Source organism: Apium graveolens, chromosome 2 (genome assembly GCF_009905375.1).
Source record: "Apium graveolens cultivar Ventura chromosome 2, ASM990537v1, whole genome shotgun sequence".
Taxonomy (NCBI): Eukaryota; Viridiplantae; Streptophyta; class Magnoliopsida; order Apiales; family Apiaceae; genus Apium; species Apium graveolens.
The window spans coordinates 232,851,914-232,996,092 of NC_133648.1; the positions used below are offsets into that span (position 1 = coordinate 232,851,914).

Consider the following 144,179-nt stretch of genomic DNA (forward strand, 5'->3'; position numbering starts at 1 on the left):
AATTATCGGCGCTCATGCCAGGAGAATACAATGATAATGGTTAAAGCCGTGAAGATTGTATTATGATTTGAAAGATTGACATTCCTTCTGATGACTGTGCAATACCCAACTGTAATAGTAGTTGGTAAAGGTTTAATTCATATAATCGCCATGAGCGGGCTATCTATCTTAGAAGGTCCTATCTTGAGAGTAATCCAGGACCATATTTCAAAAAAAAAAAGAAGGACTAAACGAACCTTTGAGTTAAGTCTTCAATTGAAGGCTTACGATTAAGAATGGTATTAACTTGCTATCGTTCCTTTGACTGAAACTCTTCTGCAATTTTATCTACTTCATGTCATGAAAGTACGTCAAGTTCAGGAGTGTTCTTCATGAATCATGAACGGTGATCATGTTACCTCCTTAGAAGAATTAGATACGAGATGTATGGACTCCGTATGGTTAGCTATTAAGACTTCATGGAAAATGAATGACTACGGTAGGTCAGTGGTGGACCATAGTAAGGCAGCAATGATTCTGCGAGTAATGAGCTGATTACAACCGTGAGAGTTGTATTGGAATGGGTGTTGAGATTGAGTACCACTAATCGGGTCGTGGTAGTGTATAAGTTATCATTGATAGACTAATTAAGTAGAGTATCTACCTATTGAATATTTATTCTTTCTTATCAATAGAGAGTCGTATTATTATACGAGGAAGGTTGCGGTGCAAGCATAGAATTCTAGTAACGATGATGTCTAGAATGAGATCCCGGGTTCGATTTTTGATATCGAGGGAGTTTCAAAGGTGATTGTGTATAAGCTCGAGGAAGAGCATGGGTCCATAGAAGGATGGACGGAATAGCAAATATTTAGACATGCGAAATACGATGCTATAATGCTTGATATTGATATATATACACATATGTTTTGTTCTCCTATGACAAACCTCTATAATTCAGAGGTAGGTTCCAAGCCAGATATTTTGTGGCAGTATATTTTTTCGTATATACAATTCTCTTCGGTTCGTTCTTTTCTCTTCTTTTCATTTCATGTAAGCTGAGAAGAACAACCCTTCCAGAAGGGGAGGTATTGCCGAATGACTATCTATCTGTGTGATAGAAGCCGAGTAGGATACCAGCTATTGTTTAATTGCTTGTCAAGTACTAAAGGCTGGCCACCTTCTGTACTAACTATGCAATGTAACAAGTGTTCATGATCATAGTGATCTCTCAATAAATTCTTTTACTTCTATATGAAGGACCAAGCTTTCGAAGATGGAAGCAGCTAAAGGAAGTAGTATCAGTACGGTGGTATTCCAATCCTAACACATTCGTGATACTAAGGTTGATGAGGTTATTAAAAGGTTATAGAACGCTAACGAGCAAAAGTATAACCAGTATAATATTAGGAACGGAAGGTAGTAGCGATTACGAACTGGAAAAGAATGGGTATTGAGAAGCAAAAGCTCTAATGCTAAAAGCTATAATGAGAGTCTGTGAAATAGACTTGAAAGAAATTGGAATGATCACTTAACACAGATTGAGTTTTCTTACGACAATAGATCATATGTCATAATCGAGATCTCGCCTTATGAGATCCTTGAGGGAAGACAATGTCGATCTCCTTTATGTTAGGATGAAGTTGTAGAGCGCAAGATGCTCGGACCCGCAGTAGTCCAAAGGACCAGGGATATAATAGATCTAATCAGAGGACGGCTGGGAGTAGCCCAAGATGGACATAAGAAGTATGCTAATTTGACAATGAAAGGACAAAGAGTATGAAGGAGGGAACCTTGTATTATTAAGAGTATTCCCTTAAAAAGAATTGATGAGGGTTGGAAAGAAAGGAAAGTTTAAGTCCACGAATTGTTGGATCCTTGGATATATTAAGACATATTGGGAAGTTAGCCTATGAGCTAGCCCTACCCCCAAACCTGTAGTAAGTTCATAACGTGTTCCACGTATCAATGTTAAGAAAGTGTAATTCGGATGCCAGATAAATAGGGGCATACGAGCGCATAGACATGCAACCCGACGTAACCTATATGGAGCAAACAGGAAGGGTTATAGAGTGAAAAGGAACAAGTGCTTAGGAGAAGGGTTATCAAACTAGGCAGAGTTTGGTGGTAGGACCACAATGTGGGAAAATTTACTCGAGAGTTAGAAAGTGCAATGCTAAGAAAGTATCCCTATTCATTTTCTATCTGATTCCGGGACGGAATTCTTTTAAGAAGGGGAGACTGTAATAACCCCAATTTTTGGAATTTTTGAAACCCTTATGAATAGTGATTTTGCTGATTATGCTGAATAAGAAAACTTTTCATGCCACACTATGTAGGGGTTCTGTTATGGATATTCTGAGATTTTATTAGTACTCTATATGGTATATAAGTGTATGTAAAGATCGTCAGAATCCAATTCCGAACACTTTGATTTTTCCCGAAAATCTACCAGATACAGAAAGAATTGAGTATAAGGTAACAGAATAAAAAGGATTTAAATTCAAGGATTATAAGAGAGGATCATGAAAGAAATATAATGTATTGAGAAAGGTTAAAGAAACCTAAGTAATAAGATCCCGGGTATGATCCTTCAAACGATAAACGAAAACGAAAGTTAAGCGAACCGTATAACAGATCAGCGGTCATTAGGCAAGCAATTAGGAGTTAATCAAGGAGGTTAGGGATGATGATGTCATCAAACCAACAAGGTGTGGACAAGTGGAAGCATTATGATATGTGCAAGATGACATAAGCATGACAGGGGGTTTTGTTTTGTTGGTTGATTTTGGGCCATGTAAAATTTACCATGGTAAAAAGCTAAAATATTTTCCAAGGCCAAAAAGGAGAAGCAACCAAGCAAATATCATAAAACACAAAAATTAGAAGTTGACTTTCCCATTTCAAGAAGAAAGCTCTCGGCTAAAACAAACCCAGCAACTTCAAACTGCCATATCTCCTTCAATACTCACTCAAATGTTGTGTTCTATAGCTCTTTGGAAAGGTATTGAGATGTCCTACAACTCTTGTTCACAAGTCTCTTCCAAATAAGTATGGTAAGACCCTCATTTTTACAGTTCTTTAAATCAGACTTTTAGAAACTTCAAAGCCTAACTTTGTGTTCTTGATTTCTTTGGAAAGATCAAGCTTGTAGGAGGCTCCCTAAGGCTTCCTAGCAACTTAACACCTCCCAAGGAAGGTATAAATCTTCACACCCTTTAGTAATAAGTTTGAATTTTGAAGTTTGGAGATGGTTTGGATGGATGAGTAGTAATTTGAATGATAAGCATGATTCGAGCTTAATTGTTAAGTAGTTTAGTTGAATTTGGAGATGTTATAATATATGATTGGATTGATATCCTTGAGCTTATTATGACTGAAATCAGTAGCATTGTTGTGTATCTTGAGTTGTTGTTGATTGGTAGTTGGATTGATATGATTTGGAATGGTAAAAATTTGGGAAATCGCGTAAACATAGCCGTCGTAATGTCCGATTTACTTTAGACTGCTTTTGTTCATAACATTAGGACCTGAGAACTCCCTGCTAGGTTTTGACCATTACCATGTTTAGATAGTTCATGTTACGAGCTTCATTTTGATATGTAGTTCGTTTGATTCCGATGTACGGTTTAGGAGAAATGACCGTTTTAAGTAACGGCGTTTCGCGAACGAAACTTTTCCCCTCGCCTTACTTTGAAACATAGGTTAAAGACCAAAAAGGGTTAATTAGTGTATGAAACATTTATGTAAGGTGTAATAGGCAGTTGGTAAGACACTTGCGAAAGAATCGCCTTAAAACTCGTAATGGCTAATTTATTAAAAATGGTGGAGCCGAGGGTACTCGAGTGACTTAAGAGAATCAGTTTGCGCAAAGCGAGCGTTAGAGTCTAAGTTGGTTAATGTATAGATTTACAAGTGACTTTGGTTTAATTCCAACTTACTTGTTGTTTATAGGTTACCAGACTCGTCCCGAGCCATTCGTAACCCCCAGTCGCTCAGGCAAGTTTTCTATCCGTTATACTGTTGTTGTGATGTATACACTTGTATATGCATTATCTTGTAATAGATGCATGGCGGTTATATTAGCAAATTCTTGCGATATATTGTAGCATGTGATATGGTACATATGCATGCCTGTTTCGTATTCTTGCCATATATATCTGTTGGTTCAGTTGATAATACCTATGCTAGAGAATAGCGGTAAATTGCATATACCCTTAGTATAGGGACCCAAAGGTGAAAACATTTTCTAAAACCGGGAGTCGAGGATCCCGAGTAGATTTTATATATATATATATGGTTATAGTTTTCAAAACTATTAATCGAATAAGGTTTATTCGATAACTTTATTTTATTATTGAATATTATTTCGAATATTCATCTGAGGACTTATGACTCCTTTATTTTATTATTGAATATTATTTCGAATATTCATTCGAGGGCTTATGACTCAGCTTAATTTATTTATTGAATATTATTTGAATATTCATTTGAGGATCTATGACTCCGATTATTTGCTGAGATATATTCTTTATTTTATTAAAGAATAATATTTCGATAATCAAACTTATTTTCGATTATTCAAATAAAGATAGTACTTTTGTATAAGTATATCTTTGATTATTTAATTTTCATTCAAGTAAGAGTTTTAAAACTTCTACTTCAATTATTTTTATAAAGATTATTCTTTATGGGAATATTATTTAAATAATAATATTCAGATATTTTCTAATATATTGGGACTGATTTATTTTACTAAATCAACATCACTCCGAACATTCTTAAAAATGTTTCGCGAGCCTTCAAAATGATTTTTAAAAGTTAGAGCGGATCCCAAAACTCATTTTTATATTTAAGATCCTCCTTTCGAAGGGGATTTAAATACTCGCTCAAAACCTGAGGGATCCGGCTCTGTGGTGTGTTTTATATTCGCAACAAGGTTGCTGTTTTGATAAATGAATTGATTACTTATCCAACACTCGGGAAGTAAAATTCTTGGAACAAGTTAATCCATTAACAGGCATCGCCTGGGAAATATCGGTGAGTTTTCCTTTCCAACTAGATACGACTTCTTGGTGGAGCCGTATCAACAAGTTTCTACTTGCGGAAAGGGGGAACGAGCTTTACGTTTCAGAGTCATGGATTTCATCTGAACTAGGAGTGGCGTAAATGGTCGAGTGGCGCCGGCCCAGCCTTATTATATTGGCCCAAATGGCCTGGAAGTTCCGCTAAGGCGGTCCATTCCTTAGGAGTTCAGTGTTCGGTTGACAAGTAAATCCGACAGGTTCTCCTCTACATGTAGAAAATGGTGGGGTTGCACTACTACGACTGATCATCGTAAGTGGTCTTCCTGGCGTGGCAAACTCCCGTAATGAGTTCATCATCCAATTAGATATTTCTGCAACACTACCCAGAGCACTTCGATAGAAAGGCTACGGTTGGGCGATTGTTGAGTGTTGGCAGGGTCAAGTTTTCAAAATGATGTTTGCATCAAATGAAGTATCTCATAACTTCATTTTATTTTGATGATATTTTAAAGGTTGAATCTATTCAAGTATTATCTTGTAGACTCATCTATGTGATAAACTTTTGAACTAATTATAACTTGAACGGTGGTAGTTCAAGTAGTATTTGGAAAGGATATAAGTATATTAGAGTATCTTGTAACTTCATCTTTTAAACTTATATCTAGTAAATGATTATCTTATGCATGACAAAGATTTTCAGAAAAACATTGAGACAATGTTAGATATATGAGATCACCTTGCAACGGTATTTTTATACAGTTATACACTGGAACTCTGTGTGTATTATGCATGGAAGAGGACTTTCAATATTTTGAAAAGTATATATATATATATATACTGAATATTTTGCGACTTCATCGCATTAAGATATCAACTTGGTTCATTTCTTCTTAACCAAGACTTTCTTGAGTACTATGAGAATGCTCATATATTGTAAGTTATTATAAATATTATTTTGGTGGGCTTGCTGCTCACCCTTGCTTTCTTCTTTCATCACACAACATCAGATAGGCAAGATGAACAGGACCAAGCTCCCAATTCGCGAGCGGATAGGAAACATTCCGCAGTTTCCTATAGGCGTTGATGTCGCTGTAGTTGAGGTAGGAACTACCAATAGGCTAGGCTTTCAACTTTTGATGTATCAGATTATGTATATTATGAATTGTAATAATGGCAAAGAAATGTAAATTTATTCAGAAAACCTTTAAAGGTGTATTGGCAGATAATTGTGGAATAAAATGACTTGTGATTATTTTTGGATGTTCATCTCTGAGACTATAACGTGTGGTGTGTGTGTGTTTATTGTGGGGTCACAGTACAGAGTAGTTGATTAATTATTAAGATTGGGTGTTATTAAGGGAAATGGAACTCGTGACAACCCGGATCCCCGACCCCGGATTTGGGGGTGTTACACGTTGTGTTGACATAGGCCTCATCTCGAGAAGGCCTTGAATAGGGCTTATATTCCCTAGTCCTTGGCGTCGTGATCTTCCTTGAGGGTCTATAATACTTCTCATCGTCTTCCCTCCTGTCTTACTCTAGTCTCACTTGTGCCATGGCCTTAGCTTGTACATCGTCCATCGTTTTACACGAATACTTTGTCAGTTTTTCATATAGAGGAGACTCTCTTTCAAGCCCCCTTTCTAAAAGCCTCTATTGTTGTTGGTACATCACAGTTTGTAATCGTTACCTTTTCTCTATTGAATCTTGTTAAGTAATCTCGCAGTGGCTCTCTATGATGTTGTAGAATCTTATACAAATCACTTGTAGTCTTCTCGAACACTCTGCTACTAGCAAATTACATGTTGAATGCATCCTCCAAGTTTGCAAATGTCTTGACACTCCTATGTGGCGAGTTCACGAACCATTGTAAAGCTGGTCCTGACAATGTTGAACCAAAGCCTTTACACATACATGCTTCCTTTAAATCACGAGTAATGGGTACTATGAACGTTCAGTGTTTATATTGAGCAATGTGTTCTAACGGGTCACTAGTACCGTCATATGGTCTCATTTGCGGCACCGTGAAGCGCTTTGGAATCTCCACCAGAGCTATGTTATCATGAAAAGGCGAATCAACGTAGCTTGTAGGGGTTGCCTTCTCCATTGGTTTTGGTACCTCAGGAATTCTTTCTATTAAGTCTCTCACTTCCTATAACTCCTTTTTAAACTCTTCTGCAATTGAATTTCGAGACTTAGTGCTCCTATGACGTGATTTTCTCCTGTCATTGTCTCCTTCTCTTTCTTCACGGCCATCGTAATATTGTTCATCGTGATATCTCTCTGTGTCATCGTCGTTTTCTGGTACGTCTTCTGTATCTTCTATCTTAACAAAGTTGTCAGTGTCTTTCGTTGGTCCTTCCTATTGACCCCAATCCTCCGCGTCGTCCATGTCCAAACGTCTAATCACACTCAGAATTGTCTTCTTTGTAACCGTCTTAGTTTTGGATTTGGTCGTGGTCAATTCTTTCTTCAGTGTCTCATTTTCTGAATGTATCTTTTCCATTTCTTCTTGTAATTTTTTCATCGCCATTGCCATCTCTTTGTTACCCTCAGCTTCGTCTCCCTGATCTGTAGTTCGGACTTCCACGTTGTCGCCCTGTCATTGCAACATTCCAAACAAATCTTTAGCAAGTTTTCCAAAGATGACGCCAATTGTTTTTACCGAATTTTGTAAGTTAAATGCTAAGTGCGTTGGATTATGTAAAAGAAGTAAAAAGACTATGTTAAAGCAAAGAATACAAGAAATTGGTGACGCGGAAAATCCGAGAACGTGAAAAAATTGCGGGTGGGATTTAGTACCTAACCTAATAAGTAATTCACTAACGATACGGAGAAGATTACAATGATTTAAAAATGATACATCATCATCGTCTTGAGCTAAGTTTCTTTCTCTTTATGACAGTGTTTATGCTTGTGAATGTGTGTGAACAAAGTGCAGTGATTTTGTATCGTTTTCGTGTATATCAGATGAGTGCATGCCCCTGGTGTTTGCTTGAATGTGTGTGTATATATATATATATATTATGTTCCCTTCCTCCCCCGTTGCCTTCTTTCTCTCCATTCAAATGAGCACATTATCCCCTTTTTTCTCTAACCTCCCTCTCCTTTCTCCTGCCTCTAGATATGGTTGCTTTCTTCTTCTGCATTATTCAACTGTCTTCCTTGATTTTCGATGTAGCGTATGACTTCGTCTTCTTATCTTCATATTTCAATATGTCTTGATCTGTTGGCATCCATGACATCTATGTAGCTACTCGTCTGTCGTCCGACTTCATTACGTCTAAAAGTTTTTGACATAACATATATCTACATAGATGTTCGATGAACCAAGAAGAAACAGAAAAGAAAGACGAAGAGCAAATGAGAAATGTTTCTATTGTATATTTCAATGGACTACATTGTAAATTTTAACTATGTAAAATGGTTCTAATGGTGATTTTAATGGTGATTAGGTGTTCTACCAATTCGTTTTTGGAATCCAATTAATTATTATATAACTTTTTTATATATAAAGATTAATAAATAATATATTTTATAACATATCTGATTAATTATTTTAACTAATTATTGATTATCATATTAATCACTTTATACCGACTAATTTCAATTTCCGTTTTTTACTAAAATTATGTGAAATGTTAATTAGATTAATAGGGCATTTTGGACAAATTTCTGAATGTAATTAGCTTGTTAGTTTTTTCGACCTAATTAACATCTCATTTTTTATCGAAATATATATATATATATTAATTTATTAAACATAAAATATCATATCCATTTAAATATGAATAATTATACTAGATAACTAATATAATCAGTTTGATTTTAGTATTAAAAGAAATTATCTGACAAAATAAATTAAAATTAATTAATCACCTATTAATCAGATTAAGTCCTGTTCCGATCTATTAGGAAATTAGGTTAGAAAACGTTTGAAGAACTAAACCCTGATACAGAAGTCTGTTGTTGATTCATTGATTCGTCCATTCCAAGCCCTGAACAGATTGTTGTACAGGTTCTTTATTAATATCTATTTTCTCTCATCTTTAATCGGTTTCTCTATAAAATTTTGAAATTATTTCAAGGATTGGTTTAAATTGCTTTTTCAGCTTAATCAGACCTGATTGCTGTGGAAACTCTGAATTTGATGCATGGATGTTTAATTCTCTGCGAGGTTGGTAAAAATAAAATAGTATGAATTACTATGAAGGGTTGACCTGTTTTTCAAAATTTCTTTAATTTGTCAGTGTTAGATAGCTCTAACGTTATGATTTGTTAAATAGCTATATAGGCCAGCACGTTCCTATGTCTTTATAGGATCTCCATGGTTAAGTTAAAAGGTCTTTGATGTTAATGTATATAAAACTTAAAACTTGCACGGGCATACCGTGCATGCTTGGAGTTGGAGGGATTTTAGTTTCCCTTGCACGAGTTCTCCATATGTTGGAAATTAATTTGGTATGGGGTCATTTTTACTAAGTAAGACTGCAGAATAAAGGTTGATATATGTGATCAGTGAGTCTAGTCTAAGAATTTTATGGTTGCTGTTAGTATCTGCCTCAAGGTTTAATGTTAACTGCGGTTTAATGTTAACTGCCTTTTTTATATAAGTAATACGAGACTTGTGGGATAAATGCTCCAAGCTACTTTGAGAATTTGCTACTAAAATAATCTCTTGGTTGGGTAATTAAGATGTTTAAGAGAATCTAAATCTCTTGTTTTCCATATGTAGATACTCTAATTATGTCTGCCAAATTATTGCAGCATATTCCTTGTCCCTGAACGTAAATTGCCATTCAGCTAGAGTATATAGATCACAGTTTCTGTACAATGCTAAAGCTAATTAGATTTACAAACATCAATACCATCCAAATGTGACCACTCCTGGTTTAGTTGCAGTAGGGATGAAGATCGATTTAAGAGAGAATCTGAGAATGTATGTTTTCTCAAGTGTAAGATCCCCCATAAAAATTGTATTTCTGTAGTTTATGGATTACATAGGAAATGTCATTCCATTCATGGATTCATCATTGCCTCTTCTGCATGCACGCCATTTCCTTTTCTTCGCATGCTTCCCACTTCCCTGTTTTCACTAGAAACCTTGTCGTTCATTCCTAATGTATGTTGCTCGACGTTCTTAAAGCGTCACCGACAGGAAAAACTAAAAAAACACTCGTCTCATTGTCTATCTACCACAAGTATTACACTTTTGTTCCTTGACATCATATAGTTTAGCGCGCAATGTGTGTGCTAATTTAACTGGTTAATGTTTTCTATCTGGTAGACTAGTCAAATTTATCGTTCAAGAAACATGTTGTCTACAAACCAATTATTGATAATCAGTTAATATCACTGTTGCTTTGGCTAATTGTTTGTTTAGTTAAAATATTAGTTGGATGTCTATTCAAATGCTGTGAAATACTATGCGATTAGGGTTTCATCCTATTTGGGAGTTCTGAATGCGACCATTTTTTAAAAATAATAGCTGCAGTCCGCAAACACGAAGCAGATATTTTTTGTTAGCACACGTAACAGGTTTAAATCTTGATGTTGGTATGAAAGACAATGTAAGAAACACTCTTTTTCTTTTGTTATGTCTCTTAATGATAATGTAAGTTCAGCTTTGGCCAAGGTTCAGTAGGCTTTGACTCTGTTTTCTTTGAAGGGTACCCCCTTTCAGAAGTAATTCCTCTGTTTTTTTAATGCAAAATTTTTTTACTCTAAAGAATCTCATAACTTATGAGCAATAATAATAGTGTATCACATATCTTAGATAAGTCAAAGAGGCATCACACATCTAGAGTAGTCATGTATTTGAAATATGCCTGCTAAACACCAAGCACCAGTGGTCTAGTGGTAGAATAGTACCCTGCCACGGTACAGACCCGGGTTCGATTCCCGGCTGGTGCAAAGCCATGAAGATACTTGCTCCCAGTTGCAGTCGGTAGGGTCCGCTGCTAATCCTGAAACATCATTCGGAAAAATGGGTAGTTCTGAGCTTTGATTTTTGCACAATTCTATGTGTTTCTATGTTGTTCTTCCACTTTCCCCCCTCAAAAGCTCCTTGTACTACTAATTTTCAAGTTTCATAATTTTGAGAATTTCTCATGGAACGTATAATTGTAAAAATTGAGCACCATAAACTTCTATCTAGACGATAAAAAAGGTATATGCGCTTTTTTCATTAATCTTATTTTTCAACATTTTTGTTCAAATTGAGAACCATAAACTTCTATCTAGACGATAAAGAAAGGTGTTCAAACTGTGAGTTCTAAATGATCCTCAGCTACTTTGAGCTTGAAAGACTTTGTGTGTTACCAGTTGTGACCCATGCCACAGGAAAAAACAATTAAAGTAAAGTTCAGCGCCTCCAGACACACAAGAGACCAATCCATTTAGAATTGAATAGTTTTACTATGACTTTGACTTATTTATGTTTAGACTTCACTAATCAATCCACATCATCAGTATGCATATAGTGTCTTTTCCAGATAGCAGGGTCATTACTGCACTTTCTAGTGTCTACAGTCTATATAATAAATTTCGTCGTTTCGGTTTTAGTATAGAATAAATAGATTCTTGAATGTTTTAGCTTTGATACAGTTCATGTTAAGTTTTGCATATGTTTAATTAATTAAATGCAATTTCTTATAAAATGACTTACACAAATATGTCTTATCTGGTGGTTATAGACAGCAACATTCTACTTGCTTACCTGGCAAAAAAAACATTTTACTTGCTTGCAGCCGTTGCCGGGTGCATAGAAGTTTATGACTGATGCATCTCGGTTGTAATCATGTTTGCAGGGTACATTGTTGAAATGCTTGCAGGGTACATAGAAGGTACTCCAGATCTGCAAACTTGGTAATCATGTTGTTCATTCATTAGTTTTACCAGTCAATTTACTTCTAGTTGTCAAGCAATCTTATCATCTTATTTAGGATTTCAGGCTTTCAGCAATGTTAAAAGTTGGTTTATATCCAAATATGGCTGGAAAGCCAAGTACTAAATTTAACAATCAAGTAAATTGTTTTTTTACTAGTGTGCTATCATGATTCATGAAACCATATTTACTAACCTTCATTTTCTTTTTTGTAGAATGGCATTTTTCTTTACTTTAATGTTTTCTGCAGGGAAACCTAGGTATAGAGGGAACCTTCTCCATAGTATAAGAAAAGATGAAGTTTACACAGGTTCATACAATTTGCGAGTGCCATTATCATAAAAAGCTTCCTTTATTTATTCTTAATATTTTCTTAATATTTGTTCCGAAGCATTAATAGATTGATTTGCAGGCTTTTGATCTCTGATCTTAGGTTTTTCTAATGATTTCTTTGATTCTTACGGATAGGTCTAAATTGCTTTTCAGGTGAATCGAAGCCTGTTTGCTGTGTAAATGTTGGATAAAAATGTATGTGATGCACGGATGATTAATTTGGAGGTCTTTCTTAAATTGTAGGTGTTAAATTGCTAGTTATGATTTGTTGATTAGGCCTACAGTCTTCACTCTTACACAGAATTTTCAATTTTGAGGGTGAGAGATCTTCGATGTTACACTGTTCTATTTCCTGTGCACTAATAGTCATGGTTCTCGCGAGTCCTTCATATGTTGGTATAAGGTCATTTTCAGTTAGCACTGCAGAATAAATGTTAATGTGGTGAGCAAGGTAGTCCAAGAATTTAATGGCTGCTTTAATATATGCCTTTAGGACTTATGTTAGACCCGGCAATTTTGGAAACGACACGACTTACACGACACCACACGACTATTTAGTGTTTTGTTTGTCTTTTTAGTACAAGACACGAAAATACACGAATACGAAAGTACACGACCGAGATTTAGTGTCGGTTTTGTGTTTCCCTTCAAGTGCACAACACAACACGAAGTATACGACACATATTAATATTATAATTAAATATTAATATTTATAATGAATATATGTATGTTTATAATAGATATATGCATATTTATTTTTAAAATAATTACTTAATTTTATATTACGGATATAAATGTGATCTAATATATATTTTAATATATTTCGTAAAAATTTTAACTAAACATCTTATATTTTTATTTATTCATTTATTTATTTTAATTAATATTAATATTCAGTTTTACACGAAATACACGACACGAAACGAACACGAAAGTACACAAACCCTAAAAATGCCGGTTTTGTGTTTGACCTTCAAGTACACGAAACACGAAAATACACGACACGAAAGTATACGACAAGAACGAATTGCTAGATCTACTTATGCTAGGTGGCCACTTCAATACAAGCGACATGAGATTTGTGGAATAACGCACTTGAAGCTACTGTAAAATTGCTACTAAATCATTTTAGTTGCAGAAGTAAAAATCTGCGAGAGAATCTGAAAATGTGTAAGCTGAATAAGTACAAATATCAATTACATCCATATACGACCAGTCCTGGTTTATTTGCAGTAGGACTTGGGAGTGAATATAATTTCAAGAGAGGGTGCAAATCTCTGAAATGTAAAACCCACATAATCAACTAATTTTTTAGTTCACAATGACATCAGAGATGTCAATCCATTCCTGGCTTTAGAAACACTTCTTTTGCACGCCATTTACTTGTCATCGCATTCATTCCTATGTATTTTGCTCGACGTTCCTCTTAGCATGTTCTGACCTCAAAGCAGCCCCTGCTGATTAAATGAAGTATACACTCATCTCTAAGTTCACCTTGGGTATCACACTTCAGAATTTATGTTCCTTGTCATGATTTAGTATATGCGCTTCAACTTGCCTTGATAATGAGACAATCTTTCTTTCTGTTAAGCTATCTGAAGTATCTATCATTGACTCCCTTTTCTATGATACTTATTTATTTCAGAACCTCTGGCATGATTTAATCAGGAATTGAGAAGCAGCAGTGTATTTTGTTGATGGAATGCTTTATGGGGTAAGATATAGATTTCTCAGTAAGATCAATTCTTATATTGCACAATGAACGTCCCTGAACAGCATTGGCGCTTGCTAGTTTTACTGATCAGCTATTTGATATTTCATGGGCTGGTTTAATCTAAGGGGGGTGTATTCATTTCAGATTTTAAAGGATTGTTAATAATCTATGGATTTTAAAAGATTTTCGTTGATTTCAATTCTTGATGGATTTTGATGGAGTTGATCCAAAATCTTGCAGAGTCTTGCAGATTTTGTGGAGTTTTTTAGAAATCCATCAAAATCTCATGTATTTTGAAGAGATTTCAAGATATTAAAAATGTACTAGCAAATCCATCAAATTCCACAACTTTTTTAAATAAAAGAAAATCCATGGACTTTTGAATACCATCAGATTTTGATGGATATTTTAAAATCCAAATTTAATACCACCAAATTTTGATTGACTTTTTAAAATCTAAATTGAATACACTCAGATTTTAAAAGACTTTTTCCAATCCTTGTTGAATACCTTCAGATTTTAAAGGATTATTCAAAATCCAAATTGAATAATGCTAGAGGTACCAAATTGATACCCAAAATGGATCCCAAACTAGGTGAGATGAGAAAACTGTCAAAGAGGCATCACACATCTTAAGTAGTCATATTTGAAATATGTCTACCAAACACCAAGCACCAGTGGTCTAGTGGTAGAATAGTACCCTGCCACGGTACAGACCCGGGTTCGATTCCCGGCTGGTGCAAAGCTATGATGATACTTGCTCCCTGTTGCAGTCGGTAGGGTCCGCTGCTAATCCTGAAATTTAATTTGGAAAAATAGGTAGCTCTGAGCTTTGTCTTTTTGTTATGTTTTTCTTCGGCTATCATTTTTTTCAAAATTCTCAGTAGCTCCTTGTACAGTACAAGCAATTTATAAGTTTCTTAATTCTGAGAATCAACAGTTTACAAATATAGTTTAAATTTGTATTATGGTTTGTGTATAATTGTATGAAGAGAGAACCATAAAATTTTATCTGGACGATAAAAGAGGCAACAAACGCAGTTACAGCCTGGGTTTGGCTTACTAGGTTTTGGTAGAAATGGATGCAGTTATTATGTTGTCATATTAAGGTCTCCCTTTCCTGATGCAAATATAAATATATGCTCTTTCTTCATTAATCTTATATTTTAATGTTTGTGTTTTGTATTGCATCAAGAAGTGTTTTTCAGCTGTGAGTGAGTTCTGAATGATTCTTAGTTAATTTGAGACCTGGAAGACTTTGTTTAGTACTAATTGTGACCCATGCTGCAGAAGAACAAATAATTTGAAGAAGCAGCATTGTTACATATGGAGAAATTTTAAGCATTAAGAATTGGAAGAATTTAGTTTGAATCACAGAAAAAGGTAGAAAAGCTCTGGATGCAACAAGTATGAGTTTTCTCCACTTCCCCTCAGTTATTGCTTTAAACTTTACTTCAAGACCTTCAAGATATATTTTTTACGCGTATTTCTTAATGCACACCAAGTCCGAATTAGGCCAGTGTGCAGAGTCTGATAGTTAAGTAAAGTTCCGGGCCTCCAGAGTCCAGACACATTGTTGACGAATTTATTTTGAATTGAACTGTTTAACTATGTCTTTAACTTATTTATGGGCTTGTTCTGGCCAAAATAACTCTTCCGGCCAAAATAACTCGAATACTGATAGGTCTATATGATATTGGGCTCCCCGTCTTTGGTGATTGGGCTTTACTAACCAATCCACATCATTATGTGCACGTAGTCCTGATTGTAGATATGTTGGTCATTGCTGCACTTTCTGGTGTCTTATTTGTCTCTGAGTCTATGTAATGAATTTCATTGTTTCGGTTTTAATATCGAACAAGCGGACCCTTGCATCGTTTAGCTTTAACGCAGTTTGTTCTCGCAAATTTTTGAATTGTTGGCTGCAATTTCTTCATGAATCAACTTTCACAAGTCTGTCTCAGTCTGGTAGGTACTGACAGCAACATCTTTACTTGCTCGCAGGGTACATAGAATTTTATGATTGATGCATCTCGGTTGTAAGGTACTCTAGATCTACAAACTCGGTAGCAAATTGTTCATTGTCTAGTGTTACATTGTCAAGCAATATTATCATCTTATTTAGGGTCCGGCGATCTTAAAAGTTTTATAATAAATAGCGCTGGAAAGCTAATCTTTTCTTTGGTATATCCACGGAATGTTAAGTTGATTTATAGCTGTTAAAAATCCTCATGTTCTGACTTCAATCAAGTAAAGTGTTTATTACAAATAGTAGGATCATTATAAAAATGAAAAATGGCCACTACAACTCATCATATATGATGCTATTTGAGAAATGCTAAAGTCTCAATATTGGTTCCCAAAACCGTTCTCGAATGATGAGTTGTCAACGTGCTATTGGATGTTCAATCATAAATGAAATGGACCCCTCGTGTATTAATTTGGATCTCATAAATTAAAAGTTGACACGTGTTATTTTGGGAACGTTTTTGGGAATTTTTTTGGATATATAGCTTTGCTCTTCTAAATTTTTGCTAAATTGATGCTATTTCTAATTACGGAAATGAGAATGGTTAAAGCATTATTTGCCCTGATTGTCATTTTTTTTAGCATGGCATTTTCTTTTCTTTCATGTTTTATGGAGGGAAAACGAGTTTGATAACAGGGACCCCGCTCCAGATTACAAAAAGAAATAAAGTTAAAACACGTTCATATAATTTGCCTGTGGCTATAAAGCAGCAGAACATCTAAATTGTCTTCTTTTATTTATTCTGCTATACTCTGAATTTCTAAGCAGAACTTCCTGTGCCATCATCAGCACATTTAAACACTTGAAAAGGTCTAGAGCTTAGAATCCAATATAAATTTAAGTTGGGGGGGTTACCGTTTAAAGCTCGATTCTGGTCATTGATTATTATAAGTTATAACCTATTAGGTCACGATTTTCTGCTAATTTTGCATTTGAATTTGAGTTTGAAACCGGTATTTCTAATACCGGCAACCAGTAAAAAAAGGTTATTGCTCTGATTTTTCTGCAGATTTTCATCTGTTTTTATTTTGGGTAGAGTCTGCAAGCAGTCACGAGTTATAGGAAAGGAGGGAGGGTCCATATATGCTACCTTTGCTGCCACACTCAGCTATTAGATCAAAGATTCCATCACACGTTTCGATCATTCAGGTCCTGAATTTTCTGGTCCTGGTACTTTCTATTAATGCACAACACCACACCAAAACCTCCCACATTCCTTACAAATTACAACCTAGAAAAACCCCGTACCTCCTATGTGGAGTACAGTACCTTCAAACCCCCAAAGCCTTTAGAGCTTCTCTAATAGAGGTTGTCACGAAATTAGTCAAATCTTACGTGGAGTGACAATCTTGGTTGTCAACCTATTGGAGTTTTATGGTTGTCAAGAAGTTGTCCACCAAGGTCGTCAAAACTCGACAACTTCCCCAAATGGTTAAAAACATGTACAAGTGCAAAATGTATATATCAATATTGTTTCTTTTAGTTTACGTGACATTTACAATTTAATTTAGGGAACACATAGGAAACTGTTAGAGATTACTAACTATTGGAATAAAATATTGTCAAGTTAATATAAAATTGAGTGAAAATAAATTACTAATATATATGATGATTTGTCAAGATTGACAACTATTTTGACAAACACTTATCATCCACGGCCTTTTTTTGCGTATTTAAAATTTTCCACATACTTTTGTCTTGTCGAAACTGAGTCAAGCCATGTAACATTTTGTTCATCATTTCTTGAAGAATATATATCTTTAGTGTATATCTAGTGATGAATGGTTAAATGAGCTCAAGCTCGAACACAAACAAGTTTGGTTCGCTTTCTAAGAATTTTGAAGTGTCTTTAACTAAACGAACATTGATTTTGCTCAACACAATCGAACAAGTCGTTTTGCAAACAAGTTAAGCTAAACCTAAATCTTTACTGAACAGATTCATACAGGCTCGCATTAAACTTGATATCAGTAGTCAAATTCAGATAGAGCATCATTTGTGAAATTTGAAGTTGTATGTGAATAGTTAGATTCTTGTGAACTCTTCTTGCCTTTAATCTTTCGGTTCTAAATTAAAGTATACCTAGCTACCTTGTCAAAGAAAGTAACTCGGAAAAGATAACATAAAGTCGCTAGTCTAGACATTTAGTGAGTAGTCTATAGTGATTAACCATTGTTTTGAGGCTTTATAATTTAAGTACGTGGAAGCACCCCCATATGTGACAAATGGAACTCGGTCCCTCGTAGCAACCCACTCAATAATATGCATGCACATTACATGCTTTAGCACCAAATTTAGCACTTGTGTCACTCAGAGCCCTCTTTTCTGGAATGCCGCATGCTTATTTCTTCAATCAATCAGGTCTTACGGCGGAGCATTAGTCCTCCCATTACCTGTTTTTGATGTTACAGTTGTTTTATATATTCTTTAATACTTCGATAGAGTTGATTCCAATGTGGTAAGTCATGACCATTGCAAATAGTTAAGCGGTGGTACATTGCATGCACCAAGTTTTGGAATCTTTTAGTTACCTGTTCCTTTTGTACACATCTAAATATGTTCTCTAACCACCCACAAATGGAATACTTGTACTTAATTATGTTACAACGTTTATTACAGGTCGTACCACAATGTACAAGTCTGCGGAACAAGGCTAGGGAAAGTAAGTGATCATGTCGATGAGATAAATCTAGTCAGAATTACGGTAAACTGTTCAAACTCGAAATGGCTTTCTGGAAGTAGACAATGTCAAATGTGTTATTTTCATGGATTACTAATACCATGTCCACTTTTGATATGCTTAATTCAAACTTACTCCGACTTTGATTAATTTATGGTCCTTTGGCATGATCAACGCATTCATTGACGACCATGACTATTGGGTGGATTTAGGATCTTGCTAAACATTCCTCTTTTCTTATTGAGGTATAAGCATGTGAGTGAAAATGTGATTAGATATTTATGATTACAACCAGATTAGAAGTCACAGGCTCATAGTTGATCTAGTCTTTTCATCCAGATTAGAGTAGCATTTGGTCTAGAAAAACTGTGTACGTACGTACAAAATCCGATGACTCCCGCACCATTGGTTTGCTTGAATTGCACTTGCTATACACTTGTGGTGTTACATCAACGTTTGATTCGTTCAAAGTTCAAACAAACACAAATGCATATTAATCCTAGTTGGTAATTAGTATGCGCATCCATAACATATAATTTAAACTCATGTAACATGCTATAAATCCTATATTTACTTTTAGAACTTTTTAAGTTTGATGTATGTAATAAAATCACAATAAGTACTGATAACACCATAAGATTTTAGAGGAGTGGTTCAAATAATGAAGCACGGTAGGATGGCGTGAGGCGTACATGGAAATGAGTTTGGAATCCTAGAGAAGCTCATTAAGATGGCATGAGGCATACGTTTAGATTGCAGGCAATGTGGGGGGGTGAAAGAGGATAAGATGTCTGTGGTTAAGAATCTATATTCCTTTAATATAATGTAGGGCATGAATAGGTTCAAATGGTAGAATAAAATATCCTAGACATTGCTAAACTGTAATAAAACAACAACATGATCTATGCCTTTGGTGTTGCTGCTTAGGACTGCAACAAAATGTTGAATTCAAAACTCGTGTGGATCATATACTATTGTTAATTACGCAACAAGGATCAGAAAAACAAGAATAATACGGTATGAATAAAATTAAAAATGTAGTGATTTTTGGTTGTCTGTAAGCCGAATCTGGGACCCTTAATCCGGTGTGCTTATGAAAAAGAGCAGGAAACTCTTGACAAAAAACACCAGCGCACTGCTAGTTGTGAAAATGGAAATGCCGTCCACTTGGCACTAGTGTTGTACTATTCCCCCATTGACTTGTACACTATAACTATGAAATATGAATATGGATAGATAGATGTTAATAATTTAATTATGTTATCTTCTGGGATTAAAATAGATAAGATTCCCCTTCATAAGCTGACATTTTTTTTGTACATAGACCTTAAGAATGTCCCCTACATTGTTGTAAAAACAAACCGAGTTTAGTACTTGCCAAGGGACTTAAGTTTACAGAGAGTTGTTTCATGTTGAAAACATGATTAATGTTTAGCAGAGGGTTCTTACCTGTTGGAGATACTCTTACTTGCATAAAAATTATGTTAACCGATATATAAACTTAGAGGCGGAGGCTCATAGATGAGCCCTGTGGGTGCCAATGCCCCGTAAATTATAAAAAAGTATATAGTATGTAAGTGCATCTCCAATAGTTACATCATGCCTCCGCCATTTGTATAAACTTGTAGTAGTTACTACTAAAAGGTAATTACGTGAAATTTAGCAAATACTCCAAATAAGTCTAGTATAATATATTGTGAAAGCGGCAAATAGTGAAAAGCGGCACTTCCAACAAAAACAACAAACATTTAGCTGGCTAACCATAATCTTGACCCCCCTAATATGTTGCTAATATGTTAATAACCACGAATTAAAATTTTGTGGTGAAAGCAACAATACGTTAGCATATACAGGCAGCACCATGGGCCTTTAATTAATGGACCTTTCTACAAATCCCGGTTACTTATTATGTCCAAAACATGGTTTTGTCCTGTGCTAATTGTCGTGGGTCGGTTACTTATGACCCTACCCGTAAACGTTTTTACAGTAACTTTGACACTCATTAAAATATCTCTATTCAACAGGCTATGTTATTTTAAAATCTACCAAACTAATACTATTTATGTAGTGTGCTTAATGATATTATTAATATTATATTCTAAAAATCACCAATTTTATTAATTAATTCTCTGCAAGACACATGATCAATCCCAATTTTTAAATTCAATTAATCCGTATGCATTCTTTTTTATCGATATATTGCAAATAAACTATTGTACATAAAATAGAATTTCAATTAAATTTAAGTAATTATAAATTATATAATATCATAAACAGTTTTTCTATTAACTTATATATTATTAATTAAATAAAGAAATTAAATATAATATGATTTAAAATATTAAAATGCATCCGATCTACTTTATTATTGATTTTGATAAGATTGACCTAATTAAACAGTAGTGAGCGATATGAAGCAGGAATCAAAGTGATGCACACCTTTAAGAGGCCGGTCAGTAGAGGACATGAAAATTAAGCCAAAAGGTTGGCCAGATTTGTACTTTATACTTGATCTTAAATACCCGCAAAAAGGCCGTCTAACATAGTAAAACTCCCTTTAAATACCTCACTTGTGGTTCCTCATAAACCCCCTCTAAAATCAACAACTACCTTCTCTTCTTCTTAGTCTCTCTGTCTTTCATACACAACAACAACAACAACAGAGACAAAAATGTGTCAACTACCTTCTTCCCCTCGGTGTTGTTGCCAATGTAAGATCGATCAATCTTCTTATCTTATCATACCAGACTGTAACAACCCCGAACCCGACATGTTCACTCATTTGATCCCCAACACCCCAACAACTAATATTAAGCAACAACAACTACAACATCAACCTCACCAAACACATCTTTCTTTAGCTATCAAAGAATCCTTTTCTATTGCAAACATAGCGCTTCCCATGATTCTCACCGGCCTTCTTTTGTACTCTCGTTCCATGATCTCCATGCTTTTTTTAGGCCATTTAGGCCAGCTAGCGCTTGCTGGTGGCTCCCTTGCTGTTGGTTTTGCCAACATTACTGGTTACTCAATTCTCTCTGGTCTTGCTATGGGAATGGAACCTATTTGTGGCCAAGCTTTTGGTGCTAAAAAGTACACGCTTCTTGGCCTTTCGTTGCAACGAACAATTCTTTTGTTACTTGTTACCTCTTTTCCGGTGGCTATTTTGTGGCTTAACATGAGGAAAATTCTCTTGTTTTGCGGTCAAGACGAAGCTATAGCTATGGAAGCTCAATCATATCTTTTGTATTCTCTTCCGGACCTCTTAGCTCAATCTTTATTGCATCCCTTAAGAATCTACCTCAGAACACAGTCCATAACTCTGCCTTTGACATTTTGTGCCACCCTGTCAATAATTCTCCACATTCCTGTGAACTATTTACTTGTTATTAAACTTGGTCTAGGAACCAAAGGCGTCGCGCTAAGTGGAGTTTGGACAAACTTTAATCTTGTAGCTTCATTGATAATCTACATACTTATATCTGGTATTTACAAGAAAACTTGGGATGGATTATCCAGAGAATGCCTTAAAGGATGGAAATCTTTATTGAACTTGGCCATTCCAAGCTGCATTTCGGTGTGTCTTGAATGGTGGTGGTACGAAATCATGATCTTGCTTTGCGGGCTATTAGTCAATCCAAGAGCAACGGTGGCATCAGTAGGAATTCTAATTCAAACCACTTCACTTATCTACATATTTCCATCTTCTCTCAGCTTTAGTGTATCAACTAGAGTTGGTAACGAATTAGGCGCTAACCGACCTGCAAAAGCCAAGCTTGCTGCCATTGTAGGCCTTTCTTGCAGCTTTGTGCTGGGATTTTCAGCACTTTTCTTTGCAGTGAGTGTGAGGAATGTTTGGGCTACAATGTTCACCCAAGATAAAGATATCATTGCATTGACTTCACTTGTTTTACCTATAATTGGTCTGTGTGAGCTAGGAAACTGCCCACAAACAACTGGTTGTGGAGTGCTGAGAGGAACAGCTAGGCCTAAAATCGGAGCAAACATAAACTTAGGTTGTTTTTACTTGGTGGGAATGCCGGTAGCTGTGGGCTTAGGATTCTACTTAAAACTCGATTTTCAAGGACTATGGTTGGGACTATTAGCTGCACAGGCTTCATGCGCGGTGACAATGTTGATCGTAATTGCTCGAACCAACTGGGAAGTGCAGGCAGAAAGAGCTAAAGAGCTAACTGCAGGAGCTGCAGTGGTTGTTGATCAAATTGTGGAAGAGGAGGAGGAGGAGGAGGAGAAGCCACTCAAAGCTGAAAATAAAGATGATTCTTTATGTTAATTAGATAATTTTAGTTAGTGTATAATTAAGTATATTTAGCAGTTTAATTTATTTATTTTTCTTGGAGGGAAGAGAGAGGAGTTTGGAGATTAAATCACTCCTGAATATAACAGGATAGAGTATGTAGTGAAGGGGACCAGTTATATTGGTGTAATATGCAAGGACAGAGGAAGTAGTAATTAATTGAACAGATTTCCTCAGCAGATACATTGATACAACTCTCTGTTTCTTTCTATTTTAACTTTGTTTTAAACATAGTACTAATAACTAAAAATTTAACATCAAATATATAAAATACAAATTATTCATCTCAATTAAGTTATATTAAACAAAAGAAATTGAAAAAAAAAAGAGTTAACATAAGGCTGAAATGAGTGAAGTCACAATGTGGGGGCATGCTGATTGTCTTGTTATCAGGAAACTGTAGATCATTGACATTTTAGATGGAATGATAGGATTATATAAAAAAAAAGGTAAAATATGTGTAGAAACTAGAATACAGAGTGTTAATTTGAATGTGAATCTTTTTATGATTAGACTTTAATATGTGGCTTAATTTATGATTAGACTTTTAAAAATTCAAAGTCTATGAGACCAATACTATGGGATAACACACATCAGCATATGGTGATAAAAACAGATCCCCAAAAGTCACAATTGTACTAGAACAATAACTAGAATTATTTGTTGGAAGGAAGAGCCACTGGCATTAGAAAATTCAGAGTATGACTGGTATTGTATTAATGAAGAATCCTGGAGTCAACTTTGTAACTAATTTAATTCCAAACCATTCCTAAATTCTATGTGCCTTGTATTATGTACTTGGCCTCCTACACAACAGTTGCATCTGTTTATGTACTTGTGCCTTTTATATAGTATATACTAGTACATTTAGAAAAATATAACATAATCAGGGATCCGATTCTATGAATGATGAATCCAGCTTCAACATGAATACATGATACTCACTCTATAACAATTTGGTGTATTATATCATTTTATGTTTTACATCATCTTGGTTCTTGTAAGTTTCAAATTGTTTATTTGGTCTTTCGTAATTATTGTTCTAAAACTTCAAACCTAAACGTCCAAAATCTCACTTCAAATATCTGGATAGATGCAAATCCAATATGATGCTAAAATTGGCTTCATCTTTTTTTTTTATATAATTTTAAATCGAATCTTAAACAACCCAACTCTAAAGTTTATAATTTTAAATTAAATATTAAACAACTCAATTCCAAAGGATTAATATTTTGGATGCAAACATGCATAAATGCATACTTGATTCTGAACTTCAAATCAAAAATGGATATTAGTCGTAGGAAAATGTTAGAAATCTCAAAAATTGTTACAAAAATTCTTCCAAATAATATTTTAATTGTAACTTTTCTAATAATGATATAAGACCGGTCATAAATTAAATTTTGTCACATGTCAGCCACGTCTTTATATAACTATTTTGGGAAAAAAAATTTGGGATAACTAGAATTACTCTTTAATCATGTCATCAAATAATTATTAATAAAATGAGATGCAGAAAGACACAAAAAAATGTTAAATTCAGAATTATTTGATTATAAAATGTAATTATTATTAGCATAGGAGTTGGTGTTTTATTCTAGCACTTTAAAAAGGTGTACCAAATTGTAGGTTATTTAAGTTCTAGCATTGGAATAGCTTTTATAGATCAAGAATCTTGTAAGAATGAGAACACCAGGAGGTAAATGCACTTTTTTCAGTAACTTTCACTGAATATGCATATCGTTAATGGCTTCTGATGATTTAAATTATTGGTTGAGGTTTCACTGTCTCAAGTGCATGACAGTAATCAATAGCTCATAATGTTTATTTCTACATGCAATAGCTGATAGTGTTTGTATAATTATTACACCTAATCTAACTTGGACAAAAATAATCCAGTTAGATACTGAGAAATTAAAACAGTTACGTACAAGATGGGACTGAAGCAATATATATTTATAACAACTTGAGGAGATGATTAGATGCAACGTGAGTCTGAGTCAAAAAAAAGAGATTGCAAAATAGTAAAATGAACGACTGAGTATTCTCCTGAGATTATGATCTCCCAATTTTATGCATCTGGTTTCTAGTTTATCCTCGCAGCCCACAAAATCATGCCAGTAAATTCAAACCCTCCCTGAATTTGATTTACATGCAAGTATATAGTACTAGTATAACGTATGCCCCACTGATCATGTCTTCCCATAAAAGATTATACAAATCTTGTCAACTTGCACGACTATTTTATGTGGACAATGTACTAGAGTTTTTAAAGCATAATATAATACTAGTATTTATCAAAAAAAATATAATTCTAGCAGATAAGAGCAAAACAATGATCGAGATTAAAAATTAATAAAAATACTTAAAATTCATTAAATTTCCCACTTATATAAATTAATATTATTATTTGAATTCGTAGTTGTAAAGAATTATGCATGAAATTAGAATAAAATTTTACAACAGATAAATATTATTTAATCATGTGGTTGAGATTTGAATCTTGAGTGAATACGTAGATGTAGACAATAAATATTATTTAAGCATGTAGTTATAGAATTAAGAATTGAGCTGGAATAAATCAATGAAATATAATTAAATAAATAAATTTGTTTAATAATGAATTTGCCAATAATTAAACCAAGTTTCGGGTTTAAATATATATAAAATTTTAGAGTTATTTTTATTATACATCCCAACGCTTTCTGGTAAATGCAGAATTGACACATAACTTTTACAATAAACAATCAACACCCCTCAACTATGAGATCTCTAACAGAATACACCCTTTAGCCATATTCCCTTTATATTTGACCGTGAAGTAACAGTCAGCCGAGGGTAATAATGTAATTAGACAATATAATGGTCATTTCTGGTTCTATATGAACATGTAAGCCATTTTATGTACAAAATGTAATTATTCTCCTCTAATTTTTGAAACAGATTTGTTGGTTATTTTCTTTAAAGCACCCTTTGTATGTATTAAACTGGGTACATCATGATGGGCCTAAACAATCAAGCATCAAAATAGGCCCATGCTCAATAATTTTATCTCAAACAACATACATTCTCCCCAGTTAATTCTCCTCAGTTAGGGCTTTAAGAAAACACACAAACATCACACTCTCCTTATCGCCAAACCCTAATTTCACTTCACCCCCAAAATAATGGCGTCCAATTCCGAGTTCGAAGAAACTCAACAGCTCGAATTAGCCAGTTACAACCCGAATTTCGTACCCGACTCGATCAAATCATTCGTTGTTCATCTCTACCGACAAATCTGTAAGAAGTAGATTTATCAGATGTACGAGACCTCGTTTCAAACACTAAGTGAACGCTTGTTCAAAGACACTCCTTGACCTTTTGTGTATGTTGTGGATCAGTACGTTGATAATGATTACGGGTTATGCTTGTTGTATCTTGAGATGTGGTTTCGACATCTTTTCACCAGGTTATCGCCCACTTTAACAGAGGATTTTGTTCTGTTTTGTTTCAAAAGTGGTTGCGTTTTGTTATTTTGATATAATTAGTTGTATTTGGGGTATATCAAACATTTGACCATTAATTCACCGTAAAAAATAACGGGAATGTGTCATAAAGGGTGTTTCTGAAAGGGGTATCATAACAGAAGAGTGCAGATTATATATATTCAAAGTTATGTACCCAATTTATATTTATCCGAAAGCATCGGGATACAAAATGAAAGTAACTCAAAATTTTACTAATTTCATATGATAGCCTATTAGATTGTTTATACTTATGTTCTTGGCTTGATCTAAGGATAGTTAACCATATTGAAAGGACTTGGAAGTTGACAGCTATGCATCATTAACCCTACTTAATTTTAACCACTAATAAACACCAAAACACTGTGCACTATTTATTTTTCGGCGAAATTATTGTAGATCTTGTTTTTGGTCTGAAACCTTAAACTTAGATTTTAATTATTTATAAATAAATTTAAAATAATAATCAATTTTAACTATAAAGTTAAAATATAAATTTTGAGTTGTGTGCAAAAAATTACACATAAATCATATGCCTAAAACGAAAGGAGGACGTATCGGGAACGGGAAGGATGATAGTATGATACGCATATAAACCATCAACCCGGATCTAGAAAGTAAAGTATAACAATTGTAGTAAAATTTGTAATATGAAATAAAAATCAAGAGAAATATCAGGTATTTCAAATATTTTTTTCAAAAAAATCTCAATGTATCACATAGTAGATAAAAATATTTTAAAATATATTATGAGACCTAATGCATAAATATAGGAACAAATCAAAACCCATTATGTATCAACCACATCATTTAGTAAAATTTATAAAAATATTTTTTAGGAACGTAGCACTGCTCAATATTCGGGTGATTCCAATTTAAGTACTTCTCAAAAGTTGTAGATATCCATATTCAGGTTTTAAAATTTAAATATCGGGTTGATTAATTGGTGTTCAATTTTCAGATCCAATTTCTGTTACTAATTTTAATGTTAATGCCTCAATTACTCAGCTTTGTTTGCATTATTCATAATCAAACAGCTATTTTAAAACGGGGGAGTATTATTTTGATGTTGAGCTAAACAGTAGATTATCAATACAAATGAAGAGATTGGTAGAATATAAATCAAATGTTATATATGTAATTATTTCAACAACTACTGATTGAATCTAACATATTTGATGAATACACTTAATCATAATCTATACTAGTACTTGTAGTATATTCATTTGGAGTCTTTAGCTATTGATGAAACGACAACACACACACACGGATAAGCCAGCTCAGCTTACATTTACAAAATTTGGAAATGAAACTTGCTATTTAAACTAGATACTCTTATTGTCTAACAGCTCTTCCGTACGAGATTCCTTAAAAGAATCAACTAACTACAGTATAGGTTCGTGCATATGGAACTAATCAAGGACATTTATTCGCTTAACTATGCAGCGAACGAATTTAAAGCTGGCAAGAGGCTCGACCATTGCCTTGAAACTGGGTGATCCATGCACTCACGTCTGCTTATTATATTATAACTAACAACTTGTATACAATAGCATGCACAAGGTTAATTCATTATGTTATATAATAGGTTTTTGTATCATCTCATCATAAAATAATAGGGTTAAATGGCGTTTGGATCACTCAACTGACCGCAAACTTGCAATTGGGTCATCCAACTCAAAAAACTTTCAATCATATTATTTTACTCTTAAAATTTTTCATCTAGGTCACTCGCCGTTACATTCCGTTAAAAACTTAACAGAATGCTGACTAAGCTTGGTGACTTGGCTTAAATAAATCTATCATGGCATTACAGTCGGATGAAGCGACGTTTTGGTCACTCGACTAGCTCAAAACTTGCAATTTGGTCATTAAACTAAAAAAAAATATCATTCAAGTCACTGACCATTACACCCATTAAAAACTGGGGAAAAAACTGAACGAAGAGCACCCCTACAACCACTGTCTTCTTTCTTACAAAATTTTGGAATATATAAATGTAATAAATAAATGTATCAATATAGTGTTCAATTCTCGTATCAAAGTCGTTATAAATATCAAAATATCTCAAAAAAATTCAAAATTTTGAAAAAATTTCTCAAAATTTTTATTGGGATTTTATTTCAAAATCCCAAAATTGTTCTATAATGACTTGTAAAGTGGTTTTATTTTTGGACTCGTATGTTTGCACAATATTCTCTTATCATAAATATATTTTTTAACACTTATTTAGTTTTAATGACTTTTAATAATCTGTTTAGCTCAATTTAAATCGATCAAAACCAACGAACAAATGGTAGGGTTAGGTTATAAAATTTCAAACTATGGGTCGGGTTGCTAAAATACATTTAACGTGGCCAACCCGACCCATGTGCACCCCCAGTTTTTAAGAGTAAAATCATTAATGATAATCTGTTTATTTGTTGTAAAAGGGTATGATGGGAGGGGCCTTAATGTTGTTGTATAAGACTGGTTCGTTCGATTTTCTTTTCAATTTTTAATGGACATAATGGTCAGTGATACAATTGAAAGTTTTTTCAGTTTGATGACCAAATTGTAAGTTTCAAGTCAGTTGAGTGACCAAAATGCCGCATCAGCTGACTGTACATGCCACGGTGAATTTATTTAAGCCAAGTCACCAAGCTTAGTCAGCATTCCGTCAAGTTTTTAACGGAATGTAACGGCGAGTGACCTGGATGAAAAGTTTTAAGAATAAAATGATGTGACTGAAAACTTTTTGAGTTGGATGACCCAACTGCAAGTTTGCGGTCAGTTGAGTGACCAAAATGCCATTTAACCCTAAAATAATATATTACAAATATATATTTTTTTTAAAAAATTTCGAATGAATAACTATGTTATATGTATCTGTGTAACAGCTTAGTCGAATTCAATTTCATCACAACTTAATTAAATTTGTAATATGAAATGCTACACTCCTTTATAATTGGGTGCACTGTATTCGCCAAAAAAATTTAACTCAATCAATAATAAAATCTTACATATTTACAAGAAATAAAGGGAAAAAAACGAGAAAACATGTTTACATGCTTGATGATACCGAGCACAAATGACTGTAAAAAAACGTTTAAGTTAAAGTAGACCCACATCAACGATTCATGAAAATATTATATTTTATAATCAAGTGTCCAACCAGTTTACGGGCATCTCGATTGATCTTTGAGAAGATTAGGACAACATCTTACCGTTTAGACCCAATCAGCTTACTTGCCCTTTGATTAATTCCGAAAAAAATTAAGATAACATACCACTATAAAAAATCTCTTACTTAGATCTGTCCATTCATTTTCTCTGACTAGTCTCGAAAAAAGTTAGATCAGTATCTCACCGCTGTTATAACCAACCACTTGGCCCTACATTGATTTTAACCCCGTTAAACCATCCTTGTAGGTTGATCGAAAATCCTAAAATTTTCATCACCTTTATTTAATCTGAACAACGGAAAAATGAATTCCTAAAAATAGAGTACAACTATGAAATCGATAGTGTTAATAAATTAAAGTGTAACGAGATTATCTTTTGATTTGTATATAAATTCCCTCCGATTTGTGATTAAGCTTTGGTATGTATTTGAGTACATGTCAGTGTTTGAGGTTTAGTATCTACATTTTATTTTATGTATGACTCTATACGTCGAAGGACGTATTTAATCGAATATTTGAATAAATTACTCTTTTCTTTTATTTTATTTTTGCTAAATAATAAATTACTCTTTTAATTGGAAGGTTAAGCGCATCACATGTCTTTTGGATTCGCCTAAAACCCTTTGTTAGCATCCAGAGTCATAGGAAGTACTAAGAAAATGTAGATTGGTAGAACAGATCAATGGAACATGAGGTAAATCTTTTACATACTGTATTTTATTGTACAAGATATGAATTGTCAGAATGATTTATGCACGCTTTTTTGGTTATTGGGCGAGGAACTAGTTCTTCATGACCTCCGATCTCTCTATATGTTCCATGTTATTTGGTGCTTAGCTAATATTCCCGGTGGCTTTTGCACACTACTTGTAGGTAGCCTAACGGACTGCTGCAAATCAACATTTCCAATAATATAGTTATCTATTTAAAATATATTCATCGTCCTTTTTTAATTGTCACTTTTTTTATCGATCAAATTGATCATTTTTTGACGAAAAATTAAATTACTCTTATATTATATTTTTAAATTAAAAATCATATATTAAAATAAATTAAATGTATTTTTCAATAATATAATTTTTAATTTTATGTAATTATAAAATATTAATAAACTTTTATCAAATTTTGGTCAATTTGACTACACAAAAGTCAAATGTGACAATTAAAAAGATACAAAGTGAGTAATCACTTGTGATATATATATAATTATTATGCATATAATTTTATATGGAGCAGTTCTAAATACCCAGAATAGTTTTCAAAATTATTCATGAATTATCATGATATTTGTCACATTTTAATTTGTGGTACACAAACAAGTCTCATTATCAAGAAAGATGATCAAATATGCAACTTACATATCAATATTTGAGAATAATTTTAAAAACGTTTTGGACTCTGGCATTTCTTTTTTATATAAATATTTTTTCAAGAAGATCGCTATTTTGCCAAATATAAACATTTAGAGAATCAGATTAAATTTAATAAGATATATTCATAATGATTTCATTGGCTTAAAGAACATATATTAAATTATTTAATTATAGCCATTAGTAATTAATTTCAACTCTACAACCCATATATGACTAGTTGACCCAATTAATTAGTTTTAACTTGATAAAGTTAGGGGCAGCCGGGCATAAAAAGCTACTCCACGACGACAAACACATGTTTAGTTCGACCTTTCTAAGTTTCATAAGCCATTTCACTACCCCTTGAGCCATTTTAAACAAAAAAAAATATATTATGCATCTTAATTATTAACTCATTTACTACATGCATATTGCAATAGTTTATATGTTATGTCAATCATTAATAATACTTTCTATGTCTAAATCATCACTTTGTAATAAATACAAGGATCCCGATAATAGATTATAGAATCATATATCCGTTAAAAAATTTTGCAAACATGTTTAATACGATAAATTGATGTGTATGTAAGTGGTAGGTTATTCTATCGGTCTATTATATTGAATTTATAGTTTTTATTATGAGGAAAGTTAGGTAATCAAAAAATTGTATCAAAATAATTATAAAATGACGTGACAACATAGCTATCTAAATTTAATTTGTAAATGCATATGAATGCATGCATGATAGGATCATATTATTGTGAAAAAAATTATCATTTATAAAATATTTGAAAAAAAAATATTTTAATATTTGGATCCTCTAACATTTTCCTTCTACTTTATGTTAAAATTATGAATTAATAAATTGTCAATAATGGCTCAAAGTGGCATGGCGCTCTAAATATTATTAGTTACTAAATAGTAATTCAATCGTTTCTAAAAGTATCTTCAATGCAACAAAACTTTTAGGAAAAAAATCTAGGGGGCATTTATGTGTCAAGTACATGGCACTTTTAGATAATATGTATAAAAAATTGCATTTCAACCTTTTATTCTCTTAGCAAAAATTATAGACAACCATTTTTAATTGACTATATTTGTACAACCAAGAAAATCCTTAATTATAATTTTACATAATCAAAATTTAGAAAATACTATTGGAGTATATATTAAACATTTTACCTAAAATTTTACAAAATGATGATTGTTATAGCCAAATATTTTACATTTTAGTATCGGAGATGTTCTAAGTAAAGTAATTATTAATAATCATAGTTTAGGGAAAAAAAAGTAAGTAATTATTTTACCTCAAAAGTATAAATGAAGAAAATATGGATCGATTGGGATAAGTATAAGATAGATGAATCAAGAAGATATTGCTATACACATGCATGCATCCCCCGTATAAAACAAAACTATAGGGTAGAGCTTATCTCTTAATTAAAAATTAAACCTTACCTAGCTAGCTAGCTAGCAACCTACACATATAGACGGCCTTTTTATATAGTCAATGAGCTTCACATTGGATGATGATGATCTCATGATCCTGATCCATATGTATGGATTGGCGCTAATCGACTAAATTATTTCAAAGATTAAAGTGTTAAGGTATTAGCATTGACAATGATTAGTTAATTAAGCAGGATTAGAGTAGGGGATATAGCTCCCCTTAAAGAAACAACACCGGCTTGTGACAATGATGCATGAATTAGGTAAAAGAAAGGCTTTTAACGTCTGCTAGTGTGGTTTAGTGCACTGTTTTTAACCTTTTGTTATGTGTTAATCACCTTTTAAGATTAGCTACTCTTAATCTTCCAATTTTAATATTTCATTATGCCGTGAAGTACTATCACTTGGGTGGGTAATAAAATATCAGATTAAATTGAAGATATTTTTCGTTTAATAGTTTTACCTAAAGATTAATTACAATCATAGGATAATCAATGGTCCTCTTGTATCTCCCGTCTCTTTATTGTGATGTCATGTGTTTATATAGTTTCGCTGTTATACAGCTTTTTCTGTCAAAAAAAATTACAATTATAAGAAGGAACGAAACATACCGAGTAAAAAGAAAAAAAAAAATGAAAGTAAGAGGATATATAACGGTGTTGGCTATAATTGATTGACTAAATTGTATTGGAGGACAATATGTAAAATTTGTTCAATGGTACTTTTATGGTATTGGTTATATAGGTTATTTATATTTTAAAAATAGTATATTATTAAAATTTTATATTGTTATAAATAGAATCAATTACTTCAATATGGTAATAAATGATTAAAAAAATTTACAGATTTTTTAAAGGTCCGTAGTGGTTGAACAAATATAGTCAACATCAAGAGATTGACTATATTTATAAATAAGGGGAATGTATTATTGGAGATGGTGTTTTTTTACATAATTCTAAATTTTTTATTTATAATATATATTAATGATTTTTAGGTGGTTTGAGATGATGTAAGAGGATTAACGGTGTAAAAATTTAAGCGGACATATCTTATTATAATGATATATTCCTCACTCATCTTTACAAAGATGTCATGATATAACAATATCTCACTCATTCCTTTACATAAATATTGAAAAATGATCTTGAGAGTTCAAACATCGCCAAAGATAAAGTAGATATATAAATGTGTTGAACAAATTAAAAAATGTAAATTTACAATATTGTAAAGACATGTATTTTTGAAATAAATAATCTACTATTTACGAGATTATTCTCTATCATAAATAATATTGTACGAATTTGTTGAAAATGATCAAATACAAACATTTATAAATATGACGAACCACAACAAAAACAGCTCAAATTAGGTATCACCATATCATATATATAAGTGCCAAAAAACACCCACATATACAAGTAGCCAAAATATAATTTCTAAAGAAAAACCACAACATAGTTCTAGTTAATTAGCTCGAATGTAGTGGAAAAAGTTTACAAATCTTGAAGTTTAAACTTTCAGAACTCCGTGTAATGATTTAAATTGTAAAACCTTATACCAGGCGGAGCCATCATTCTTGTTACGTTTACGTGTGTAATTTTTTTCTGAAAAGCATTCAAAAGAATGTATGAATAGAATCCCACTTAGACATCAGATAGATTGATCTTAAGACTTTTAACAACATATCTTTAGGGCACCCAATTCGTTTTATTCCTTTTGCTTGCTACAAAACGACTATTGATAATCAATACTGGGACAGTTCATAAACAGGGCATGCTACTAATATTATATACCAAAGATATATTCTCCCCGTCTCATAATAATAGTTTCTTTTTAATTTTTCACCCTTGTTAAAAAATATTTATATAATAATATATTTGCATTTATACATATCATAAATGCAAGAAGTTAAACTCTTATTCACCCTTCATTAGTTGATATAAAATTTTGAAGAAGATAATTTTAGAAGGGTTTGTTTAGTGTGTCGATGGCCACATGCTATGAAAATTTGATTGATAAGTTGTAAAATTTTTATTGATAGAGATATTTGTGCATGTAGGAGATCCATCGTTATTAATGAGCTCTCCATCAATATTTTATGTATACCTCATTAAACACTAAATCTTAGCATGTGCTTATGGACACACAGTAGAAAAATTCATTTAAAAAAAATATCAATAATTTGTATTGAAAGTTGGAAATGACATGTATTATGAGAAAGAAAAACTGCTGAAGAAAAAGTATTATTATGGACAGAGGGAGTATAAATTTGTAATGCTAAAAGACAAAAGATGGACGAAAGAGTAAATCATGAACTTCTATGGTCACATATTTTCAAACAAGAATAAAGCGGAAAGAGAAGGAAAAGAGAATTCGACCAAGTATAGATAATCTTGTGTGGGCTTGGCCTAATCCGTTAAATTGGTTGCAAACAACGCATGGCTTTGCCAACAATTCAGCCAACTAGCGCCCTGCAGCAAACACAAAATTCGACCCACTTGCTCCCATTTCTCCTACTTTTTCTTTCTTACATTTTTAAGTTCTTAGCTAAACTTTTTAAATTCAATCAATTTTATTTATTGTTCGTATATTTATTGATATTTTTTTCTAATAGACGTACAATCAACATAGTACACAAAAAAAAAAGTGGACAACGAAACTGAGACGGAGTGATATATAAGCGAGGGAACCTAATTGACATTGGAGTCGGTAAGCAGATCTTACAGGTGATCATCTTGGACTAAAACTCTAAATTCCATAAAGTATGGACTCAAAATCTATAGAAATCATAACGCACGAGCTATAAAACAATAAAGATTATGCTTTATACTTGACCCGGCGTTCATTTTAACCACTTTAGGTGGCTCTTTGTTTATTATAAAGTTACCCTTCTTTTTTTTTTCTTTTTTCCTTGCTAAGTTATTCTAAAGTTATAATTGTTATTTCTTGACTTGCTTAAGAGGCAGGCGCTTATATAACATAAAAACCGGAAATCCTCTCCATCTGGAGTTTTGAGAGTCTACCCCCAAAATTAAAATTTTAACTACCACTTTTTCATTTTTCAATCTTCATTCATTGATTGATCAAGCTCTATTTCGCTCTCTCATCTCATCTTTTATTTATCTATTATTTTTTATAATAAAACCAATATCTAATTCTTTTTGGGTGAGAACTTATCGAGTACCTTGTTATCAAGTTTATTAGTCGTGCCCATCTTTTTGCGATTTTAGTGTTTTATGTTGTGATGGTTTCCTGTCTTTTGTTGCCGATTTCGGTAGTCGTTCTGAGAAGGATTTATATGATATATTGGGAGATCTGTAAGGCTTGTATCAGAACTGAGACGGTATTATATATCGCAAAAACTCACCTTTCACAATAAAAAAATGTTCGTATTTTAGGGGCATTTCTTACTCTACTATCAGTTGATAAAATTAATAGTTCTGAACATTGGGCTACAAATAATATTTATGTGAAGGTCAATTGTGTTACTACTAGTTTCAGAATTGATGTAGGTTGGATTACTCAAAATGTTATTGTAATACTTTTATATTAAATAATTTGAATATTCTTTGTGTTAAATAATCTGAAAACAAAACAGATATTTGGTTAACTCGATTTTTATTTCACAATCAGGTTATAGTTTGCAGTTCGGGGATTTGTCCCGGCTAGAGTTCAATATTTTAATAAATTTTTGACTTTGTTCGTAAAAAAAAAAGAGGTCGGCGCTTCTCGTCATACTTTTTTATTCAAGAATCTTTTGGTCTTGTTTCTCCGGTATAATGCAATTATTTTTATTATGAAATAATTCCAAATAAAATTCTTCACCATCAGAATACAGTCAATTATTTAAGTTTGCATTTTTTTTCCTAAATATACACTCAGGTTGCATACAAGCCAAAGAAATGAACTTTACATATTTAAAAGACATGTTAATATCTTAGGACTCTCAATAGATTGGATATCTGATACGATCCCAGAGCTAATGGAGCTGATATGAGTTACTTAAAATAAATCCGATCCGGAAATACATAGGATATGGATTTAATAAAATCCGATCCGTAAATAATCCGATCCGAATATATATATACATATATATAATTACATTGTTAAATTAAGTTATTCAGAAAATATTTCATAATTATATCTAAATTAAGCTAATCTTAAAAATTATTTTATTATTATTACATTCAATTTTGTTGTTCCTCATCCTGGACAAGGATTACTTTTCTGTTTGCAGTGATAATAGTTTAATGCAATCCCTCTATGTACATTTCATTATTAACATTATTCGAAAAGTCTCTCAATCACTTGATTCTGTTGTATCATGAAATGATGAACAACTCTGTTCATTTTCTATTTTTGCAGAAATTGTTTGCCGGTCTCTAATTTGCTTGTTTCCTCCTGAAATCACGGACCCGTATTCAAGTGATGCCACTCTTTATATTTTAAGTTACTTGAATTCGTTAATTGTCCGTAATATTTTTTATACTATTGTAATGTTTCTAAATTTGCATAATGGGTTACAAATTCGTAGTATGTGAACTGAAGGATTTTTTTTATTAAATTTTATATTTTCATTTTGTGAATCGTTATTATTAGTGATTTCAACAATTATAAATTCAGTTTTTTTCTAAATATAACGGAGCGGAGTTCCGATCTGAAATTCCGAAAATCCTACGGATCAGGATATGGATCATGCTTTAAAAAATCCGGTTATGATCCGATCCGAATCCGGTAAAAATAAATGAATCATGATATGGATCAAGGGCGATCCGATCCATTGACAGCCCTAATCTTGACCACAAAAATAAAAAGAAAAATGTGAGGAACCCCGGAAATTGTCACAAATTTGTTTTCTGAGCAATGATATATAATTGATAATTTTTCTAATAATATTATCAGATCCAGAACATATGTCAAATGTCGCTATTTAAAAAAACACGTGGGTTTTATTTTCTTTGCTATTTTACTTGGTTATTACGAGCATGAACCAGAAATAGCCCCAATTTTCTTCTTTTTATTTTGGGCTTCCAGCAAAAATGATAATTTACATGTGTAGCTAAACGTATATCTCAATGGATCAAGGCCCAAGCTGATGAACCCTTTGGTACAATACTTCCACTGCTTCAACAAGTTAGATGAAGCCCATAATCGCATATATTCACATTTCACTTCAAAATTTATTGGCCCCGTTCACATTTTTTTGATAATTAATTTAAAAATCACTGTCCGTTTCAAATTCTTATTGTTGGTGATAGTGGCCCGATTTATGAGGCCCAATAGCCGAGGCCCATTAGGCAAATACGGACCGACCGTTAGAATAATAATTCAAATAAACGTAACCCCCTGGAACATTCATTTTCCTCCAAGTGTAACGGCTGAAGCATTTATACCCAAGGTTGGATATATACGCACAATGATATACACAATTTGAAGGAGAATGACATATACAATTTTGGTACAATCATAGTTATTGTACGTTCCATCTTACTCATGAAAAGCCGATTACTGATTCTCACACCGGAGGTGAATCGGGGGGACAAACCCTCACATTCTTCTCCTTACCCTCGCATTCTTCTCCTTGCAGATCCGACCGAAGGACGCTCTACACGATCGAAGGACGTTCTATCATCATCAGAAATTTGGTCTTAACATTGGCGCCGTCTGTGGGAACGTACAAGAAAGCTTAATACAAAATCCAAAAAATCGCCATGTCTCGGTAGAGGATAATCTGAGAGGCAGTGAATTGAACATATGATTAATGATCAACATCCATGGCAAGAAGGCTACTGGTGTGTAACCCGAGAAACAAGAGAAGCTATCAGGCTCGCAAGAGACTCCAGTTCCTCCAGGGTGTCACAAGGTCAACAAACACAAAATAGTGTTCAATATATGCCAACCAGAAAATCTGAGGGACACCGATAGCTTGCCATGAATAAATGACAACAAGATAAGCAATACTCTTTCATTGCAGTTTTTTTAATAACTGTTACACCACAATCTACAGCCTACTTTATGCTTACATATACATGTTTAAGTTATTAAAGAACAGGGGTGTAAGTAGATAATTACCAATATTTACTAATTATAATTGGTTAACAAGAGGCTAACCAATTTCTCAAGAGCACCTTTTTGATTGCTAGTCTATTAGTGTGTGTTCTCGATAAACATGTGTTAATTGTCGTATAATACATGAAAAACATGAAAGTGTTGCTAAGCTAATTAAAGAGAAATCTATAATTGGGAAGATTAAAAAAGAAATCAAGAATATGTATTGATTATATTTTATCATCAATGCACCATCTCTGTTTTTCTTTTAAATCAGGATGATCCTCTTTGCATATCTATAAGGAACCACATGAGAGGATCCACATTTCAGAGGCTATATCGGATGTCAGAGCGATGGACCATATTCCGGTGCAAGCAACCTAGTCAGGAGTAGCCCATAGCTCTGAAGATTAAACTCTCGGAATACCGAGGACCAAGTCCAATTGCTTATTCTTTGTTAATTTTCTTGCTCCGTTCCGCGATGCCGTTGCTAGGCTCAATGATTCACCTGATTTTCTTCCTGTGACTTGTATCATTTCTGATGTTTCAGAGGAGCTTGGCATTCCTAATGTTTTCTTTTGGACCGTTAATGCTTTCACTGTTATGTGCTACTTGCACTACTCTCGTATTCATGATTTGGCTTTGCAGCGAGAAAGTACCTGCAGCTTGAAGAATGAGCATCTCGACCACCTTATTGATTGGCTGCCTGCAATCGTAAATGTTCATCTACGTGACACTCCTTCTCTGATTTGGGAACCCGCATTGCCAGATTACTTCGTTGAGTTTTGCATTGGTGAAATTTCAAGAACTAACAAGGCTTCTGCCGTGATTCTCAACACTTTTGATGCACTGGAATTTGATATTGTTTGCCAAATTTCAATCATCATAAATCTTCCTGTTTACTCTATTGGTCCTGTTCATGGCCTTTTGAAGTCCCTTATTCCAGATGACGATACCAATTGATAAAATCCAATTTATGGAAAGAAGACTCGAATTGCATTGAATTCGAAAAGACATGCGAGTAAAAGTTCAAGCCAGAATTTTTTCAGAAAATCTGCTGAAAAAGGGGTCTAAAAATCACTAGAAAGTGACCAGAAAATCTGCAGAAAAATTACCAGAGAATGTAGAAAAATAACTGGAAATACTACTGAAAAAAGAGTAGAAGCGCAGAAGAAAATTACCAAAAAAGCTGCTCGTAAAATGTTCGGAAAACCTGCAGAAAAATGAACAGAAATGGTGGAGAATAAAGCGCAGAAAATTGAAAACTGCACAAGGTCTGACTTCAATTAATAAACTGCTTTTGTAGGAAATTTTTTGGTGAGCAAACTATATACCGATGGAAAGATCTCGGAGTATAGCTTTTTATGCAAAAAACGGTTCGGCAAAAGAATTTTTCTACAAAGAGTTATGATTGTTTCAGTGACAGGGTGTCAAACTGTCCCGAAAACTTCAGAAAGCATGACTTTGAAGAATAAACTGTTTTCATTGACAAGGTTCTGGGAACTGAATTATATGTCATCAAAAATATACCGTAGTCTAGTTTGTTATGCAAAAAATGGTTCGTCAAACAAAATTTTCTACAGCGAGATATAACCGTTTTAGTGACAGGGTGTAAAGCTGTCCAGATTCTGGAGAAACTGCAGAAATGTTAAACTTTGCAGAATAAACTGCTTTCCTCTGGGCATTTATGGACAGCGATCTACATACCGTTAGAAAGATCTTGGAGTCTTCTTTTTTTTTTTTTTCAAAAAACGGTTCGTAAAAATAATTTCTCTACAGAAAGATACAGCTGTTTTACTAAGGAGGTGTCAAACTGTCTAGACTTGCGGAAATACACTATATCTCCATGTGACAACAAAAGCAAGTCATAAAACAGAGTAGAACGCATACAAAGAAAAAAGTATCCGAAGTCTTGATCTGCTTCAGACAAGAGTCGAACGAAGAGTTGGACGACCACCTAGCTCAGCTTAAGGAAGCAGTCAGGACAAGGTCAAGGTAACTGAATTTTTGGAAGCTCACCTTGATCCGACTAAAGGTACATTTCAGTACATTATTTTAAGTACATTTCTTCGGATGCAGAAATTTATTTTATTTAGGTGCATTAATTTGAATTAATCAAATTCATCCGAATTTAGCACAACAAATAAATTAGCAAAAAACCTATTTAGGGTCTATCCTAAATGATACAGGAACTTGCTTAAGTATCCAAGGGGAATATTTACCCGAAACGGAATAAGTATTTAAGATCCTAATTATCTTTCCTTCGAGATTGGGTAGAACAAATCGACCTAATTACTTGAAATCCCGAAGCAGAAGCTATTCAATCCCTTAAAAATAATGGGACAAAGATAACAATTTTGAATGATAAGCAGAAGGCACGAACTAGCCGAAGCAGCGTAGTTGAACATGTGATGTTCAGATTAGTTATGCATAAGACTAGCAAAGACGAACAAACACCTTATCTAGGGAATCGCCCGAAGAAGATAATATCGTTTGTCTCTTACTTTCCTAGTATTATTTGACTTCGGCATGAAATACCTATCTAGGGGCTACCCGACGAAAATAGTTCATCCGTTCCCCCACTCCTTTGTAAGATTTTGAAACCGGACGAAACACCTATTTAGGGGCTACCCGAAGATAATAGGTCCCCCGTCTCTGTATCTCCTATACTTAGCATGTAATTTTTAGTAAGTCTTTAAGACACAAGACCCATCTTTCGAAAAACATTACTAGAAATATGGGATCAGAGAACCGATGTTAAAAAAAAACTGAACCGATGTCTTCGCGTGTGATGTTAAATGTCATCAGCCTTTGACATCGGTTCACAGCCGATGTCTATTACAGTGCTATACATCGGTTTTAAGAATAATTCTGATGTCTTTGCAATAAATTTCAGCTTATATTACAGTATTTCTAGGTGAATATGAGTATATTATGGGGTAATTATCCATTAAAACATGAAACCTACAAGCTCTAAAAGACATTTTTTTAAAAATCTTTCAAACAAACCGATGTGAAAATCTAGATCAGACATCGGTTATGTTGTCTGACCGATGTGAAATGGTCCATCAGACATCGGGTACTTTTATCAACCGATGTAAAATACTGGGTTAGACATCGGTTTCGTTCATTTGGTGATGTTAAATCCTTTTGTTTAACATCAGTGTTTTTTTCTAACCGATGTTTAATCTTTAATATTGTAAAATTTAAGACATCAGCTATTGAAAATTCGATGTTATTTGGCTTAAAATACATTGATTTTTTTACAGAACCGATGTCAAATGACTATTTGACATTGGTTTTTGTAGTTCTTTTTCTTTTAATATTGTTTCACCTAATGTCTTTTGTTCATTTTTACATCGGTTTTAAATTACCATTCTGATGTTAATGTACTGTAAATTGCATATGCCATCCTGGTACTATTAATAGCCCAGGGAACCAATTGTATTTTCATTCAGAAAAATACCAACAATATGCAATACATCCAACCAAATTTGTAAAAACATAGAGGTATACATTGATACCAAATTTACTAACATTCAATCCAACAAGAGCTCAATTCGGACATTACATTCCAAGTCTAAAATAAACATCCCAACTAAAAACAATAAAACCCAAATTCTCTAGTTATTACATCCAACATTCTAAACATATTTGACTAGTTAATATGTACCACTTGTCAAATTTCGACAATTCCAAACATAAATCAGAATGATGGATGTAATTATCACCAAACATCCCTTAATTAACCACCAACCACCAGCAAACACAATATCAATTCACATAGTTCAGAGGAAAGCTATATATATAGATACTTATCATTTTTACATCTTGTCTTGGATAAATTCAAGCACCTCCATCCGCACCTCATCCAGCTTCTGCCTTGTGTAGGACTTTCGAGTTTTGGCTGCCCACTATAAAACACACGTAAAAATTAGCAACCAGAATATTATTAACCAGAATTGCCATATGTATAATTAAATATAAACATAACCAACTATTTATAATTTAACCAGAAGAGGACCTATTCTATATTTAACCGTAATTTTCTTCGTTAATCCAAAACTATACCAGATAGTTCCTTATCACTAATAGTTATCTATCATTACTAATAATAAAAACAAGATCCATCTGGAAATTACTAATAATAAAAACTGATAATAAAAATGGCACTCATATTTATCTGTTCTGAAAAACTACACAAAAAAATTCTACATGCCATCTATCGGAAATGATTTGCATATATACCTTGGTAGTAAAAGATAGCTCCTTTTCAGTAATGATATCTTTCATGTATCGCATTATAACATAGCCACATTCAACCCCCCCTGGTTGTTTGGGAGATCCCTGTTACAATATAAAATCTGAATTAGCTCCAGAAATTAATTAAAACTACAAAGTGATAAAAAAATATAAAAAACAAGAAGATTCTTTATCTGAGGAGCTTTATTTCCCCTTCCAGTTTGAGCATTGTAGGATTTTATCGCTCTACATTGCAGAACAACAATAATATACATGATTATTTTTCAAAAGGGAGAATATTTACTATATATATATTTATATATAGTAAACAGAAATATATTACTCTGTTAATGATTTTTCCAACTCGTCAAAATGTGTTGGATGTGGCAGAGGGTTCAGAATATAAATGTCGCCATCCCAAATTACAACCAAAATCCAGTGGCAACTATATTTATAAAAAAGAAAAAAGAAAAACACAAGTCAGAAATTTTAAAAAAACTACCTAAATATATTAATTTGTAAAAGCATGTCTAAATTAAAAATACTTACTTATGATTATGTGGCATGAAGTACATGCGATAGGGACTACTCTCTTTCAACCGATTAACAAAATAAGAATGAAAAGATTTGTTCAACGTAAATGTTGCTCCTGGATCGAAAAATCCATATAAGACCACATCATCATTCTTCCTCTCAGTCTTAATCAGTCTATGCAAGAGTCTACCAGGGAGTGAATTACATTACTTATAATATCCATATAAAACATGAATATTGAATATGTAACGATAAAAAATTAACTTACGCCATATAAGCAGATATTGCAGCTTGGCCAATCATATCGAACTCCAATAATGCTTTCACATTTTCATGCAATATATAAATTATTTTCTCAGTCCCAAACACGTCCGAATCACACGGAATCGATATTGACTCCCCAGTGGCTTTCATGAAGACTGCAGCATGTTTGTATAACACCTTGTACTGCTTTGGCACATTCTTGTTTAGCTTCATTTTTCTATAATCATCTTGAAGTTTCTGCAACTCATCTTTCCGCTTAGACTGCCCCTGCAACACTTCCTTTTTCTTTTTCTACACAAAATTAAATAAAACAAGAATAATCGGTTATTATTGACATAACTACTATAGAATGCAACAATCAATTCAGAGTATATTGACATAATTTTTATATAACATACCGCTACAGTTGGGTAGATGATCAATTCACTAGGCCATGCTACGTGAGAGCCAACTGCTTGGCGTACAACCTCAATTTCACCAGGTATGGGCACTGGAACCGACGCCTCTGGCTGGATGTGTCCGTCAACCGACACACAAACATGTCCAGGCTTTAGAGGCACTCCGTGTACTGAAACATTCATCTCTTCGTGATCATAAAAAACTGTTCCAAAAGCAACCTTGTTCTCTATGCAATCCAGTGCAAGCTCACATGACTGTGGACCCTACATTATAGTGAGGGATCAATTTAATTTTATTGCATAAATCCCAAGTCTGTAGGCATATATCTAGTAGATCTTAATAATATTTTACCTTCTTTCCGCTCGGAGGAGAGGGGTCAAAACCAACAAAGTCTTCATCATTTACCAACAACTATTTGGCACTTAGCGGTTTAACAGCAACTCCAACATTCCGCTTATCAGCAGCTCCCTCTTTATTAACAGGTACTTGATAACTTGATTTGTCAGAGAAGATAGGAGAGTGACCATTCGAAGCATTAACCAAGGCCTTAAGTTCAGCCATCTCCCCCTGATTTCTCTCCAACTGATCCAACAACTCTGCCTTGGTAATTTTAGTCTTTTTCGCTTTCGGCAAATTGAAGAATGTTGTTGGAGTGACAAAGCCGCCAACCCCTCGAACCCTTCCAGCGTGCTCAGGAGTCTGAAGTGCCGTAGTCAACACATCTTCTGTTCCATGTGGAATAAATTCACCCTTCTCCTTCATTTCAAGTAACTCATCCTGTAAAATAAATGCAAACAATTAGTGCATTATTTATGACGCAATTATCTTTGAAGGGAATGCAGTATTAAAAATATCACTTACAATTCTCGCATTTATTTCCGCTTGCTCTTCAGTAAGCTCATCAGGATTCTTTGGCATCCTAGCCTTCCACCAAAAAATTGCACGATCAGGTTTCTCTTTCCGCTTTAAGTTCCCTTTCTTTATCTGTTAAAAAAGAGAAAATGTTTAAACTCCCTTAAAACTTAGAATTGCAAAGCCAAATAGATATGGTTCTTACTTCTTCTTCTCGCAAACCAATATACCCCTTCCTTGACAAGCGGTGATGATATTTCCGTTTACCCACTCTATTGCTCTGTAACTTACGTTGTTCCTGCACCAAAATAAATTAGTAAAAATTAATAAATATTATTTAACCAAAATCTATTTAATCATTTAACAAGTAAAATGACAATCCTGTATATTTTATTAGTAGAATATATTCATACCAGCCATTTGGGGCTCGTCCTCTCTGCAACAAATTTCTTCCAAGGTTTTTTACCAACAAACGCATACTTCTTCGGAGGCTTCATCAATTTCTTCTTTTTTCCAATAAACGGCATCACATATTTTGCAGTTAAATCAGCTTTAAACTGCCTCCATTTTTTACCTGCCGATTGTAGCACAAGCTTCTCACTTTCTGGGGCAATTTTGAATGTGTCCTAAAGAGCCACATAATATAAATTAGCCACATAATTTACAGTTACAATTTAAATAAAATGAAGAAGTCAACAAGGGATATAATTTACCTGGACATCATCCCATAATTTTGCTTTTAGATCACAATCCACTTTTGGCCAGTTTTCAGTGTCGATTGGAATCATTGTCCCTGCGAGCATTCCTATGTAAGACTGTAAAGTAGGCCTGGTATTTCCGATGGGAACTCCAAAATTATTGTATCTAACTTTAAATTTCTTTCCCCGAGCTTTCTTCACCACTACTTTGTGAAGAGCTGAAACACCACGCGCACCTCCTAGCCTTTTTTTTGCAGATTCAGAAGTGGTCATCGTTTCTTCACCACTACTTTGAGTTTGATATTGTGGAGGGACTTGAACCAACTTATCATTACAAGTCTCTGAAGTTTTGATATCAGGAACAATCTCATCCTCAACCTTTTCAGAGTTATTCTTCCCGTCATTTTCTTCGAAAATTACTTTCTTGGCTTTTTACTTCTTTGCCATTTTGCTCCCTTAGTCTGCATTAAATTGAATAATAAAGCCATCAGTTGAACAATATATTTTCAGTCCGTCATTAATTACAGTCAAGCATAAATAATAAATTGTAAAATCAGCAAGTACGAATACAACTATACAAGAACAATAATTTACCTAAACTGCAATCAGTAATTAATCACATCCGAAATAACTCTAAAGCATTTTATAGAAGTACAATTAAATAATGCAAAATAATTAAAGAAAAAATAATGCCATCAATCAGTAATTATGGATGAATTACTTATATGATTATAACAATGCAAAACAAAAGAAAAAAAAAATTAACAATATATTTTACACATTATAACACAATTAAAGGCAAATATATATGGTTCATTCAGTCATCCAAATTCCCATTAAGATATATATTTTACATAAAGCTACATCATCAGTCAGTAACGACATTAGGTGCAGGAGTTTTAGTAGCAGTATTTTTAATCCAAATTCCCTCAACATTAGGTCTAGCAGTATGAGCGACATCATCAGTAGTGACATCAGTTGCGGGGATTTCAGTGCAGAATGGGGGATGTTCCATGATCGTGTCTCCTAAGTCATCTTCATTATACAATTCATGGTAGTCTCGAGTTGTGGAGGACAGAACAATAGACCAGGTAGCATCAACGGGATCTTCAAGGTAAAACACTTGCTTGACTTGGTCAACAGAAACATATTTATCTTTTTTGTGACCTTGTCGACTAAAATCCACAAGTGTGAACCCAAGATCATCAACCCTTATTCCTTTATCATTACTTGCCCATTTACACAGGAACAAGGGAGCTTTGAATGCATGGTAGTCTAATTCCCATATCTCTTGTATGATACCGTAAAATGTCAAATAACTTTCTACGGGGTTCAAGTCCTTGGCACCAGAAACCTGGACCGCTTTAGCAATGAAAGACACCCCGTTGTTTTGAACAACGCGTATGTCATCTCGTTCCTTTGTAAAATATCGCACTACATTCACTAGATAACCTTGATAAGTTAGTACTGAAAATGATGTCTTGGCAGCGAGCCATCTTATCGTATCTGAAACACCTTTGTTGTTCTCCCTTAGTTCATCATTCACCTACAGATATGATAAGAAATTTTAAATCCTAAATAGCTAATAGTCGTCATTACACTACAGATCAAAGAACCTAATACAACATTGACTTTGTTTTGAAACCAATCAGCAAAGAGCCGATTGTGCTCTCTCATGAGCCAATGTAAGCTTTTCCTTTTCCCTCGGTGAATTTCTTCAAGATATTCCTTATGTATCCTGAAAAATGCATATGGAATGATATATTAAAGACACATTACAAGACTAATTACTGGATAATGAGGAATTGAAAACAACAAACTGCATAAACTCATAGAATATATGGAAACACTTCAGCGTTGTTTAGAAGGACATGTAGATGTGCTTCATCTCGCTCCTTCTCTTCCACTGATTTTATTATCACAGCGGATAATGGACCTGATATCTTATTATCTTGGTCCTTTGGAAGACCGGCAGTGGAGTAATTCTGACTAAGAAACTCGGTGCAGAATTCTACGGACTCTTCTCCAAGGTAACTCTCTGCCACACAACCTTCGGGATAATAACGGTTTCGAACATAACTCTTTAGTACTTTATTAAACCGTTCAAATGCATACATCCACCTATAAAATACTGGTCCAAATAAGCGTAGTTCCTGGACCAAGTGGACTACTATATGTACCATTACATCAAAAAATGACGCATGGAAAACCTTTTCTAGATCGCACAAGGTTAGTATAACATCTGACTGCAGCTTATCCAGTTTTGACACGTCTACTACTTTGTTGCACAAAGCATTAAAAAAGAAACACAATCTAATAATTGTGACCCTAACATGCTTCGGAAGAACGAAGCGTATTACGACCGGGAGTAATTGTTGGAGAAGAATGTGGCAATCATGTGATTTCAGCCCGTAAATATTCAAATCAGGCATGGAAACACAATTTTTTATGTTTGATGCATGTCCGTATGGAAGTTTCATCGACATTAATGATGACAAGAAAGTCCTTTTTTCTGCCTTTGACAAAGTAAAGGGAGAAGGAGGCAAATGTGTTTTCTTTACTCCTACTTGGGGAGCCAAATCAGATCTAACGCCCATTTCCATCATATCACGACGGGCTGCCGTACTATCCTTTGTCTTATGGCGCATATTTAGTAATGTGCCAATCAGACTATCACATACATTCTTCTCGACATGCATGACATCAATACAGTGCCTAACATGGTGAAATTTCCAGTATTCTAACTCGAAAAATACTGACTTTTTCTTCCATGGACTTTCAACCTTCTTTGCCTTCTTCATTTTCTTCCCAAATTCAAATTTGATTTGTTCTTGCTCTGCTAACACTTCTTCTCCGGATAGGGTTCGACGCGGCTGCCCAAACTCTTGTTGTCCATTAAAAGCAGCCTTCTGCCTTCTATAAGGATGATGTAGAGGCAAATATCGACGATGCCCTTGGTAGCGCATTTTCCTACTATGAGTCAAATATTTAGCTACGGTGTCATCTCCACAAACTGGACAACAATTATAACCCTTATTAACGCAACCAGATAAATTTCCGTAAGCAGGGAAGTCATTTAACGTCCACATTAAAACTGCTTTTAAAGTGAAAAATGATTTGTTATACGCGTCATACACATTTGGTTCCCCTTCCTTCCAAAGCTTTTTTAAATCATCAATCATCGGTTGTAAGTAGATGTCGATGTTATTACCAGGCTCATGCGGGCCAGGGACCAATATCGACAACATCATAAATTTTCTTTTCATACATAACCAGGGAGGAAGATTGTAAGTCACCAATATGACTGGCCAACAACTATATCTATTAGATAGGCCATTATTGTGCGGGTTTACACCATCCGCCAATAAAGCCAAGCGAAGGTTTCTCGGTTCACTACCAAAGGATGGCCACCTATAATCTATATTTTTCCAAGATGGAGAGTCGGCTGGATGTCGCATTTTACCATCTTGTGTCCGCTGTTGCGCATGCCAACACATTAGTTCAGCGGTGGAAGGAGATTTAAACATACGTTTAAATCTAGGAATTATTGGAAAATACCACATGACTTTGGCTGGAAGATTAACCCTCTCTTCACCTTTCTTTGTCAACTTCCACCGAGAAAGTCGACACTTAGGACACTTGGTTGCATCAGCATGTACACCCCTGTACAGTACACAGTCATTCGGACATGAATGGAACTTTATATACTCTAGACCTAAATTGGAGAGGTTTTTTTTTACTTCATATGCATTACTAGGTAACACATTATCTTTAGGAAGTAGAGACCCAACAGAAGAAAGGAGGTCAGTGAAGGCACTATCAGTAATACCAAACCTAGATTTTCAGTTATGCAACTTCAACATCGACTCTAACTTAGTACAGTCACTACCCTCATATAGAGGTTGCTCAGCATCGGCTACGAACCTCCTAAACTGATATGAATCATTATCATATTGACCCGAGTTATATGCCGCTTCACAAACATCAACAGTTTCCGAAACAACGACATGCTCCTGATCTTGCTCTGACGCTTCATCAGAGGCTTGCTCAGGAGGTGGGTGGAGCTTGCTCTTCAGGTGGACAAATAGCACTTGAAGATTTAGGACCCGTAGAAGCAGTCTCCCCGTGCCAAACCCAATGCACATAACCTAGACAAAAGCCATTGTCATAGATATGGCCCCTGATTGTTTTTATAGAGAATTTTTTAAAATTGGCGCATCGTCCACAAGGGCAAGGAATTTTGTTACGATCTTCAGAATTTTCTTCAGTATATATCAAGAAGTTTTCCATCCCCATTTCAAATGCTAAAGAATCCCTATCTTGCAAAATCCATGTCTTATCCATCAAATTTCCCTACCTGATAGCCACTATAAATATTAAAAATCCAACACATACTTATTTATAATTATTTAATAAAAGGCATATCAAATTTGTGTTGGTTACTGTAGGGATTAATTATATAAACTTAGAAAGGAGTAAATACCTTGATATCCTAATAATTTATAGTACTAATTCATTACTCTAAGATCCTATACATATACCCAATTAATTACAAAACTAGACTAAATTTATAAACTAGACTAAATTAAACCAAGATAATTAAAACAAATTAAACCAAGATATTTGAAAATATCACATAATTAAAAACCAATAATTCCAACATTCACAGCCAGACAATTGTTAAATTTCCTTCACATAAATAAAACTCAGTGAGAACTTGAGTATTGAAACAAATTCATCCCAAATAAATAAATTAAAATTATCTGTTACTTGTATCTGTGAGAAGGATAATTATACAAAATAATTACTATAATACAACACAAGTAACAGATAGTTCATATCAGGAATGCAGAGACTTGTTCATATCAGAGAAATGACTATCATACAAAACAAGAAATGCAGAGACTTGTTCATATCTGAGACCTGTTCAAATGCAGCCCCCAAAACCCCCCCAAAACACACTAATATGTATGAACAACCCCCATAAAACACATAATTAAAAACAGAACAGAAATATTTACATTTACATTTACATCAATGTACCTAAAACATTGATTTACATCAGTGTACCTAGAATATTTAACACGACATAAAATTCCCAAAAACATGACATAAAACCCCCAAAAAGAAACAAACATAAAACCCCCAAAAACATAAAACATTTACATGCACAAAGAAGAAAAACAGTAAAGAAGAAAAGAAGATAAACATAAAATATTTACATGCACAAAGAAGATATTAAACATAAAAATGAGGGAGATAAACAGTAAAGAAGTAAAGAAGAATATACCTCCGGATGCTTTCAATGTTCCGAAATCCCAATGTTGTAAAACCTCAGTGCTCCAACCTCCAGATGCTGTCTACCTCCAGATACTAGCTCCAACCTCCAAATACTAGCTCAATTTCAAGTTTAATTTGCTCTAATTTGAAGCTCCAAATCTTGAATTAGAATTGGGGCTAAAATTAGGGTATCGGGGAAAAGAGAGAAGAGACGGTTAACAGAGACTAAGGTAAGAAGAGAGAAGAAAGGTAAGAAGACTAAGAGAGAAGGAGGGGAGGGACGAGAGAGACGAGAGAGGCGAGGGTCGGGGAGAGATGAGAGGCTCGCGGGAGGTTTTTTGGAAAAGGGGGGGAAAATATGTTAAAGTGAATTTTTTGTTAAAATTAAAGGGGGGAGTGTACTGAAAAGCGGGGGGGGGGGGAGTTAAGTAATTTTTATTTTTTTTAAAAGGCCATAGACAACGGTTAACAAAATGAACCGATGTCAAAGTTAAAAACATATTTGTGGCCTTTTTAATTTCTGAAGATAGACAACGGCTACTAAGTGAAACCGATGTCAATATGCGTATTTAACATCGCTTTTTACAAAACCGATGTTAAACTGCATTTTAACATCAGGTGCATTACATGCCGATGTCTAAGGACCGATGTCGTATCTACTATTTCTAGTAGTGAAAGGGGCAAATAAAGCTGAACATCCTTTCCGAACGATGTCCCTAGTCCCTCAAACACTCGGGGTGAAGATGGATGTTAAAACCTCGAAAATTGCTGAGGTAAAACGAAAGCCGAAGATGCAATGCAAAATTGAACCATTGTTGAGGCGAAATAAAAGCCGAAGATGCAATGCAAATTGAACCGTTGTTGAGGCGAAATGAAAGCCGAAGATGCGATGAAAGTTGAATCATTGTTGAAACAAAAGCCGAAAATGCGATGAAAATTAAATAAATTACGCTAGGTCAAATACCGAATACGCGTAAACTATAAATTACGCTAAGTAAAACACCGAAGATGCGTAAATTACAAGTTAAGCTAGGTAAAATACCGAATATGCATAAATTAAAAATATTGCTAGGTAAAACACCGAAAATGCGTAAATTAAATAAATTACGCTAGGTCAAATACCGAATACGCGTAAACTATAAATTACGCTAGGTAAAACACCGAAGATGCGTAAATTACAAGTTAAGTTAGGTAAAATACCGAAGATGAATAAATTAAAAATATTGCTAGGTAAAACACCGAAAATGCGTAAATTAAATAAATTACGCCAGGTCAAAAACAGAAGACGCGTAAACTAAAAATATTTTAGGTAAACACCGAAGATGCGTAAATTAAAAATTACGCTAGGTAAAATACCGAATATGTGAAAATTAAAAATTATGCCAGGTAAAATACCGAAGATGCGTAAATTAAAAAATACTCTAGATTAAATATCAAAGATGAGTAAAATAAACAATTTATGCCAAGATTAATACACATATCGAAGACGCGTCAATTAAATAAATTACACTAAGGTAAATGTTAAAACCGGAAAAATGTAAAATAATTGAAATATAGAATGGAGACCGAAGAAGCATAAAAATAAATTATGCTAGGTCAAAAAAACGAAGTTCTGAATCCGAACTATTCAGTCCCTTAAAAACTCGGGGACAAAAATGACAATTTTGAAGGCTAGGCCGAAGACACATATAAAATTTCCTAAATTACGCTAAGGCACCAAAATAGCCGAAGCAGCGTAAAGGAAGAAATTTTTATCAAGGCACGAAAATAGCCGAAGTAACGTAAAATTTCCTCGAAATATGCGAAGGCATAAATAGAGTCGCTTCATATTAGATCTATATTATCTAGAGATAAACATGTTTTTTACACTAGATAGGGCGAACGAAAACCTATCTAGGGGCCACCCGAAGATGATAGATCATTCGTCCGTCCCTCTTTAAAATTTTATCTCCCGAATGAAACACTTATCCAGGGGCCACCCGAAGAAGATAAGTCCTTCGTCCTCACAATATTCCTTCGTTCGAAGGGAACATTACGCATGACATTATCTTTAGAAAGGGGGCGAACGAATACCTATCTAGGGGCTACCCGAAGAAGATAGTTCATTCATTCCCCCACTCCTTTCTAAGATTTAGAAACCGGACGAAACACCTATTTTGGGGGCTACCCGAAGATAATGTTTATAGCAACTGTTTACCATGAAATTTATAGCAACTGTTTAAAAAACAAGACCCATCTTTCAGAAAAGGGGCAAACAAAGCTAACATCATTTCCGAACAATGGCCCTAGTCCTTCAAACACTTGGGGCGAAGATGGATGTTAAAAACTTATAAATTGCTGAGGCGAAAAAAAAGCCGAAGAGTCGATGAAAATTGAACCATTGTTGAGGCGAAATAAAAGCCGAAGAGGTGATGAAAATTGATCCATTATTTAGGCGAAATAAAAGCCGAAGAGGCGATGAAAATTGAACCATTGTTGAGGCAAAATGAAAGCCGAAGATGTGATGACAATTGAACCATTGTTGAGGCAAAATAAAAGTCAAAGATGCGATGAAAATTAAACCATTGTTGAGGCAAAATGAAAGCCAGAGATGCGATAAAAATTAAAAATTGTCAAGAAAAAAGCCGAAGTTGCAATTAACGTAAAATCCGAAGATACAATTGCCAAAAATTACTAAGGCAAAGGACGAAGACATCACCGTTGAGGCGAAACGATAGCCGAAGATGCAATATATTAAAATTTTGCAAAATTGCCAAGGTAAAAAGAAGCGGAAGAGCCAATGCAAAAGAGAAATAAATTATGCACCAAGGTAAATAAACATCCAAATATGTGAAAAACACCGCATAACAAAAACAGCCCAAGGCAGAAGTTGCAAGTTCGGAGAGAGGAGATTGATAAAATGAAAATCAATTGTCATAATGGTCTTCATCCTCGCCCGAATTCTTCTATAGTACGACCGACGGGATCTTCCATTCCTTCGTCCAGAAGGAGCTTGTGATTCCAGTCGAGGCCATGAGCCTTCTCAATAACATATCAAAGCCGAATGGAAACACCTCTCTTCGGTCAGTTCTAGGTCCTCTCCCAACTTCCCGTTTATCTTCGATCTCTGCGGCTGAACGTCATATCACGACGAATGACCTTAGGGTTTATACCCAAAAATGGGTCACGCATATTGTCTATCGCCCACACACTAGTCCGATCAATAGACAGGGACATGTTGGTGATAGTGGCCCGATTTATAAGGCCCAATAGCTGAGGCCCATTAGGCAAACACGGACCGACCGTTAGAATAATAATTCAAAGAAACGTAACCCCCTGGAACATTCATTTTCCTCCAAGTGTAACGGCTGAAGCATTTATACCCAAGGTTGGATATATACACACAATGATATACACAATTTGAAGGAGAATGACATATACAATTTTGGTACAATCATAGTTCTTGTACGTTCCATCTATAGTTCTTGTACGTTCCATCTTACTCATGAAAGACCGATTACTGATTCTCACACCGGAGGTGAATCGGGGGGACAAACCCTCGCATTCTTCTCCTTGCAGGTCCGACCGAAGGATGCTCCGATCGAAGGATGCTCTACACGATCGAAGGACGTTCTATCATCATCAGAAATTTGGTCTTAACACTTATATTTTATATAAAATTCAATATTTGTTAATTGAAATTCCATTACTTATGATTTTTTTAAATAGTGATACTTCTAGAAAATTAACATTTACTGATAAAAAAATATTAAGGAGATTAAAAATATTAAATAAATAAACTGTTAGGGGTCATTTGGTCCAATATGTGATATCAGGTTGAAATCAGCCGTGGGGTTATAGTGATATAGATATCAAGTATAAGATATATCATATGTTTGGTTGAGTACTGAAATGATATTTTTATTTTAAAATATGTTAAGTCAATAATTTTATTTTTATTTTATATATTAATTTTATTATTATTTTAATATATTTTAGGTTCATAAATTTCTTTTAATACTAAAAATTTATATTTAATTGCTTAAATAGAAATTAAAATAGTAGAATAAAATGGATACTCATGCCCCTCACACATCATACCCACCCCCTCCCTGGGTATGAAAAATCCATGCCTTAGTAGTTTGAAAAATGTGTATGAATTTTTTTTTTAAACCAAACGTCAATATGAATTGAAATGACCGAAATCCATAACTTAAACCCAATGCTGAAACCCATAACTTACTCCAGAATGTGGCGAACTAAATGACCTGAGAGGGTTAGGTTTATGGCTTAATCTGTACTAAACAGGTTAACTTTCAAAATGCAGTAGTTAACATGTTATTAACGGTGTTCTAAAAATCACAAGTACTCACTTTACAAATTTGCGTGTTTTAGTTGGCCCGCTGGGCAATTTCACCCTTTTGATTAAAGTTAAAGTGTACATAATGATCATCATAATCACTCACTTTACAAATTGTGCTCCCCTTCTTTTTTGTACCTTGGCATTTTGTCTTAGATGTGTGATTCATGTAATAATTATCATCTTTCTAACCTACTGCTGGAAAGAGACTAAAATATGCACACAATACCTTTCACTCCAAAGCTTAGCTACTGGGTTCAGGACTTCAGGTACTACAATCATTTTGTCTACTCATTTTAACATTTTATATTGCCGCCTAATCTCTTATTAGGGTACCTAATTTGGAATAGGGATACAAAACTATAGCCTTTTTCTTGTTAGAATAGCCGAACATGAAAATGATTCCAAAATAACAACGATATAACAACTTTGTTTGCTTTACCTAAAGATTACCACAGATGGCAACAACTTTTCTAGCAATGGTTTAACTACTCCTGGAATCATTTTCTATTCAGTATTATACCCTACTCTAATCATACCTATCTTTGTCTTGTAATTGTAGGTTAGTTGTGTAGTTACAAACTAATCATACTTGTCATTTTGTATCCTCATTCCTCAACAAGAAGCAAAGAATCATGGATACTTTAAATACTATATTACCAACTATTATATCAATAATCAGAGTTGAGGTTAACTTGTTTACCGACAACTACAGAGATATAACAACTGAAAATCTATTATTTGTTTGAACTGAGCAACAATGGAATTAGAAGAAGCTTCTGGCTTCCAGCATTATTCGCAATGAAATTGCAAGATACAATTCTACTTCCAAAAAAGCTACTTTCTACAGACTATTATAGCAACTATTATGAACACCAAAAACATTACAAGTTCGATGAACGGATAAAAAGAGAAAGACAAAATGTACCATTGGCAGCGGCATTGAAGTTCCGCTATTTATTATCTCAAATAATTCACAGATGGATAACAAAACTCTAGGCACACAAAAGAATAGAAGGGCATAGGCAGAAAAACAACTGGACACACAAACTCAAAACACACATCTCCACACACACCAAAACACAAGAATTTTTACCGCTTAGATCAAATTCCACATAAATTGAGGATGCTTTGCACTGCCATCGCTTAATGCTACCTTTGATGTTGGAGGGGCTGTTGGCACTGGTGCTGGAACAGGATCAAACGTTTCCCATTGTGTGGTTATGACTACTGAGCCTGATGGTGAGTGTGTAGCTTCTTGCTTCTGCACATTTACAGGTGCATGCCCAACCGAAAGCCTCGATTTTTGATGCTGAGTTGGAGATGGGACCTGCTCACCCGAGTATCTCTGTTGTTGATGCCTTTGAATTGGGGATAGTTTCTGTCGAGGTTTCAGACTAAGACCGGCCCCTTTGCTGGTAGACATCGAGCTCTTGACAGTTAACATATCTAAAAGATTCGGTAATTTCTGCTCTTCGATTTTTGGAGCAATATGAGCTGCTGTGCTACCAGGCTTTAAGTTCTTTCCCTTTAACATATCTAATGTTTCCACAAGTTTCTGCACCCTTGTGACCTTCAAATAAATATATACAAAACTAAATTAAGAATTGTGCTATTCATGCAATTGAAAAAGCTTGTATCAAAGAAAACATTTACCTGCATTCTTTTCTTCTCTTTGACATCTCCATCAGCAAAAATGCCATCCAATTTGACAAGTTGGTTCATTAACAGGTCAAATAAAGTTACCAATTGCTTTTCTCCGACTTTCCCCCCTTTAGATATTATAGATTCATATGCCGAAACCTACAGAAATCCCATCAAAAAATATATCAATCAGGTAAAATCTGCATACATATTATCGTCAACATACCATACTCAACTAGTTGACCACGGGTATGGTTTAATTCGGTATAACTCAAAGTAAATATTTCATCTCAGATATTATTACCTGACCAGCAAGCCTATCAACCTCCAAGCTAATATCGGAAATAGCTTTAGAAGCTTTCTCCATCTTAGCATTCTTGCTCATCTCAAGAAGCCTCTTCTCTTTACCAACTGGATCTTCAACAAGAACAATCTTCGACTTATCTTTCACACCCACCATATCGAGAAAAGCTCTCGAATCCCTCTCCTTGTCTTTAAACAACAGCTTTTGATCTTCATGATGCACTCCTGTTGGCCCAGATAACATCTTCTTCAACTCCCCTGCATAATTCAATATAAACCAATATTCATTTCAATCAAAACTAAACTCCCCTACATAATTCAAAATAAACCAACATTCATGTCAATCAAAATTAAATAAATACACCGACACTGGCACAGGTAAACAAGCAACACGCTGCACATAAATCAAAATTAATAAAATACCAACACAGCACATCAATAAAAATTAAATAAAATACACCGACACGGACACGAGATGATCGAGCAACAAACTGCGCATCGCAAAACCAAACCAAACTTACCTAGATACAATTGATAACCAAAAAACAAGTGATGATATAAGAAACCTTACCAAAACTAGCTTGAGAGCTGATATTAATCTCATGATAAACAGAACCATGTTTGACCCGAACACGAACAGTTGGCGGCGGAGGAACACGGTGGTGATCTGAATCTGGGTCACGTTTCTGCACCAACATGCCACCAGGCCTCATCTCCCATTCATCCTTAGCACCGGAACTTTCATTCTCCAGTGAGTAAATACTCTTCATACGCATCATAGTTTTAAAAGTCAAACTAGTTTCAACAACTACTTAAACAGAGTTGTTGTCGGTGGAAGAAAGAGAAAGAAATACTTATTATGTAGTTGAGTTTCGATCTGTATGTAAAATAGTTACATACAAACTCACATAAACTACAACGAGTCATCTCAAACAGAGGTCACCATGCTTACACGAGGCCAAACTAAACAGCCACGCGTGCGTAACTCAAGTTACTTCTCTCTCTGTGTGTGTTTATGTTTATATGTTTGGGATAAAAAACAGAAAATCTTCAAGTATTTGCTATTTAGAACACCTTTCCTAGTATGAGGAGATGCTTTTAGATCTCTTTCTAATCATTTTCTTGGTATCAAATCAATTTGTAGAAGTTAGAGGAGTAGATAAAAACAAGGATTTTTTTATTAATTAATAATTAATAATTAATAATTAATAATTATATTTAAATAAGGATTATTAATTATAATTAATCCTGGGAAAAATAAAAAAATGGGAGATTGACCAAAAGCTATATCAACTGGAGTGGTTGGTTCTTATGAATTCGGGAGAGACGGAGACAGAGTGTGTGTGGAAGGAAACAGAGGCTGTAAAATTAATACTAAAATGAAACCAAAAACCAGCAGCTTAAAATATCACCAACTCCCTTTAATCTAATACCTACCTAGTTAAACAATATTTTATGCAAATGAAATAAGTATTTCAAATTCATATTCAGATAAATTTTAAAAAGTAAAACATATTACTTAGTACAAATATGTATATTATAACATTCAAACTAACAATTCAGCACATTCGGGTTATACAATTCATCACAAGTCTGTGCCTATATTATAATTTGAAAAGGTTATAAAATATATATTAAATTACTTGAAACTATCATATGTTATTATATCATTTAAAATTTAAAATAATTTTTGTTTTATATAGTTTTTAATTAAAATATTATTTTAAAAAGACGGTAAGATGTATAGAAGTATAGCTCATGATACTTCTGCTCCTCTCTAATATACCAAGTTTGGAGTTTAAAGTTTAGAAATAATTAATCTAATCTTATGTAGGCATAATAAAGTTGTGTTGATCTTATTCGGCGATTCTTACGTAAGAGTACAATTGTGTTGATCTTATCTAATGAGTTGGATGATTGATAAAATGTGCAGCCCATGACCCTTCGGCTCATTTCTTATATATCATATTCAGATTTCCGTTTTTAAAAATAATTGATATATTCTTACGTATGCGTAGATGATTTGATTTTATTCGGCTCTCTTACGTAAAAATAAAATGATTTTGATCTTATCCGATATATTAATATCATTTTCTTAAATAGAAATGGATGTGTATTATATACTAACAGAGATAATTAAATATGTCCATTTTCAATAATAATTTATAATTATAATATTAAATACTTAACATTTGATACAAAGTATCAACATACTCGTGTTAAAAAAAAGTATGAATATACTCATACCCGACTCCGTTATAGGATCAACTAATATCCCTCGTATGAATTGTCATAACTTACAACACTTATATTTAGATTAAACACAAAATTATATTGAAACACTGGGTTATTCTTGTCAGTTTGAAAAATAGCATCAACATAATTTTACAATAACTTCATATCTCCTGAATATACCAAAAATAAATCCTAAATCATTTTAGGTAAATAAAAATATTTTTAACTATTATCCAACGAGACTCACATGAACTAGACCGGTAACTACTTGGCATGATGTACATATACGAACGTCAAGATGAGTAATAAACATGGCATTACGTACATTAATAAATCCAACTATCGAATCACATGGACCTTACTCATGCACTCTTATAATCTATTGATCGAAGATCATTTTCCTATTAAGATCACGATATGTAACACCCTAGTCAGGGACGAATCTAAGACCTATCTCGATAGGGGATGTTGTACAAGACATGCATTTACTATAAAAAGACTAAGTCAATTTGACAATCCTAAGTAAGTTGTATTGTAATCTAAGTCTGCATTGTGTATTGTATCACTAAAGTTTGTAAAAATATAAATAGACTAAACTGGAGTATTTTTCTGTAAACAGTCTCAAGCCTAAGAATAAGTTCTGGAAGAAGATCATGAAGATCATGTTTCAGAGAAATTGTCAAAAAGTTTGGAGTTGAATAAACCTGTTTTTTTTTTGTGAAAAACATTCTAAGTCAAGAAGTCTACAAGTCACATATTAAGTGTTATAGAGAAGTCATTCGAGAACTGCAGAATGACTTATCGAGAAGTCAAGAAAAGCTACTAGAGAATTCAGAGATATCAACAAGCCAAATTGAAAACATGAAGATTGGAGATATAGACAAGTCATTTCTTCACTAGAGAACTCTGAGATATCGACAAGTCAAAATATCACTAGAGATCTCTGAGATATCGATAAGTCAAAAAATCACTAGAGATCTTTGAGATATCGATAAGTCAGTTTATCACTAGAGAACTCAGAGATATCGATAAGTCAAAGTGAAGATACGAAGATGAGAGATCTCGACAAGCAAAATTCTCTTATAGAAAACTCAGAGACTTCGATAAGTCAAACAAGTATAGATTAATTAGAGATCTCGATAAGTCATTATACTTATCGAGATGTCGAGTTCTCTATATGACTAACTGGAGATCTCGATGTAAAGCTCAAGTACAGAATGCAGGTCAATTTAATATCCAAGATTATCAATCAACAAACAAATCAATCACTGATTTGATAAGTCTACAAAAGCAGCTTGAAGAGTACAAGATCAAATGCCAAGATTAACTGGAAAAGTAAAGTCACAGTCAGGCAAGATTAGAAAAGATACATTAAGCCAGAAATAGAAAAATTTGGTTATCCAAAAGTAGGGTTTAGTACATACTGTGTAAAAACCAGTGTTTACTATTCTATAAAGTAAACACTGGATGCTTTGTTTTAAGTGTAACAAACAGATCTGAAAAATCTTATAACTCTCAAGAGAGAAGCTGAGTTCTTAACATACTAAAAACCCGAAAATTTTTAGCAAGCACTGGCTTGATTTTAATATAAAATTAAGTGAGTTTTGAAAGATAATTGTGTTCATGTGCATGCTTTAATTACTCTGTTAAAACATATTATCTCTACAATATAGATTATTTTGTTCACCACTCTTAAAAGTTTATAAAGCCATTAAAATTGTCTAAAACACATTCACCCCCCCTGTGTTGTATTCATTACCCAACAAGTGGTATCAGAGCAAAATATGAAAGTAAACAGATTAAAGATCTTGGAAGAATGAATACACAGAATCTAAGCAGTATTAAAATCCCCACCTTTGACAAATTTAACTATACACTATGGAAAAAGAAAATGTTGATGTTTATCAGGATGGCCAATCCATTATACATTCAGATCCTCAAGAATGGGCATTTCACTCCTATGGTAAGAGTTGAGGAATCTACAGATGGGGACATGGTCATTCCAGCATATTATGCTCCTAAAGATCCTTCAGAATACACTGAACCTGAAAAGAAAAAAGTCTCCCTGAATAGTGGCTTGCAACTGATCTTGATTGAGTCACTTGACAATGTAATGTATAATAACATTGTCAACTTTGACACAACCAAACAAATCTGGGAGAAAATAGAGATCTTGTGTGAAGGAATAGAGGAGGTTAGGTCAAACCAAAGGAGGATTCTTGTTTTTCAGTATGAGGGGTTTATTGCTAAACCAAAAGAAGGAATCACTGAAGTTTTTGAAAGGTTCAATAAATTGATAAATAACTTGCAGCTACATGATAAATATTATGAGGCTGAAGAGGTTAACCAAAAGTTTCTGCTAGCTCTTGCTGACCATCTTGAACAGAAAATATCAACCATTAGAGAAGAAAGAGATTTGAGCAGAATAACTTTGGAAGTTCTATATGGAATTTTGAAAACTTATGAACTTGAAATGATGCAAAGAAAGTCATTGAAAGCACATTATGGTCATATTGTTGATGGTTTAAGAGCTTTAATTGTAAATGACAGAGAAGAAAGTGAAGATGAGCAAGATGATCAAGTTTTAGTTATTCAAGCTATGGAACAGAAGAACAAAGGACCTCATAAGCAAGTTGTGTTGGAACTGGAGGAAGATGAATATTACACCTTGGATGAACTAGATGAATTGGATCAGTCCATGGCTTACTTGGATAGAAAATTTTCAAATATGAGAGTCAAGAAGCCAAGATTTTTCAAAGGCAAGGGACAATCTTCCAACAGTAACAATTGGAAACCAAAAGCTCAGTTCAATTCAGTTAGCAAAGGTGGCTACAAAATAAGATCTGTGGACATATCAAAGATAAGATGATTCAACTGTGATGAGTTGGGTCACTTTGCTACTGAATGCAGAAAGCCTAAAAATGTGAAGAAAGATAAGGCATATCTTGAACTGGAAGCAAAGTATGAAGCTCTCTTGAAAAAACAGTCTGGAAAAGCTTATATTACAGAAGGAAAGAGTTGTGATGATACTGATGTTGATGATGAGGATATAGAAGTTGGAAACTATGCACTTATAGCTTTTGGGCATGGAGAAGCATCCACTTCAAAATCAAAGGTACCAACTCTAACCACTATTGATTTAAATGCTAGCCAATATAAGGAGACTGTGGAAACGATGAATGTGTAGATTTTTCATATACACACTAGCCTAGTAACAGCTGCTGAGGAAGTCAGTAGGCTAACCAAGGAAAATGAGAAGTTTGAGAGTGAAAAGCAAAAGATGGATCTACTGCTTGTGGAGCTTAAGTCAGTCAAGTAAGAAAATGAATATCTGAAAAACAAGCTGAAGTGTGCTACTGAAATAGAAGCTGTGCTGAGGGAAAAGCTGGAAAAGAATGAAGTCAAGTTGAAATATTTCAGGAGTGCATCTGAGTTGGTTGGACAATACCATGAGAAGAACAAGCCATGTGATAATATAGCTATTGGTCTTGATTATGATGCTTTGAACAACAAGAAGAAAGATATAGGTGGCAAAGGAAAAGCAACAGAAAATGAAGATGTTCCAGCTATGCTGAAAAAGGTTGATTCACCTGTGTTCAAACCATGTGAAGTAGATTTCAGTGAAGAAGAGTTGATCATAGAAATTGCTGATGAAGACAATGAGAAGAAAAATACAGAAACAACTTCAACTTCCAAAGCTGAAAAGAAGCCCATGGTCAACCAAGATTCCAAGACACCTGTCAAGGAAATGAAAACTGAAGATGCAAAAAAGAAGAAGAAGAATAAAAATGGGAAGATTGGGATAAACAAGAGCAATAATTCTGCTTATGTTGCAGATGCTCCAAGGAAGCAATGTCAAATATGTGGCTATGTGAATCATCTAACTCACCTTTGTAAAAAGGTTGTTTGCAAGCCAGTAGAAGGAGCATGCAAGTATAATGAAGCAAATGCAAATGATCCCTACTCATTCGGTGACAAGTTGATTGCATCCCTTGCAACTTGGAAGTGATGAAAAGTTGCCACAAGCTGAGGGTAGACCTCAAAGAAGTAAAAATTGGGTCTACATCAAAAAGGAAAAATGCATAACAGTCAATGAACTCTATTTTATCTGAAATAACTTATTCTGATTCTGCTCACTCTGTTAATAAGAAGAAAATACCCAACACTGCGTGGGTTGCTAAACACACTTAAACTCATTGTGTGCAGGGAAAAAAAAAGAAAGTCACATGGATTATAGATAATGGATGCTCAAGACATATGACAGGTGATATGGCCCTGCTATCACAGTTTGAGGAGAAGGCTGGCCCATTGGTGACTTTTGGAGACAACAACAAAGGCTTCACAATGGGATATGACAAATTGATTTCTGGAAATGTTGTCATTGATGATGTAGCACTGGTAGCTGGAAGAATGCACTTTTATCAGCAAGGAAGAATGTCAGACAATTTGCAGATAAATTTTTTAAAGTTTTATTCAACAAAGAAGAATGCACTTATATCAGCAAAAAAACTGGTGAGGTTGTTCAAAAAGGAGCAAGGAAAGGAAGCTTATTTGTTGCAAACTTGGACTCAGCAAATGAGGATGGAATTTGTTGCTTCTACACCAAGGCATCTGTGGAGCAAAGCAAACTATGGCATACTGTCTCATTTGAATTTTAAAGTAATCAATACTCTAATTAAAAAGGAGTTGGTGAGAGACATGCCTAATTCGGAATTTGCTCAAAATGAAGTATGTGATGCCTGTCAAAAAGGAAAAATGAAAAAATCACGTCATAAGAGTAAAACTGTGAATTCTATAAGTGCAACTTTGTAACTTATTCACATGGACTTATTTGGACCAATAAATGTCCAGTCAATTTTAAGAAAAAGATATGCACTTGTGATGGTGGATGACTACTCAAGGTACACATGGGTAGAATTTATGTACTCTAAAGATGAGACTCCACACATCATAATTGAGCACATCAAGAAGATTAAAAATAGGCTGAAGATAAGAATTGTGTGAAAAGGTTGAGGAGTGACAATGGAACAGAATTCAGGAATGCAACCTTAACTGAATTCTGCAAAGATAAAGGCATTGTTCAAGAATTCTCAGCAGCTAGGACATCTCAACAAAATAGTGTAGTTGAGAGAAAGAATAGAACATTGGTGGAGGCTGCTAGAACAATGTTACAAGATGCAAAGTTCCAACTAGTTTTTGGGAAGAGGCTATTAACACTATATGCTATACTCAAAACAGATATCTCATTACCAAGAATCTGGGCAAATCACCCTACTCAATCTTATCTAAAAGAAAGTCTATTGTAAAGCATCTTCATGTGTTTGGAAGCAAGTGCTATGTATTGAAGGACAACTATGAATATGTGGGAAAATTTAACTCCAAAGTTTTTGAGGCAATTAATTTGGGATATTCATTGGAAAGAACTGCATACAAAGTCTATGTGATTGAGAAAAAGAAGATCATGGAAAACAGTGATGTTACATTTGATAATGACAAGTGCACATGCTTAGAATGCCTTGATGAAAATGAAGCAGAAGCCCTTAAGTTTGAAAATCTCAACATTGATAGTGATTCTGGTGATGAAGCTGAAGTCAACACAAATCACAGAATAAATGAAGAGTCAACTGAACAAGTAAATAATGAGAATGGAAGCTCGTCTCTTGGACCTGAATTTGATAGCACAAACTCAGGGGGAGAAAGAGAAGAAAATTCTGAAAGTCATGACAATAATGAAGAAGATGTAGAAAACACAAGTCAATAAACTCACAAAAGAAAGTGGGATATAAGTCACACTAGAGAAACAATTATTGGTGATCCAACTGCTGGAGTGAGGACTAGAAGTGCAACTGCAAATGAATGTCTTCGTGCATGTTTTCTGTCACAAGTTGAGCCAAAAAAACTGAAGAAGCCCTTCTTGATCCTGATTGGATATCTACAATGCAAGAAGAGCTAAATCATTTTGAAAGAAACAAAGTTTGGAAATTGGTTCCTGCACCAAAGAACAGAAGTATTATTGGAACAAAGTGGGTGTTCAGGAACAAGATGGATGAAAATGGAATTGTTACCAGAAACAAAGCAAGGCTGGTTGCAAAAGGCTACTCACAGGAGGAAGGAATTTATTATGATGAAACTTTTGCTCTAGTTGCAAGACTTGAAGCAATAAGGGTTTTCTTGGCATTTGCTGCACAATCAAATTTCAAGTTATATCAAATGGATGTGAAGAGTGCATTCCTTAATGGTGAGTTGTAAAAAGAGGTTTATGTGCAACAACCACCTGGCTTTGAAGATTCATAATTTCTAAATTTTGTATACAAACTACTCAAGGCTCTCTATGGACTTAAACAAGCACCTAGAGCTTGGTATGACATACTTTCAGAATTTTTGATTAAGCATGGATTCACTAGAGGTATAATTGACAAAACTCTCTTCTACAAGAAGTATGGTGATGATATGATCTTAGTACAGATCTATGTGGATGATATCATCTTTGGTTCTACTAATGAAATACTGTGTTAAAGATTCTCTAAGCTTATGCAGAGTGAATATGAAATGAGTATGATGGGGGAATTAAGTTACTTTCTTGGACTTCAATTCAGTCAAAGAAGTGATGAAATCTTCATCAGCCAAACTAAGTATGTCAAAGATTTATTGAAAAAGTTTGGCATGATTGATTGCTCACCTGCATCTACACCTATGTCTACAGCAACAAAGTTGCATGAAGACAAAAAGGGCAAGAGTATAGATATTTCAAGCTATAGAGGAATGATTGGATCATTGCTTTACTTAACTGCAAGTAAACCAGACATCATATTTGTAACAAATCTGTGTGAAAGATTTCAAGAAAAACCAAAAAAATCACATTTAATGGATGTGAAGAGAATTTTCAGATACTTGAAGGGACTCCAAACTTGGGATTATGGTATCCTAAGGGAACTAGTTTTGAAGCTGTTGGATACACAGATGCAGATTTTGCTGGATGCAGGGTTGACAGAAAGAGTACTAGTAGAAGCTGTCAGTTTCTTGGACAAAGACTTGTATCCTGGTATAGCAAGAAACACCAATCTGTGTCAACTTCCACATCTGAGGCTGAATACATAGCTGCTGGAAGTTGCTGTGCTCAAGTACTTTGGATTAGAAATCTGCTAATGGACTATGGTCTAATGTTACACAAAATTTCAATCATGTGTGACAATACTAGTGCTATATCTATTGTGGTTAATCCAGTTAATCATTCTAGAACAAAGCACATTGATGTAAGGTACCATTTTATCAGAGAACATGCTACAAATGGTACCATTGAGCTTATTTTTGTTCCAATAGAAAAATAATTAGCTGACATTTTTACTAAACTTTTGGATGAAGCAACTTTCACTAGACTTGTAGGTGAAATTGGAATGCTTAATTCTTCATCCTAAGGCAAGAACTCAGCTAATGTTTTGCAACATAATTAATTTCCAGTAAATCAAAATTCATTCGATTAATTAAAAATTAACTGAAATATGAATTATAAATATTTCATAAATCTCTGCATATTTATTTTTCAAAATTTAAAAATCAGCTTGGAAGTTTTCAAATTCTAAGTAAACTGTCTGGATGTTGATTTACATTTTCAATATGTAAAATTATCAAGGCAGAATCAAAGTGATCAAAAATATATAGAGAACTGAGTTCTCGATAAGTATAATTGACTTATCGACAAGTCATTTTAAGACTTCTCGAGTGAGTTCTCGATAAGGCAATTTCCTGACTTCTCGAGTGACTTCTCGATAAGCTTTATTATGACTTATCGATAAGTCATTGTAGAGTTCTCTATAAGTGTTAATTCACAGAGTTCTCTACAAGTATAATTTTAGACTTATAAATAACTCAGAACTGAAATAATTTAATCTAATAAATTATTTTAGTAAAATACTTTTGAAAAATTATTCCAATTTTATTTTGATTTATTCAAATAAAAATTGGAAACAATTCAGTCCATTTTGGACAAACTATGTATTTATTAGACATCTCGATAAGCTTATTTTTCAGTTCTCTACAAGAATAATAAAATGACTTATTGATATGTTTTTCACTTTTCAAAATGACTTCTCAATAGACAAATTCCAAACATCTATTTTTGAGTTCTCTACAAGTCATTTACTTTTACTATAAATACCCAGACATCTCGACATACATATACTTACGCCTTCGAGAACTCTAAGTGACCTAGCCTTTTCAATTCAAAACCAATTTCTCCCTCATTTCAAATCCTTTCTCTCAAATTTCTTTTACCCATTAATCTTCACATTCACAACAATGGCAGCAAACATTATTGTACCCTTCATTCCAAAGAGACCAACTTCCTTGCATTCTTAGATGCCAATCAAGCTCCTGAAGCTTTCAAAAGCTTTGTCAAGTTCTTGTCTAAAAATTACTTTGTTGGAATTCTCACAGCTAACCCAGTTCTCTATCTGGATGTATTGGGTGATTTCTGGAACATAGTTGTAGCTAGGACAATTGTGCATGAAGATCAATCTTCGAGTCTAGTGGTTAACTGTCATATCAAAGGACAACAGGTTGAGATAACTGAAGTTGATATGAACCTGGCCTTAAACATTCCAACTGACAAAGTAGTAGGGATTCCAACTGAGGAGGAGCAGTATTAATTCTTGGATTTTATCAACTACTCTGAGAAGATTAACTTGGCTAGCTTGAACAAGAAAAATCTGAGAAGGGAGTGGTCCTTTCTGTTTGATTTTGTGATAAGAGCTTTCACGTGCTGGAAATCAGGATTTGACAAAATTTATAGTGTTGTTCAGAAGCTGGTCTACTCAATGGCTCACAACAAACAGATTAATGTAGGACAATACATTCTAGAGGAATTGAGCACCAGGCTCATCATACCATTCACTTCAAGAGGTAAAGAAAATTTTCGTCCTAGATTCATTATGTCTGCTTTAAATCATAAAGTAAATGACATACATATGCTTGAATGTATAGATAGGTCATTAATAGGCAACTGTAAGCAAGTGTCAAAAATCCTATTTGGATCACTCACTACGAAGAATAAGGTACATGTGGGTCTTAAGTTAACACCTTTCATGATTGAAAGATTTAAGACTTATCCTTACCCTATGCCTGACATGAGGACCAATGCAGTTCAATATAGTGCAACAATGGTTCCTGATTCTGTGGAAGTATAAACACAGGCTCACCCACATGAACCTTCCCATATTGAGCCTACTTCTTCAAAACCAATAATAGCTAGGAAACCAACCACTTCATCCTCTCAAAATGGTGAAGTGAGTAAAAAGAAGATAAAGGAGATAACCCTTACTATATTGAATGAGAGTGGTGAGGAACAAACACCAACTGAGTCACCCTTGGTCAGAAAACCAAAGAAGGTTAAGCAAACTGAGTTGACCACTCTAGACACCTCTCCATCCTCTCAAAAGGATGTAGTTGTAAAAAAGGGACTTGAACAGACTCTAGGGGCATCCTCTCATCAGGGTATCTCTATTGAAAAGAGCATTCTCCCAAATGTACCCTGTAAAAAGTCTGCACAACCATCACTTGATCAAATACAAGTGTATGGAAGGAGAAACAAGGATGGCACACATAAGGAGAGCACATCTCTTGAAGCCCCCTCATCCATTCAGGGGGGCTGCCAACACTCACTACTGACCAACAAATCTTAATCTCTCAAATTTCTTCTTCACATACTACACTCGAATCCATTCCTCAAGTGCAAACTCACTCAAGTGACATGGTTCAAGAAACCTTGCTCACCACCCAGAAACCAAATTTAGATGGTGAGAGGCTACTAGTTGGGATAGACCTTGATGACAGCATCACAAACAAGGGGTATTCATCAGTTTTCACTGAAGACCCTGTGACAGACACAAATGCACTTTCATGTGCAAATCAGTCTTCACAGACTGTTAGGTTTGAGGGTAGTACTTCTGAGGGAGAGCTTCCTAAATCCTCTCCAATTCAATTGGAGGTTTCTGTTTCAGGAACAACTCCCCTCAAAACCCTAGCAGAAATTGCATTAGAAATTGATGCTAGGAGTACAATTGTCAATGATCCTGTTAAAGAGGATGCAAGTATATCACATTCATGTGACAGTACTTTGCAAGAAGCATAAGGGTTTGAGACCGGTGCACATGAGAATAACCCATCCAATCCTCTCCAATTCAATTGGAGGTTCCCACCACAAGTGGAGAATAATAACTTGTCATAAATATAGAGAAATCTGTGAGTCAAACTGTGACTACTGTCACAGGTGGTTCTGATCCTACTCAACAACCTTCCACCTCTCAAACTCAACAGCCTCATCTCATCTCCAAGTGGCCTCAAGAAACTGAAAATCAACCTCCAACCATTGAAGATATTATAGATGATCAGCTAGCAGGACTTGCACAGATCTCTCAACAACTCCTCACATCATATATGTCCAATCAGGACTATCAAGCAATAATGTTGTCTTATCATACAGATGTGGAGGACCAACAGGCCAAAATAATAGATGAAGCTGGCAGAGATGCAAACTGTGATGCCTGGTTGGATAAGGAGTTCAAGATTGAAATGGATACACTCCTGACACAGTTTAGAGAAGAGTATCTCACCATTCTAGGAAGTAATGCCAGATGCATGTCTCCACAGGAAGTCTATGATGTTGTAAATGAAGTGACTAAAGCTCAACTCAAGGCCATTCACAATTTTGGGAAGGCCCTCACTATCACATTAACTGGCCATCAAGACAAAATCATGGGAATGGTGATAAAAAAGATGGATGAGATAATCCCCTCACAGGTAGAGATCAAGAAATAATTCAAAACCTTTTCAGAACAAATGTCAAGGTATGATTTAAGTGGGGTGGACAAGAGTGTGAAACAACTAAAGAAATCCTTTGTAACTCTGCACACGGTAGTTCAAGATCACATAACAAATTCTAATGACACAAGGTAGAACTTGGATCAAATGCACACTATAAGATACACTCCTTCCCCCTTGGTCATTGACGAAATACAGAACCATGTGCAAGCTGCATTTGGACCATCTACCTCTACATCTACTTCCACATCTTAACCTGCATCTACATCAACAAATCTACAGATTCAAGCTCTCCAAGGTCAAGTCTCAACTCTGCAAACCTCCAATGACCAACTCACAGCTCAAGTGCATGCTCTCACTACACTGGTGGAGAGTCAACATGCAGACATTCAAGTATTGGTGAACTCTCACAAGCACTTATAAATGCAAAATGTTGTTACTTTGAGAGCCATCATGGGCAAGCTCAATATTCCACTGCCTGCACTTCTTGAGTATGTAAGGCCAGAATTACCAACTCCCCTGCTCATGCCTGTTTCCAAGACTAAGGGGGAGATAGAAGTTAGGATTCAACAATCCAAAGATGCTGGTAAGTCAAAGGAACCTAGAAAATCAACCACAGGCTCTTCTAAAGCACAATTCTCAAAAGATGTTAGACAAGACAGACTCCTAAAAGCTGCATAAGGACCTTGTCAAGATCAAGAATTCAATGAACTTCTGTCAGTTTTAAGGGTGTCTGTCCACAACAACTACATCACATACAAGAAAGCCTTGGACAACAACATCAACTTTGTGAGAGTGGTAATTGTCAAGGTTGATAACTTTCTGGAAAAGAGAATCATTGCTAATATGAATGACTGTGGATTGGACAGATGTCTCCAGGTGTCTCTCACCAATATTCAAAAACTGAGAGCATCTGAGCTTGATGTGATAATTGACAAAGTGCATACAGTAATTCCAGAGGACACCCAACTGCTAAAGAAACTAAAAAATGCTCAGATAACTGCTTTTCCTGAAGCCTGTCTCTATCCAAGCAGGGGGATTGCCTACATTTGTCCACAAACCAGAAAATGCAAATACTTTACAGTTCCTTAGAATTGTGTAAGGAATAATTTGACACTGATTATGACCCTTGAACTGATCTAAAGACCAAAATTAACAAGAAGCCTGAAGATGAGGAAATGATCAGAATCTTGGGGAGATACCTTCAAAATGTAGACACCATCTTGCCTACCACAGATTATAATTTAGATGAAAAAAAGGGAGATGACAGGAAGAGAGAATAAGAAAGAAGAAGGAAGAAAAAGGAAGATGGATCACAACCACAATAACAACAAACCCTAAAAATCCAAATCAACCAAGCTCAACCCTCTATGCCAACAAACTCAAATACCAAACCACCTCAAACCTCAAAGCCTAAATAGGTTGTACAAACAGGCTGCTAACGCCTTTCTGAAAATACCAATCACCTCAAGCCAAACATTTCTCAAGAAAATCACTAACCTACCTTCCGTCAAGCCATCACTCAAAGTTTACTACAAGTCTGTTGGAAGAAAACCTAAGAAAGTGCAAGTTACTGAGAGGGCCATCTGGAATTTTTATAAGCAAAGTGATTTTCTACCTCTAAACTGGTGCATCTCAGATGGAGACTACTTTCAACAACTAGCTGGGGAAATGGTCAGAGTCTAGGTTGTAACACTAAGGGAAGTAAAAATCTACTATCAGGATGGGTCCTTCACATTTCTTAGCTGCAACTTAATGGACACCTTTTCACCCACAGAAATCAAGAGAGTGATAAGCTTGCTGAAGGATAAGGACACTGTAACCAGGGCATGGAAATCTGTTTTAGATGAATGTTTGATAGATAGGGAAAAAAGAAGAGCAAGAAACAAGGATGAATATGAGGAGAGGAAGAGAAAATATGATGAGGAAAATAGAAATATACATTCAAAGATCTGAAGATCTCAAGGTAAAAGGGATGAGCAGAGTTATCAAAGATGAGAAATTTCTAAATGTCAAAGCTGGCACATTCTGAAGATTTAGGATTAATTTACTAAGTAACTATTCAATACATAACAAACTCAAACTTGTGGAAGCTTTAAGAGGAACACCAATCATTGAGGAACTGGAAATACTTGTAAATTTAAAGGACCTCATTAGAGAAAAAACAGGAGATGAGACATTTGTCTGATGTATGTATCTATTAAACTCAAGAAATCACCTAATGAACAAATATTGTATTTATGTCAATTTGTATGTATAAGTCCAATTTTCCATTATAGCTTGGGGTTAGTCTTGTTAACAGGCATGAATTTGTGATAAGAAATCTTCTCACAAATTGGGGGATATTGTTGTGCAAGACATGCCTGTACTATAACAAGACTACGTCAATTTGACAACCCTAAGTAAGTTGTATTATAATTTAAGTCTGCATTGTGTATTGTATCACTTAAGTCTGTAAAAATGTAAATAAACTAGACTGGATTATTTTTCTGTAAACAGTCTCAAGCCTAAGAATAAGTTCTGGAAGAAGATCATGAAGATCATGCCTCAGAGAAATTACGAAAAAGCTTGGAGTTGAATAAACTTGTTTTGTGAAAAACATTCCAAGTCAAGAAGTCTACAAGTCATGGATTAAGTGTTATAGAGAAGTCATTCGAGAACTCCAGAATGACTTATCGAGAAGTCAAGAAAAGCTACTAGAGAACTCAGAGATATCGACAAGACAAATTGAAGACATGAAGATTGGAGATATCGACAAGTCATTTCTTCACTAGAGAACTCTGAGATATTGACAAGTCAAAATATCACTAGAGATCTTTGAGATATCGATAAGTCAAAATATCACTAGAGATCTTTGAGATATCGATAGGTCAGTTTATCACTAAAGAACTCAGAGATATCGATAAACCAAAGTGAAGATATGAAGATGAGAGATCTCGACAAGCAAAATTCTCTTATAGAGAACTCAGAGACTTCGATAAGTCAAACAACTATAGATTAATTAGAGATCTCGATAAGTCATTATACTTATCAAGATGTCGAGTTCTCTATATGACTAACTGGAGATCTCGATGTAAAGCTCAAGTACAGAATGCAGGTCAGTTTAATATCCAAGATTATCAATCAACAAACAAATCAACCACTGATTTGATAAGTTTACAAAAGCAGCTTGAAGACTACAAGATCAAATGCCAAGATTAACTGGCAAAGTAAAGTCACAGTCAGGAAAGATTAGCAAAGATACACTAAGCCAGAAATAGAAAGATTTGGTTATCCAAAAGTAAGGTTTAGTACATGGTGTTGCATGTTGTGTAAAAACCAGTATTTACTATTCTATAAAGTAAACACTGGATGCTTTGTTTTAAGTGTAACAAACATATGTGAAAAATCTTGTAACTCTCAAGAGAGAAGCTGAGTTCTTAACATACTAAGAACCCAAAATTTTATAGAAAACACTAGCTTATTTTAATATAAAATTAAGTGAGTTTTAAAAGATAATTGTGTTCATGTGCATGTTATAATTACTCTGTTAAAACATATTATCTCTACAATATAGATTATTTTGTTCATATTGTGCAAGACATGCCTGTACTTTAACAAGACTAAGTCAAATTGACAACCCTAAGTAAGTTGTATTATAATCTAATTTTTTTTGCAATTGTAACATTTAAAGTCTGTAAAATGTCAAAAGAGCAGACTTGAGTCTTTTTCTATAAACAGTGTCAATCCTAAGAATTCTATCTGGAAGAAGATCAAGAAGATCATGCTTCAGAATAATTATGAAGAAGCTTGGAGTTGAATAAATCTGTTTTGAGAAAAATATTCTAAGTCAAGATCTCTACAAGTCACAGTTTTAGTGTTATAGAGAAGTCACTCGAGAACTTCAAATGACTTATAGAGAACTCATGAAAGCTAATAGAGAACTCAAAGATTTCGACAAACCAAATTGAAGATATGAAGATTGGAGATATCGACAAGTCATTTCTTCACTAGAAAACTCAGAGTTATCGACAAGTCAAATTTCACTAGAGAACTCTGAGATATCGATAAGTCAAATATCACTAGAGAACTCAGAGATGTCTATAAGTCAAAGTGAAGACATGAAGTGGAGAGATATCGACAAGCCAAATTCTCTTATAGAGAACTCAGAGACCTTTACAAGTCAAATCAACTATGGAGTAATGGAGATCTCGATAAGCCAATATACGTATCGAGATCTCAAGTTCTCTATATGACTAACTACAAATCTCGAGGTAAAATCTTAAAGTACAAATTACAGACTCGTTCAATATCCAAGATTAACAATAAAAAAACAATCCAACCAGCTGGATTGACAAGTCTACAAAAAGCAGCTTGAAGAGTATGCAAGATCAAGGGTGAAGATTAACTGACAAAGGAAGATCAAAGTTAACACAGTATGCAAAGATATGCTAAGCTAGAAATGAAAGATATACTTTTCCTAAAATGGAAGTGATAAATGACAGTTTACTAAAGTAAAAAGCATGTCTTATTATACACTGTGTAAACCGGAAGTTAAATATGATATAAAGTTAACACTGGTCCTTTATTAGTTGTGATAATTAGATAAGAAATTCTTGTATTCTCTCAAGATTGTAGCTAAGCTCTTTAATAACAAAGAGTCTAGAAATTTTGTAGCAAAATATTCTTAATTTTAATATAAAATTAAGTGAGTTTTGAAAGATCTGTGTTATTCATAACTGCATGTATAATTTCTGTTATAACACATCTTACTACAAAATTTGATTTACTTTGTTTAAAACCAAAATAGTTCAAGAAAAGCATAAAAACACTAAAACACATTCACCCCCCTCTGTGTGTAATTCATTACCTAATAAGTGGTATCAGAGCAAAATCTGAAAGTAAACAGATTCAAGATCTTGGAAGAATGAATACACAGAAAATCAGTAGCATCAAAATTCCTACTTTTGACAAAGCTAACTACACTCTTTGGAAAAAGAAAATATTGCTGTTTATCAGGATGGCCAATCCACTCTACATTCAGATTCTCAAGAATGGGCCCTTCACTCCTATGGTTAGAGTTGAGGAATCTACAGATGGTGATAAGGTCATTCCAGCTCATTATGCTCCAAAAGATCTTTCTGAGTATACTGAGCCTGAAAAAGAGAAAGTTTCCCTGGACAGTGGCCTACAGCTGATATTGATAGAGTCACTTGACAATGTACTTTACAAAAACATTGTCAACTGTGACACTGCTAAGCAGATCTGGGAAAAGATTGAAATACTTTGTGAAGGAACTGAGGAAGTTAGGTGTAAATAAAGAAGGATACTGATTTCACAGTATGAGGGTTTCATGGCTAAGCCAAAAGAAAGTATCACTGACTTGCAGCTCCATAATAAATACTATGAAGTTGAAGAGGTGAATCTAAAATTTTTGCTTACACTTTCTGATCATTTGGAGCAGAAAATTTCAGCAATAAGAGAGGGGAGAGACTTGAGCAGAATAACTCTGGAAGTTCTGTATGGAATCTTAAAAATATATGAATTAGAAATGATTCAAAGAAAATCATTAAGAACTGGTCAAGGGCATGTTGTAGATGGTTCAAGTGCCCTAATTATCAATGAAAGCCAGACCTCTAATGATGAGCCAAGATTCCAGACTCCACTTGCCTCAACAAATGAGCAAAGAACTAATGATTCACAGGAACAAGTCATTCTGGAATTGGAAGAAGATGAGTTCTACATTCTGGATGGACTTGATGAGCTTGATCAGTCAATGGCCTATATGGCAAGAAAGTTCTCTAATATTAGAGCAAAGAAGCCAAGATTCTTCAAGGGTAAAGGACAATCATTCAATAAAGATAGCAGCTAGAAAGGAAAAGGGAAGTACACATGCGGTGCCCCAAAATCCGGGGTCAAGGATCTAGGAGGCCACGCCATCTTGAATACTATATAACACATACCTCGTATCACAATATATAAATACTCACACTTTTACGACCCCACACTGATCACGCACACATACTTATAGGTTATTATCTTGGAAACGAACCATTCATTACTAGAGTAAATCAATCCACAAAGTGATAATTATTACAACCCAAAAGTAATTAAGTCTTACCGGGGAAATAACCTTTAAGTAAGGCTAGTCCGTCGGCCAAATATTTTTTCTTATTATTTGTCTTACATAAGTCATACTTGTAAATAAGCCGGACTAAAATCAACTGAAAACCAATCCATCTTATTCGGTCTACCTGTGATACAGCACTAAACATCCTACGGAACAACTGGTCGTTTCCTACTCATTTCCTGGCTGTAAGTCTCATGATAGGCATCTTGATTCACTGTTGTGTTATGTCAATTTAAGAAAATAAGTGTGAGCTATAATGCCCAGCATAATAATGTACAGTATGAAATGACTGTATGATAAACTCAAGTAAAAATGTCATATATGATAATTACGTTTTGTTCAAAAATAGTTTTCCTTGGTGATACACACCTTCTTTTGAAAACAATACTTTAATGGATTTATTATCCTGCGAATACTTTAGTAGTAAACCCAGCACCTAGGCTTGGGTTACGGTATTGCATCATAATTCCAATTGGAAGAATTTAGGACATTCACTGGAGCCCCCGAGATACGATGATCAGTCGTATAACGGTGAAAGTAACCTTTTCTACATGTAGAGGGACGACTTCCTAACATCCTGGTTGTCACCCAAGCCGCATTCGGGCTTTATATGCTTCCCCATTCCACCCGAGTATATTTTGCATACTTCGTATGTCCTTCAGTACACATGGTAGTCATACGGAAAATAAATATGGCAGTCTCCCCAGTCCACGAAGTACTGGATCTCTACCCTTCCTTGTCCTTTTAAGAATCCTATCATATACTTGGAATCATCGAACTATATTGAAGTTCCCCAAGCGTTTTGCTTGTTGATAGGCACAACTTTTACCTTATATATATTTACTTCCGAAAGTTTTCGGAGGAAGTACAAAGGATGTGAGTTGACCGTTGTCAACAAATAAGTAAATAAGGGGGAGTTTCTTTTGAAACTATATTCAAAATATTTAAAATAAGTCGAGATAATATTCTCCGACAATCTGAAATTATTCGAATGATTTTCCGAAAATCAGAAAGTATTTTAAATCAGGTTTTATAATTTTTAAGTCATCAATAAATCATTTAATAAATAATTAATAATTAAATATTAATCATTAAATAATTAAACCTCGAATAGTTATACTTTAAAAGAATATTGAAATAATATTCCTCAACTTATTTATGTTTACGTAATTTAATAATCCTTAATATTTAATCGGGTTTGAAATAAATAATCGTTGGAGAATACTTCTCCCATAATAAATGAATAGTTAATTAATATTTATTATTCGAACAATAAAATATAGTTGAGGGAATACGATCTTTGGAAACCGTTTTAATAAAAGTTTGAGGTATTTAATATTTCGTAAGTGGACGTTTAGTCCCTTAAAACATAACTACTATGGACTTTAATCGTCCTATAAATATCACCAGATTGATTCCCAGGTTTTTATTTTAAAATCCCGACCGACTCTCGGTCTTATAATTATACGTCACGCTTGTGGCGGAGTTAAACATTTTACGACATATACGTATCGTACAACATTGCTACATTATGCGAAAACTCAATTATTAAGTATCATGGCAAGCATGGTATTTATGCAATGATAATAAAACAACCCTTTCACAACACAACAATAAATGAAGTTGGGTTCGTAAACTTGCCTGGGTATCTCGAGGTGGAGGATGCTCTAGGTTCTGCTCGGAAATCTATAACCATAACACAAATCATTTTGTTAGGTCCCGTTTTAATTTACGATGACTTGCACTCATATGCTACTTATTATGCACCCTCTCAACTTATATTACCCTTATTATTTCTTTAAGTCCTTATTCACATTACGGTCTGTTAGATATATTTGAGATGTCATGTCTAATATGATTTGTGTTTAGTTTTCAGAACTTAACAATAGGACAAATCAGGACTTAGTGAAATCAGGACTTACTGAAAGTCAGAACTTAATATCGGAACTTAAGGTCATATCAGAACTTAAGTGTGGGAAGACTTTCAGTTAAGGAATGAAGCTGATTTACAGGAGAAGATCTGGACTAAAACAGTAGAAGATATGCATGGAAAGAGTTAGAGGACTAGAAGACCTGTATAAGATATCTGATTGATATATTTTAGGAGACAGAATTGTATTACATATCAATTAGAATATATCTTGTAACTGTGTACTATATAAACACAGACTTAGGTTTTACACTACATGTGTTATCATTATCGAGAAGATTATTCTTTGTAACCTAGCAGCTCTTAGTGATATTTATTCATCACTGAGAGAGAAGAACAGTTCATATTGTAACAAAGTTTATTGAATATACTTGATCTTTGTTACATACTTGTGTTCAAATAGATTTGATTGTATAAACACTGTATTCTACCTCCTTAATAGTGTTTTGTGACCTAACAAGTGGTATCAGAGCTTATCTATTAACACACATAGAGTAAAGATCCAAACAATCATGTCTGAAGAAAAACAAACTCCAACCAAGCCCACCAAAACTCAAGATACTCAAAACACTCAAACCCACAGTCGATATGAGACTATTAGGGTTCCCATACTAAGACCTTCTGAGTATCCCATATGGAAAGTGAAGATGGTTATGTTTCTGGAAGCTACAGATCCAGAATACCTTGATAAGATTAATGAATGACCATATAAGCCTATCAAGCTCTCTATTGCAGTTGCTGATCAACCAGCAAAGTCTATACCAAAGGAGAAAGGTGATTACACAGCTGAAGACATCTCATCTTCCAAGGATGCAAGGGTAAGGCATTTGTTGCACAGTGCCATTGATAATGTCATGTCAAACAGGGCAATTGGATGCAAGACTGCAAAGGAGATATGGGATGCTTTGGAGACAAGATGCTAGGGAACTGATGCAATCAAAAAGAACAGGAGGACTATACTCACTCAAGAGTATGAGCACTTTGACTCAAAAGCTGATGAGTCATTAACTGACTTATATGACAGGTTTGTCAAACTTTTGAATGATCTGTCACTAGTGGACAAGGAATATGATCTTGAAGATTCAAATCTAAATTTCCTTTTAGCTCTTCCTGAAAATTGGGATTTGAAGTCTACTACCATAAGAGACAACTATGACCTTACTGAAACTACTCTTGATAAAATTTATGGTATGCTCAAGACTTATGAACTTGAGATGGATCAAAGGAGCAAGAGGCATGGAAGAAAGTCAAGGACAGTTGCTCTTAAAGATGAGGAGGAATCTCCTAAAGTGGTTGCCTCAAAAAGGGGCAAAGGAAAGGCTCTCATCATAAAGTCTGTTTCAGAGTCATCAAATTCTGATGATGATGATTCATAAACTGAAAGTTTATCTGAAGCTAATGTTGATGCAGAGATGATGCAACTGTGTGCTCTTATATTGAAGGGTATCACAAAGATAGCCTACAGGAAATTCAGAAAGGGCAAGAAGTTTTCTAGGAAAGGTGGAAGTTTTGATAAGAAAGGATTCAGAAAGTCTGAAGGCAAAGGAGAAAAGTCTGACAAAGGAGATAACTCAAATGTCAAATGCTATAATTATGGTAAAAGAGGCCACATATCTCCTGAATGCAAGAAAGGAAAAAGTGACAAAGGCAAGGCACTTGTCATAAAGAAAAAAGTTGGACAAACACTTCAGATTTTGAACATGAGGTGAATTATGCCTTGATGGCAAATGCTGATAGCAGTACTGAAACTGCTGAATTGAAGGTACCTCAAACAACTTATGCTTTTCATACTGATGATATTACTGAGTTGAGATTGTATCTTAAAACCATGTTCATTAGTTATAGAGATCAGACTTTAACATGTGAAAGATTAACATATGAAAATCTTGCTTTTAAAAATAGGAATGACTATTTAGAAAATGAGTTAGTTTTTCTTCATCAAACTAAGAAAGAAAGAGATGATGCTTTGTATGTTAGAGATGAAGTGTTAAAATAGAATGAATCTTTAAAAGCCGACTTAGAAAAGGAAAAAGAGATTATCAGAATTTGGACTAACTCTGGCAGAACAACTCAGAATTTACTAAGTAGTGGAAACTGGAAAGAGGGCTTAGGTTATGGAGATGATAAAAGTGAGAAAGGAACCGCAAATTGAGCCAATTGTTGTTAAACAGACTGCTAAGCCAAAGGTAAATCCTGTTAAGTTTGTAGCAAAAACTGTTAAGTCTGATTCTGAAAAGATGAAAGAGTCTAGGACAGAAGTTAAAGAAAAGTCAACTTCTGACAAACAGGATAAACCAGCTGAAGTAAACATAGGTTAATGACAAAGAAGCAGCTTAAGCATAAGCTGAAAGAGATTACAAATGTGAACAAGGTAATGGAGGCTAGGAAAAATAGGAATGGAAAGGAAGGTGTGAATAAAATCAATAATTATATGTCCGTTCCTAATGCTCCTAGAAAGAAATGTTATAACTGTGGAAACTCTAACCATCTTACTTCTTTTTGCAGGAAAATAAAGATATAAACTCTTTACCTCTAAAATCAGGAGTTAAGAATCAGTCTGTTAGGTTTAAGCCACAAAATCCTTATTTTCATTGTGGTAGTTTATGGCATTCTATTTATACTTGTAAGGAATATCATAGTTTGTACAATGATTATTATCATATAAAACCTTCTTTGAAAAAAGTTAGTATTATTCCTTCTAGTGTAAAGTCTGATGCAAAGTCTGATATAAAGTCTGATAAACAACATATTAGCATAAACTCTGAAATTAAATTCGCTGCAAATGCTAACAAACTTAATAAGGCCAAATGATCCAAGCAAGTCTGGGTCCTTAAAACTAACCAATAGTGGTCTTTGTGATTGCAGGACAATAGGAAAAATATCCTAGTGCTGGACAGTGGATGTTCAGGACATATGACTGGAAACAAAGCCCTGTTATCAGACTTCGTGGAGAAAGCTAGTCTAGGAGTTTCTTATGAGATGGCAACATGGGAAAAACTCTGAGATATGGCAATATCAATCTTGGGAATGTCATCATTGAATCAGTAGCTCTTGTCTCAGGACTTAAACACAATCTTCCAAGTCTTAGTCAAATCTGTGACAGAGGTTATCATGTGGATTTCTTTGAAGAACACTGTGAAGTTGTAAGCAATTCTATAGGAAAAGTGGTTCTGAAAGGTTACATGCATGGTAACATTTATGAAGCCAGACTTTCAACAAGTTCTGATGGTTCTGCAATCTGTCTGTTGAGTAGAGCATCAATTGAAGAAAGCTGGAATTGGCACAAAAGACTCTCTCATTTAAATTTCAACAACATAAATGAGCTAGTAAAGAAAAATCTTGTGAGAGGACTGCCAAAATCAGTATTTGCTCTTGATGGCCTTTGTGATTCATGTCAAATGGTTAAACAAAGAAAATCTTCATTCAAGAGCAAAACTGAATCTTCAATTCTTGAGCCTTAACACCTACTGCATGTTGATCTATTTGGTCCAGTCAATGTCATGTCTATTGCAAAGAAGAAATATGCTATGGTTATAGTGGATGAGTTCACAAGGTACACTTGGGTGTATCAAGATGCTGATTGGGTGCAAGCAATGCATAAATAGTTAAATAAATTTATAAGAAATAAAGTCTGGACCCTAGTGCCAAGACCAAAGAATAGATCAATTGTTGGCACAAAATGGATGTTCAGAAATAAAACTGACAGTGATGGCATAATTACAAGAAACAAAGCAAGGCTGGTTGCTAAAGGCTACTCTCAATAGAAGGGTATTGATTATGATGAACATTTGCACCAGTTGCTAGATTGGAAGCCATAAGAATCTTTTTGGCTTATGCTGCTCACAAAAAGTTTAAAGACTTTCAAATTGATGTGAAAAGTGCTTTTCTTAATGGAGAATTGGAAGAAGAGGTATATGTTGAACAACCTCCAGGATTTGTAGATTCAAAATTTCCGAATCATGTCTACAGATTAGACAAAGCACTTTATGGCCTTAAGCAAGCTCCAAGAGCATGGTATGAGACTTTAGCTCAATTCCTTTTAGAAAGTGGATTTCATAGAGGTACAATTGATAAAACACTGTTCTACCTCAACCATGGAAAAGACTTACTTTTGGTACAAATATATGTTGATGATATCATATTTGGTTCTACTAATGCCAAACTCTGTGAAAGGTTTGCAAAGCTAATGCAGTCAAGATATCAAATGAGTATGATGGGAGAACTTAGCTATTTTCTGGGACTTCAAGTCAAGAAAAATGAAGAAGGTACTTTCATAAATCAATCCAAGTACACCAGAAATTTACTGAAAAAAAGGAATGCAAGACTGTTCAACTGTATCCACTCCCATGGCCACTACAACCAAGTTAGATAAAGATACTGGATCATCAGTAGATATTATTAACTACAGAGGTATGATTGGCTCTTTACTCTATTTAACTGCAAGTAGACCTGATATCATGTATGTTACCTGTCTTTGTGCAAGATTCAGGCTGATCCAAGAGAACCTCATCAAATAGCTGTGAAAAGTATTTTCAAGTACCTCAAGGGTACATCTGATCTAGGATTGTGGTATCCTATAGAATCAGATTTTAAGCTAATAGGTTACTCAGATGCAGATTTTGCAGGATGCAAAATAGACAGGAAAAACACTAGTGGAAGCTGCCAATTTCTTGGAGGAAGATTGATTTCTTGGTTTAGCAAGGAACATAAATCAATTTTCACATCAACTGTAGAAGCAGAATATATTGCTACAGGAAGCTGTTGTGCACAGATTCTTTGGATGAAGAATCAGTTACTGGACTATAGGTTAGAATTTTCTAAAATACCTATTTACTGTGATAATCAAAGTGCCATTGCTATGACAAGTAATCCGGTTCAACACTAAATGACAAAGCACATGAGCATTAGGTACCATTTCATAAGGGAACATGTGATGGAAAGTACAGTGGAATTGTATTTTGTTCTAACAGATCAACAACTAGCAGATATCTTCACAAAACCACTATGTGAAGCTACTTTTACAAGATTGGTAAATGAACTTGGAATGGTTTCAGGTTCTTTCTCAAAATCTTCTTAGTTTTTGTTCTCATGCATCATAATTTATGATCAGTATTTACAGATTGTCTTATCTCTATGTAATCTGTGCTTAAATTGTAATATATTAAATATTGATTGTTATCTTATGTGGATCTATATACTCTGATAGTGTTTTGAATGTTCTGTGACTTTTCAATCCAATGAGGATTACTGTGCTAGATGTTGACCTAGTAGTCTTTAACATACTAGAAATCCCATGTTTAAATTAGTTGTTTATGTCGAAATTCATTAACACAAGCAAATTCTGATTTTGAGCTTAGTCAAATTTACTTTTTGTATCTTATTAATAAGTCACAAACTAGATTCTTGCTTCTTATCTATCTAATTCTGATGTCAGTAAATCTTATGGATGAACCACATGCTTGATATGCCTCACTTATCTGAAGAAAAGAAAAGAAAAGAAAATTGAAGTCAGGTACTCCGTTGAGATCTAGAGTAAATATGTGGAAGGGAAGACCCAAGTGCATTGCTGGTATTAAGTAATATGCATTAGAAAAGTAAATAATTTTTTCTTGGTGTCTTTTCACATTCTCTGATTACTGGAGAAATACTCTGATAATAGCATAAATTCTGATAGCAGTTGTGACTCACTTACACTGAGAAGCCACTGTAAAAAGGAATTACAAAAGATGCATAAAATGAGCACAAACAGTTGAGGTGAACTCTTGCATAAATTTGTTCTATAGTAGACTTCATAAATAATGACATATTTTAAGCACTTTTCTTAGTTATGCCTTATTTCTAAGATGTACTGAAGTTTATCAAACTTTAATCTTTATCTGATATTTTTCTAATGCACAAACTATCACTTCATATGAATGATGAAAATTACTGTGGTGATTAAGTTGTTTTAGACAAACAGTTAAGTGTCATATGCATAAATTCTGAGGACAAGTTCTGATGGAAGTTCTGATGATTAAACTCTGAAGAAACAAGTCAGTATTTGTATGAAGAGTCACATATACAAACATTCACTTTTTGAGTACAGAAGCCATGTTCTGATGATTGTTAAAATCTGATAATAGTCAAGTTCTGATATTAAATTATGATGAAAACTCTGATGCTTACATGGCACTATTTATTTACTTGACTTATTTGTGGTAAATACTATAACGGTCATAATTTATCAGAATATAATTAGGTGAGATAAAAATAGTCATGATCATTTAGTAAGTGGGAAGCGTGTTTTCCTTGAAACACTGCATGTGCACATTTATTACTGCTTATTACCCGTGCCCACTAATAATGTTTTGACTAATGACATGCTGCCAGGTGTCTAAAGTCTGTTCTGCTTCAATCATAACAGTTTTCAAATAGAGAGTATAAATATGGGAGTTAAAAGATATTACAATCTTTTACCTACTTTTCTTATTCTTAATCTCTCCTATTCTCTCTCTCTCTCTCTCTAATATTCTCTGAAACTATTTTCTTACTGACCTTTTATCAAACACCTTGTGTACACTCTATTTTCTCACTTATTTCTTACAGAAATGGTACCAAAAGACATTGTTTTCAATGGAGCTAAGTTTTTTCCTAACAACTACTTAGCTATTCTCAACAAGGATGAAGCACCATCAGAACTTCACTTCATCCAAGATTTTCTATCTGGAAGTGAGATTGGGTATGCTTTGACCCAACCTGAAGCAATCTCAGGAACTCAGGTGCTAGAGTTCTGGAGGTCAGGAGTTTATGATGATGGTGGTGCTAATGGGTCCCCAAGCATCATATTTACAACAGGGGAGGATTCCCATGTGGTGACTTTGGCCACAGTTCGACAAGCACTCCATCTGCCAGAAAACTGTGTTTACAGTTCACCAGTTGAGGAGCCTGCTCTTCAACAGATAATGGCCAATCTGGGCTATGAGAAGTCTTTGGCAAAACTGGGTCAATTGAAGAGACCTCACATCAGGAGGGAATAGAGTTTCTTCTTTGACTGCATCACAAAGGCCTTTGCCAACAAGTGCTCCAATTTTGATGCTGTACCCATAATGAGTCAACAAATCGGGTATGCTCTCTTGAATCAAACACATTTTGATTATGCAAATATTGTTTTAGGATTCATAGGTGATAGGATGACAGAAGATAGAAATACAGTCTATTTTGCTAGATTCCGTCAGCTTATTTACAGTTTCTGTTGCTCTGATGCACCCCAACTAGCAAGTGAGTTAATTGAACCATTTAAACTTGCTAAAAGAAAATTTACTGACTTATTATCTATTGATAATAAGAAAATTGTTATAAGACCCCTTCAAATTCCACAATCAGTCAAACAGTTTTTAGTAAACTCTGACCCAGCCACATACACTGCTAAATATCCTGATGTCCAACCAACCCAACCTCCATCAGCACCTCCAACCACTACACAACCAATCACCTCTCAACCTCAACCAACTCAACCTACCATTAGAACATACTTCCAACCAGCTCAATCCCAACAACAACAACCATCAGCACCTACCATCAGACCTTCATCTTCCAGGCCTAAGAGGGCAAAGTCTGTTCCTCAACCTCCACCAAAGAGAAGGAAGATGATTCTAAGGGATGAGTCAGATGATGAAGAAGCACAGGTTCATGCATCAGAACTTGTGACTGAAGAAGCTGAAGGGTCAACCCATCAGAATTTAGATAAAGCTGCGGGTTCAGGTAATTTGAAGAGGAAAACTGTAAGTTCTGATGCAGATCAAGCAACTCCTTCACTATCATGGAGATTAAAGAAAATGAGGGCAGGAAGGCACATGGCTAAGCCTCCATTTGAGGATACTACTGAAGCTGAGGAAGGGGATCTTGAATCTCTGATCTCAAAGCCAATTGTGATTGAATCTTTGCCACCTTCTACTCAGGCTGAAGACACTGTTCAGGATACAATGATCACACCTCCTGCCTCTCCAATTCATGAAAATGTAACAGTTGAAGATTCAGGATTAAGTCCTGAAATTAACATCCACAAGTTGATCATTCCAACTGTGCTCTATCTTGAAGCTCCTACAGCAGCTTAGCCATCTACAGTCAATTCTCTTATTCTACAGGCTGAGATACCAACAACTCCTATTCTGGAGATAAATTCTGATGATCAGAATTTAGATGAAGTTGTTCCAGAATCTCCAGTTGCCTCACATACTCTTGTACTGTCAGAGGATAATGAGTCTTCTTCCAGTTCTGAAGACAATGCTCCAGTTAATACTCCAGCTCCTATTCTTGGAAAGGAGGCATTGATCCAAAAATTTGTTGAACAGGATGCACCTATTACTTGGGAAGAAACTCACAGAGGTGTTGAGTGGACCAAGAAGTGGAATGAAACTGATTTCATTACAAGTCCTAAAGTTTTGACAGAGTATTTTGCTAAAGCTGATGAGCTGATGACAAATTCGGATTTCAAGACTCAACTCAAAGTCACAGCTCTAAGTGTCAAGACTCTTCAAGGTCAGCACTATACAACTCATGAAAATGTTGACAAACTTCTTGAAAAGGCTGAAAAGCTAGATATGGAGACTAAGCTTGATAAAAAGAGGTTTATCAGACCTATTTCTGATAAAGTTGAAGCAATTGAGAAAGTTCTGGAGAAGCAACAAGCCCAAATTACTGAGGTCCTGCAAAATCAAGCCTCTCAAAAAGCTCAATTGGATGAAATTCAATATTCAGTTGAACTTCTTCTCTCTCTCCTACTACCTGATGATGCCAAAAAGGGGGAGAAGGTAAGTAAGTCCAAATGCTCAATCACTCAGATACTGAAGAAGAAGGATGACAAATATGATGACCAGGGAAACTCTGTTAAGAGTAGAGGTCAAGGTCAAGGGAAAAACAACAAGATTTCTTCAAGGAAACTAAATACTGATGCAAGCAAATCTTCTACTCAAAAGAAGACAAGTTCTGAAGCTGCTCAAACTCAAAATCTGATAGCAAGTGCTGATAATCAAAATCTGATATCAAGTTCTGATGAGCAAAGTATGATAACAAAGTCTGATGTTCTGATTCAAGGTGAAAGTCAAGACTCTCAGAAGTTTTTACAAACTTTTGAAGCTAAAGGGGAAGCAGACTACAGTCTACTACAAGGATCCCAAGATTCAGACACTTGATGAAGAAATTGCTAGAAGATTATTTCTGAAACATAATCCTGGAATGGATTTAGAAAATCTCAAGGAGGAAGAAGCTAGATTTAAAGCTGAAAAGATAAATCTAAAGCCAAAAGCTTCTGTTGCAAAGAAACCTCCAAGGCCTAAGGGAAAAGGCATTGTGATCAAGGAGAAATCAAATATTGAGGCATCTAAGCCCAAGACTAGATCACAAACTGAGATTGAAGATAAAGGGAAAGGAAAAGTTGATGAATCAATAAAGCCACAGGAGATGAAAATTCCTCAAATCCTGATGAAACCTGTGTGCAAAATAGTTCAAGTTCATGATGATACTCTTCTTGAAGATGAAGATGTTCAAACTCTGAAAAGAAAGAAGATAACTGAAGAATCCAAGACAACCTCTGACAAGGCTCAAGTTGTTCAGAGTGAAGAACAACAAGCTACAGAAGAAATAACAAGTTCAGATAAAGTCATCAAGATATCAACCTCTAACATAGCTCAAATTGATTTAAACAAGATGAAAGTAGCTGATAAAAAGAAACTTCTATGGAAGAATGTCAAACCATCAGATCCAAAGAAAAGCCAATTGTTATCTGATTTCATGACTGTTGGATTGAAAGCCAGAGAAGCAAGAGACAGAGCTGGATTAGGTTTTGATGAAGCTAAGATCAAAATAGGATTTGAAGTGCTTACAAGAGATCCATTTTTGTTGACTGACAAACCTCTTGAAGATGTTACACAGAAATACCTTGATAAGGTTATCTCTGTTCAAGTGGTATTAGATGCTCATGACAGGCATAATGTCAAAGAAAATCTGATTCTATTTCTTGAAGATGGAAGGACATATCAAATGTCAGAATCAGATGTGCTGAACAAATCCCTGAAAGAACTTCAATTCTTTCATTATCTTTAAGAGATAAAGTCTGATATTACCAGGAGATGGTCAACTTTCATAATGAAGACCATAAGAGATAAAGCAAGAATTTCCGGTTCAAGGGCTACAGAATTATTTCTAAACATAGTTGAAGATGATGGAAGTGAGATTCCAATGAAGAAGGATTATGCTAAGCTTAAAGTGATTCTGAAAGAGAAATATCTATGCTACAATGAAGATTCTTCTCATCTAAAAGTAATTAGACTGGGTGGTGGTTTAGAAAGAAACCATATATCTGCTTTAAGGACTGTAATCTACCAGATTGGAAGTCAGAATGAAGAGATGAAGTAAGTCAAGACTACACTATCTCAAGTCCTGAGGAATAAGAAGAAAATCTAATATCAAACTTTATCAAGAATCACTTTGGATTCAGATTGACTCAGTGAGGTTGGTAAAAGCTACAAGGACTGTAAGTTGTAGTTAGTTATCTAGTTAAACTCTTATTGCATTTGTACTTAAAATATTTTTGACATCATCAAATCTATTAACTTGTATATTTTGCATAATTTACAAGTTGTGGGAGATTGTTAGATATATTTGAGATGTCATGTCTAATATGATTTGTGTTTAGTTTTCAGATTTTAACAATAAGTTAAATCAGGACTTACTGAAATCAGGACTTACTGGAAATCAGAACTTAATATCAGGACTTAAGGTCATATCAGAACTTAAATACGGGAAGACTTTCAATTAAGGAATGAAGCTGATTTACAGGAGAAGATCTGGACTAAAACAATAGAAGATATGCATGGAAAGAGTTAGAAGACTAGAAGACTTGTAGAAGATATCTGATTGATATATTTTAGGAGACATAATTGTATTCCATATTAATTAGAATATATCTTGTAACTATGTACTATATAAACACAGACTTAGGGTTTACACTACATGTGTTATCATTATCGAGAAGATTATTTTTTGTAACCTAGCAGCTCTTAGTGATATTTGTTCATCGCTAAGAGAGAACAACATTTCATATTGTAACAGAGTTTATTGAATATACTTGATCTTTGTTACATGCTTGTGTTCAAATCGATTTGATTTTATAAATATTGTATTCAACCTCCTTCTATAGTGTTGTGTGACCTAACACGGTCGCTTCCTTTTTCGAAGTATCTTATGTCCGTTTTCATTTTCATCGTCGGCTCCGCTTATGGATTCTACGGTTTTCTAATCGCGCGGTCTCGGCTCCGATATTTTTTATAAAATTGAAAAACCATTATTTCCACTTGAAATTTTTATAGCAGTTAAGGAACTCTATTTAATACTATCTGTAAAAATTTCATGATCTATGAACATTTTTAAGTCGATCCTTTTTATTTCCAAAGTTCGTAACTCGTAGCAGTTTTTGTCGCTTAAATCACTTTTAGTAAAACAGCCATAACTTTTGATCCGTAAATAGGAATTAAGAGATTCAAGTGCCTAAACGATACTTATAATATTTTATATCATAATCGAGTGTTATTTTTCAAGAAACTACAGTTTATATCTTCAGGACTTTCTGCAGAAACTTAATATTACGTTTTATTTGTTTTAGCGAGATTACGGTTACGATCCGAGTTTCGTTTACGCCTTAAATCTTTATACTACCACCAAAAATCATCATATCATCATCACCACACTAACTCCTATCAAGAACATCATGTTCTTGAGGCAACAATTATCAACCTTAAATCTACTTAACTAAACATCAAGATTACCACAATACATTCACCAAAACTAGGTTTACAACTATGTTCTAAAAGATTCTTGAACTTAAATCTTAAGTAAGGATGGGTCAAAGATTTATACCTTTCTTGAGAGCTTGAGATGTGTTATTGATGATGGTGAAATCTTGGGAGTGCTTGGTAGGTTTTTGGAACATAAAACAACCATTAAAATCAAAAAACCAAAGAAGAGTTACTATTCACACTATTCACTATCATCTTTCTTGAATTTATTTCACCCATCAAACCTTGATAAAATTAGCTTAAAAAAATTATATTACCTTAGTTTAGGATGTATGAAGCTTGAGAATTAATGGGGGAATTTTTCCATGGCTAGAGCTTGAAGTTTTGAATTTGATTTCCCTTTGTTTCTTGCTAGGGCCGAATGGAGAGGTTCTTGGGAGAGAGAGATAGAGAGTTTTTGTGTTGCTTCTTGGGTACTTCTTTGAATAATGCTTGTTATATGCTTGTATATTCTCTAGTATATAACCTATAATAGATTTATGTTGGAAAATCCTTGGACAAATCTTGCTAGCATTCCTAGGTTAAAAACTAACCTAGTTGGCTTTAGTCTTTAGCTCACTATTCTTAGCCTTAGATGATCATTCCTGTAACCTTAGCTTACTATTTGATAAAGTAACCATGGTTACTTTTATACCATGGTTAGTTAGTGCAATACGTTTATTTAATCGCTTACGTGTTTGTTCGGTCGCTTAGACGTTTTCGTAATAATTTCTCGTAAATGGTTCGCTGCATAAATCCTTTCATATTTATTCTTAATGTTTTGAAGTATCGTCCTTGGATGTAAATCCGTAGGGTTTTAAATTTTTAATTATATTGTGATTCCGGTAATCCTCGATGATTAATATGGTCATTTTTCAAAGCTCGTTTTCTTCGAAAACTAATAGCGTTTACATACACTCATTTGGTACATATAATCATAATATCAACTTCGAAACTCATTTTCTCATGTACAACATAGTGTGGGATAAAAAGTTTTCCCCGTCTGTCAGGGTCACTATTCATTAAACTTTTTTACAAAGTCTCAAAAATTCGAGTTATTACAGTCTTCCCATTTAACAAAGATTATGTCCCGGAATCAATTAGAAAATAGGCGGGGATATCTATTCCTCATTGTGTCTTCTAGTTCCCATGTTGACTCTTCAACATTTTGATTTCTCCACAAGATTATAATCAGCTTCACAGTCTTGTTCCTCAGCACTTGTTCTTTTTGGTCCATTATCCTTACTGGCTGCTCAATTTAGGTCAGGTCTGGTTGTAAATCTACAAGCTCATATTTTATCACATGTCGCGCATCCGTATGGTACTTTCTTAACATTGACACGTGGAACACGTTGTGCACCTGTTACAGAATAGGAGGTAAAGCGAGCTCGTAAGCTAGAGATCCTATTCTCCTCAAAATCTCAAAGGGTCCGATGAATCTGGGACTCAGCTTCCCTTTCTTCCCAAATCTCATCACTCCTTTCCATGGAGATACCTTCAATAGCACTGAATCCCCTACTTCATATTCTCTATCTTTCCTGATCTGGTCAGCGTACTTCTTTTTTCTATCTTGAGCTGCTACCAATCTCTTCCTAATGAGTCCCACCATCTCTCGGGTTTGCTGGACTAACTCGGGTCCTATTATCTTGTGTTCTCCAACTTCATCCCAACATAGGGGATCAGCATCTTCTTCCGCAAAGAGCTTCATACGGAGGCATTCCTATGCTAGCGTGATAGCTATTGTTGTAGGAAAATTCGATCAGGGGTAAGTGGTCATTCCAATTCCCTTTGAAGTCGATGGCACACACTCGCAGCATATCTTTTAGGGTCTGAATAGTCCTTTCGCTTTGCCCATCAGTTTGGGGGTGGTAAGGGGTACTCATATTCAGTCTGGTACCTACACACAACTGGAAGCTTCTCCAAAATCGGGAATTAAACCTTGGGTCTCGATCTGACACAATAGCAACAGGAACGCCGTGTCTCACTACAATTTCCTTCAAGTAGATATCAACCAGCTTGTCTACGGTGTACCTCTCGTTGATTGGTATGAAGTACGCGGACTTGGTCAGTCTATCTATGATAACCCATATGGCGTCGTGATTGGTTTTCTTTCTTGGTAGGCCTGTCACAAAATCCATGGCTATATGCTCCCATTTCCATTCCGGAATTTCCAGGGGCCGTAATAGTCCACTCGGTCGCTGATGTTCAGCCTTCACTCTCTGGCATGTCAAGCACTTGCTGACCCACTCCACTACTTCTCTTTTCATGTTCGGCCAACAATAATATTCTTTAAGGTCACGGTACATTTTCGTACTTCCTGGGCGGATTGAATATCTGGAGCTGTTCCCTTCGTGCAACATCTCATCTTTTAACTCTTGCACATTTGAAATCCAAATTCGGGATGCATTCCTCATGATCCCTTTCTCGTCCTTCTCGCATCTCACTTCCTCACCGGTCAATGTTCCTCTTTCTTCACTCATCTTCTTTTCCTGACACACTCGTATCTTTTCAGTCAGTTCCGACACTAGCTTAATCTCAAATAATCCTTCTGTTCCTTTACCGGTCATTCTCACGTCAATTTCCATCTTCTCAAATTCTTTAATTAACTCCTCAGATGTCATTATTATTTTGAGTCTTTCCTTCCTACTAAGGGCGTCAGCCACCACATTCGCTTTACCCGGGTGATACAAAATTTCACAGTCGTAGTCCTTAATCAATTCTAACCACCTCCTCTGTCTCATGTTTAGTTCTTTCTGAGTAAAAATATATTTGAGGCTCTTATGGTCTGTGTAAATCTCGCATTTCTCACCGTACAGGTAGTGCCTCCAAATTTTAAGGGCAAACCCTATGGCAGCTAATTCTAGATCGTGTGTTGGGTATCTGACCTCATACTCCTTCAATTGCCGAGAGGCATACACGATAACCTTCCCGTGCTGCATAAGCACGCATCCTAGTCCCTTATGCGATGCGTCGCTGTATATCACAAACTCTCCCTTTCTATCGTGAAGAGCGAGCACTGGTGCTGACACCAGTCTCCTTTTCAGTTCCTGAAAGCTTTCCTCACATTTCTCTGTCCATACAAACTTTTCCGTTTTTCGGGTAAGTCTAGTCAGTGGGCTGGCTATCTTAGCAAAGTCTTGCATGAATCTCCGATAATATCCTGCTAAACCCACAAAACTCCTAACCTCTGTTGGGGTAGTCGATCTTTCCCAGTTGGATACCGCCTCTATCTTGGCGGGGTCAACTAAAACTACTTTGCTACTCACCACATGCCCTAAGAACTGAACTTCCCTTAATCAAAACTCGTATTTCGAGAACTTGGCATATAATTTCTCGTTTCTCAAGATTTCTAAGACTATCCTCAAATGTTCTGCATGTTCTTGCTCTGTCTTTGAGTAGATTAGAATATCATCTATAAAAACTATCACACATATATCTAGGTACATTTTGAACACTCTGTTCATCAAATCTATAAAGGCTGCGGGTGCATTGGTTAGTCCAAACGACATGACTAAGAACTCATAGTCTCCATACCTAGTGCGAAAAGCAGTCTTTGGTACATTCTCAGGTTTGATTTTTAACTGGTGATATCCTGTTCTCAAATCTATTTTGGAAAAGTGCACAACACCCTTGAGTTGGTCGAATAGGTCATCAATCCTAGGGAGAATGTACCTATTCTTAATAGTCAGCTTATTCAATTCTCGGCAGTCTATGCATAATCTCATACTGCCATCCTTTTTCTTTATGAACAGTACTGGAGCTCCCCATGGCGACACACTGGGTCTTATCATCCCATTATCTAATAATTCTTGCAGTTGAGAAGCTAGTTCTTTAATCTCAGCTGGGGCTAGCCTATAAGGGGCCTTGGACACTGATGCCGTTCTTGGTGCTAATTCTATAGCGAATTCTATTTCTCTGTCAGGTGGCAATCCTAGTAAGTTCTCTGAAAACACATCCTCGAATTCATTTACTATGGGTATGTCCTATATGTTAGAAACTTCCTTCTTAGTGTCCATCACATAAGCCAAATAGGCCTCGTTACCTTTCTTTAACAATCTTTTTGCCTGTAGCATGGTCAGAAATTTCTGGGTCTGTCGTTGACCTCTAAACACTACTTCTTTTCCATTTTGCACTCTTATCTTCACCCTCTTCTGCTCACAATCTATTTGTGCTCTATTACTGGATAACCAATCCATTCCTAAGATTATATCAAATTCTCCTAACGAAAATGGGATTAGGTCAACCTCGAAGACTTTTCCTTCTAATTTCAACTTACATTTGGGGTGTACTTGATTCACAGAAATTATTTCTTTGTTTTCTATTTCCACTTGTAATACCTCACGTAAGGGTACGGCGTTAAGTTTTAACTTTTTAGCAAAATCTTGAGATATAAATGACTTGGTCTCTCCAGAATCAAATATGACATTTGCATGTTCGGAATTTAACAGAAGGGCACCTGCTATCACGTTAGTGTTTCGGACAGTGTCCTAAACGGTCATGTTGAAGGTCCTAGCAGATGGGGGCCGGTTGGATGCAGCTCTGCTCATCCCTGAGGCTGGGGGCTTCAATATCGGGCAATCCTTCTTCATGTGCCCTACCTTCCCACATTGAAAACACGTCATGTTCGGTTGGTTGCAGTTGTTGGCAAGGTTTCTGGGTTGGTCACACCTGTAGCATTTCAGAGGGGCTCTCGCCTGGCTGCACACTCCAAGGTGTCTTCTTCTACATGTTTGACACTCCGGTATTGGGGCGCGGGGTTGGCTATGAAATATTGCCCTAGATTGTCCATCGCCCTGACCAACACTCTCACTAGGGGCCTTTCTAAATCCGGGGCCTCTGGCAGGTTGGGACACCACTCCCCTGACGAACCTGCTTGGAAGGCTCCTGTTCCCGGTTCTTACTCCTCCTCCGCCTTGGCTTCCTATCTTCCTCTTCCTATTTTCCTTTTCCTTCAAACTTTGCTCACTGCCAGCTTCAACAATTGGGCTTTCTAAACTAAGGTGGCGTAATCTGTCAGCTCTAGTACTACCACTCGGTTCTGGATCCACTATTTCAGACCAAGCCGAAACCTTCGCGCCTTCTTCTCTTCGGTATTCACAAACTCAGGCACAAATCGTGACAACTCAGTAAACTTGGCCTCATACTCTGCCACAGTCATCTTATCTTGTTTCAACTCTAGAAACTTAATCTCCATCTGAGTTTCCATAAACCTAGGGAAATACTTGTCTAAGAACAATCGGGTAAATCTATCCCATGGAATCATAGCATCTGCCTCGAGGTTTCGTTTGGACTCTCACCAGTAATTAACTTCTCCTTTCAGCATGTAAGAAGTGAAAATGGTCTTGTGTCATTCTTCCATACCTAGTATCTCGAAGGACTTTTCTATTTCCTTGAGCCAGGCCCGTGCTTCAATGGGGTCGGCAAATCCTATAAACTCTGGGGGTTTTAGGGATTTGAATGCCCTGAAGGCAGTGGCCGCAGTCTGTTGGGCAATATGCGACTGTGGTGGAATGGGCTGTTGGTTCAGATTTGCCTTTAAAAGTTCCATAAACTCATTCATGGGGTTCCCTCCCTAATGGGTATCCTCAGCCTCTTCTTCTACATATTCTTCCTCATCATACTCATTATAGTCTAGGTCTTCTTCACTTTCTTCATTCACTACGGGGTCAGGTCCATTCGGTTGGTTAACAGACTCTGCGGGCTGTGCCCTGGTTCCTCTTCTACGGGGTGGCATCGTTCTGATAATGAAAGTTTGTCAATATAGTTGCAAAATTTTTTATCATTGGATTAATTTATTCATAGGTAAGCATGTCATTTATTATATAGCATGTTTTTATCAAGTGCAATAATAAGGAAATCAATTTCTTAATAACTACTAGATATATACCATAGGGTCTCCCAATTATATCTTGGGGATAAAATAACTATCCGAGTTCATACACGACATGATTATAATACATCATCACTTGTCTTGAATACTGAAATGCAAATACATAACCGGGTACCCTGAAGGGCTAGGAATGCTATCTACTACTAGCTATCCTAACAAAATTGGTGACAAGTCACCTAGCCCTTTACAAGGTCCATAAATAGTCACTCGTCCCTCAGTCATTGTCGCTGCGCGTGAGGTCTCATACCCTCCTCATCGCTCCTGCCAATATCAGCTCTGCGTCAACTACCGGGATGTATCCTCCCACCGCCATCATCCTCATCTAAACCCGGTTACGGAGCTCGATCCCTTCGATCTCCTTGCGGGCTATGGCCAGGGAAGCAACTCTGAAGTCCCCTGGATATCCTAGCCTGATGGCTCTCTCAGCTGTCAGCACCTGTCGTAGCTCTACAATGTGGGCAGATGCCGCAGTGAGCTCAGCGTTAAGCTGAGCCACTATCCAGTCATGTACAACTACATGTATGGTTGTCGGGGCTGGTAGAGGTGAGTCTGGGTCGCTAGAGGATATGTCATAAGCCTCGTAGGTCTGTGCATCCATCTCATCCTCCTCGTCATCATCAGTATAGGGCAAAGGGCTCTGCATCCCTGGGTGTGGTGTAGGAGAGCGAACAGTCAGGAGATGGTACATCTCTATATCTTTCCAGCTTATGCCATCTCCCTGGGGCACCTCAAAGTCATCAGTCATGGGGACAGGAAGGTCAGTCTCCTCCTCCGGGGTATCCTCAGTAGGGTCATCATCTGAGTCATCAATAGGTGGGTCCTCCGGATCGGGAGTAGGGTCATGCTCATGGGTCATAATATCATCAACAGGGTCAACCTCCCCCATAGGCTCCACTGGTACCTGACACAATAGGCAAGGTGTTACTAGCTTAGAGTCGGAATTCCCTTGAGGGTAAAACTGTCAAGACTACCCATGTAGCCTGACGACGAACTCGACTTGAGCTCTAATTGATTATTTATTATTCTTATGTCTACATATTTTATATCCTATCGTTTCCAAGATTTGATAACCTAAGGCTCTGATACCATTTCTGTGGCGCCCCAAAATCCGAGGTCAAGGATCTAGGAGGCCATGCCATCTTGAATACTATATAACACATACCTCGTATCATAATATATAAATACTCACACTTTTACGACCCCACACTTACCACACACACACACTTATAGGTTATTATCTTGGAAACGAACCATTCATTACTAGAGTAAATCAATCCACAAAGTGATAATTATTACAACCCAAAAGTAATTAAATCTTACCGGGGAAATAACCTTTAATTAAGGCTAGTCCATCGGCCAACTATTTTTTTCTTATTAATTGTCTTACATAAGTCATACTTGTAAATAAGCCGGACTGAAAACAACTGAAAACCAATCCAACTTATTCGGTCTACCTGTGGTACAACACCAAACATCCTACGAAACAACTGGCCATTTCCTACTCGTTTCCTGGCTGTAAGTCTCATGATAGGCATCTTGATTCACTGTTGTGTTGTGTCAATTTAAGAAAACAAGTGTGAGCTATAATGCCCAACATAATAATGTACAGTATGAAATGACTGTATGATAAACTCAAGTAAAAATGTCATATATGATAATTACATTTTATTCAAAAATAGTTTTCCTTGGTGATACACACCTTCTTTTGAAAACAACTTTTAATGGATTTATTATCCTGCGAATACTTTAGTGGTAAACCCAACACCTAGGCTTGGGTTACGGTATTGCATCACAATTCTAATTGGAAGAATTTAGGACATTCACTGGAGCCCCCGAGATACGAAGATCAGTCGTATAACGGTAACAGTAACCTTTTCTACATGTATAGGGATTACTTCCTAACATCCTGGTTGTCACCCAAGCCGCATTCGGGCTTTATATGCTTCACCATTCCACCCAGGTATATTTTTCATACTTCGTATGTCCTTCAGTACACATGGTACCTTCTCATACGAAAAATAAATATGGCAGTCTCCCCAGTCCACGAAGTACTGGATCTCTACCCCTCCTTGTCCTTTTAAGAATCCTATCATATACTTGGAATCATCGAACTATATCGAAGTTCCCCAAGCGTTTTGTTTATTCATAGGCACAACTTTTACCTCATATATATATGTACTTTCGAAAGTTTTCGGAGGAAGTACTAAGGATGTGGGTTGACCGTTGTCAACAGATAAGTAAATAAGGGGGAGTTTCTTTCGAAACTATATTCAAAATATTTAAAATAAGTCGAGATAATATTCTCCGACGATCTGAAATTATTCGAATAATTTTCCAAAAATCAGAAAGTATTTTAAATCAGGTTTTATCAATTTTAAGTCATAAATAAATCTTTTAATAAATAATTAATAATTAAATATTAATCGTTAAATAATTAAACCTCGAATAGTTATACTTTACAAGAATATTGAAATAATATTCCTCAACTTATTTATGTTTAAGTAGCCTAATAATCCTTAATATTTAATTTGGTTTGAAATAAATAATCGTTGGAGAATACTTCTCCCATAATAAATGAATAGTTAATTAATATTTATTATTCAAATAATAAAATATAGTTGAGGGAATACGATCTTTGGAAACCGTTTTAATAAAAGTTTGAGGTATTTAATATTTCGTAAGTGGACGTTGAGTCCTTTAAAACGTAACTACTATGGACTTTAATCATCCTATAAATATCACCGGAATGATTCCTGAGTTTTTATTTTAAAATCCCAACCAAATCTCGGTCTTATAATTATACGTCATGCTTGTGGCGGAGATAAACATTTTACGACATATACGTATTGTACAACATTGCTACATCATGCGAAAACTCAATTTCTAAGTATCATGGCAAGCATGGTATTTAGGCAATGATAATAAAACAACCCTTTCACAACACAACAGTAAATGGAGTTGGGTTCGTAAACTTGCCTGGGTATCTCGAGGTGGAGGATGCTCTAAGTTCCGCTCGAAAATCTATAACCATAAACACAAATCGTTTTGTTAGGCCCCGTTTTAATTTATGGCGACTTGCACTCATATGCTACTTATTATGCACCCTCTCAAATTATATTACCCTTATTATTTCTTTAAGTCCTTATTCACATTACAGTCGCTTCCTTTTTCGAAGTATCTTATGTCCGTTTTCATTTTCATCGTCGGCTCCGCTTATGGATTCTACGGTTTTCTAATCGCGCGGTCTCGGTTCCGATATTTTTGTAAAATTGAAAAATCATTATTTTCACTTGAAATTTTTATAGAAATTAAGGAACTATATTTAATACTCTCTTTAAAAATTTTATGATTTATGAACATTTTTAAGTCGGTCCTTTTTATTTCCAAAGTTTGTAATTCGTAACAGTTTTTGTCGCGTAAATCACTTTTAGTAATATGGTCATAACTTTTGATCCATAAATCGGAATCAAGAGATTCAAGCGCCTAAACGATCCTTATAACATTTTATATCATAATCGAGTGTTAATTTTCGAGAAACTATAGTTTATATCTTCGGTACTTTCTGCAGAAACTTAATGTTATGTTTTGTTTGTTTTAGCAAGATTACGGTTACGATCCGAGTTTCGTTTACGCCTTAAATATTTATACTACCACCAAAAATCATCATATCACAATCACCACACTAACTCCTCTCAAGAACATCATGTTCTTGAGGCAACAATCATCAACCTTAAATCTACTTAACTAAACATCAAGATTATCAAATACATTTACCAAAACTAGGTTTACAACTATGTTCTAAAAGATTCTTGAACTTAAATCTTAAGTAAGGATGGGTCAAAGATTTATACCTTTCTTGAGAGCTTGAGATGTGTTCTTGATGATGGTAAGTCTTGGGAGTGCTTGGTAGGGTTTTTGGAACCTAAAAACCATTAATATCAAAAAACCAAAGAAGAGTTACTATTCACACTATTTACTATCATCTTTTTTGAATTTATTTTACCCATCAAACCTTGATAAAATGAGCTTAAAATTTTATCTTAACTTATTTTAGGATGTATGAAGCTTGAGAATTAATGGGGGAATTTTTCTATGGCTAGAGCTTGAAGTTTTGAATTTGATTTCCCTTTGTTTCTTGCTAGGGCCGAATGGAGAGGTTCCTGGGAGAGAGAGATAGAGTTTTTGTGTTGCTTCTTGGGTACGTCTTTGAATAATGCTTGTGATATGCTTGTATATTCTCTAGTATATAACCTATAATAGATTTATGTTGTCAAATCCTTGGACAAATCTTGGTAGCATTCATAGGTTACAAGCTAACCTAGTTGGCTTTAGTCTTTAGCTCACTATTCTTAGCCTTAGATGATCATTCCTATAACCTTAGCTTACTATTTGATAACGTAACTATGGTTACTTTTCTACCATGATTAGTTAGTGCGATACGTTTGTTTAATCGCTTACGCGTTTATTCGGTCGCTTAGACATTTTCGTAATAATTTCTCGTAAACGGTTCGCGGTGTAAATCCTTTCGTATTTATTTTTATATTTTGAAGTATCGTCCTTGGATGTAAATCCGTAGGCTTTTAAATTCGTAATTATATTATGATTCCCGTAATCCTCGATGATTTGTAAATATGGTCATTTTTTAAAGTTCGTTTTCTTCGAAAACTAATAGTGTTTACATACACTCATTTGGTACGTATAATCATAATATCAACTTCGAAACTCATTTTCTCATGCACAACATAGCGTGGGATAAAAAGTTTTCCCTGTCTGTTAGAATTACTATTCATTAAACGTTTTTACAAAGTCTCAAAAATTTGAGTTATTACAACACATCTGATAGCAAAAATGGCTACAAAACTGGATCTGTTGATAGATCAAAGATAAGGTGCTTTAATTGTGATGAACTAGGTCATTTTACTACAGAATGCAGAAAACCCAAGAAAGCAAAGAAAGACAAATCTTATCTTGAACTGGAAGTAAAGTATGAAGCTCTTCTGAAGAAATAGCAAAACAAAGCTTATATTGTAGAGGGAAAAAGTTGGGATGATTCTAATAATGATGAAGATGCGGAAGTTGGTAATTATGCACTAATGGCCTTGGAGTAAGGAGAATCATTCTCATCAAAATCACATGTACCAACTCTTACCACCATTGATTTAAATATGAGTCAATATAAGGAAACTGTAGAGAAGCTGAGCACATAAATGTTTCACATTCATACAAGTATGGTTGCTGCTAATGAAGAAGTTAGTAGGCTGACAAAGATAAATGAGAAGCTTGAAAATAAGAAACAAGAAGCTGAATTGTTGTTGGTAGAGCTTAATTCTAAGATCGTATTAGTATTCCATAAAGTAAATAAGTGTATGTAAAGATCGTCAGAATCCAAATTCGAACACTTTGATTTTTCCCGAAAATCCACCAGATGCCGAAAGAATTGAGTATAAGGTAACATGATTAAAAGGATTTAAATTCAAGGATTATAAGAGAGGATCATAAAAGGAATATAAAATATTGAGAAAGGTTTAGGGGAACCCAAGTAATAAGATCCCGGATATGATCCCTCAAACGATAAACGAGTCGTAAAGCAATTAAACGACTAAGGATCAAGCTTGGGCAAGTAGCTAGGGGATTAGCAAGGACAATACAATTATTAAAGCACCTACTTAACAAGGATTAAGCTTAATGAAAAGCTTCCTCCATAAGAAGAGGACAAGTGGCAAGAGTGATGAAAGCATGGTGACATAGGCTTGCTTACATCACTTTCCACTAAGTAATCAAAAGTTGGCCAAGCAAATATCCACCTACCATTCCAATTACACCACAAAATAAGTCAACACAAGCAAGCTTTTTCTCTCCCCATCCATGAAAGCTCTCGACCCCTTTCTAAAGAAAACAAAACCATACTTCTTCAAGCTCTAAATTCTCAAGATAATTACTAAAGCTTCCTTACATGTTGGTGAATACTTGGTTTAAGTTTGAGAGCCAAACTCCATCCCTAGCTTGTCTAATAAAATCATCAAAGAAGATGATGAATAGTAACTTGAAGAACAAATTTTGATTTCTAGATTTTAATTGTAAGATCAAGATGGTTTAAGGATGGATATAGGCTCCCATAGGCATTCAAAGGACTTTGCATGGAGTCAAAACTCCAAAGAAGGTATAAAACTCTTAAGCCCTTAGAAATCAGTAGGTAATGATGTTTTAAGCTTGTGTGATTGGATTTTAATTGAGGTGTTGATGATTGTTAATGGAGGAGTAGTAGTTTAAATGTTTAAGCATGAATTGAACTTTGTTTGATTTAGTAGTTTGGTTGAATTTGAAGATAGTATGATATTGGATTAAATTGAGATTCTTGGGCTTATTATGACTGAAATCAGTAGCATTGATGTATATCTTGAGTTGTTGTTGATTGGTAGTTGGATTGATATGATTTGGAATGGTAAAATTTGGGAAATCGCGTAAACATAGCCGTCGTAATGCCCGATTTACCTTAGACTGTTTTGTTCTTAACTTCAGGACCCGTGAACTCACTGTTAGGTTTTTACCATTGCCATGATTAGATAGTTCATGTTACGAGCTTCGTTTTGATATGTGCTTCGCTTAAATCCGATGTACGGTTTAGGAGAAACGACCATTTTAAGTAACGACATTTCGCGACCGAACCATTACCCCTCGCCTTACTTTGAAACCTTAGTTAAGGACTTTAAATGACTAATTGGGGTATGAAGCAATTATGTTAAGTGTATTAGGAAGTTGGTAAGGTACTCGCGAAAGAATCGCCTTAAAATTCTTAATGATTCATTTATTAAAAATGGTGGAGCCGAGGGTACTCGAATGACTTATATGATTCTTTAAGCGTATAAGTTACCATAAGTGAACGTTAGGGGTTCAATTGGTTAAAGTCTAGTTTCTTAAGCGACCGGGGTTTAATTCCGACTTATATTGTTGTTCATAGGTTATCGGACCCACTCTAAGCTTAAGTCTACCCCGGAACACTCAGACAAGTTTTCTACCCGTTATACTGTTGTTGTGATGTATACATATGTGTATGCATTATCTTGTGATAGATGCATGTTGGTTAATTAGAAAATCTTGCGATATATTGGAGCATGTGATATGGTATATATGCATGTCTGTTTCGTAATCTTGATATATATCTGTTGATTCAAAAGCTTATAAGTTGCATAATATCTATGCTAGAGATAAGCAGTAGTTGCGTATACCCTTAGTATAGGGGACCCAAAGGTGAACATTTTCTAAACCGGGAGTCGATGTTCCCGAGTATATTATATATATATTTATATATATATAGATATAGTTTTCAAAACTATTAATCGAATAAGGTTTATTCGATAACTTTATTTTAAATAATGAATATTAGTTGAATATTCATTCGAGGACTTAGGACTCCGTTTATTTTATTTAATAAATATTATTAGTTGAATATTCATTCGAGGACTTATGACTCCGTTTATTTTATTTAATGAATATTATTTTGAATATTCATTCGTGGACTTATGACTCCGCTTATTTATTAAATAATATTCTTTATTTTATTAAAGAATAATGTTTCGATAATCAAACTTATTTTCGATTATTCAAATAAAGATCGTACTTCCGCATAAGTATATCTTTGGTTATTTATTATTCATTTCAAGTATGAGTTTTAAAACTTCTACTTCAATTATTTTTTTATAAAGGTTATCCTTATGGGAATATTATTTAAATAATAATATTCAGATATTTTCTAATATATCGGGACTGATTTATTTCATTAAATCAACATTACTCCAAACATTCTTAAAAAAATGTTTTCGAGTCTTCAAAATGATTTTTAAAAGTTAGGGCGGATCCCAAAACTCATTTTTATATTTAAGATCCTCCTTTCGAAGGGGATTTAAATACTCGCTCAAAATCTGAGGGATCCGGCTCTGTGGTGTATTTTACATTCGCAACGAGGTTGCTGTTTTGAGAAAACAATTTGATTACTTGCCCAATGTTCGGGAAGTAAGCCCATCTAATTGAGTTGGCATAAGCGACAGGCCGAGGTACGGCCTATCAAGGTGTAAGAGGCTGGGTGACAGTCCATCCACGCGTGAGTGGCCGGGTAACGGTCTAGCGCGAGGTCCTAATGCGGCCAGGGTGATGACCTGCGAGGAATTCATCCATCTACAATAGAAAAGGTTACTTATTGGTATCTTTGCCTGATCAGCAAGATATCGGGTTTATGCCAAAATTCTTTTCTTTCCAAATTCATTGGATATTGCAACTCAGTTCATACTTTACATGACAGAGGTTTTCAGGAAATGTATAAGAGATATATATATGGATATATATATATCGGGACTTAATGAAGTATCTCGTAACTTCATTTCATTCAATAATATTTCAAAGATTGAATCTATTCAAGTCTTATCTTGTAGTCTCATCTGTGTGATGAACTTTTGAAACTAATTATAACTTGAACGGTGGTAGTTCAAGTAGTATTCAGAAAAGATATAAGTATATTGGAGTATCTTGTAACTTCATATTTTCAACTTATATCTGGTTAATGATTATCTTATGCATGACAAAGATTTTCACAAAAACGTTGAGACAAGGTTAGATATATGAGATCACCTTGCAACGATATTTTTATACAGTTATAAACTGGAACTCTGTGTATATTATGCATGGAAGAGGACTTCCAAGATTTTGAAAAGTATATATATACATATATACTAAATATTTTGCAACTTGGTCACGTTAAGATATCAAACTTGGTTCATTTCTTCTTGACCAAGACTTTCATGAGTACTATGAGAATGGTCATATATTGTTAATTATTATACATATTATTTCGGTGGGCTTGTTGCTCACCCTTGCTTTCTTCTTTCATCACACAACAACAGATAGACAAGATGAACATGATCAAGCTCCCAATTCGTGAGCAGATAGGAAACGTTCCACAATTTCCTGTAGGCGTTGATGCCGTGTAGCTGAGGTAGGATCTACCAATAGGCTAGGCTTTCAACTTTCGATGTACCAGACTTATGTATATTTATGAATTATAATAATGGAAAAGAATATATAAATTATTCAGAAACCCTTTTTAAGGTGAAATGGTTTATAATTGTGGAATAAAATGACTTGTGTTATTTTTGGTATTCATCTCTGAGACTATAACTTGTGGTGTGTGTGTATATTGTGGGGTCACAGTACGCAGTAGTTGGTTGACTGTTAAGATTAAGTATTGATAAGGGAAATGGAACTCGTGACAACCCGAATCCCTGACCCCGGATTTGGGGGTGTTACATCCATCAGGATAGTAGTTAGGCTAGCCGACGGATGACTGCTGTTAGGTACATTCGTCGGGATACAATCACTAGCCGACGGATGGACAATATCCACCAGAATAGAAGAAGTGAATGAGATTGGAGTGGAGACTATTGTAGACTCTGTGTAGATTGATGAAAGTTTAGGCACATATGTCTCAATAGATCCTGAAAGAATTGGCAAGTGAGCCAACAAATCATCTAAAAGATGATACTCATTTACACTAGATTTTGGCTTCCCCAACAGAGTTAAAGAAGGGGAATCAGGGATTTATGTATTAATCATATCCACATCCAGAGAATTTATGGGAGAGTTTGGTGTTTGAGGTGCTTCTATCACTAAATATTTTGGTTGTGACTCCATATTTATTGGAGCCATATCATGATGAATTTGAGATGGTGCAGTGAATGAGTCTTTTGCTCCAGTTTACACTGTGTGTTCCCTGTGCCTCCCCAAGGGTTTTAGATCTCTTCTTTCTAGCATAGGTTTGAGGTGAACTTTTGTCCCTTACCCTCTTGGCATGTGCTCCTGGTGGGGAGCTTGTTTCAATAGCAACATTCTTTTGGGAGGATGAAGCTAGAATTGTGCCAATTTCTTTATTAACTACCACAGTTTGTTGGGAAACTGTGGTGTGGCTAGGCTTGGGTATACTTTTCTCACCAACCTTATCCTTAGGGTTTCTTTTATTTTCACCATGTCCCTCACCCAACTCACTACCCTGCACACTCCCCTCTTTAGGTTTGGTAGATTTTGCAACCGGTTTCTTTTGAGAGAAACCGGAGGGGGCTTTATTTGTTTTGGATTTTGAAGATTTTGTTTTGGTAGCTTGGGTAGGCATCTGTTGGGTCATTGAAACAGATGACATGGCTACACTTAGAGGCAAAGAAATTTGTGAGGTTGGAAGAGTAGTGACAGTGGTGCTTACCTCACTTACCTGGGGGCCCTTCATGATTGGGAAGTAGAAGAGGGGCACCTCTTTGTGGTGATTTGCCATGTTGAGATCTGCAATGATTCTTCTTTCTTGAACCCAACAATTCAGTTTATTAGTTGGGTTCTTAATAGCAATATTCTTCATAAGATGGTTAGTAAGCTTCATAAAGAATCTAGCATAATAGACACTTTTACCTCTCTTATTAACTTCCCCTAAATTATAGCCTAATTGAAACATAACCATGTCACTGAAATTATGATAATTATCAGTAACGAACATATAAAGCATGTTAAGTATGGTAGTATTGACAGAACCAAAATTACTTACCTTACCAGAAAATACCTTGGTAACTACATCACACAGATAACTCCATTCTTTTCAAAGACCTAGCCTCCTAATCTCACTTAACTTAGAGCTAGGGAGTGCATAGCTAACATAATTAAGCATGGTAACTAAATTAGCATTTGTGTATGGAACAATATAAGTGTTTTCAGGAATCTTAAAGCATGCTTGAATTATGTCACTGTTAATGCAGAATTGATAACCTTTGAGAGTGAAATATATGGTTTTGTCTGTAGACTGGTACACAGCATTTAATATCCGGGATATATCGTGTAATTATTTTTGATATCAAATAATTATTCTGTGTGCTCAGTATCTATTCTGTGAGTTAATTGTTAAGTGTTATCTGTACATGAATATTCAAAAATAATATTAATTGAGTATTTTAATTTTTATATGTCCAAAATAAAATATAGATAATTGTCATATCTTCCTAATTATTTTTATATTGATTTATGGATTTATAAGAATCATATGAAATTTCTAAAATCTTTTTCCGGGTAATTAAAATCTATTTTATAAAAACGGGAACCAACCGACGTCAACCGTTGTTACGTTTTTGGAACCGAAACTCTTCCGAGAACTCCTTCCTAACCTAATTGTAATATTCCGAGCATTTTCCATGTTTCGACTTTTTCGATCCGGCGTACGGTTTGTCCTGCGCGGGTCCCGGCGCAACATTTTCGATACAATATTCGTTTTGGTAAATTAATAAAACCCGTATTTTCGATAAACAGGAGCTTTTTATTAAACTATCCCAATTATCACTTCGTAATACGTGTAACCAGGCGCTGAGACCAAGACCGCAGTACAAATTGTACTGATCTGGATAATTATCCCGAAAACCGATACCGTTTGGATCAGTTTTTATAAATAAACATACCATTTTATATCCGGAATGATCCAACGGGATACTAATTTTCCGTAATTATAAATAGCCTTTTTACCGTATTTTATTTCGTATCAAAATCATTTGCAGATAGTTAATTATATAATTTTCAGAGAAAAGCCCTAATTTCTTAAAACTGTTCTAAGAATCAAACAGCAAAACGAAGGCGTTACCGATCTCTGTTTTCAAAGCTTGAGTAACCAAAACGAAGGATTTGAGGTGTTCTATCAGATTCTGAGCTTTGTTTCACTGCAGAAATCAAGGTTATTTTTCTAAAAATTTATTTATTTTCGAATTTATTTTATTAAAAATATGAATTTTTGTTCGGATGATTGTTTGTATGATTTGATGATTGCATGTTGTAGAGCTTATTTTCCTGACGATTTTCATATGTCATACGTCTGATTTGGAGTTCAATAACATGTTCAAATTTGAGTTTAATTTTCGAATTTCAAAATTAGGGTTTATAACCCGTATGAATGTTCTTAATTGAAATTTGGGGGTTTCTTATTCTGTGATAGATTGATGTTGTGTTATAGTGGGTTGTGTTCTCTGTGAAATTTGCAATCTAGTCGTATAAGTTTCATGAACCAACAAGGTCTGTAGAGAAGGGAGTTGTGTTTTGAAGTTTTCCGATGTTCGCCGGAAACTGGAAAATTTCACGGCCAAATTCCGGCCAACTTAGGGATTGTTAGGTTGTTTTGATTGCATGGTTGTGTTCCTGGTAACCTGTAGATGTGATCTGGAGCTTGTGGCAAGGTGAGGAGGCTGGAATCGTGTTCTCCGGCCACCCCTGTGTTTTCCGGCGACGGGATGTAAAATTTACAGTTTGGTCCCTGGACTTTTGGGGACGATACAGTTAGGTCCCTGAAGTTTCCAGACTTTGCAAAAATTGGATTCCTGTTTTGAAAATGTTTAAAAATCATATTTCCAAATTATTTTATTATAAAAATTCATTTTTAATTTCTGAAAATTCTAAAAATTATTATTTTAATTCTGAAAATTATTTTTAATTCACAAATAAATCTGAATTAATTAGTTAATTAATTTCAGTTAATTTTTAATTGATTAATTAGTCAATTAATTCAAAAATTAATTGATTAATTGATTTAATTAATTATTAATTGATTTTTAATTAATTATTTAATTAGATTTAATTATTTAAAAATGATTTTAAAATTTCAAAAAATAGTTTCGAGCTTTAAAATATTATTCTAAATTATTTTCAAGGCTCGATAAGTATTCCAAAATTGTTTCGGAGCCAGAATTGGCCAACCGAACCCTGTTTATTATTCCGAAATTGATCCAACGACCCGTTTTAATTCCGAAAAATGTTTTAAAAATTATTTTAAATACCCGAAAGCACATTTATGACCCGAGACTTCATTATAAATGATATGTCATTGATTACGTGATGTATTATGTGTTATACGTGACCTGTTGTTTGACTATCGGTCTATATATTCGGTGTTTACTTCGTTATTGCATAGATTTTAATCCGTTAATCGGATTTGGGTAAAACGAAGGGTAGATAGAAGTATGTGTTGAATAGAATCTTGTGAGTTGATGATTGATAGATGCTTGTGATATGTGAGCAGAAGAGGCAAGGCGTAGGAAAGTAAAACAGATAGTTGAAGAGTAAGACGGTTGTGATTGGAAGCGAGTGCAGAGTAGTAAGCTAATACCAGGCAAGTGTTCTGAACTTTCTCGAGATATTGTAATTCTTGATAGTCTTGTTGACATTGCAAGTGCTTTGAAGCACGGAAACCTAAATCCTGATTTCAGTTATTGTTCTTGAGCCATGAACCATATTCTTTCTAAGCCATTGATTATTGTATACCCAAACACGAACCACAAATCTACGATACTACTCCACAAATACATACAAACTAAATACCAGACACTGAACTGGATTACTATATACTCAATCCATGATATCTTATGCTTTTAAAGACCAAATCCTTGGAACCCTGAAACGTTGTTTCCTTTGTTATCCAATTCTTTCATTACCCAGCATTCAAGCTTTGAAAGTACCTGGTTGATCCTTACAAGGATTGAAACCCTTTCATTGTTAAACATTTATTGTTGTTAATGATTTCGGTTATTGTTTACTATTGCATATTCTGTTATTATGTTAGAATTGGATTGTTTTTATAAAATTGTGGACCAGATTCGTGGTCAGACCATATAATGGTCAAGTTAGGCCAATGTTGCCTTGGATCCAGTAGTTAGAGCAATGCTGTGTGCCTTGCTCGGGGTTAGTGCGTGACTGATCAGCAGCCTAACCTTGGTTTTTAAATTAAAAGTATAATATCCAATTCTAAATCATAATCCATTGTTCACTTGATATCATAAACATATTCACCTGATGATCATTATTCTCAGTTTTGTCATTGTGACTTGCTGAGCTAGTTAGCTCATTCGTGCGATGTTGTTTATATTCTTTCCAGTTAAAAAGGAACCAGTTGGTAAAGAGGATCCCCAGTCCAGCGCGAGAGCTAGGGGTTCAGGTTGAGAAAGCTGAGCTAGTAGGCTTCTTTTGGAATAATTTAAGTTTGTAAAAGTTTGTAATAATGTTTAATACTCAGTTTGAGTTTGAAATAGTTGGGATTTGAACGGTTTGTAATATATTAGTGTGTTTGGCTTGTGTGTATACTTTAACCTGTTGTGGTCCGTGGTGGTTGGTAAGTAGGGTCACTGCATATATTATTATTATCTTTATTATTGTTATAAGTAGGTTATAAATAAGGTGTATGTGTGGACCCCAAACTTCTGACCCGGGTTTGGAGGGCGCCACAGGTTTGGTATCAGAGCTACAGGTTATAAGTCAATGACACAAGCCTAGGTTAACGGGAATGGGTAGAGGGTTAGGATTAGAAGTAAGGCATAGGATGATAGAACGTTGAGAGGTTGAGTGTTTCAGTATATCAGATATTAGTATAGTTCGTGTTATGGTACGAGATTCTTATATTGTGATATGATTTCAGATATCAGTGATGGCCGACTCTTTTATTCCCGTATCAGCTGATCACTCAGAGCCTTCAATTGGAGTGCCGTTTTCGCATCCACGTCCTGTTGTTCCACCAGCATTGGCTATTCTACCTCCACCTGTGTTGCAGCCCGTACCACTGCAGGCTATTCCACCTCCAGGCATGAGGCCACCTGTTAGAGGACCCCCACCTGCTGATTCCGGTTTTACTAGTCATTCAGTTACAGGAGTACCTTTTCAGTTCTCTTCTTATCCTATCCCATATCATCAGTTTGAGGCTTGCCTTATGGAGCAGCGATTCCTTCAGGGTCAGATTCAGGAGTTACTACATATCATGCGTACCAGAGAGGTTGGGAGTGGTGAGAGGCGACTCAGAGAGAGGCTACAGGCATTTCGTAGGACAGCTGCAGTGAGGATTGCTGAGGCTACACATGAGGACATCACCCCTGACTTCCTAGTGGAGTGGGCTAAGTGGGTTCTAGAGGAGCTTGAGGAGATTGGAGGTCCAGACTTGCCATGATTCAGAGATTCAGAGATGGAGATACTGAGCAGTGTTGTATGGTTATGTAGTATGGACAGTAGTGTGTAGTGTGTATCAGTAGACTCTTGAGTTGTATTTATAGACTAGCGATGCTGACTAGTGAGTAGGTTGTTGTACCCTTTTTGCTTTTACTTTTGAAGCGTCTTTACGCTTGTACTACCCTAAAACTTTTGATCTATATATATCAGTACCTTTTTCCTTTCCAGCACTGTCATTTATTTTATTACACCTATTTTACCTTACCTTATTTATTGTACCAGTTATACCCTGTGATACCATGTACCCTGTTTTCCATAACTGTTTATATTCTGTAAAGAAGCATGCAATTTACTTAGTTACAACTGTTTTCAAAAAGAGATATTCCTGTTTTACAAAACTTTTCTTTTATGCAAATATTTGATTCAAAAGCTAAATAAATTGATTGATTCTTTACAGAAAATGCCTCTCAAAAGAAATACCCGCACCAATACCCAGAATGAAGAAACCAACAACAACACCAATCAAGATGATACAAACCTGAATGTGAACCCAGGACCTATGGACCCAGTAATAGCCCAGATTCTTCAAATCTTGGCCCAACAAACAGTTCACCTGGCACAACAACAATAAAGACAGACCAATCCCCAGGTAACCTTCAAAACTTTTCAGGCAATAAACCCACCAGAATTCAAGGGTTCCTTAGAGCCAATTGAAGCAAATGTTTGGTTAAAGGAAATAGAGAAGGCATTTGCCTTAGTGAAAGTAAAGGAAGAACAGAAGGTTGAGTTTGCAAGTTACTATTTGAAGAATGAGGCCACCTATTTGTGGGAAATGGTGAAGACATTGGAAGGCACAGATGTTATTAGTTGGAAAAGGTTCATGGAATTGTTTTTAGAAAAGTATTTTCCTCAGTTTGTTCAGGATCAAATGGAGCTGAAGTTTTTAGAGTTAAAGCAAGGGAATATGTCGGTAACAGATTATGAGGGGAAGTTTGAGGAATTGTCAAGGTATGTGCCGTCGTATGTTGATACTGATAGAAAGAAAGCTAAGAGATTCCAGCAGGGTTTGAAACCATGGATCAGGGGGAAGGTAGCTATTTTTGAATTGGAGACTTATGTAGGAGTAGTACAGAAGGCTATGATCGCAGAGACGGAGAGTGAGATGTTCCAGAAGGAAAAGGAAAGCAAGAAAAGGAAAATTGAAGGAAGTGAGGGTCAGTCACAAACAGGGAAGTTTCCAAATTTTAAGAAGGGCAAGTTTCAGCCAGGGAGAAATTTTAATTTCAGGAAACAAAATGCAGGAGACGGAGGCCAGGGCAACCGTCCAGCTAATGTGAATCAGCCGAATCAGTTGAGATTAACTTTTCCAGATTGTCAAGTTTGTGGAAAGAAGCATGGAGAAGTTTGTAACAAGTTGAATGTGGTATGTTTTAAATGCAACCAGAAAGGGCACTATTCAAGGGAGTGCCAAAATCAGCCAGCAAATAAGGATCAGCCTATCCGGAATCCAGCAGTGAAGGTTCCAGCCATTGGATTTACATGCTTTAAATATGGGAAGCCAGGACATATGGCCAGGGATTGCAAGACACCAGCCCCAGTTAGTAATGCATTAAGAATTATGGGATCTACCCCAACAGTGAATGAGACTCCAAGGGCTAGAGTTTTTGACATGTCGATGAAGGATGCGATCCAGGATACGGATGTCGTGGCAAGTACGCTTAATGTGAATTCTTTATGTGCCAAAGTGTTAATAGACTCGGGAGCAACTCGATCGTTTGTTTCACAAGATTTTGTTAGTAAATTAAACTGTCCAGTTGAGTGCTTAAATGAAATAATGACTGTGGAATTAGCAAATCAAGAACGTGTAACTGTGAACCAAGTTTGTGGAAATTGTGAGATTGAGATTTCTGGTAGTAAGTTTTGTGTAGATTTGATACCATTTAAGTTAGGAGAATTTGATGTGATATTAGGGATGGATTGGTTATCTAAGCATGATGCTCAGATAGATTGTCGAAATAAGAAAGTAATGGTGAAAACGCCAGATGAAAGAATAGTAACGTTCAAAGGTCAGAAACAAGTAAAGAAGTTCTTAACGATGATTCAAGCCAAGAAGTTACTACGACAAGGATGTGAGCATTTCGTAGCATATGTGATCGACAGAAGTCAGGAGCCAGCAAAACTTGAAGATATTCCAGTAGTGAATGAATTTCCAGACGTATTTCCCGACGAGTTACCAGGACTTCCTCCAGATAGAGAAATTGAATTTGCGATCGACTTAGCACCTGGAACAGAACCAGTGTCCAAGGCCCCGTACAGAATGGCGCCTGTTGAGATGAAAGAGCTAGCAAAGCAATTGCAGGAATTGTTAGAGAAAGGAGTAATTAGACCCAGCGTATCCCCGTGGGGAGCCCCGGTATTATTTGTCAAGAAGAAAGATGGAAGCATGAGACTGTGCATCGACTATAGGGAGCTCAACAAGCTGACAATCAAGAACAAGTATCCGTTACCCAGAATCGATGATCTGTTTGACCAATTGAAGGGAGCCAAGTACTTCTCCAAAATTGATTTAAGATCGGGATATCATCAACTAAAGATCAAGCCAGAAGATATACCAAAGACAGCTTTCAGAACAAGGTATGGGCATTATGAATTTCTAGTGATGTCTTTTGGATTGACCAATGCCCCAGCAGCGTTTATGGACCTGATGAACAGAATTTTCAAAGAGTATTTGGATAAGTTTGTTATTGTGTTTATAGACGATATTTTAATATATTCCAAGACGGAAAAGGATCATGCGAAACATGTGAGAACGGCTTTGGAGATTTTAAGGAAAAAGAAGTTATATGCTAAATTCTCGAAGTGTGAGTTTTGGCTACAAGAAGTTCAGTTCTTAGGACACATAGTCAGTAACGAAGGGATCAAAGTGGACCCGACAAAGATCGAGGCAATTACGAGTTGGGAGAGACCGAGAACACCCACTGAGGTAAGAAGTTTCTTGGGATTGGCAGGATATTATCGACGATTCGTTCAGAATTTCTCAAGGATTGCCACACCATTAACAAAGCTTACACGAAAGAATGAAAAGTTTATATGGAACGACAAGTGCGAAGAAAGTTTTCAGGAGTTGAAGCGAAGATTAATTACGGCACCTGTTTTGTCACTTCCAGACGATCAAGGGAATTTCGTAATTTATAGCGATGCTTCTCATAAAGGATTAGGATGTGTTCTTATGCAGCACGACAAGGTGATTGCTTATGCGTCAAGGCAATTGAAACCACACGAACAAAAGTATCCTACTCATGACTTCGAGCTAGCAGCTATAGTTTTTGCTTTGAAGATTTGAAGACATTATTTGTATGGAGAAAAGTGCGAGATTTTCACGGATCACAAAAGCTTAAAGTACATATTCACACAAAAGGAACTTAATATGAGGCAAAGGAGATGGTTAGAGTTGACAAAGACTATGATTGCTCGATTAATTATCATCCCGGTAAGGCGAACGTTGTAGCAGACGCGTTAAGTCGGAAAGAAAAGTTAAATGAGTTATCAGTACCTGAAGATATATATAAGGAATTTCAAAAATTGGAATTGGAAATTAAAGTTTGCAAACCTGAGGAAGCGAAAATGTACAGTATGACTTTCCATCCGGAGTTGTTGGAGAAAATAAAGAAATGTCAGGAAAATGTAATGGATCAAGATATAAATCGTTTGGTAGGTGAAGAATTATGCACGCAGAAGGATGATCAAGGCATTTTGAGATTTTCATTTAGAATTTGGATTCCACCGGTGACGGAGTTAAAGAATGAAATTTACAAGAAGCACATAGTTCAAGATATTCCATCCATCCAGGGAGTACCAAAATGTACAGAGATTTAAAGAAGAATTATTGGTGGCCAAATATGAAGAGGGAAATTGCGGAATGGGTTAGCAAATGCTATACCTGTCAGAAAGTTAAAGCAGAGCATCAGAGACCAAGCGGATTGCTACAGCCATTGGAAAGTGGAAATGGAAACATATTACCATGGATTTCATAGTCGGATTACCAAGGACAAGGGCTAATCATGATGCCATTTGGGTTATAGTGGATAGACTTACCAAGTCAGCTCATTTTCTGCCTATAAATGAAAGATTTTCGCTCGACAAGTTAGTCCATATGTACTTGAAAGAAATTGTAGTTCGTCATGGAGTTCCAGTATCTATCGTATCTGATCGAGATCCAAGGTTTAATTCAAGATTCTGGAAGAGTTTTCAAGAATGTTTGGGAACAAGACTGAATATGAGTACAGCTTATCACCCCCAAACGGATGGCCAAAGTGAAAGAACGATCCAGACAATCGAGGATATGTTACGTGTTTGTGCGATTGATTTCAAAGGAAGTTGGGACGAACATTTACCTCTGGTAGAGTTTGCTTACAACAACAGTTATCATGCCAACATTGGAATGCCACCCTATGAAGCCCTTTATGGACGCAAATGTAGATCTCCAATATATTGGGACGAAGTAGGAGAACGCAAGATACTTGGACCTAAACTGGTACAGCAGACAAACGAAGTTGTTGAACTTATCCAGAAAAAATTAACAGCCGCTCAAGATCGTCAGAGGAAATATGCAGACCAGTCAAGGAAAAAGATGGAATTTGAAGAAGGAAGCTTGGTATTACTGAAAGTATCACCATGGAAAGGACTAACGAGGTTTGGAAAGAAAGGGAAGCTAAGCCCAAGATATGTCGGACCTTTTGAGATCCTAAAGCGCGTTGGCAAAGTAGCTTACGAATTGGCGTTACCTCCGCACATGGAGCACATTCACAATGTTTTTTATGTATCGATGCTCAAGAAATATAATCCAGACTCCAGGCATGTAATAGAATATGAGCCAATAGCTTCAGGAAGATTTATCATATGTAGAGAGTCCGATAGAGATTCTAGAGGCAAGAGAGAAAGTATTGAGAAATAAAGTGGTAAAGTTAGTAAGAGTATTGTGGAGAAACCCAAAGGTTGAAGAGTCAACCTGGGAGTTAGAAAGTGATATGAGAAAAAAATACCCTCATTTGTTTTCTTAGGAGATTCTGAGGACAGAATCCTTTTAAGGGGGGAAGGATGTAATATCCGGGATATATCGTGTAATTATTTTTGATATCAAATAATTATTATGTGTGCTCAGTATCTATTCTGTGAGTTAATTGTTAAGTGTTATCTGTACTTGAATATTCAAAAATAATATTAATTGAGTATTTTAATTTTTATATGTCCAAAATAAAATATAGATAACTGTCATATCTTCCTAATTATTTTTATGTTGATTTATGGATTTATAAGAATCATATGAAATTTCTAAAATCTTTTTTCGGGTAATTAAAATCTATTTTATAAAAACGGGAACCAACCGACGTCAACCGTTGTTACGTTTTTGGAACCCGAAACTCTTCCGAGAACTCCTTCCTAACCTAATTGTAATATTCCGAGCATTTTCCATGTTTCGACTTTTTCGATCCGGCGTACGGTTTGTCCTGCGCGGGTCCCGGCGCAACATTTTCGATACAATATTCGTTTCGGTAAATTAATAAAACCCGTATTTTCGATAAATGGGAGCTTTTTATTAAACTATCCCAATTATCACTTCGTAATACGTGTAACCAGGCGCTGAGACCAAGACCGCAGTACAAATTGTACTGATCTGGATAATTATCCCGAAAACCGATACCGTTTGGATCAGTTTTTATAAATAAACATACCATTTTATATCCGGAATGATCCAACGGGATACTAATTTTCCGTAATTATAAATAGCCTTTTTACCGTATTTTATTTCGTATCAAAATCATTTGCAGATAGTTAATTATATAATTTTCAGAGAAAAGCCCTAATTTCTTAAAACTGTTCTAAGAATCAAACAGCAAAACGAAGGCGTTACCGATCTCTGTTTTCAAAGCTTGAGTAACCAAAACGAAGGATTTGAGGTGTTCTATCAGATTCTGAGCTTTGTTTCACTGCAGAAATCAAGGTTATTTTTCTAAAAATTTATTTATTTTCGAATTTATTTTATTAAAAATATGAATTTTTGTTCGGATGATTGTTTGTATGATTTGATGATTGCATGTTGTAGAGCTTGTTTTCCTGATGATTTTCATATGTCATACGTCTGATTTGGAGTTCAATAACATGTTCAAATTTGAGTTTAATTTTCGAATTTCAAAATTAGGGTTTATAACCCGTATGAATGTTCTTAATTGAAATTTGGGGGTTTCTTATTCTGTGATAGATTGATGTTGTGTTATAGTGGGTTGTGTTCTCTGTGAAATTTGCAATCTAGTCGTATAAGTTTCATGAACCAACGAGGTCTGTAGAGAAGGGAGTTGTGTTTTGAAGTTTTCCGATGTTCGCCGGAAACTGGAAAATTTCACGGCCAAATTCCGGCCAACTCAGGGATTGTTAGGTTGTTTTGATTGCATGGTTGTGTTCCTGGTAACCTGTAGATGTGATCTGGAGCTTGTGGCAAGGTGAGGAGGCCGGAATCGTGTTCTCCGGCCACCCCTGTGTTTTCCGGCGACGGGATGTAAAATTTACAGTTTGGTCCCTGGACTTTTGGGGACGATACAGTTAGGTCCCTGAAGTTTCCAGACTTTGCAAAAATTGGATTCCTGTTTTGAAAATGTTTAAAAATCATATTTCCTAATTATTTTTATTATAAAAATTCGTTTTTAATTTCTGAAAATTCTAAAAATTATTATTTTAATTCCGAAAATTATTTTTAATTCACAAATAAATCTGAATTAATTAGTTAATTAATTTCAGTTAATTTTTAATTAATTAATTAGTCAATTAATTCGAAAATTAATTGATTAATTGATTTAATTAATTATTAATTGATTTTTAATTAATTATTTAATTAGATTTAATTATTTAAAAATGATTTAAAAATTTCGAAAAATAGTTTCAAGCTTTAAAATATTATTCTAAATTATTTTCAAGGCTCGATAATTATTCCAAAATTGTTTCGGAGCCAGAATTGGCCAACCGAACCCTGTTTATTATTCCGAAATTGATCCAACGACCCGTTTTAATTCCGAAAAATGTTTTAAAAATTATTTTAAATACCCGAAAGCACATTTATGACCCGAGACTTCTTTATAAATGATATGTCATTGATTACGTGATGTATTATGTGTTATACGTGACCTGTTGTTTGACTATCGGTCTATATATTCGGTGTTTACTTCGTTATTGCATAGATTTCAATCCGTTAATCGGATTTGGGTAAAACGAAGGGTAGATAGAAGTATGTGTTGAATAGAATCTTGTGAGTTGATGATTGATAGATGCTTATGATATGTGAGCAGAAGAGGCAAGACATAGGAAAGAAAAACAGATAGTTGAAGAGTAAGACGGTTGTGATTGGAAGCGAGTGCAGAGTAGTAAGCTAATACCAGGCAAGTGTTCTGAACTTTCTCGAGATATTATAATTCTTGATAGTCTTGTTGACATTGCAAGTGCTTTGAAGCACGGAAACCTAAATCCTGATTTCAGTTATTGTTCTTGAGCCATGAACCATATTCTTTCTAAGCCATTGATTATTGTATACCCAAACACGAACCACAAATCTACGATATTACTCCACAAATACATACAAACTAAATACCAGACACTGAACTGCATTACTCTATACTCAATCCATGATATCTTATGCTTTGAAAGACCAAATCCTTGGAACCCTGAAATGTTGTTTCCTTTGTTATCCAATTCTTTCATTACCCAGCATTCAAGCTTTGAAAGTACCTGGTTGATCCTTACAAGGATTGAAACCCTTTCATTGTTAAACATTTATTGTTGTTAATGATTTCGGTTATTGTTTACTATTGTATATTCTGTTATTATGTTAGAATTGGATTGTTTTTATAAAATTGTGGACCAGATTCGTGGTCAGACCATATAATGGTCAAGTTAGGCCAATGTGTGCCTTGGATCCAGTAGTTAGAGCAATGTTATGTGCCTTGCTCGGGGTTAGTGCGTGACTGATCAGCAGCCTAACCTTGGTTTTTAAATTAAAAGTATAATATCCAATTCTAAATCATAATCCATTGTTCACTTGATATCATAAACATATTCACCTGATGATCATTATTCTCAGTTTTGTCATTGTGACTTGCTGAGCTAGTTAGCTCATTCGTGTAATGTTGTTTATATTCTTTCCAGTTAAAAAAGAACCAGTTGGTAAAGAGGATCCCCAGTCCAGCGCGAGAGCTAGGGGTTCAGGTTGAGAAAGCTGAGCTAGTAGGCTTCTTTTGGAATAATTTAAGTTTGTAAAAGTTTGTAATAATGTTTAATACTCAGTTTGAGTTTGAAATAGTTGGGATTTGAACGGTTTGTAATATATTAGTGTGTTTGGCTTGTGTGTATACTTTAACCTGTTACGGTCCGTGGTGGTTGGTAAGTAGGGTCACTGCATATATTATTATTATCTTTATTATTGTTATAAGCAGGTTATAAATAAGGTGTATGTGTGGACCCCAAACTTCTAACCCGGGTTTGGAGGGCGCCACACAATAGTTGTCCATATCTCCTCCACAACTTCACAGTAGATTGTGGGTGATTCCAGCATAGCATAACTGAGTTTGCAACCTTTCACAAAATCCATCATTTTGTGAAAATCTTCAGATTTTGGAATTTCCTTGTTCACAAAAGCTACGAAGTTGTTCCTTTCATAGATGAATCCAGACTGAGACATGATTTTGACTACTGGTGCCATTGTTAAAGTACGAGAATTTGCAGAGAGAAAGAGAGTATTTGCTTTGGAAAAGAAGAGAGTTTGAGCAATTGATTTAAGAATGATAAAAAAAAGAATGAAAATGAATTTTGCTTTTATACTATCTCAAAAATAAACTGTCAAAAGTAATAAAGTAAAATGAAGTAACCAAACAAAATAGCCCAAAATAGCCATTTAAAATAAATAAATTGTCGAAATTCTGTCAATTATCCGTCGTGTTATACATACAGACTATAAGTATATCCGATGGATAATGTTCAGAGTTCCAACGGCTAAGATTGAGATAATTCGATGGATGAGAATAAAATAATTATCCGTCGGGTTTAAAATAATCCAGAAAGATAATTGATTTTTATTAAGATTTTCTATTCAGACGGATGATGTAATAAACCCAAAATTTTTTGGACTTTTTGTAATCCTTATGAATAGTGAATTTGCTGATTAAGAAAATTTTTCATGCCACACTATGTAGGGGTTCTTTTATTGATATTCTGAGATCTTATAAGTACTCCATAAAGTATATGAGTGTATGTAAAGATTTTCAGAATCCAAATTCAAACACTTTGATTTTTCTTGAAAATCCACCAGATACCGAAAGAATTGAGTATAAGGTAACATGATTAAAAGGATTTAAATTCAAGGATTATAAGAGAGGATCATAAAAGGAATATAAAATATTGAAAAAGATTTAGGGGAACCCAAATAATAAGATCCCGGATATGATCCCTCAAATGACGAATGAGAACGAAAGTTAAGCGAACCGTATAACAAATAAGCGGTCATTAGCCAAGTAATTAAGATTTAATCAAAGAGGTTAGTGGATGATGATGTCATCACACCACAAGGAGAAGACATGTGTTAAAAAGATGACACAATCATGATGACATAAGCATGACAAGTGGATAGGTTTTGTTGGTTGATTATTGGCCAAGTAAAAGTTATCATGGTAAATTCTAAAAAATTAGCCAAGCCAAAAAGGGAAGCAACCAATCAAAATATCATAACACAAAAATTAGAAGTTGACTTTGTTTTCCAAGAACAAGCTCTCGGCCCCTTTGCTTCAAGGAAGAAAAAAATTTGCAAACTCCAACCTTCACTCCATAATCAAATCCAAGGTAATTATGTAAGCTTCCCTATGATTAGATAAGTATATCCTAGGAGTTTAAGCTTCCAATTCCTTATAAATCTCTTCCAATAAATGAAGGAAGCAGATGGTGAATAGTAATTTCTTGAAACTAATTTTTGTGTTCTTGATTTCTTTGAAAGATCAAGCTTGTAGGAGGTTAGATCAAGGCTCCTAGCTACTTATCACTCACCAAGGAAGGTAAAACCTCATACCCTAGATTTACTTTTGAGTATTTAGGAGTGGTTTTGATTGATATAGTTTATGAGAAGCATGATTCTTGTTTGTTTAAAGTTTGGTTGGATTTGTAGTGAGTATGGGTTATGAATCTTTGTTATTGATTAATGAATCTTAAGTATAGTTAGTAGCTCATGTTTATGATTGAATGATTTAGAAAATCTCGAGGTTATGGACTGATGTGGTGAGGTTTATATAAAGTTTGGTTGTATTGATGGTTATGAGTTGGTTTGTGGTTAATTGGAGTGGTATAAACATTGGTAATCGCATAAACATAACCGTCATAATTCCCGTTTTCATTCAACTGCTTGTTCTTAGTATTCGGGACAGAAAGCTCACTGACCAATCTGTAACTTTGCCCTTTTTAGCTAGATCATGTTGTAAGCTTCGTTTTGATATGTGGATCGCTTGGATCCGATGTACGGTTTAGGAGAAACGACTGTTTTAAGTAACGGTATTTCGTGAGCGAACCATTACCCCTCGCCTTACTTTGAAACTTTGGTTAAGGTCCTTAAATTACTAATTGGTGTATGAAACAATTATGTGAGATTAATTGGTCAGTTGGTAGAGTATTCGCGAAAGAGTCGCCTTAAAAAGTTAAATGGTTAATTTTATAAAAATGGTGGAGCCGAGGGTACTCGAGCGACTTATGTGAATCATTAAGTGCAAAAGCGAACGCTAGGGTTCAATTGGTTAGAGTCTAGTTTCTTAAGCGACCGTGATCTAATTCCGGCTTATGTTATTGTTCATAGGTTACTGGACCGACTCTAAGCTTAAGTCCACCCCGGAACGCTCAGGCAAGTTTTCTACCCGTTATACTGTTGTTGTGATGTAAATATATTGATGCATTATCTTGAGATAAGTGCATGACTGTTATTAGCAAATCTTGCGATATATTGGAGAAAGTTGATATGGTATATATATGCATTTTGTGAAATCTTGATATTCTATTATCAATTCAAATGCTTATAAACCGCATAATACCTATGCTAGAGATAAACAGTAGTTGCGTATACCCTTAGTATAGGGGACCCAAAGGTGAACATTTTTCTAAACCGGGAGTCGATGTTCCCGAGTAAAATATATGTATATATATATATAGTTTTCTATATCTATTAATCGAATAAGGTATATTTGATGGTTTTGAATAATAATCAAACTTATTTTCGATTATTCAAATAAGGATCGTACTTTCGTGTAAGTATATCTTTTGTTATTTATTATTCGTTTCAAGTATGAGTTTTGAAACTTCTACTTCAATTATTTTATAAAGATTATCCTTTAAGGGAATATTATTTAAATAATAATATTCAGATATTTTCTAATATATCGGGACTGATTTATTTTATTAAATCTTCATTACTCTAAACATTTTTTAAAATGTTTTCAAGTCTTCAAAATGATTTTAAAAGTTAGAGCGGATCCCAAAACTCGTTTTCAAATTTAAGATCTTCCTTTCGAAGGGGATTTAAATACTCACTTAAAAATCTGAGGGATCCGACTATGTGGTGTATTTTATATTCGCAACGAGGTTGCGGTTTTGATAAAAGAATTTGATTACTTGCCCAACGTTCGGGAAGTAAGTCCATCTAATTGAGTCGGCATAAACGACAGGCTGGGGTACGGTATATCAAAGTTTAAGTGGCTGGGTGGCAGTATATCAACGCATAAGAGGCCAGGTGGAAGTCTAGCACAAGGCCCTAATGTGTCCAGGGTGATGACCGGTGGGGGATTCATCCATCTACTAGTAGAAAAGGTTACTTAATAGGTATCTTTGCCTGATCAGCAAGATCGGGTTTATGCCAAAGCTTTCTTCTTTCCAAAATTCATTGGATATTAAAACTCTGTTTATAATTTTCATAACAGAGGTTTTCATGGAGTGTATGAGATATATATATGTGTGTGTATATATATATATCCGGACTTAATGAAGTATCTCGTAACTTCATTTCTTTCAAATGATATTTTAAAGATTGAATCTATTCAAGTCTTATCTTGTAGTCACATCTGTGTGATGAACTTTTGAAACTGATTATAGCTTAAACGGTGGTAGTTCAAGTAGTATTCGGAAAAGATATAAGTATAATGGAGTATCTTGTAACTTCATCTTTTCAACTTATATCTAGTAAATGATTATCTCATGCATGACAAAGATTTTCAAAAAAACGTTGAGACAAGGTTAGATATATGAGATCACCTTACAACGATATTTTATACAGTTATAAACTGGAACTCTGTGTATATTATACATGTCATAGGATTTCAAATATTTTGAGAAGTATATATGTATATATATACTGAATATTTTGCGAGTTCTTCGCATTAAGATATCAAACTTGGTTCATTTCTTCTTGACCAAGACTTTCATGAGTACTATGAGAATGCTCATATATTGTTATTTATTATACACATTATTTCGGTGGGCTTGTTGCTCACCCTTAATTTCTTCTTTCATCACACAACAACAGATAGACAAGATGAACATGACCAAGCTCCCAATTCGCGAGCGGATAGGAAACGTTCCGCAGTTTCCTGTAGGCGTTGATGCCGCTGTAGCTGAGGTATGAACTACCAATAGGCTAGGTTTTCAACTATTGATGTACCAGACTTATGTATATTATGATTTGTAATAATGGCAAGGAATATATAAATTTATTCAGAAACCCCTTTTAAGGTGTAATGACTTATCATTGTGGAATAAAACGACTTGTGTTATTTTGGTATTCATCTCTGAGACTATAACTTGTGGTGTGTGTGTGTATTGTGGGGTCATAGTACGCAGTAATTGGTTGTTTATTTAGCTTAATTGTTGTTAAGGGAAATGGAACTCGTGACAACCCAGATCCCCGACCCCGGATATGGGGGTGTTACAGAAATGGTATCAGAGCTAAGAGTTATAAACCTCAGAGATGTTGTGTCGTTAAAATAATAATTTCACTAAGATTATAAGAACTCTTTCCAAGTTCATAGTCGGACTACCTAACGTAGTACTGACAGTTAAAACCCTTATGGGAACCCTTATAAATATCAATAATAGTAACATAGTTCGTTATCGTACAGGGCAGCGGGGCACCGAACCCTGAGGTTCAGGAGCATCAGCATGATGATGTTTTATTACATGTTGGAGATCAGATTGTGAATCCAATAGAGTACCCTAACGAGGGACCGGATGAGATTAATATTGAGAATGTTGCGGTTGAGGATGTTATCCCAGAAGGGATTGTTGCTGAGAAGGATCTCGTGGAGGATCTTGACGAGAATAAAGAGAGGACTGCTGAGGAATTGATGACCGTAGTCAGGGCGACTACTAGAGCTAGGATGGCGGCGAGGGTGGCACTAGAGGATGACGAGTTACCAAGGGCACAGAGGATAATGAGGGCAGATGGAGTGGAGCCTTCCATAGCACCAATTATACCAGTATCAGACCCTCTCCCAAAGGTTTCTGTAGACATCCATGAGGTTCCACCAATTCCTGTTCCCTCCCCTGTACAGAGCCCAACACCTACTGAGGAAATGCCACCTTTATATCCTGTACCATTGTCACCCGATACCGTGCTTGGTTATCCATTCAGATCTCCTGGGTCTGCACCACCTGCACCCCATGGACTGCTAGGTGCTACCATTCAGGCTTCTCTTATCGCTGATTATCATATGACTTTGGGTGGCCTTTCTGAGGCCCGTAATGTTAGGAGTGATCTGTTGGATCGACTTACTGCACCAAGGAGTGAGGGCGGGGTACTTCCGACATGATTAGCTTATAGCATGGACAGGATTGAGGCTACAACCTGAATTATAACTAGAGGCCATCTTGAGGGTCAGATTGATCCAGCTCTACTTGTGGCTATCTTAGACCTCATCACCTCCTTGATGGATCAGGTTAGGGATGTCGTGCGTGCCCACATTTCTTGATCCATAATAGTGTGCAGAGTCAGAGCAATCAGACAAGGATTTTCATGCAACACCGCTTTTGGAGGATTAGCCTAAGTTATGAGTGATTAGTTTTTAATGACTAGATGATTATTTGTGGTAGTACTTTTGGGATAGAAGCAATCAGATCAAATGATGTAATTCTCTTTCATGTGTTTAGTTGTTGTACCCTCGAACAAATGGTTATGTATATATTCGTTCCTTTCAGTTCAGATCAGTTTGTTTGTGAATAAGTTCAGATTATTAATTGTACTATTAACACTTAAGAGTGTCATGAAGTTTATAGAACTTGAGAATTCATAATTTATGATCATGTAAGGACTGAACGAGGGAAAGACTTAAGCAAAGTAAGTAAGACAAATATAAAGAGATTCTCAAATTTTTTCCAAGCATTATGCTCCCACGAGGAATAATATTTAGGGCAAACCCTGAATGTGATAATCAGGGATGTCGCAATCAAGATATAAGGAACCCAGAACATAATGAAGTGCAAAATAAGGATTTTAAAATATAAGATGACCTCGATTATGGGGAGTAGGAAGAAATATTTAGACTGAGAAAATAGAACTCGGGCAAGGAAGGGAGCACCAAGACGGTACTCCTATAAGGCAATTCATGAACCTGCCTAAACAAAACTAATACTTTTACCCCCAAACACCACCCTGAGGAAACAATGTGGTGTGAAATTCTTTCAGAACCTTTGTTAGTCCCTAACAATGCAACAAGAATTACAGAAGGGGGTTGAATGGAATTCTTGAAACTTTTTCTTGGTTTAAAAATGTTCAAACTTAAAATATATATCTGTGTGAATTGATTTGTAAAGTGCTCCAATTCCTCCAATTCCTTACCAACAAAGTTCAATTTCCTTTTGGTTCTTTTGGCCAGTTCCTTGTATCTGTGAGATTTCTTCTGTTGTGGTTCAACTTGCTTCTTTGGATCTTGAGATTCACTGATTTCAGATGGCTGAGCAGGTGTTTGTTGTGTTGGTTTCATAGCTTGTAGCTTGGCCAAGATAGCAGCTTGCTCTTTCTTTTGTTTAACCTTTTTAGCATCTAGAGCAACTTGCTTTTTTTATTGCTTCAATCTTGCCTTTTCTTCTCTCTTTGCTTCAGCAAATTGAGGATGTCCAGCCACCACACAAATTTTTTTACCATTCCTGAAAACTTTAGCAATTCTTCTTTTCAAAGCTGAATCAGCTGGATCCTTCTAGAAGGCAATGGATCTTGACAACAGTTTCTTCTTATCAGGCTTTAGTGTCTCACACACTGTATCCAAAGGGTTCTTTAGTGATGATTTTGGATAGTTCACCCTTGGCTTTAAAAGTACTTCACCCTTTGGAGATTTGATGCATGATGGATGTCCTCTTTCCAGATAGTTCATGTTCATTTCATTCACAGAGATTTGCCTGACTTGAGAGTGATGAATGGCTGACTTTTCTGGATTCTTTGCTAGCCCAAACTTCTTTTAAATATCCTCATCAATTTTCTCCCAATTGATTGGATTCAACTGCTGCTTTCAAAGTAGCTGCTGCTTTCTTTATCAGATCAATACTGTCCATAGCTGGTGGCTTTGAGATAGTAATTGTAGGCAAAATTACTTTGCTAACTTGAATGTTGAGCACTTTTTGCTCCCCCTCACTCCTAGAACTCTCTTTCTCCCCCTTTTTGTTATCATCAAACTGAGTAGAGGAGGAGGTTTAAGCAGCCACCAGTTCCTATAACTAAAGATTTTGGCTGTGACTCCACATTTATTGGAGCCACATCAAACTGACTTTGAAAAGGTGCAGTGACTGTGTCTTCAACACCAGTTTGCACAGTGTGTGAACCCTGTGCATCCCCAAGGGTTTTTGGTTTCTTCTTTCTAGTATAGGTTTGGGGTGAGCTTGTGTCCCTTACCCTTTTGGCCTGTGCTCTTGGCTGAGAGCTTTGTTCAATAGCCACATCCTTTTGGGAGGATGAAACTAGCAATGAGCTTATATCCTTATTAAGCACTGCAGTTTGTTGGGAAACTGCAGTGTGGCTAGGCTGGGAAACACTCACCTCTCCAACCTTATCCTTAGGGTTTCTTTGATGTTCACTCTGTCACTCACCTTTCTTACCCACCTTCACACTCCCCTCTTTTGGTTTGGTGGATTTTGCAACTGGCATCTTTTGAGAGATGCCAAAAGGGGCTTTCTTTGACTTGGATTTAGAAATTTTTGATGGTTTGGTAGCTTGGGTAGGCAATTGTTGGGTCATTGACACAGTTGCCAGAGCTACACTATAAGGCAAAGAAATTTGTAAGGCTGGAAGAGTAGGGACAATAGAACTTACCTCACTTACCTGAGGTGCCTCCATAACAGGAAAATAGAAGAGTTGCACCTCTTTGTGATGGTTTGCCCTGTTCAAATCTGCAATAATCCTTCTTTCTTGAACCCAATAATTTAATTTGTTGGTTGGGTTCTCAAGCACAATATCCTCAGAGAGGTGGTTAGCAATCATCATTAAAAATCTAGCATAATAAACATTTTTACCCCTCTTATTTAACTCCGCTAACTTAAACCCCAACTCAATTATGATAAGATCAATAAAGTTGAAAAATTTATCAGTAACAAGCATGTAAAGCATGTTAAGCATAGAGATATTGATAGAATCAAAATTACTGATTTTACCAGAAAAGACCTTGGTAACTACATCACACAGATAACTCCATTCCTTTCTAAGACCCAACCTCCTAATTTCACTTAATTTAGAAATAGAGAGTGCATAGTTCATGGAGTTAAGCATGTTAATAATGTCAGTGTCTGTATGTGGTGAAGTTACAGTATTATCAGGAATTTTGAAACATGCTTTAACAATGTCACTATTAACACATAATTCCTTACCTTTAATAGTGAAAGTGATAGTCTTATCAGTTGAGTTTTATGTAGCAGTTGTCCACATCTCTTCAACAACCTCACGGTAGATGGTGGGTGATTCCAGCATGGCATAGTTAAGTTTACAGTTCTTCACAAAATCCATCATCTTGTGGTAGTCACCAGACTGTTGAATCCCCTTGTTCACAAGAGTAGTGAAGTTGTTCTTCTCATAAATAAATCCAGTTTAAGACATTATCTTGACGACATGTGCCATTATTAGAGAGTAAAAACTTGCAGAGAGAGAGTAAATGCTTTTGAGAAAGAAAGAAATTAGAGCAGATGATTTGAGAATGATAAAAGAAAAGTAATGAAAATGAATTAAGCTTTTATACTATCTCAAAAATAACTGTCAAAAATAATAAAGTAAAATAAAGTAACCAATAAGAATTTCCCAAAGTAGCCGTTTAAAAAAAATAAACTGTAAAAATTCCATCAATTATCCGTCGTGTTATGCTTACAAACTGTAAGTATACTCGATGGATAATGTTCAGAGAATCAATGGCTAATAATAAGACAATTCGACGGATGAGAATAAATCAGTTATCCGTCGAGTCATAAAATATTCCAGAAAAGTAATTGATTATATTAACAAATGGTATACCGATAGATGATCAAACTCGATGGATAGTGATCATCCATCGAGATGTAAATTCTGACTTAGTTAAAATTTCATCCATGACTGAAAAATCAATTAAATTTCTGGCTGCATTACAACTTGCAAACAATCTATAAAGATTCAAGAGTAATTTAGCATACCTAACTCACTTACCAACCTTGAAAAAGTGGATTCATCCAGTGGCTTGGTAAATATATCTGCAAGCTGCTTTTTACTTGGAACAAAATGTAGTTCCACAGTACCATTCATTACATGTTCCCTTATGAAGTGGTACTTGATGTCTATGTGCTTTGTCCTTGAATGCTGTACTGGATTTTCAGTGATGGCAATTGCACTTGTGTTATCACAGAAAATGGGAATCCTTTCAACTTGCAAACCATAGTCTAGCAATTGGTTTTTCATCCACAAAATCTATGCACAGCAACTGCCAACAACAATATATTCAGCTTCAGCTGTAAAAGTAGAAACTGAATTTTGCTTTTTACTGAACCAGGACACAAGCTTGTTTCCTAGAAATTGACAGGTTCCTCTTGTACTTTTTCTATCAATTCTACAACCTGCATAACATGCATCTGAATAACTTGTTAGATCAAGACCAGAATTTCTAGGGTACCAAATGCCAAGTTTTAGTGTTCCGTTGAGATATCTGAAAATTCTCTTAATAGCTACTAAGTGAGATTCTCTAGGATCAACCTGAAATCTAGCACACGAACATGTAGCAAACATTATATCTGGACAACTAGCTGTTAAGTACAGAAGTGAGCCAACCATGCCCCTATAACTTGAAGTATCCACAAACTTTTCAGTAGTGTTTAATTCAAGCTTAGTTGCAGTGGTCATGGGAGTTTTTGCAGATGTGCAATCCATTAGATCAAACTTCTTTAAAAGATCATAAATGTATTTAGTTTGACTAATGAATATTCCATCACTAACTTGCTTAACTTGCAAACCAAGAAAGTAAGTTAGTTCTCCCATCATACTCATTTCATACTTACTTTGCATCAATTTGGCAAACTTTTTGCAAAGTTTTTCATCTGTAGAGCCAAAAATAATGTCATCTACATAAATTTGAACAAGTATACTAGAGCCATTAACATTTCTAAAGAAAAGAGTTTTGTCTGCAGTACCTCTAGTGAAGTGATTCTCTAAAAGAAACTTTGACAAAGTGTCATACCAGGCTCTAGGTGCTTGCTTCAGTCCATAAAGTGATTTCAAAAGATAGTAAACTTATTCAGGAAAATTTGGATCTTCAAAACCAGGAGGCTGACTGACATAGACTTCCTCCTCCAAATCTCCATCCAGAAAGGCACTTTTTACATCCATCTGATAGACTTTGAAATTGGCATGGGCTGCAGAGGCTAAGAAGATTCTGATGGCTTCAAGTCTTGCAATAGGAGCAAATGTTTCATCAAAATCTATTCCTTCTTCTTGATAATAGCCCTTAGCAACCAATCTAGCTTTGTTCCTAAATACTATGCCATTTTCATCCATCTTGTTTCTGAATACCCATTTGGTGTCTATTGGATTCTTTCCTTTAGGCTTGGGCACCAGCTTCCGTACTTTATTCCTCTCAAATTGGTTTAGCTCCTCCTGCATAGCTAAAATCCAATCAGGATTTAACAAAGCTTCTTCTACCTTCTTTGGTTCTTCCTTAGAAAGAAAGCTGCTGTATAGACATTCTTCTTGAGTTGCTCTCCTTGTTTGAACTCTAGAAGATACATCACCAATGATGAGCTTAAAGGGATGATCCTTTTTCCATTTCCTTTGTTGAGGTAGATTAGCTCTAGATGAAGAGGCCTCATTGTTGTCTTGATGTGTGATTGAGTTTAGATTATTAGAAACTCCCCCTGAGTTAATGGATCTTTGATTTGAGAAATGGGAACTTTCTGTAAGTGATCTATTATGACCTCCAGCTTCTTTTGATGACCCGACGGATGGTGAATTTTGAGTACCGACGGATGAAGCTGGTTGTCTCCCGACGGATAAAGCAGATTGTCTCCCGACGGATGAAGCATTATGTAACTCGAAAGATGTTGAATTTTGTGCTTCATTGGTAGTGGATTTTTTTGCATTATCCTTTGATACTGTTTCTTGATCACTTTCATCATCACTGTCATCACTAACCATCTCCAAATTTGAGGCTCTCATGGTAATCTCCATCTTGTAGTCCTTCAATCTTTTTATCATCAAACACAACATGTATTGATTCCACAACAATGTTGGTTCTTAGATTGTAGACTCTATATTCTTTACAAACAACATATCCAACAAAAATTCTTTCATCTGCTTTAGCATCAAACTTCCCATTATGATCAGTTTGATTTCTCAAGATATAACATTTACAGCCAAAGACAAGAAGAAAATTCAGAGTCGGCTTCTTGTTCTTGAACAATTGATAGGGAGTCATGCATTTTGCTTGATTAACCAGAGAAATATTTTGAGTGTAATATGCATTATTTACAGCTTCAGCCCAGAAATATTTTGGTAACTTAGACACTTCAAGAATTGTCCTTACAGCTTCAATAAGTGATCTGTTCTTCCTTTCTACTACTCCATTTTGTTGTGGAGTTCTTGCTGCTGAAAACTCATGCAAAATCCCATTTTCTTCACAAAATGCTCTCATGACAAAATTCTTAAAATCAGTTCCATTGTCACTCCTGATTCTTCTAACTTTGAAATCAGGATGATTATTGGCCTGCCTTATTTGATTGATGATGATTTCACTAGCCTCCTCTTTATACTTTAGGAAATATGTCCAAGAGAACTTTGAGAAATCATTTACAATTACTAGGAAAAATCTTTTCCTTGAGATGGACAACACATTGACTGGTCCAAACAAATTCATGTGTAGCAGTTGCAAAGGTCCTTCAATTGTTGAATTAAGCTTCTTTCTGAATGATGCTTTGATCTGCTTTCCTTTTTGGCAGGCTTCACACAATCCATCCTTAGAAAAATGCAATTGAGGAATACCTCTAACCAGTTCTTTCTTTACAAGTTCATTCATGGTCTTGAAGTTTAAATGGGATAACTTCTTGTGCCATAACCAACTTTCATCCTGACTTGCTTTGCTGAGAAGACAAGTAACAGATTCTGCATTTGATGAGTTGAAGTCATCTAGGTACACATTTCCTTTTCTCACTCCAGTGAGAACCACTTTGTTGCTCCTTTTTTTTTGTCACAACACAGGCTTTAGAGTTGAAGTTTACTGAATTGCCTTTATCACATAGCAGGCTGATACTCAACAAATTATGCTTGAGACCATCCACTAAGGCAACCTCCTCAATGATGACATTGTCTTTTGAAATCAAGCCATATCCCATAGTATAACCCTTGCTGTCATCTCAAAAAGTAATACTTGGGCTAGCTCTCTCCTTGAATTCTGTGAGCAGGGTAAAATCACCAGTCATGTGTCTTGAACAACCACTATCCAAGTACCATAGATTCTTTCTATTTCCCTACACACATCAAAATCAAATCAAGTTGATTTTGGTACCCAAGTTTCCTTGGGTCCTGCCTTGTTAGCTTTCTTTTTCTGTTTCTTAGGTTTGGTCTCATTTGACTTGGGGATATCAGATTCATCCTTAGTCATTTGAGTTGGACCTTTGAAACCATTCATTACAGCAGAATTATCATGCATATTTTGATTAAAAGGAAATGGCATGCTACTAGTAAACATGTTATTCCAGTAAGGCATGCTAAATGGCATTTACGGCATACTAAATGTAGCATAATAAGGATTAGGTGCAAATGGCATATTAGCAAACTGTGCATTCATATTCTATGTAGACATAACATTTATAGGCATAGAAGGCATGGCATTTATGTTGGGAAAATGAGGTGGCACAGATATAGAAGTAGGCATGGCAGTTTTGCAATTAACAGACCAATGTTCTACATTACCACACTTGACACAGATTTTTCTAGGAGCATATTTATCATGTGTGTAGTTGTTATGCTTGTTAATTCCTACTTTACCATTTCTATTATTTTTCTTTTTAGCCTATGTTTTAACCTCAATCTTTTCCAGTCTGTCACTCAATTGCTTGACAGTCATATGACCAACATTAGCCTTTTTCTCCTTCTTCACTTGACTGGATTCTCCTGGAACAAAATTCTTAAAACTGATCCATATTTCTCATTTAACTTGGCAAGTTTGGCTTTACTCACAGGTTTGCTCACAGTCGACGGATGAGGATTTATATCACTCGACGGATAACCCTTTTTGTTATCCGACGGATGACCCTCATCATCCATCGAGTCTACATCTTTTAGCAATCCTTCAACCAAATTAGATTCCAGCTTCTCCTTATTCTTCTTCCAGGCTGCATCACAAAAGGACTCAACACCTTGAACTTTGGTGATTTGAGCATGAACATCTCTAGATGTTTTCCATGCCTTAATCACCTCCTGTTCTCGTTCAAGCTGCTTATTCAAGATCTCTTCTTTCTTCAAGGACTCAGTTAATTCATCCTTACCAATTTTACACTCAATTCTCAATTTTTCAAATTCAATGAACTGAGACTCTAGCACATTATTCCTCTCACTTAAAAGCAAATTGTTTTATTTGATTTTAGCATTTTCCTTAGTAAGAGACTTAAGTGTAACACGTAAATGATATAATTCTGTAGACATGTCATTTATTGCATCATTACACTCAACTTTAGATAAATGTGCAAGGTTAGTGGTGATTACCTGATTACTTGAAGAACTTGTCTCTGTTTCATCAGACTTGGCCATTAGGGCTAGATTGACATAACTGACATCTTCATCCAGACCATCTGCTGCCCAGTCATTTTCTTGTGTGATGAAAGCCCTTTCCTTTTGTTTGAGCAACTCAAAGTATTTCTGTTTATAATCCACAGGCTCAAGCTTCTTTTTACTGGAATCTGACTTTCTACACTCACTGGCAAAGTGCCCTGTTAAGCCACATTTGAAACATTTGAATTTTGATTTATCCACTATGTTTCTATTTGGCTTAGTTGCTCCAAAGTTCTTCTTGAACTTGAGCTTGGAAAATCTTCTGGAAAGAAATGCAAGATGTTCATCAATATCCTCCATATCATCTTGGCTTAAAGAATCTTCATTTTCTGCTACCAGCCCCTGCCCTTGTTTTCACAGACCTTTAAAGTTGATTCAACAGCTTCCATCTTCATCTCCTTCTCTTTCTCTAACTCAGCAACTAGTGCTATAGATCCTCCTTTCTTCTTTCCTCTCTCCATCCTCTCATCTTGCTCTATTTCATGCTCATAAGTTTTCAGGATGCCATACAGTCTCTCCAAAGTAAACTCCTTGTAATCTTGAGAGTTTCTCAATGAGACTATCATATGTTTCCATTCCTTTAGAAGAGATCTAAGGAACTTAAGATTGGAGTCTTTTGTCTGATAGACCCTTCCACGCAACTTCAGAGCATTTAGTATTTTTTGAAATCTACTAAAAATGTCAGTGAGACATTCACTATCTTCGCTATGAAAGTGCTCATATTATTGAATTAGCAGCTGCATCTTATTTTCCCTGACTTGTTCAATGCCATCACAGATAATCTGTATTGTATCCAAAACTTTCTTGGCAGTTTTGCAATTGATGATGTTATCAAACATGTCACCATCAACTCCTTTGAACAGAATATTCATGGCCTTCTTATCCTTCATGACTTGTTCAATATCAGGATCTGACCATTCATGCCTTGGCTTGGGAACTGATGGCTCAATTCCAGTTGCAGCTCTCATTGGTACATGAGGGCCTCTCTCTATGCAATCTATATAAGCCTCATCTTGAGAAAGTAAGTGAAGATGAATTTTTACCTTCCAGTGATGACAATTATCTTTGTCCAGAAAAGGAATCTTGACTCCTACATCCTTCTTGTTCATCTTGCTGTTTGTTGTGATCTTTAAACTCTTTGTTCTTCAAGAGCTTGCTCTGATACCAATTGTTAGTCCCTAACAATGCAACAAGAATTACAGAAGGGGGGTTGAATGGAATTCTTGAAACTTTTTCTTGGTTTAAAAATGTTCTAACTTAAAATATATATGTGTGTGAATTGATTTGCAAAGTGCGGAATAATAACTTGGAATGAATCAAAACACTAAGTAATAAAAACACAAGTTTTTAAAACTTTCTGGTGGATTTGAATGTATCCACCAGATATATATATATATATATATATATATATATATATATATATATATATATCGTGAGAACTCTGCAAATATTGATAGCTCACAGTTGCTTACAAATATGAACAACTAAGTTTACAGAGAAATGCTAAAGATGCAGCTTACAATTGTTTCTCTGAGAATTTACTTGCATAGTCTTGTTCTTGTTGTTCTATTTGCTACTTCTTGGTTTATATATCACCAAGATTACAAAGTAATAAGATAAGATAATAAAACAAAATCTATCAAGTCTAATACTATGCTGCTTCATTACTCTATTCCAGCATCTTTGAATATTTTCATAATAGCATGGAAATGGCAATGCTTCTTTGTTCTCTAAAACCCAGTTGAATAGGCTTCCACATTCCTTTTGCATACACTCGACGCATGTGACTGTGTTGTCACTGTTAACAGATGTTTGAATTGATTATCCGTCGGGTACATGATCATCCGTCGGGTTGCCTTGTTGATCATCCGTCGAGTGGTATTGTTGTTTATCCGTCGGGTAGCTATCTGGCACTTGACTTCATTTCATTTATGCAGAATTACAAGACATCATCTATGTACAATTAATCAACCTATTCAGCATATCTAATTAAAGTCAACATGACTTGAGTGCTACTACAGAATTTAAACAAGGTATATGCAGAAATGTGTTATAGACTCATTATTACACAAGCTACTCACTCGATGGATAATAAATCACCATCCGTCGGGACTATATTGAGTCATCTGTCGGGACTATATTCCTTATCCGTCGAGTGCTACATTTTTCACTAAGTAAAATCTACTAAGGTGTTTTATTAATGAAATCATCAAGTTCACAACATATCCACAACAACCTTTAAGTCGCTAAAACTCTCAGAGTTCCAAGGAACAAGTTGACCCAGTCGAGGTAAGAGCCTGGATAAAGGAAATAGAGGAATTATTGAGATTCTAAATGATTGACGAAGCGCAAAAGACTGTTTTTGCCACTTACCTTCCTAAGAGAGAGGCCACCCGCTGGTGGAAGGCTAATGAAGATAGAGAGATAGTGTAGAAGTTGAAGAGCCAGACCAAAGGCAGATGAGTATGATAAATCATGAATCTAGGTTGTGAAAGTCGTCAAGATTCGTCTAAAGGACACGAATCCAGAATGACGGGATGTTTGAAATCAATGCTTATGTTGTGTTAGTTCATGAAATGGTTGTAAAAGAAACGAAATTAAAAGACTCAAGGGGCAAGGAGTATAAAGGGATATAAAGGAAATAGAGTTGAGAAGCAATAAGGGAGTTAGGTATATGAAACCCTAAGAAACCCTAGCAATAAATAAAGAGAAGTGTGTCATCATCAGCGCGATGGTGACATATCTTGAGATAAAGTCAAGGTTTGAAGGTGTAAGCGATACGTATAATTAATCCCCTTTAAGTTGAGAGTATTCGATGAAACTTTGAGATAGACTGATGGATTAATAAGGAAAAATGGATGGACTGAGGAGATAGGATAACAAGAAATTAGGAAAATGGGATGAAGGAAGTGACCTTCAATAATTTGAAGTGTATGTAAGACCGACAGCTTGATACCCAGAAAGGGAGATGCCAAGTATAAAAGATATCCCAATATTGAGATGACGGTTGAAATAAATAATGGAGATAAATGAATAGTTAGAACTAAAAAGTTCACATTGAACACGACCAATATCTTCTAGAACATCCTTGTTATCATTACTAAATCAGGCAAAAAAAAGCGGAAAACTGTTGTTATCTTTTGGAGGCCATATGGATTGACCTCCGTTTGAATAAGGATGCTATTATGAAACTAGGTATAGACTATCGAGGTGAAAATGGTTGAATAAGATACCCTATAAGGGATAGATGACTTGATTTATCCATGGAAGGATGCAAGTATTTTTTTAAAGGTGGAATTAAGGATAGAACATCGATAACTTGAGATGAATCCTAGGGGAATGCATAAAGGTTGGCATTTCAAAGCTTTATGTTGTTTTCTTCTATCTGATTTTGGAGCTGTCTGTGGAATTCCAGTTCATCAGATTCTGAGAGATTTAGCTTTTCTTGCATTTCCAAAAGAGTCTCATTGCTAGAGATGCTCAATTGGTCTTCTAATCTGAAAAATCTTCTAACTCCTTTGTCATCCATGAACTCCATCAGCCAATAGGGCCTTAGATACACTCTACTCCTTGTGTAAGGAATAGTTAGAGTCTTTGGGAGTGCATCTTTAGCTCTAATACTCCTCAGTTCTTTAACCTTCTTTAGAACAAGTCTTCTTGCAGTTACATTGAATCCAAAGTTCTTCTTGAATGATGAATAAATCTTTATCAGCATAGATTTGCTTTCTTGAAGGATCCTGTGAAGTGGCCATTGAAACTCCTTTCCTCCCTTGTACTTGAAAACTAACCTTTCAGGTAGATTCCTGTAGGCATCAATCCCTCTAACTTCTTCCAGTTCATCTAGAGAGAGGTTTAGATCAGAGAATTCCTTGATGTCACATAAGTACATGTAATCTCCCTTGTTGACTTTGGATTGAGCTTTGGTTAGAGATTTGGATTTGAGAGGTGACAACTTCACTTTCTTGACTGCTCTTGACTTTGTTCTCTTTGGCTTATTAAGGATTGGAAAATTGAAGTCATAAATTGGTAGACTTTCCCAGTCTATTGGTTGATCCTTAGGCACAATAGGTTCACCATGAATGTTCGTGTAAGGATCCACCACCTTAATGTCTTCAAATACCACTGAGGGTTTTGATGCTAGAGTTGTAGTTGGAATGGATTCCTTGGGAAACTGATCCTCCAATTCCTTACCAACAAAGTTCAATTTCCTTTTGGTTCTTTTGGCCAATTCCTTGTATTTGTGAGATTTCTTCTGTCGTGGTTCAACTTGCTTCTTTGGATCTTGAGATTCAGTGATTTCAGATGGCTGAGCAGGAATTTGTTGTGTTGGTTTCACAACTTGTACCTTGGCCAAGATAGCAGCTTGTTGTTTCTTTTGTTTAACCTTTTTAGCATCTACAGCAACTTGCTTCTTTTCTTGCTTCAATCTTGCCTTTTCTTCTCTCTTTGCTTCAGCAAATTGAGGATGTTCAGCCACCACACAAATTTCTTTACCATTCCTGAAAACTTTAGCAATTCTCCTTTTCAAAACTGAATCAGCTGGATCCTTGTAGAAGGCAATGGATCTTGACAACAGTTTCTTCTTATCAGGCTTTGGTGTCTCATGCACTATATCCAAAGGGTTCTTTAGTGATGATTTTCGATAGTTCACCCTTGGCTTCAAAAGTACTTCAGCCTTTAGAGATTTGATGCAGGATGGCTATCCTCTTTCCAGATAGTTCATGCTCATTTCATTCACAGAGATTTGCCTGACTTGAAAGTGATGAATGGTTGACTTTTCTGGATTCTTTTGAAGGAATTTATACATCACAGAAGCATGGTAAAACAATTTTCTTGATATAAAATCAAAATAAAGGCATACAAATCGTGATTAAATCATATGGGATCAATTTCTAACCTTTAAAAGCGATCCAAGAACGATGAGCGGAGATCCCTAGCAGCTGCTCCTCAAGTGTGAAGCACTCCACCGGTATCCACCAAGAGATCAATGTAGTGGAGGAGGAAGGGGTGGGAGAATTAGGGTTTGCTTAACTTTTTAGGTTGAGGCAAAAATAGGGTTTATAATAATATATTTATAGGCAAAATTTTCAGCTGAAAATTTTCCCATAAAATACTATTATTATTAACCCTTTAATTGATTATTCTTATTAACCAATTAACTAATAATTATAATACCTTTTAATCATTAATCCCTTTTCTAAACACTTTAGAAACATAATTCTCTCACTTGATTTAATTTCCAAAATTAAATTCTTAATTAATAATATTAAGAACTTTTCTTAATTAATTTATAATTAATTAAATCTCATTTAATCAATTATTAAATTTTCTAATTAATTATTTATTTCACAAATAAATAATTACCAGCCATTATTAATTAATTCCTCCACCATTAAATCATTCTCTTTTATGGTGTGACACTGTAGGTTCAATATTAAGCCGATAGTAGAAATAAATAATAATAAAACTATTTTATCATTATTTATATAAATTCTCTAATTCATTAAATATGATTAATTAATTAATCATATTTATTCTACATCGTGAGGGATACTTCTCAGCATATCGCGACTATCCGGATAATACGAATTCACTGCTTAGAATACCAATAACCTATTCAGTGAATAGTTAACATACAATTAATTCCTTCTACCTTGCAATGTCATGATTAAATACAAGGCATGAAACTTGTGACAAGTCTATCTCATTTAATAATATGCTTTCCCATTCACTATGCTTAGTTCTAATTAATGCAAATTAGAAACTCCTTTCTAATTTCATTCACTCTGGCCAGAGATTCCTGAACTAGCATAAGTGGATCAACATTGAACATTCTCTTCCTTCACTGGAAGGGGTAGATCTTTTATTAATCATACACTATCTTCGTGTACAAATTCCTGTACCTAGTAGAGCCCTTATAATTGTCCCTGGAGACTAAGAACTAAACCAAAGCATAGTTCAGTGTACACAAGATGACTATGATGACCTCAAGTCTAAGGATACTTGTACAACTATCACTATGTGAACAACTGCTGACACGTGAGTGAACTTCATCAGTTGTTCAGCTGTGTGAGTCATGTTCAGTGAACTTATTCTATAATAAGCACCTACATACTAGCTATAGTGTCACCACACAAATGTCTATGAGAACAGACAACCTTCATAATGAAGCAAGCATAGTATGTACCGATCCTTGCGGATTATTAATTACTAGTTAGTAATCCTACGACCAGGAACTATTTAAGTTTAGAGTTATCATCTTTTAGGTCTCATTAATATGATCTCATCACAATCCATAAAAAGCTTTACTCTAAACTATGGTATATCTTATTTAAACACTTAAATAGATAAAGCCCACAATAAAACCAAAACAAGTCTTTTATTAATATCAATGAAATCAAAATAGATTACATAAAAGTTATTCCTAAATCATCATACAGGATTGGACTTAGGACACATCTCTTTCAATCTCCCACTTGTACTAAAGCCAATCACTCTGGTATCTAATACCCATCTTGTCTTTATGACGATCAAAGTGACTTTGATAAAGTGGCTTTGTTAAAGGGTCTGCTATGTTGTTATGTGTGTCAACTCTCTTGACGTTGACTTCTCCTCTTTCAACAATCTCCCTAATCAGATGAAAGCGTCGCAAAACATTTCCTATAAGAAGTATGTCATCCACATACAATACAAGAAATGTTACCACGCTCCAACTAACCTTCTTGTAGACACATGGTTCATGTATGTTTTTTGATAAAACCAAACTCTTTGATTGTCTTATCAAAACGGATGTTCCATCTACGAGAAGCTTGCTTTAAACCATATATGGTTCGTAGGATCTTACACACTAGGTGTTCATTTCCCTTGGAAAGAAAACCCTCTGGCTGTGTCATATACACTTCCTCTTCAAGTTTTCCATTGAGAAAGGGCGTTTTCACGTCCATTTGCCAGATCTCTTAATCGTAGTAAGCAGCAATCGCAAGCAAAATCCGAATTGATTTTAACAGGGCTACAGGTGAAAAAGTTTCATCAAAGTCAATCCCTTGCCTTTGTTTGAATCCTTTTGCCACGAGCCTGGCCTTATAGGTCTCCACCTGGCCATCTGCTCCAATCTTTCTTTTGTATACCCATTTGCACTCAATAGGCTTCATACCCTCAGGTGCTTCAACCAAAGTCCATACTTGGTTGGTATACATAGATTCTATTTTGGATTTCATGGCACTTTGCCATTTCTCTGAGTAAACACTACTCATAACCCCATTATAGGTCATAGGGTCGTCATCATCAATGATTGACAACTCATTGTCATTCTCAATGACAAGGCCATAATACCTCTCAGGTTGGCGAGACACTCTCCCTGTCCTACGAATGGGCTATTCCACAGAAGGTTGTTCAGTCTGAATAGGTGTTTCCACTTGAACAGTAGTAGTTTGTGCTTCTTGAACTTCATCAAGTTCAATCTTGCTCCCACTGTTTCCTTCAAGGATAAACTGCTTTTCCAAGAAGGTAGCATGTCTGGAGATAAACACCCGATGATCGGTGTAAAAGTAATACCCTAAAGTCTCTTTAGGATATCCCACAAAATTATATTTTACGGATCGAGATTCCAGCTTATCTGGGTCAACTTTCTTGACATAAGCTGGACATCCCCAAATCTTAACGTGTTTAAGACTCGGTTTCCTTTCTTTCCATATCTCTTATGGAGTTTGAGGAACAGATTTGGAAGGCACCTTATTCAGTAAATATGCTGACGTTTCCAATGCATAACCCCATAGGAATACTGGAAGATTCGCATAGCTCATCATGGACCAAACCATGTCTAACAAAGTTCGATTTCTCCTTTCAGATACCCCATTGAACTGTGAAGTATATTGAGGAGTCCACTGGGAGACTATACCATTTTCTTTGAGATAATCTAGAAACTCTCCATTTAAGTATTCACCACCTCGATCTGATCGAAGAGTTATAATACTATATTTGGTTTGTTTCTCCACTTCATGCTTATATTCTTTGAACTTTTCAAAGGCTTCAGACTTATGTTTCATCAAATACACATATCCGAATCTAGATCGATCATCTATGAAAGTAATGAAGTATGAAAATCTACCCATGGCTTGCATAGACATTGGTCCACATACATCTGTGTGTACCAACCCTAGCAAATCTGCAGCTCTCTCTCCATGTGCACTAAATGGAGATTTGGTCATTTTACCCAATAGACAAGACTCGCATGTAGGATATAATTCAAAACCAAAGGGGTCAAGTAACCCTTCCTTCTGTAATGTCCGCAGTCTATTTTCACTAATATGACCAAGTTTGCAGTGCCACAAGAAAGTGAGATTTTCATCACCCCTTTTTCTTTTATTAGTCTGTTCAATCTGAAGTAAATTATGCTCTACGTCACATACATACAGACCATTATTTAAAGTACCACGTCCATAAAGAACATTATCTCTAAGAATAGAACATTCATTATTCTTAATAATAAATGAAAAACCATCCAAATCCAGCATAGGAATATAAACAATATTCCTCACAATAGAGGGAACGTAATAACAATTATTCAAAATAATAGTCTTGCCCGTAGGCATATGTAAACTAAATGATCCTACATATATGGCGGCAACCCTTGCTCCATTGCCCATACGTAGAATCACCTCATCTTCTTCAAGAGTCCTCCTTCCCTTTAGTCCTTGCAACGAATTGCAAATATGAGAACCACAGGCGGTATCTAATACCCAAGTAGAAATTTGACTTAGTGACATATTAACTTCGATCATGAACATACCTGAATCAGAAGCGGTAGTCTCACTACCCTTCTTCTTTTTCAATTCTGCAAGGTAAACCTTGCAGTTCCTCTTCCAGTGCCCCACCTTGTTACAGTGAAAGCAAATAGCTTTGCTCTTGGGGTCTCCAGCTTTTGGTGGAACCGGCTTTTTCTCACCTACTTTCTTCTTCTTGGAAGGGTTCTTCTTCCTTTTCTTAGGATTGGAACCTTCACCAATTAGAAGAACAGAACTCTTCTTAGGGGGAAAATTCGATTTCACAATCTTCAACATGTTGTGGAGTTCAGGCAGGCTGACATCCAGCTTATTCATGTGAAAGTTCACAACAAACTGTGACAACGAACCCGGAAGTGATTGCAAGACCAAGTCTTGGCTCAGCTCCCCATCCATGGAAAAACCAAGTTGTCCAAGGCGTTCAATCAAATTGATCATCTTAAGTACATGGTCATTCACAGATGATCCCTCAGACATCCTACAACCGAACAGCTCCTTCGATATCTCATATCGAGCTGTCCTCCCTGCCACATCATACAACTCTTGTAGATGCATAAGGATAGTGTGAGCATCCATATGCTCATGCTGCTTCTGTAGCTCAATGTTCATGGAAGCTAGCATGATACATTGAGCAACATTTGCATCATCTATCCACTTACGATACACAACATGTTCATCATTATGTGCATTGCTAGCAGGTTCAGTAGGCTTAGGTGAGTCAAGCTTATATTCCAGCTTCTCAACCCTAAGAACAATTCTCAAGTTTCGAAGCCAGTCAGCAAAATTAGGACCAGTCAACTTGTGAGCATCTAGTATACTCCGGAGTGATAGTGCAGAAGACATATCGTATATAGTAAATCTGTAAATGATGAACACATAACAACACTTAGCAAATATTCAATTTCATTTCAAAAACACTATATGAATCGGGTCTTTATTCATAAGTGGCTCCCACTAGTTTATCTAATTTATACAACCCCTAAGTGAAAATTAAGCATTCATTAATGCTAGTGGGAATAGGAATCCTACATTCCATCACATAACCTCGGCTGTAGCACGAAACGTCATGTGATGTTCAATAGGCAGACAACTCTTGTCAATTACATCTTATGTTATTCCTTAATCAAACTTTAGCCTCTTGAATAATTGAGTCACGGCTGTAGCACGACAGAATCAATATTCTAAGTCAAGTCTAACCCAACATTTCGTACAATTGAATCTGTCTCCAACGGCCCACGGCTGCAGCACGTAACGACCTTTAGATTCTAATTCAATGCACACATCTCTATGTAATAGACAAGTATTTCTTATTTTGAAATCAAAGCCCTCGGCTGTAGCACGAAACGACAATAATTCAAAAATAAGAACTACTTTCTACCATGTTGGAAGGCTTTGACCGACACAAGCCCGTTGTGTCATTGGCCAATTACTACTTGATATTATTTAATTTTAGAGGGATTATATTACGTTACAATCATAATCATATTATAAAGAGATTCTTCCTTTTAAATTAAATATTTCAAATCAATAATCGATAATCAGATGATTCCTAAATCGGGGGGAGCATTGTCAAGAGACGTCACTTAATACCCCTTTCTTACAGATGGAAATCTGTTGTTGACAGAATCATCCTTTCTCTCAATATTGAAAATTCATATTCAATTACGTGTTTCATAAACACAAGAATCTCATGATTGTATTCATAATATTTATATTAAGGTCATGAAACAATTTCACTATACTAGATTGTCTAACATACGCCATATGTTACTTAAGTTCACCTAAATCTATCATCGCGTGATAAGTTAAGCATATATCACATATATAAGCATGAATAAAAGTAAAGGTAGGCATGTTAAATCATGTAGCATATTAGTCTAAGCATTATACATCTCTATGTATCACATGAGGCATTAAAAGTAATTAAAACAGTTAAACACAGCTTTAATACACTACTGTTAGCTATAAACAGGCCGAAACAATTTCAGAAAATACAATATAATATACCATTAGATTCGTCTCGAAAAGACGAATCCAACGGCACCAAGCACGCCCTAATATGACCACCACGTGCCCTCACGCGCCCTGAGAAGCTCAGCCACGCGCCCCTACGCGCACACGCGCTATCCGACGCGTGTCTGACAGTCAGCGACGTCATGCTGATGTCAGCATCAACGCTGACCGTTGACCGCGCATGTCTGACATGCGCCGCACATGACACACGAGCGCGTGAGCCCCACGTGCGCTAGCCAGACGCGCGG

At 35.3% G+C, this 144,179-nt stretch overlaps 4 protein-coding genes, 1 long non-coding RNA gene and 2 other non-coding genes across 10 annotated transcripts; 4 read left to right on the forward strand and 3 right to left on the reverse strand.

The window, feature by feature from the left end:
- Positions 1-8,914: 8,914 nt before the first annotated feature.
- On the forward strand, positions 8,915-18,820 carry LOC141706194 (uncharacterized). Of its 3 annotated transcripts, XR_012568705.1 has the most exons (9): positions 8,915-9,024; positions 9,119-9,183; positions 11,816-11,873; positions 12,143-12,202; positions 12,379-12,464; positions 13,871-13,939; positions 15,230-15,346; positions 15,944-15,983; positions 18,588-18,820. It is a non-coding gene; the product is annotated as an uncharacterized LOC141706194 (long non-coding RNA). The 3 variants fall into 3 exon arrangements; XR_012568703.1 differs by having other exon boundaries at positions 11,816-12,202; XR_012568704.1 differs by having other exon boundaries at positions 11,816-12,202; positions 15,230-15,322.
- TRNAG-GCC (transfer RNA glycine (anticodon GCC)) lies at positions 10,849-10,919 on the forward strand. Its single transcript has one exon. It is a non-coding gene; the product is annotated as a tRNA-Gly (tRNA).
- On the forward strand, positions 14,611-14,681 carry TRNAG-GCC (transfer RNA glycine (anticodon GCC)). The gene has a single exon. It is a non-coding gene; the product is annotated as a tRNA-Gly (tRNA).
- A 2,400-nt stretch (positions 18,821-21,220) lies between the features above and the next one.
- LOC141708177 (protein DETOXIFICATION 49) lies at positions 21,221-23,135 on the forward strand. Its single transcript, XM_074511675.1, has one exon. The coding sequence runs from the start codon at positions 21,320-21,322 to the stop codon at positions 22,940-22,942; it is 1,623 nt and encodes a 540-aa protein (XP_074367776.1). The 5' UTR covers positions 21,221-21,319; the 3' UTR covers positions 22,943-23,135.
- An 18,886-nt stretch (positions 23,136-42,021) lies between these two features.
- LOC141708178 (uncharacterized) lies at positions 42,022-51,691 on the reverse strand. 2 transcript variants are annotated; one of them, XM_074511677.1, is made up of 7 exons: positions 44,279-44,413; positions 43,927-44,190; positions 43,533-43,819; positions 43,280-43,450; positions 43,074-43,175; positions 42,737-42,976; positions 42,022-42,402 (listed from the first exon to the last, which is right to left on the reverse strand). In XM_074511677.1, the coding sequence occupies exons 2-6, from the start codon at positions 44,107-44,109 to the stop codon at positions 42,871-42,873; spliced, it is 849 nt and encodes a 282-aa protein (XP_074367778.1). In that variant the 5' UTR covers positions 44,110-44,190; positions 44,279-44,413; the 3' UTR covers positions 42,022-42,402; positions 42,737-42,870. The 2 variants fall into 2 exon arrangements, with proteins under 2 accessions (XP_074367778.1, XP_074367777.1); XM_074511676.1 differs by lacking the exons at positions 42,022-42,402; positions 42,737-42,976; positions 43,074-43,175; positions 43,280-43,450; positions 43,533-43,819 and adding exons at positions 44,789-44,911; positions 44,985-45,077; positions 45,193-45,405; positions 45,493-45,938; positions 50,768-51,691 and having other exon boundaries at positions 44,052-44,190; positions 44,279-44,704.
- On the reverse strand, positions 46,346-49,622 carry LOC141697663 (uncharacterized). The gene is made up of 4 exons (XM_074502157.1): positions 49,402-49,622; positions 47,326-49,311; positions 47,101-47,215; positions 46,346-47,023 (listed from the first exon to the last, which is right to left on the reverse strand). Exons 1-4 carry the CDS (start codon positions 49,620-49,622, stop codon positions 46,346-46,348), a joined length of 3,000 nt encoding a protein of 999 aa, XP_074358258.1.
- Positions 51,692-56,002: 4,311 nt separating the features above from the next.
- Positions 56,003-58,235, reverse strand: LOC141708179 (BAG family molecular chaperone regulator 2-like). The gene is made up of 4 exons (XM_074511678.1): positions 57,615-58,235; positions 57,045-57,301; positions 56,753-56,899; positions 56,003-56,669 (listed from the first exon to the last, which is right to left on the reverse strand). The coding sequence occupies exons 1-4, from the start codon at positions 57,820-57,822 to the stop codon at positions 56,196-56,198; spliced, it is 1,086 nt and encodes a 361-aa protein (XP_074367779.1). The 5' UTR covers positions 57,823-58,235; the 3' UTR covers positions 56,003-56,195.
- Between the last annotated feature and the right edge of the window lie 85,944 nt (positions 58,236-144,179).

Coding starts and splice junctions, on each gene's coding strand:
- LOC141708177 (XM_074511675.1), top strand. CDS start 21,320: ATGTGTCAACTACCTTCTTCCCCTCGGTGTTGTTGCCAATGTAAGATC.
- LOC141708178 (XM_074511676.1), bottom strand. CDS start 45,750: ATGACCACTTCTGAATCTGCAAAAAAAAGGCTAGGAGGTGCGCGTGGT. Junction 45,406..45,492: donor AATTATGGGATGATGTCCAG/GTAAATTATATC, acceptor GTGGCTCTTTAG/GACACATTCAAAATTGCCCC. Junction 44,705..44,788: donor CGGAAATAAATGCGAGAATT/GTAAGTGATATT, acceptor TTTATTTTACAG/GATGAGTTACTTGAAATGAA.
- LOC141697663 (XM_074502157.1), bottom strand. CDS start 49,622: ATGTGCATTGGGTTTGGCACGGGGAGACTGCTTCTACGGGTCCTAAAT. Junction 47,216..47,325: donor CTTCTAAACAACGCTGAAGT/GTTTCCATATAT, acceptor TGCATTTTTCAG/GATACATAAGGAATATCTTG. Junction 47,024..47,100: donor TTCAAAACAAAGTCAATGTT/GTATTAGGTTCT, acceptor TCATATCTGTAG/GTGAATGATGAACTAAGGGA.
- LOC141708179 (XM_074511678.1), bottom strand. CDS start 57,822: ATGATGCGTATGAAGAGTATTTACTCACTGGAGAATGAAAGTTCCGGT. Junction 57,302..57,614: donor CAGCTCTCAAGCTAGTTTTG/GTAAGGTTTCTT, acceptor TGAATTATGCAG/GGGAGTTGAAGAAGATGTTA. Junction 56,670..56,752: donor AAGAGAAGAAAAGAATGCAG/GTAAATGTTTTC, acceptor ATTTATTTGAAG/GTCACAAGGGTGCAGAAACT.